This window comes from Cheilinus undulatus, linkage group 15 (assembly GCF_018320785.1).
Source record: "Cheilinus undulatus linkage group 15, ASM1832078v1, whole genome shotgun sequence".
Classification (NCBI taxonomy): Eukaryota; Metazoa; Chordata; class Actinopteri; order Labriformes; family Labridae; genus Cheilinus; species Cheilinus undulatus.
The window spans coordinates 39,858,141-39,972,271 of NC_054879.1; the positions used below are offsets into that span (position 1 = coordinate 39,858,141).

General features: G+C 39.2%; 4 protein-coding genes across 6 annotated transcripts; 2 read left to right on the top strand and 2 right to left on the bottom strand.

Moving 5' to 3' along the window:
• Positions 1-5,708: 5,708 nt before the first annotated feature.
• On the top strand, positions 5,709-12,878 carry LOC121522860 (ankyrin repeat and SOCS box protein 9-like). Of its 3 annotated transcripts, XM_041807532.1 has the most exons (8): positions 5,709-5,783; positions 5,912-6,005; positions 6,126-6,205; positions 6,321-6,428; positions 8,922-9,072; positions 9,326-9,460; positions 12,149-12,340; positions 12,463-12,878. In XM_041807532.1, exons 2-8 carry the CDS (start codon positions 5,921-5,923, stop codon positions 12,603-12,605), a joined length of 894 nt encoding a protein of 297 aa, XP_041663466.1. In that variant the 5' UTR covers positions 5,709-5,783; positions 5,912-5,920; the 3' UTR covers positions 12,606-12,878. The 3 variants fall into 3 exon arrangements, with proteins under 3 accessions (XP_041663466.1, XP_041663465.1, XP_041663467.1); XM_041807531.1 differs by having other exon boundaries at positions 5,774-6,005; XM_041807533.1 differs by having other exon boundaries at positions 5,774-6,005; positions 12,149-12,354; positions 12,463-12,610.
• A 5,647-nt stretch (positions 12,879-18,525) lies between these two features.
• mospd2 (motile sperm domain containing 2) lies at positions 18,526-47,819 on the bottom strand. Its single transcript, XM_041806860.1, has 15 exons — positions 47,679-47,819; positions 47,535-47,592; positions 46,955-47,110; positions 45,397-45,483; positions 45,130-45,284; positions 43,837-43,897; positions 43,689-43,727; positions 43,459-43,583; positions 41,028-41,204; positions 37,098-37,216; positions 26,238-26,331; positions 22,270-22,366; positions 21,793-21,913; positions 21,586-21,688; positions 18,526-19,076 (listed from the first exon to the last, which is right to left on the bottom strand). Exons 1-15 carry the CDS (start codon positions 47,709-47,711, stop codon positions 18,924-18,926), a joined length of 1,578 nt encoding a protein of 525 aa, XP_041662794.1. The 5' UTR covers positions 47,712-47,819; the 3' UTR covers positions 18,526-18,923.
• Positions 47,820-48,232: 413 nt separating this feature from the next.
• fancb (FA complementation group B) lies at positions 48,233-58,722 on the top strand. Its single transcript, XM_041806858.1, has 8 exons — positions 48,233-49,117; positions 49,200-49,355; positions 49,433-49,519; positions 49,713-49,841; positions 53,471-53,643; positions 54,101-54,513; positions 54,591-54,831; positions 57,430-58,722. Exons 1-8 carry the CDS (start codon positions 48,233-48,235, stop codon positions 57,842-57,844), a joined length of 2,499 nt encoding a protein of 832 aa, XP_041662792.1. The 3' UTR covers positions 57,845-58,722.
• Positions 58,723-71,023: 12,301 nt separating this feature from the next.
• glra2 (glycine receptor, alpha 2) lies at positions 71,024-93,333 on the bottom strand. Its single transcript, XM_041807367.1, has 9 exons — positions 92,851-93,333; positions 92,180-92,301; positions 85,772-85,839; positions 80,976-81,199; positions 79,638-79,720; positions 76,850-76,987; positions 76,546-76,760; positions 74,410-74,559; positions 71,024-72,152 (listed from the first exon to the last, which is right to left on the bottom strand). The coding sequence occupies exons 1-9, from the start codon at positions 92,931-92,933 to the stop codon at positions 71,871-71,873; spliced, it is 1,365 nt and encodes a 454-aa protein (XP_041663301.1). The 5' UTR covers positions 92,934-93,333; the 3' UTR covers positions 71,024-71,870.
• Between the last annotated feature and the right edge of the window lie 20,798 nt (positions 93,334-114,131).

A 114,131-nucleotide genomic window follows, 5' to 3' on the forward strand; every position in this document is an offset into this window, starting at 1 on the left:
TGCCATAACATAAAATGCCATAACATAACATAACATAAAACAACCTAACATAATGTAACCTAACATAACATAACGTAACGTAACGTAACGTAACCTAACATAACATAACATAACATATCAACATAACATAACGTAACAACGTAACATAATGTAACATAACATAACACAAGATAACGTAATATAACGTGACATAACGTAACATAACGTAACGTAACGTAACGTAACGTAACATAATGTAACATAACATAACATGACATAGCATGACGTAACGTAACGTAACATAACATAACGTAACATAACGTAACATAACGTAACATAACGTAACATAACATAACGTAACGTAACATAACGTAACATAACATAACGTAACGTAACATAACATAACGTAACATAACATAACATGACATAGCATGACATAACATAATGTAACATAACATAACGTAACATAATATAACATGTCATAAAATAGCATAACATAACATAACATTACATGCCATAACATGACATGACATGACATAACATAACATAACATTCCATAATATGACATAACACAGCATAACACAGCTTGCCATAAGATAGCTTGCAATAACATAATGTGTCATAACATATCATAACATAAAGCAGCATAAAATAATGCAACATAACAAAATGTAGCATAACAACATAAACATAACGCAACACAATGCAACATAACATACATAACGCAATATAACATAACTTAATAAAACTCAACTTGATGTAACATAACATAAAGTAACGTGCCATAACATGACATAGCGCAACATAGCGTAACATAACATCATGTGGCATAACGTCATGTAACATAATGTACCAACATAACATAACGCAACACAACAACATAACATAATGCAACATAACACAACATAATGTAACGCAAAAAGATCAAGTGGCAATTAAAATGTAACATAACATTACATTATGCAACATTATGTGAAATAATGTAACAATGAAGCGTAACTAATGTAACATAGTGTAACAGCTTAACAATGAAACATAATTTTACATAACATAATGTGGTGTAAAATAATGGAATATATTTAACATAACAATGCATAATGCAACATGATGTAACATAACATGATGTAACAACATCATATAATGTAACATAATGTAACAATACATAATGTAAGGTGTTGTAACAGTTTATACTTTTATAGTATAGTAGTTTTCAATCATCATCTATTATAATTTACTGGCATATACAATGTCACATTGCATTTAAATGTTGTATTCTCACTAATCATACTGTATCGTTTTGTCTTTTTTTATCAGATTGTATGGTCTAGTATTATATCTCACTGTATTGTATATTATCCAGTAATACCGTACAGTAATCTGTAGTAACACATCTTAGCCTGTAGCACTGTAAGCCTATTCTTTTCTATCCTATGGTATCTTATCCTATTTTGGAAAAAGTTTAAGAAAAAAGCCATAAAGAATAAACAACAGCTAACATGTTTTTACAAAACATTTTCCTGACTCTTTTCCACAGAGTATAGACAAAGAGCAAAAAAAAGTTCAAGATTTTTAACAATTGTTTTGGTGAATTCCAACCAAGCCAAAGTAAGATCCATTACTTGATGATTAAGCCAGTTTAGGTCTAGTCATCTCTCCGATTAGTCCCACTGTGTGTGGCTGTAATCTGGTGTTGCTGAGCCTTCTGGAGGCCATGTGGGTCAGACTCTGATAGTGTGAAACATCAGCTGTGGGAGACACAGCTGATAACCCTGTAGGTGTATGTAGACAGACAGATGTGGTAAACAGGTAATGGTACAAAACTAAGGAACGCCTTATTTACTATATTTGCTTTTTGACACAGAATAAATTTAAAATCAGTGCAATGTAGAATTTAAAAAGTGTGCTTGAAAGGAAATAGGAAACTTGAGTCTTCCTGATAAGAAGAGTGAGATTTTGTGCACTTTTCTTGCATGTGTTAGTGAAGTCTTGCTCTGGGATCGAGAGCCTGTACTTGAAATAATTTTCTCCTCTGATTTGTATGCAGCTGGTGTCCACCATGTCCAGATGAGGAGAGGTCACTGCAGCTGCTGGATCTGCCTGCATGGACAGAGATCTGAGCAAACGGCTGGACATTTCAAACAGATTTATTTTGGGAACAAATCATCGAGGGCTTTTTATAATTCAGCACAGCAGAGAGAGCTTTCATTGAGTTTGTACAATGGCATTCTAATCCACCAGTGGCACCTTCTCTGACGAGGCACAAAGTCAATCTTTTGGTGAGCTTGTAGCCTGCTGCCGGAGATTAACAGCTCCCTGAGGAGCATGGTTTGTATGGACTCACTGTCTGACTGTCTGCTCTCTGCTGCTGCCCTCTGCTGGTACAAATACTACTAGATTATAACCCTGAAACAGGATATATGCAGCTGTTCTTTTTAGCACTAGTTTTAAAATCTATTTATGCATGGCTGTAGTTTAACTGGATTTATACTACTATCAGGATGGACAGGTTGTGTGGGAACTCTGTCAGGAATTTATCTTCAGGTTGTACTCCTCAGGGAGGTCAGAGGTCAGCTCAGATTAGGCTGATTATTAGGCCACCCATTCACATTCTTTTAGGCCAAGATTTCCTTGTTTTTATAAGCAAAGCAAGCAAAACAAGGGTAACTTTTGGTTATAATTCACATGAAAAACAAGAGACAGTTTCAGAAGCATACTTTTCTATTGGTTGTGGTAATTTAATGATTGAAACAACAAAATTGACTTAAAACCAACTTTTTGCTCCAAATATGCAAAAATAAAGATCTAAGCAAGGTTATTTTCTAGTTTCCCATCAAAAACATGTTCCGGTTTTAAGACATATCATTGCCTGGGAATCTCAAGTTCTACCTGCAGTCCAAGCAGTTTTGAGATATTTAACTTAAAAGTTTTGGGTTTTCAAATAGAAAAACATGTAAGTGGCTTTAGGTAGTCTCCTTTAAATCTGAAATTGACCAACATCCTAAATATATTCTGAATGTGCAATATAAAAAAAATCCTGTGTTTTCAATTAAATTCAAGCAGCTCACTCCAGATAAACAACTGGATATAAAAATTAAACTAGGACTACCTCACTGCTGTGGTTACATTCCTACACCAGGCAGTGAAGGTACAGTAAAGACTCATGTATAGGACCTGGGGTGTTTCTGTGATGAAGAACTTCTTTGACATCTTATAAACAAGAGATGAACATGAGGTTAAATCACCTTGACCTATGAGCTCGAAAATCTGATCTGTTTATCCTTAAAGCAGACTGGACATTTATGCCAAGTTTGAAAAGAATCAGTAATGGTGTTTTGTGATATCCCACTGTCAAGGATGGGACCAGCATTTGGCCAAATGTCTGACCTTCGACCTATGACCTTCAAAATACAATCACTTCTTTGACTCTGAGTGGATAGTTGTGCAAAGTTTCAGGATAATCCTCCAAAGCATTCATGAGAAATCATGCTCTCAAGCAAGGGATAAACATGAGGCCAAGCTACTTTGACCTATGACCTATGGCTTCCATAATCAAATTGTTTCTTTCTTGATTCGGGCTGGACATTAATGCAACTTTAAGGAAAAATTGGGAAAAATCCAAAGTGTTCTTGAGTGATTGCATTCACTTTCAAGGGATAAAGACAATGCCCAAAGGGCCATACCAAAATCCCCCAAAAAAGGATGAACATGAGGCCAAAGAACCCTGACCTCTAACAAGCCAAATGACACTGACCGATGACCGATGACTTTCAATAGCCTGACCTTTGACCTCCAAAATCTGGTCAGTTTATCTTTGCTTCAGATAGTTGTATAAAGTTTGAAGAAAATCCCTCAAGGCTTTGTCGAGATATAGTATTCACAAACAAGGGATGACCATTAATCAAAATGATCTTGACTTTTGACCTCCAAAAATCAGGTCAACTTATTATCAAATCAGAGAGGACATTCGTGCAAAGTTTCAGAACAATTCCTCTGAGTATTTCTGAAATATTGTGGTCAAAAGCAAGGGATGAACATCAGGTCCAATGACCTTTGACTTTTGACCTTGAAAATCAAATATGTTTTTTCTTAAGGTTGAATGGACAATCGTGCATATTAGAAGGAAATACTTCCAGTCTTTTTGAGATATTGCCTTCACTAGTAAGGGGTAAACCTGAGACCCAATGACCTTGAGCTTTGGCTTATGACCTACAAAATTTGATTGGTTCATCCTCAATTCTGAGTTGACCTTGGTGCAAAATGTCCAAACTTTTTAAAGGAATTTTTAGATTCAGTGTTCTCAAGCAAGGGTGAAACATGAGGCCAAAGACTTCGATCAACGACCTATGACTTTCAGAATAAAATAGTTTCCCTTTTTCATGAATCTTAGTGGAAAATTATACAAGTTTCGGGAAATCCTTCAAAGTGTTTTTGAAATATCATGTTCTTAAGCAAGGGACCATCATGAGGCCAAACAACTTTGACCTATGAGTTCCAAAGTCAAATTGTTTCTTAATAGTTGGTGGACATTTGCATGTCCCTGGAAAATCTCTTTTCTTGTGGTGCAGCATTCACATAAAGGGGTTAGGGCAAGGCCCAAAGGACCAGACCTATGGTCTCCAAAATCTGGTCAGTTCATCCTTGAGTCAGATGAGGCAATGGAATAAACTTTGAAGAAAATCTCTCAAGTTATTGTTGTGACACAAATTTCACAAACAAGGGCTGAACATGGAGCAAAATGACCTTGAATTACGACCTCCAAAATCTGGTGAATTAATGATTGAGTCAGGGTTGGCATTTGTGTGAGGTCTCAGAACAGTCCCTGAAAGCATTTTTGAGATATCATGGTTACTAGAAAGGGATGAACATGAGGCCCCATGACCATGACCTTTGACTTATGACCTCCAAAGTCTCATCAGTTTATACATAAAGCAAAATAAACATTTGTGCATGTTGGAAGAAAATCCCCCAAGGCTCTTCCAGATATTTCCCTGACAAGCAAGGGATGAGCATGAGGCTGAGTGACCTTGACCTATGTGCCCTGCAACATCACAGTTGTGCAAAGTTTCAGAAACAAAACTCAAAGTGATCTTAAGATTTAATGTCTTCTAGTAAGGGATGAACATAAGACTTTTAACCTCCAAAGTATCCTCAGTTTATCCTCGACTCCACATAAATATTAATGCAAAGTTTCAGGAAATGTCTTTAAATCATTGTTGAGATGTGTTTACAAGCAATGGATGAACATGAGACCCAATGGCCTTCACTTTTAACCTCAAAGATCTGGCTAGTTCATCCTTTAGTCACAGTGAACATTTGTGCAAAATTTGAGGAAAATTCTGAAAAGCCATCTTAAGAAATCAAGAATATCAAAGGTGGTAAGGCAGAAGAGTGAACAGACATATGGATGTATGGACGGAAGGTGCAGAGGCATAAAAAAGGTTTGCATTGCTTGCAGCAGGTAATACACTCTGCAAAGTGGGCAAAAATGTCACTTCTCCAGTGTCTTAAAATGAGATGGGATATCTAAAATAGCCGGTAAGTTTCATTTCAAGATCCCTTAAAGAGACATCAGCCATGACTTCAGTCTGTTTCATAACCGCCTACGATTTTAAATAAAGGAACTCAAAGTTATGCCCCCAAACAAACACGCCCATCCTCACTGTGTGCAGAGGATGGGTGTGGCTCTTCAGTGTCAGATTACACACAGACCTGCTTGACAGCCCACAGAACAAAACTGCTGCTCTCAACCAGCCTGTTTCCTGCATGGCAAAGAGGGGAAGTGACATCACAGCAACCAAACCACAGTCAGTGAAAACAGATGGGGACAAAACGGTTCTCACATGTTTCTGATTTAAGTCAGCCTCTATTGCACTAAAAACAACTCAGAGGAAACAGTCAGGCGTTAAAACAACAACTTTTTTCCACACCACAGGGAAGCAGAATGTGTGCTGGACACAACGAGACTCTGCGAGCCTCTACATGTCAAAGTGGAGCTCCTGTGTTTTTCTCCAACCCTTTAATGAGTGGTGAGTAGCGCTTCACAATACAGCTGGACATTTCTTACTCCTTAAAAAGTTCCTCTGTGCTGCCCTTATGTGTATCTGTGTCAGCTGAGAGAGAGAAATGTTTTTAATGTGTGCACCCAGGAGCTGAATCAGACTGGTCTCCGATTCATGATGCTGCTTTTAACGGACGCCTCCTTGCTCTGCAAAGACTCATAGCTCAGGTAAAGTTTTAAAAGACTTCACAGTCCAGAGATAAGTGCTTGAGATTCTGGTTCATTATATGTTAGAGGATGGTGCATATTAAGTGTTTTTTAAGTATATCTTTTATGTTCACAGGGCTCATGTGTAAACCTGAGTACTCTGGACCAGGTGTCTCCTCTCCATGGAGCCTGCATGCGAGGAAATGTGGCTTGTGCAAAACTTCTGATGGAGAATGGGGCCAATGTTAGTGAGACAGAATCCTCTTTTTATGTAACAAAACTTGAAACAATACAAAGTCATGCATGTGTGCTCTGTGTGTTGCTTGGACAGAAGCTCCTAGATATTGGTGTTTTATTTCAACCATGTGAATAATTGTTTGTTTTAACTGGATGTAAGTGAGGCATTAACTCTCAGGCACAGCCATGCATGCACAATAACACTAACAAACATTACTCTGCAAGAGCAAAGTCTGGACGGCCTCAATCTGCATGTTTAATGGCATTACAGCCCTGATTCCAAAAACACTGGGACATTGTGAAATAATTTATGTAAATAAAACAAAATTTGCCAAGCGATGTCACACCTTAGTGAGTAGCCAAAGACAGAGGCTGTAGTCCTCAGCGCACTAGTCGCTAGATCGGGTCTCCATCTCAGCTCATGTTTGGTGCATGTCTTCCCATTCTCCCTCCCCATATTTCCTGTAAATAGACTTAAATAGCACTTTTCAAGTCATCTGACTCATCATTTGACCCATTTTATGTTATAATGGAGAATTGGCCATCAGTATTAGCTAATCCCATTCAAATGCATCCATACTTATTTACACACCTCTGAGGAAGCAATGGGAGTCTTGCCCAGGGACACATCGGCATGTGCCTGCAGGAGCTGGGGACTGAACAGCAACCCCTCTCCTGTCTCTCTGGCCTATCACATAAATAGCAAAAATGTCCCAAAAAAAATAAATAAAAATAAATTAGTCTGCTGGAGTTTGTGTCAAGTACAGTGAATTTTGACATTTGAAAGTTTTATTTATTTTATTTCATGATTTTTTTGTTAACATAAAATTGTCAAATCTCAAAAGTCTTAAAACAAAACTAGAAAAAAACAAATAAATTCAAAAGTGTTTTCGCAAGTTAAACCCCACATTTATTTGAAAGTTGTACAAAGAAAACGTACTGAAACTGAAAAATGTCATTGTTTTTGGAAAAGTTACAGTCCTGTTTTGAATGTTCTGCCAGCAACACAATTGAAAGATTTTTTAAAGTGTGAAAATATTTTTTAACCAAAAGTATTTCAATTTTGAATGAAAGTTTCCTAATTGACTAATATTTGGAAATATTTCCTATTTGGCATAAATAAAAACTATTTAATAATAATAAAAAACAAACATAGACACTTAGTCATGGTTACTGTCCTTGCCTCTTTCATGTTCTTGTTCAGCAATCTGTAGCATCAACCCACCGCTTTCTTAACAGCGCTCTGAAAGTGTTTGAGAACTGATGAGGCCACAGAAAGTATTCAGATCCCTTTCACTTTATTTCAGATTTCTTATGTTACAGCAGGGGCATAACTATGGATTTTGGGCCCCTAGAAAGATTATTGCACAGGGCCCCCCGAACCAGCTAGCCAAGCAACAAATGTTGCGTCATTTTTTACAAATAATTATACATTTTAATGCATTTTGAACCATAATGTCCTGATTTACGAGCAATATTCATACTATGGTTAAATTAAACTTACTTGCATTAACTGGCAGTGCTGGACTTCCCCCATCTACGCCCACGTGTTGGAGCTTGATGCTAGTCGTTAAAAGTCACTCATGAATCAACACTCAGCATCTCATAATGACAAAGTCAAAAAAGAATAATAGAAATATTGGCAACTTTATGAAAAATACATAACTGAAATAGCACATTGACATGCAACAACACTTCATATTTCACTTAGGTTCCTCCCATTTCTCTATATCATTGCTGGTCTACACCTTGATTGGAGTCCATCTGTGGTAAATTAAATTGATTAGATATGATTTGGTAAGGCACACACCTCTCTGACAATGCATATCAGAGAAAAAAAAAAAAACACTGCCTGCAGAGCTCAAAGACAGGATTTCTCACTCTGGCTGAGCTCCAGTGATCCTGTGTGGAGATGGGACAAAGTTCTAGAAGGAGAGATTGCAAGAAAAGCACCTGAAGGACTCTCAGACAGTGATTAATGAGGTTCTCTGGTCTGATGAATCCAAGATTGAACTGTTTGGCTTCAATTCTAAATATTATGTCTGGAGGATATCAGGCACCGCTCATCACCTGCCCAATACCACCCCAGCGGTGAAACATAGTGGTGGCAGCATCATGCTGTGGGGGTGTTTTTCAGCAGCAGGGACTGGGAGACTGGTCAGGGTTAAGAGAAAGCTGAATGGAGCAAAGTACAGAGATATCCTGAATGAATTCCAACATGGTAATGACCCGAAGCACACAGCCATGATGACATAAGCGTGGCCTTTGGGCGACCTTGTGAATGTCCTAGAGTGGCTTAGCTAGAGCCAATGTGATATTTTCTGTTCTGCAAATCTTTATATTCTCTTCTTGTTTACATTTCAGACTTTGTCCCAACTTTTTAGGAAATGGCAAAGTATATGCAGTCAGCCGAGGATGCTGTGCTACATTAACACTTTCTTGTAATTCACGTTTTTGGGGGAATATATGCTAAACAATGTGAATTATCTACCCATGTCAGGTAAACCTCTCCACGGTGGCTGGTCAAACTCCCCTGTCAGAAGCTTGTTCTGGGGGTCATGTGACCTGCGTATCGCTGCTCCTTAAACATGGAGCGACTCCCGTGGGGAACAGCCACACCAGCTCTCCTCTCCACAGGGCTGCAGCAAAAGGTCAGAGGTCACATCCTGCCGCATATGCTCAGAAAATCTCTGCTGAACCGGTTTATTCAGACACTAAAGTGTCTAAACAACAGGAAATCTCTGGTAGATGCATAATGTCTGGAGAAAACGTCCGTGTTGTTGCAGCCTTCAAAGTAAAATGATTGCTCATTCTCCCCAGGAGAGTCTCAGTGCGAGCAGATTTCAAAGCAAACCTTTCATGTGCGTCACTCCTCATTGTGATGATTCTGGTAACTCTGTCTAGGTCACTCAGAGTGCATCGAGCCTCTTGTTCAGCACGGTGCAGATGTGGATCATTATGTCGACCAATCAGGGTCCCCTCTTCACATAGCCTGCTCCAATCAGCAACTGGGTGCTGTGAGGAAACTGCTTCAACTTGGTAAGAATGCTTTCAAAGAAAACTGTTCAGCTCTCTAATAATTTTGTCCTTTGAAGCTGAGAGGAGAATATGAGCTGTGATAATAATAGAATTTATAACACTTTGTTCAGATGAACTCTTGAACATTTTTGTGTTTGCAGCCATTTCTGACTCTATGCCCTTATGCAAACAAGTAAAATATTCATTCATATAATCATAAATACATCACTCGTTTTGATTTATATAACATACATAGCTCATGTAAAGATTTCAGTATTTAGTGTTATAAGACCAAAGCATTGTAAAGTTTTATTAGTTTGGAAATTTTCTAAAAGTGTCTTAAAAATGCAATAGCATTTTATAACCTTTTGACCTTTTTTGTTTACTTTTGTTGGAATTTTGAAGTTTAAAAACTGTGAATTTTGGGGGGAAACAATAAAAAGAAATGTCAAAATGTTTGTCAAAAATGTTTTAATTTTCAGCCTTTTTTTTTTTAAATGTGATTGACCAAAGTTTCCAACACATGTTGACTAAAATTGTCAAAATATCACCAAAAGTTTGCAAAAATTTCAATCAACATTTCAGAATTTTCAAATACAATCATAAGATTCTTTTAATGAAAATTAAAACATTTTTGACAGTTTAAAGAAATTGTAATACTTTTATGTGTTTTCAATGAAAGTTTTTTTAAAAAAAATTTTTTTGTAGTTTTTTTTTTTTGCAAAATTCTGAAAAAGTTGAGAAGTTTCAAATAATTGCACAAAAATGCAAATTCTTTAAAAAATAAAAAGTTAGAGTAAATTTAAATTCTATATAGTCTGTAGATATTTTCAACTTTTCTAAAAAGTTTTAGTACTTTTGTAGCAACATGTTTGCAACTTTACTCAAAAAATCTTTGAAATCATTGTTACGTCGGTGGTAACAAATCGAAGTTTAAGCAAAAAGCCATGACTAGGAAAAAACAGCATTGTTGGAAACAAACCAAAATTTAACCAAAAAGCCATGAACACACCTGTCGCAAAATTTGAGTAAAAATCCACCTTGGTGGAAAGTTCTTAAAATTTCAGAGAAAAGTCATAAAGACCTGTTGCTAAATTTGAACAAAAAAATGACCTCTGCAGTAATGACTCAAGAGTTGACTTTAAAAAGTCGAATCGACTTCTGAAGGAACAACTCAAAATTTGACAAAATTGAGTGATTATTCGACATTGTTGGAAAAAACTCAAAATATGACGGCAAAGTCATGAATGCAACCTGTTGCTAACCTTGCAAAGCAGATGGATTCGCCTGTTTCCATGTTTCTCACGGGTGAAGCCATCTTGCAAAGCTCCTGTTTGAACCGTTTGGGCCTGGTTAGAAAGTGACAGGACCAATCAGCGTCGAGGGGCTGTACTTTCAGGCGCATCAGAGTTGTGACATGAGCAAGCAGCAACAAGAGACCGGTGCAAGTATGGCGGAAGACAGTAGCGTGGATGCTGCTAAAGTGCCAGTTTATCAGAACTTGATGACTTTTCTTTGTTAAAAGAAGAGCAAAGAACAGCAGTGAGATGTTTTCTTTTCAAAAACAACAAAAGTCGAGTACTTACATTGCTACAGTCGCCATGGTTCGCATTATGCAGTTTTTTTATGGAGTTTACTTCTTCAGTAGGGTGCAGGTGCAGCTCGTTAGCAGCTACATCACGTGTTTTGTTGCTCTGATTGGTCTGTAAAGATGTGACAGACAGAACGTTCATCCAATCACCCTCCAGGTCTTTTTCAAAGGCTCTGCCCTTCCCCAAATGCTGTTTATCGAAGGTTTTCCAAATGGATGTGTGAAACAAATCCATATGGCGTGCCAGGCCAGTACCTGTCACCAAATTCAAGTGAAAATCAACCTCAATGGAAACGACTCAAAATTAGAGCAAAAAGTCATGACTAGGACTTGTTGTCTAATTTGTGTGAAAAAACAAGACTGTTGGAAACAAACCCATATGTAACCGAAAAGCCATGAACACGACCTTGCACCAAATTTGAGTGAAAAATCGACCGTGGTGGAAAGCTCTGAAAATTTAGGCAAAAAGTCATAAACACAGGCAGATTAAATTTGAGTAAAAAATCGACCTCTGCAGGAGCAACTCAACATTTGACAAGAAAGTCATGTCCATGGACCTGTCACCAAATTTAAGTGAAAAACTATGTTATCTGAAATGCCTCATAATTTTACCAAAAGGCCATGACTGTGGGCCTGTTGCCAAATTTCAGTATCAAACATGAAAAGAACATGACATTTTTGACTGGTAGTCTTCTGCAAATATTTGTGTGTTTTATTTATACATGTGATAAAAGTCTTCAGGTTTGACCAGAGTTCCTGTATGTTGCCAAACTTGAAAATTTGCAGGCCTTTTGAAAACTAAAAATTAACTACAGAAAGCAAATGTGCTGTATCAATATAAAGGACTAGATCATCCAAATTTACCTGGGGTTTTTGTTCAGTAGACTTTGAAAGTAGCATTAAAAGAACAGAACTTAAGTTAACTAGCACGCATAACACCAAGTAAAAACAGATTCACCAATCTGAATATTCATAATTTAGGTGACTGCAGTTTAGCAAAAACAAGACGTTTTCTGGATTAGCACTAAAGAGGATATATGGGGCTGTCAGACAGTCTCCTCCTCAGCAGTTAGATAAAATAAAGACATCACACCTCATCAGCTGGCCGTCTCTTTCAGGTGCTGCTGTGAACACCTGTGTGTCCGGAGACTCTCCTCTGCACATCGCTGCTCGTCTGTCCAGCCCTGAGCTGGTTTCTGTCTTGCTGGACCATGGAGCCGACCGCTCCCTCAGGAACTCAGAGGGTAAGCAGCCTCTGGACCTCACAGCTCCAAACAGCTTAGTGGAGAGGCTGCTGAGACAAGCCGAAGGTATTCAACCCAAAGTAAACAAGTAATGGGGGGTGTTCTTGGCCTTTACTGTACGGCTGGTGCCTACGCTTAATAACCCAATCGTGTCTTTATCATGGCCCTGCTTCTCCCCTCACACTCAGGAGTGTCTCCTCTAAAGCAGCTGTGCCGGCTACACATCAGGAAAACTGTGGGCAGGCAGAGACTGGGTGGGATTCAGGACCTGCACCTTCCTACACAAGTGAAACAGTATCTCCTCTATCAATCAGACTCAGGGGGGACATAAGAACGTAATGATTCTGAATGATTCACCTTTCAGCCAGTAGGGGGAGCACTTACACAATCTGGCAGTGAGAGGTTTCCTCCATGGCTCCAGGAGGGTGACTGATGATAATCTTCCTCCGTGACGGACTTCTGCTTCTCAGGATCCTTCTGGACATTTCTGTGGAAACTAAAGAGTCTTTGAGAAACCTTTTTGTAATGAAATACTCAAAAAATGTTTAAAATAGGAATAGGCTGCTAAAAAGTAACGAGTAAAGTGCCTTTACCATTGCACTAGTAAAACTATGCACATTGTAAAAATATATGTTTTTGAGTTGTTGTTATTTTACAATAAAAATAATTTCATATAAATTCTTCTTGGTGTTCTTTAAACATTGTCGCTAATAAATTTATGGAAATGTTTTCATCTTGTAATGTGCAAAGTAAAATGAATATTTGTTTAATTTGTTGACATGATAACACTATCATGGACATATAAATGACAAAAACTCTTTCGATGTCAAAGTGATGTCGATTAAATAAAATATGTAATATTAAACTGCACAAATGTTCACCCCCCCTTTCTAGTCAGTATTCAGTAGATGAACCTTTGGCTGCAATCACAGCACTGAGTCTGTCTTAATAGGTCTCAAACTGGCTTGCGAATCTGCAATTTTACTCTATTCTTCTTTGCAAAACTACTCAAGCTCTGTCAGGCTGCACAGGGATCTGGTGTGAGCAACACTTTTCAAGTCCTGCCACAAATTCTTTATTAGGTTGAGGTCTGGGCTTTGACTTGGCCGCTCCAGAGCATTCACCTTGTTGTCTTTAAACCAGTTCTGTGTAGCTTTTGCTGTTTGCTCCAGGTCATTGTCTAGCTAGAAAATAAATCTCCTAAGTCATAGTTCCCTTGCAGACTGAATAAGATTGTCCTCCAGGATTTTCCTAAATTCTGCTGCATTCATGTTACCCTCTACCATTACAAGCCTTCAAGTGCTGGCTGCTGAGAAGCATCCCCACAGCATGATGGCACCACCACTGTGCTTCACAGTGGGGATGGTGTGTTTGCTGTGATGTACAGTGTTTGGTGTCTATCCTGGCCAAAAAAAACCTCACAATTTTGGTCTCATCAGACTAAACAACTTTCCTCCACTTGACCATAAAATCTCCCACGTCTTTTGGGGAATTCTACTCAAGATTTTATGAGTTTCCTTCAACTGTGGCTTTCTCTTTGCCACTCTCCCATAAAGCTTTGACTGGTGAAGAACCCAGGCGACAGTTGTTTTATAGTCTCTCCCATCTCAGCTGCTGAATCTTCAGAGTAGTCATAGGTGTCTTGCTGGCTGATGATGGATTTAACTGAACTTAGGGGGATGCTTGGTGCCTTGGAATTTTTTTTTTGTATCCATCCCCTGACTTAGACATTTTCTCTGCTTTTCTCTGAGTTGCTTGGAGTGTTCTTTTGCTTTTATGGTGTAATGGTAGCAAGGAAAACTGTTACTACTTTGGCTGTTTGGAGTCACAATGCATATTGAAGCGGGTTAGCACTACCATTACACTCTCATTTTATGCTTAAGAATCTCGGCCAATCAAGTCTACAGTAATTTCTCATACACAGAATCACATACTATGTATTCGAACATATTAAATAATCCATCTGTGAATAATGTGAAAGAATGTGGTTTTGGACACAGCCACAGACAAATATTCACAGTAGTGCTCACTAGAAAGTGTTTTGTGTGTCAGATTTATACCCTACTAACAGATTCTGTAGATAACAAGAGGTAAATATACTCAAAGTATACAGACTGCAGAGGACCTCACTTGTAAAACCATCTTGTTTCTTAGTCACTAAAAGCACAGGCTGTGATGTTATGGGTTTGTGGTTATAAACAGGATGTGTTCGGATATTTCCCCTGAGTGTGGGGAGTATATTTTTGAAAAAGGCAAGCAAAGCAAAAGGATCAAGAATAAAAACATCACATGAAATGAAGTAAGAATAAGGATATATTTAAAAAAACAAAAAAAAACAAAACTGAAGTGCTTCAGTAAAGATGGATAACCCAGTATCGCTATACCTCCTCTTCTCCCTGTCCCTCAGAGACATGGAGCTTTACAGATATTAGATCCAAGAACACCAGCATTTATCAGCATCTTGTTTTTAATCTTAAACAATCATAACAACTCAAGAAAGAGGGGGGATGGCATTTTAACACAGATACTACAGTGATCTCTAAAATTTCAGATAATAAAATCCAAAGTAAACAATGTTTAAAGTAGGTCACCACTGCTCTCCAATGCCCAAATCTAGTATTTACAATGTCCTTCCTGATTTCATGGTAATCATTTGTTTTTCCACTGCCTGAAGCAGACGCATGAAATCCACAATAACACTCTGTTTTGGTCTTGATTTTCTACACAGTTTCATCTGCGCATGTTGCATGAAACTTGAGTGTCAGTGAGGCACCATTGGTGGTGTTCCTAAAGCTCGTAGAGAATGTCAGCTGTCAACACCTTCACCTAGAACTCTTAAAAGAGCCTAGAGACCATTATGTTTGTGTCTGAGGAGCCAGTCAGAGGGGTTGAGGGACCCCACGAGGACAGGAAAGGTTAGGGTTAATGAAAAGGTGATAAAAAATATAACATAATGTACAAATAATCAAAACTTAAAACGGCGGATTAATGCTTAGAATCACTGTGAATTTCTTTATGGTGTCAAATGTATGGAACCAGATCAGTCTCAAGAATTGGAACGGCACTCAGGCTCAGAAAAGGATTACCATGCATAAAAAGATTTAGCTCTAAAAATTAAATGTATACAAAATACTCCTCCCCCTTTTTATTGTTTTTGTTCTTTTTGAGACTGATCAAGCTCCATACAAAGCAACAGTTGCCCACGCTTGATAAACTCATTAACTTTCCATCAATCCCTCCAACACCAATTTCCAACTTAAACTAAATCACTGTCCCCTCAGACATTGCCTGAGTGCTTCAGGAGGTCGGCCGCTGATTGAACCAGGTGTCAATTTATCTGGTGTTTCATGTTAAATCAATAGTGTGAAGGAGCTCCGGTGAAACATACAGTACCCTCTGCCTGTAATTACTGACACACAGACAATCAGGCGAGAAGAGTCTGTCTAGTAATCAGTATCAAACAAGCGCACAAATTATCTTCCACTACAGCTACCGCTGCATCACTGATATGCTTTTTTTCCTTGTGTGCAGTGCAGCGTGTATGAACGGCTTCCTGAGTTCATTCAGGTGCTTTGTGGCACTCAGATGCACTTAAAAATCAGCCAGCGTATGTGTGATGTCAAAGCTTTTACTTCTACCCTCTGGAGGGAAACACTCCATTAGCTCACATCCTTTTTTCAGTGTAAAAGCACTTACTACCTAAATGGTGCAAAATGCATTTCTTACTAAAGGTTGAAGTGAATCGGGTGATGCAAGTTTTACTGGCAAACATACTTCCTTTGGAGTATCAAACTTCTATGAACAGACATATAGTCACTCGCCTGTTCCAAAGCCTTTTACTTTATAGATTATATGTACTACTGATTTGTTATTTTACTTATACGTGCTTAAAAATATTAATAAATTAATCATTGTACAAATGTTTAATAAATTGATCCCCATTATTATTTGGAGAAAATGTTGGTTCTGTATTGTCACTGTGACTGTAATAAGAGAAGCACAGTGATGGAGGTTTAACACAGAAATACAAACATTAGATTTGTTTCTACCATTCAAAACACGTAAATAGCAACTATTGAAACTTTGCAAAACAGGAATGAAAGAAGCCTAAAGTTGGTACGTCAACTATAAAAGAAGAGCAAAATTTGGACAAACTTTCTCTGAATGGGAAATGCATCTAACCTGCCAGATTTGTTTCCCAAATCCATCTGGAAAAACTCCCTTAGATGGTGTTTGGGAAAGGGCAGGGCCTTTGAAAAAACTTGGTGCGATTGGATGAACATTCTGTCACATCTTTACAGGCCAATCAGAGCATCAAAACATGCGACATCGTAAGTGTGCGCTGCTACGACGTAGCCACTACCGAGCTGCACCCCTACCAAAGTAGTAAACTCTATAGAGAACTGCATAGTGCGAACATTGGCATCTCCTATGCTGTAATTACACCAGCCTCTTGTTGCTACATCAAGACTATGCCTCACCGGGAAGTACTGCCTCTTAATCCTCAAACCACACTTATTGGTCCCACTCCCTTACCCCCAATTTCCACATACAGCGGCTGCGCTGTGTTCCTTGGCGAATTGTGCTGCGGAGCACATCGCTCCCTCTCTAGTCTATCAGAGCATTTCCACAACCGGCGCTCCAGTTTGGCAGCAGCACGTCCCAGCTTTGTTTGAGATACGCTGCAGGTCTATTTTCAGCACAGGTCGCTGTCAAACCGCATCAATTCCCACTGATCAGAAAGCTCCAAACAGGAAGTCACATGCGTAGAATATCCAGTTCTTTCAAAATCCAACACAGTGCACCAACATCCTGCAGCAAGAGCAAAGGGTCACAGAGAGGTCAGTGGGCAACGGAGCTACAACAGCGCCATTGAAGAGGAAAAGTTGAGGTTGGAGGACTTTTAGCCAAAGAATTTTACATAAAGGCACAGATCCTTTAAGCAAACATTAACCTTTTAACTTCCTAAAGTACTCACCAATGGCAGAAGCAATAATATCATGGACTTATACTGGAATGGATGATAAATTCACCCCAAAAGGTAAAATAGTCCGCTGTTGACATACTATTCCTGTGTGAACTAGCAGTTCTCCTGTGACCTCTGCCCTAGACATGCTTCTAGTGGGCGAGGTCGCCCGCTTCCCGTCGGATCAAACCTGTGGCGCTTCGGTGCCAGTTGTCCTGTGTGGAAATTGTGGGTTACAGGGCCCAATCTGTTCAGACGGGAGCTTTGCAAGATGGATCCACCAGTGAGTAACATGGAAACGGGTGAATCTATCTGCTTTGCAAGGTTAAAATGCATCAGTACAGAGGGCGAAAGAAAAAAAAAAAGATGAATTTTTAGGGGGGAAAACAAGTTTTTTGTTTTTTTTCTGGATACATTTGAGAATAAGACCTGATTTAACCAAATACTGATGCATGTCTGCGGATTCATGAGTCACAGCAACACAGGAAGGACTCAGTTAAACTGTTAAAGTGTAAAGTTTTTAAGCTTCTACATTGCGACTGACCCAATCTTTCTCAGTCACCTCCATTCATTTTTGTCATTTTTAACTATCTGATTGACTTTAGACTTGGGTTTTAAGATGAAAAAGTTACGTATCGTAGCTAAAATAGAAGCTTTACAAGAAGATAAGTTGGAGCTGCTGCAATAGAATGAGTTACAGGAAATGCAACACAATGCAATCTTCAGGGAATAAACATTTTGCATTTGTGTTTATAATCAAAACAGAATTAGTTTAGCTGTTATTGCATGAGCCATTCCAATCAGCCACCACCTACTGCGAAGATACAGCAAATGTTGATCCACACACCCCTTCTGTGTACCCATCTAATAACCGCATTGTGATCATTCCGTGTGTGCTCCCTTACTGATTGCTCAAAGCCGGATCTCGTTTTAGATATCTACGCTGCCTACATAGCTACAAGTGAGCGACTCACTGTGTCCTTGTACTCTCCAGTAATTGCTTTGGTATTTTTAGTTTGCTGGTGTTGGAGTAATTAAAACAAATAGAAGAGATAGCAGAGGCACAGTTCTCCTGTGGCTCCTTGGACTGAATGTGAAAAAGGTTTAGGAAGGTCATAAACGGCAATGTTTTCAATTAGACTTCTCTGTAGGAGAGTGTGGATATTTAAGCAACACAAGACAACAGAGACCTTTATCTTAGGAAAAAAAGACAAATTTGCTCTTTTATTTTTTAACTTGCTATAAAAAGAAGGAAAAAAGCATTATATTATCAAACAAAATGAGATAAAGTGACAAAAGATGTTTATTTTATAATCTGTAGCTTTATACATTATAAAAAAATTGTACATTATGATCACAAAAATAATTTTCCTACATGTCCTGTTTTGCAATAAATACACATTTATTTTACTGTGCTGCCTTAAAAAATACATTACTGATTTGATGTCACATTAATAAAAGTTGTTTTAACTCTCAAGTGCTGGGAACAAGACAGTTCTTTCATATCTCAGCAGCAACTCACATGTTCCCTAAAGTCAGCACTCCTTCCTGATGTGACAGCAGCCTGTGAGGAGGGAAGGAGGGGAGGGGACAGAACCAAACTCGTCCACTTCAGCTCCACTTCCAGAACCGTTTGTGTGTCTGTATCCTACAGATCAAGGCGGAGGGAGCTGCTGTGGCTGGTCAAGATGGCCGTGGAGTGGTCCCAAGCAGGTAGAGACACTGCAGGTTCAGCACCACGAGGACGAGTACCAACGCGACGAGGACCTTCTGCACCCACAGACTCGTATTCAGCTTCTGCTCCAGCCGTGCGTTAGAGGCCATGACGCGCATCAGCTAGAGAGATAAAAAAACTAGTTCACTGACTGGGTTTATCAATCTAACATGCATGCAATTACAGCAGTGGAAACAAATTAGATACACAGCAAATTCAAGGATTAGTTTGACGTTTTGGGAATTTGTTTAATCTGTTTTTTGCCAAGAGTTAGATGAGACAGCCGATACTTCTCTCATGTCTGTGTGATAAGTGTTGACCTGAAGGAGGAAGGCAATTAGCTTTTTATAGTATTCACACCAGAAGCAAGGGATAAAAAGTAGCCTTGCTTTCTATAAACCTCCAAAACATTCCTACCAGCTCTACTCTAAAGATGGAAGCAGAACTCAAATCAGCATTTCGTGGTTAAGATAAGTGCAATAACTAGTTCCCAATGAACAAAGGCCAGTGACTTCCAAGGGTCTTGTTGTTTGTTTTGGGCTCTGGGGCAATCACAGCTGAAAAAATACATTTTAAAGCCTGTGTGAGGAGTTTTCATCTGGTTATGAAACAGACAAAAACCAATACTGATGCTCTTTTAAGAACTACAAGAGGAAATTGAGCTATCAGGAAGAAAATTGATTGTTTCTGGTAAGTTAATTTGTAGTGTCTGCAAACGCTGCTACAGGGAAGGTGCCATCTGAAGAGAGTTTATTCATATTTCAACACCAAAAAAATCACCAGAAAAAAGAAATATGACAAAGAACTTTGACCACAGAGGGCACCAAAACTGGGGTAAATCCAAAGCTCATTAAAGGAGCTTTAGGCAGTATTTATAGCAAATAATGACTATTTTTATACAGTTGTTAGAGTGCTCATCTATTCTGTGGGGAATATGGAGAAAATGCCACAAACCAACATATGTGTGTGTTTTTTTTCATTAGCACGAGTATTTTTTCTAAAGTCACTAAATCATTTTTTTGTCCATGTTTTCTTTCAGTGAAATTTTATACGCATTCTGTGCATGCTATTAACTATTTTTTAGCAAACATTGTCTATATATGATCAGGAAGCTTCAATTAGGGACCAGCTAAATTATATTTAGCACTGTCCTGATGCAGACATTTTTACAATGGACTTTGCTTGAAAATAATCTGGACAATAATCTGTTTAGTTACATTAAAAGCAGTGTTAATTTCATCAACTAAAACTACGACTAAAAATGTTCATCGACAGCCTTTTCTTCCATGACAAAACTAGCCTAAGACTAACAAAAATAGATCTATGATGACTAAAACTGACAAAAACTAAGTTTAGTTTTTGTCAAGATGACTAAAACCAGACTAAAACGGAATTTAGTTTTCGTCGGACATGCATCTGTATCTCTTTTGCCTCTCAGCTGTAGAAAGCATGGACCCAAGTCTTGGCAGGGTGAAGAGAACACACTACCATGACTTGGTACCAGAATTAGGCAAGAAAATAAAAGTTTGGAAAGTAAAGACTTAAATGTGAGGACTTTTTATGGACTAAAACTAGACTAAAATGTTTTTGTGTTTTTGTTGAATAAAACTAAAAAGGGTAGAAATGACTAAAATGTGACTAAAACTAAAAGAAATTTATCTAAAGACTAAGACTAAAATTAAAAATGGCTGCCAAAATTAACACTGATCAAAAGTCTCCATGCTGGTGATATCCAAGCCTATGCTTTCAGGTAGTCTGTCCACTCAAGAATGCTTAGAGAGATTCTTGAGAGACAAATTTGTTATGCCTTATGTCCATCCCTTGCTTATGAGTGCTATATCTCAAGAACACTGAGGGATTTTCTTTAAACCTTGCTTGAATGTTCCTTCTGACTCAGGAGTAAACTGTTCAGATTTTAAAGGTCAAAGGTTAGGGTCACTGGGTCTCATGCTCATCCCTTGGTTAATATTTCAAGAACACTTTGAGGGATTTTTTTTTCCAACTTTGTACAAATTAGGGCTTAACAATATGGGAGTATTATCTCATTGGGAGTATTATCTCATTGGGACCCCCCCCCCCCCCCCCAACATTGCAATTTAATATGTGATTATTGTTTAAGTTCTTCATCTTATGGATTTTTTTATGGATCTTATGGAACAAACACAAGCAATACATCATTCTATATTATAACCAACAATATAAAATAGATTAAACTAGAGCTGAAAAAATATTCTGATACATTGTGGTTGTTCTTGACTTACTGCAAATTCAATATGAGCTGCTGGATTAAATGGTATGGCCATTTCTGTCATTCTCATTTTGATGAAGAAAAAGGTACAAAAGGGAGAGTGTAAACTATTACATTTGTCTAAACTATTCTAAAAATGACGCTTGATCAGATGGAGATTAACACTTATGTATTATGAGGTATATGACCTACAACGACAAACCAGACCATGACTGAGAAGACTGTACATTTCTATCTAGAGTTTTATCATCCTGTCAAACCTGCTGCTGTTTATACATTGCAGTAATCTATAACAGTTATAAAAGTATCTCAATGAACACATATAATTTTACTATACATATAAAAATGCAGAAGAACAGGGCCTTTCTTCCTCTATTACCCACCATTGTGTTTATTTCCTGCTGTCCACTTGTTCCCGTCTCCACCAGGCTGTCCTTCCGAGGACTCACTGTTGGTTTAGCGCTCTCCAGAACATGACAGCGCAATCTGTGGAAGATTCACAATCTAATGAGGAGCAGACAAGTCACAAATGTAGAAACTCTATTCCACATATTCACTAAAATATCTACATAAAGATCCTAGACAAGTACCTGTGTTCCATGATCTTTGTTTTTGGTACTTCTTTCCAGAACTGTGCAAGTTCTTGTGATCCTGCATTGTCCATCTCAGCAGCCATAACCAAAAATCTGTCCTGAGGGGAAGCCTGAGATCCTGAAAGAAAATATTCAAAACAATATCAAGACAAAACGTGCAAGTAGACAAAAAAGTGAATAAAGTAACTCTTCCAGTTAATGCAGCATCTGATGACTTAGAGATGACATTTTAATGCTTGAAGACTGCAAAATATTTTAACTCACATAGCAGAGTCAGGGATCTGAACCTGCTGCTTTGTTTTTTGGGAGACGACTCTTTTATCTCTTTTGAAATATGTATTAAACAAATGGACAGGAAAAGATGCTGCTGGCACTTTGCAAAGGTAAGCACTGCAGAGTGAAACTGGGCTTGTTTGATTATTCTGAAGCTGCTGTGAGTGGAGTGGAGCAGAGTGCAGATCTAAAGTGCAGTACCTCCATGAAGGGACACGACTATGTCTACTGAAGCTCCTGCTTCACAGCTGCTGCTACTGGGCTTCACTCTGTATTTCTCAGGTGCTGTGGTCCGTACCTGTGAAGACACCAGGGCATAGTAAGCAAACAAGACTTTTATCATTTTATCTTCAGCAATTAAGGCATGGCGCTACCACAGCTTTCCTGAGCTCTAGAGGAGTACATGGTTAAAATGTTAATATGACAGGCACTCAAACAAGCAAACAAACAAAGGAGCAGTAGTTTTTTCCCCACAAAGACTGCTTCAGTCAGCTGGGGGTGGTTTATTTCAGCACAACACTGCCAACTTCACCTAAAAAGTTTTAATTAAGTCTGTGGTTTTTAGCAGATCTACTGGAGGCACGCTGCCCAGTGGGAGGAATGTGGGGACTGCATATTACAAAAGAAAACTGCAGCCAGAAAGCAGCTGAAGAACACAACCACATTTAAGCAATTATAAAAGTAAAAACAAATGTTTGTGAAAATTACCTGGAATTTTCATTTGAAGTTAATACCAACCAGCTATAGAATGAATGTTGGAAAAAAGTCAAAATACCCATCATAGTTTTCAAAAGCTTGTGTTTAGAGCTTAAAAATGCTCAGGGGGACAGAAATCTGTCAGTAAATTTCGGCATTTGAGTGCACGCTTTACTCACAAATGAGACATTCGACCACAGACCCACCCGAGCTGAGTTGTGATGTGCCATAAAAACTATACAGAGATGTTTTTATCTGGTTAGTGCTGTGTTTAAAACCTTTTGAAAATGTGACAGACCCTACTAGGATTGGGCTGTATCCACTTTTTAATATCGTCATACCCTCCCCCAAACTTTACCAGGATATACAGTATTACCGCCAGGTATCCAAAAAAAGAGCTTGCACCTCTACAGCGCTTCATTTTATCCTTTATCAAAACGCTTCACCACAAAAAAAAAACAACGTTAACAGGGAGACATTTATAGGAGCTATGGAAGTGATTGACAGGTGAGCGTGTTTATCATAGAAATAAACATTTATTTCATGGCACAGGTGCAAACTGTGTTTCTCTCTTTTTCCTCTCCGCAAAGACATGCGCTCTTTTCCTCTTTCTTACCTCCGCTCCTGCGTGTGGTTATTAATAGACTTCATAATTTTTTATCACTGATCTACATTCAGAAAGAAGGATTAAAGTACTTTTAAACTCATGTTGTCATGGATCACAGTACAGCCAATGGTGCACAGTTGACAGTTTGCCTTTAAAAAAGGCCATACCACGTTGCCGTGCCAGCGCTTTTGCCAGGCCATTGCGCACAAGTTTTCGAACGCCAGTATGTATGGAGCATTCGTCTTTTGCCAAATTGGCCCGACATCATTAACAGAAAGTTTGTCATCACCTTTAAAGCATCTTCACACATACACACAGCGGTGCTGCTGACTCTAAACTCTAAAGGCATTTGTATAAACGTGCGCTTTGTACGCAGTACTGTCATCATGATGGTAGGGCTGGGTGATATATCGAGTATACTCGATGTATCGCGGCTTTTGCCACACGTGATAAAAAATGACTATATCCCAAACATCGAGTATATTTATGTGGAAGTTTTGAGCCATCAGCGTGCATTTCTGCCTGGAGTTTCGCTTCTCCCATTGTCCCTGAACCCCTCTCTCACAGCAGAGCTCACTCCCCCACCCATCCAGAAAACTCTCCTCCGAACATGCAGGTTTCTATATCAGCGGAGGAGAGAAGCAGGGGAGACTGGATAAGAGGGGAGAAGCAAACACAGCAGCATGGCGAGTTAGTGGAGAGTTAGCAGCATTCTTAGAGGACATTTCAAAATATCATGGTATATATTGTGTATAGGGATATAGCAAAAATATATCCCGATATTAATTTTTGCCATATTGCCCAGCCCTACATGATACTAATTTAAGCAATACCATGGCTATTTTTTAAGACCCCAGTATACGGTATTACCGTATTACCGCCCATTCCTCAACTTGATGACAAATAATGACGGATAGAGTTTTGTTCTTATGGTATGCGGTGCACACCATATATGGGCAGATTGATTCACCAGCGATCAGTTCTCCATTCTCAAAACTTGAAATCTTGCACAGTCAAATGCAGCTGTAGAATAAACAGGTCAAACATGGCTAGCTGTTAGCTTCCTACTATAATTTCAGTTCAGTTGTGGTACATTTTAGAGAACACATTGTTAAAACCTGGGCTGTTGGCACAAATCCACAAGTTGGTTCTCCATTTCTGCCCCCTTCTAATTTTATACTTCATGTTTACTATTGTTGCCATGGCTGTGCTTGTTGTTGTTGTTCCTTTTTCAGCCAGCTTACTTCCTGATTGGCTATTGCTCTGTTCCATGTGTCAGCTGTCCTCTGTGATTCTCCTACACTGGTTCTCAACTGTTGGGCTGGGACCCAATAGTGGGTGATGCAGCGTATTTTTCAGGGGGTCACAAATAAAATGGTCTTTGAAGTACTTGCATGGTGGACATGCATCCATTCTTTTTCTTAACAAGGGGTACATTTTAATATTTTCTCAATTTATCTCCTTTTCTTGCAATAAAATAAGCCAATTTTCCCACTCTAATGAGATCATCTCTCAAGATCTCTGGAAATTGGCAAAAATTTATGAGTAATCATGGGGAAATTGGGTGCTAAATTGTTAATTTTGTCCTCTCTTTTTTCAGCCATGTATTTATGATTTCACCTTGGGGCGACCCTGATAGTCTTCAGTGCAGATCAGGGAGGGGAAGATCAATATTTATACACCAGAGACCACAGGAAAAATCTGGCAAGATAATCTTCATTGCCATTCAATCCTTTGCTTACTTTGTTTTTTTTTTTTGGGGGGGGGGGCGGCACTGTGCCTTTGGCAGCAGTAACAGCCATTTATTTACCACCCCCACCCCCCGATTCTGCTGCTCTTTCCTCATAAATCTTTTTCACTCTTGTAACTGTTGTTTGCCATCAGGGTGGCTAAAGGCCTTTACACATTGAATCAATTTTTTTGTTCCAGAAAAGAAAAACAACTTTATGTTGTGTTAATTGTGTTGACTCTGAAATGAAAGTCAGTACTTTTTTTTTTTTTTTAAACTGGTTTGATTTTTTTGGCGTTTTTTTTTTTTTCCAAATCTGTTTGAGTCATTTAAATGGGTGATGTAGTATTGTGTGGCCATCAACCATTGATCACAACCCATTAAGGCCAAATTTGTGCTCTTTGCCACAAAACAAAGAGACTGAATTAAAAAGATAAGCTCCCTCTCACCAACTCGGCACAGCACCATGACGCACAAGCTTGTGCAAACATCCATATGGAGTTCAAAGAGTGAAAGAGCCACAGATTCATCTTCACTGCTTTTTTTTTTATCTTTTCAGTACAAGACTGTTCTGCCTTATAATGCAAATTTTTGAAATGAAAAGAAAAACAGGCCTATCGGACTTGGTGTGATAAGTTTGAGTGTGGCGCCAAGCACCTAGTTCTTGGCAACTTCTCCTGCAACAAAACTCCAGTCATCATTTTAGTTAATAAGCAGGATAATCTCTTCTCTCTGGTATCATCACAAATGACGAATAAAAGCATACATAATTATGTAAGACTGCCTGCTGTCTGTCTCCCTGGTTTCTCCTCGTGCCTTCAGAAAATCCAACCAGCATTTCTAGGATAAGCAAGTTAAACACTTCTTGTTTTACCCTGCAGGCTTTCCTTCATGTCAAAGCTTTCTGGTAAGCATTTTCCTGGCCAAGGCAAATGTACACTGACTGGCCTAAACTACTGTAGCCCAAAACAATGCATGTGTCAATGCCAACAAGTACTTGAGTAATTGTAGCCTAACCTTTAATCATTACAAGTTTAATAAACTATTAATACATGATCTCAAAAAGCAACAACCCCCCCCATTAGAGCGCCAGAAAGAGGCAGAGCAAATCGTTTGGCAGTTTTACTTCACACTCACCTTGAAGGCCACTTGATTTTTGGTCACATTGCTCAGGATAATGAGGCTTCTTTTCTCCGTCTCCCCTGAACCAAAGCTGAGCTCCTCTGCAGGGCTGGAGGAAGAGAAAAAAAGAAAAAACAATGATGAAACAGGGGCAAAATTAGAAAACTGTCTGAGTGAAAACCAGAGGCTTAAGTCTGCAAAAAGTACAGTCAATTTGTGCGCTGAAGTCTAGATACAATGCAGACAAGAGTTCTTGTTAAGTTCACAGTCTACTTTATTGTCTCTCTCTTACGAATCTTATTGATTACAAATTGGGTCTGCTGCACTTCCTGGGCTCCACTGTCTGTGTGGGAAGTTTTTCTTTTCTCTCTACACATGAATTAAACATCGGATTGATGTGCATATTTATGTAACGCAGGTCAGAAATATGTAAAGGTTTACAAACACACGATTGCTTTCAAGAATGAACACCTAATTTTTCATGTACAACCTGTTTCCTAAAAATGTAGACCTGTCAAAACAACATGTTATTTTCCATTTATTAAACATGAAAACAATAAAAATGAAAAAAATGAAAAGAAAACTAACCACAAATGTTACTGTTCATAAAATTGTCTGCATTAGTTTTGTCAAATTGATGACAACTTTCATTGACTTTTGTTTTGCATCATTTTATCCACCCAGAACCACACCATCCCAGATTGATCAATCAGCCTGCCCCAGTCTCACCCCCTGTCTGTGTGCCTCTAGTGAGTAATCATGTTTTAAAATCATGACCTGAATATTAATTTTAAATAACAGTGGTTATATTTATCGCCATAATCAAGCTGCCATTATGGAGAATGTACAAAAATGTAGTTTCTGCAGCATGCACTTACCAGTTACAAGTGAACAGAATGTAACTGGCAGAGCTGACACTAATGTCAAACTGATCCTGTATGCTAAAGGTGCTACGAAACGGTGACACTGCAGCAAACACTCAACAGCTCATCAAACACCTCAGTGACTAACACACAGACCTCTCCAAGGAGTATGAGATATGACAGGTTAGCATGTATGTCAACTGGAAAGCCCAGAAGTAGGATGATGAAGGGCTGCTAAAATATGTTGTACGATAAACATAAAGTTAATGTATTAGTAACATGTGGGTTGAAGACCCCTTGTAAACATTATGACAGGCATATACAATATGCAAGTTCCAGAATAACAAATGTATGACCCTAAAATTGCTAAGTGCCTTGTTGCTGTGCTCTTTCAAATGATAAAGTAGCTGAAAAGCTTATAATAGTACTACTAATACAGGCTGGGTTAATGGCCATTTATAACAGGTAGGTCCTGAGGAGGGCTAATGCCATTATGGATTTTCCAAATCACACGCTTTAGAGTGAGTCTGAGCTTCTGCCCTCAGGCCTTTCCTGTAAGGAAGATAAAAAGACTCCAGGTCTCATTTATCCCCAGTGCAATTTATTTACTTAATGGCAATTAGCCCTTAGATTACTACTGTCCTTCTTGCACTATTGTTGCTCATTTGCACATCTTTACATTGCAATTTGCATTACTTGGTAGTATTTTTTCAAATTTGGTATGAGCTCTGGACTAATTTTTTTTTACCACTGATTTTGTGTATGTGTGTATTTTTGTGGCTGACTTTTAGGCTTTATTGAGTCTTATCTCACTGCTGTTGTTGCCTTTGTGTACCTTGTCTTTTTATTTGCTTCTCCTGCAAAACTAATTTCCCTTCATGGGACAATAAATAGAATGTGACTCTGAATTTATGGTGGCTCTATTACGTGGGATGTGAATTATCCTGCAAACATATCAGTGACCAGAGTGAAAGGAAAAATACAAAAAATTAATGTGATTTGTTTACTGAAACATATAATTTATATAACCCTGTTTTATTTATAGAATTATACATGGCAATTGTGCAGAGTAGGCCTAAAATACATTATGTATTATGTTTTAAATGTTATCAGATCAAATGTTTGACCATGCTAACCATGGACAAGGCCACCAATAGGAAGGGAGAGCTTTCTGGGACACAGCCAAATGGGGGGTCAGTGGAGGTCAGGAAAATCACAGTCCATTGTAAAGCTTATCTTTGAAAACCATATTTATATATCTAACCTGAATAATAACCACTCTTATCAAAGCAACAAAAATAAATTCTATCTATTTATGTTGTAATATGATATAGTCTTTTTCAAAACGTAAACCCATTTTTCTAAAATTACCATTTTTGGGCTAAATTTACTACTGTGGATGAGAACATTGACTAATCCATTTGGAAAGTAATGTTAGACTTCACAAGCTATAATCTGTACAAACATCAGGGTGCCAGACAATAAAGCAGCAGGAACTGAAATAACTTTAAGGGAAAAACAACTCAAGAAGTTCAAAAAGAAAAAGAAACAGGTTAGTGGCAAAAATAGGTTAAGAAAGGCAAAAAAGGGGCAAATATAGTGGAAAAATGGTGAAAAGTGGGCAAAAAGTAGTGAGAAGGGGCAAAATGGGTTAAAGTGTACAAAATGGGTAGAAACTGTGATGAAAAGGGGTTAAAAAGTTGCACAAAAAGTAACTGGAATATCAGAAACCAATAATGGCTTGATACACTCTTCAGCTCCTAAATGAAGTATTAGGGAGGATACCAGCACTAATGCTACGGATACCAGTACTAATGCTAGCTCAAAGAAGCCCTGATGTAAACTTGTTTCATAAGCAGTTATAATGAGCTTAAAATACAACATAGCTTTATTATCTTTTGACAGATCTTGTGGTTTGCACTCATTTTCTGTTTCTATGTTAAGGCTACTGAGTGGCTGTTGGCTAGTTCAACAATCTAAACTGCAATGTGAGGTTTGCTTTCATGCTGTAGGGCCAGATAACAGGAAGGCATGAGCAGAAAAGCTAACATATTCTTTTTCAGAGTGTGGTTGTGAAGGATGTTGTCTGAAATCACCAGCTTGAAAGTCCACTCAGATTTACTGCTTAATGCCAATATGGGTTCAAATGAGGTAGACCAAATGGTTGTAAATAAAAGTCTATATTTAGATAGAGTAAATAACCAGCTGTCTTCAAACATATCAGTTGAATAAATATGGGGGTGGTATAATAAAACAAAAGGACTGGAGGTAATTATTTTGTCCTTATGTTTCTGATTTTCTCTCAAAGAGGGAAAGAGGATTATTGGATTTTCAGAGCACCTATCATTGGAAATTCCACTTTGGTTAGACATTAATAGGACAGAGCTCTGACCATGCGTCAATGCTGTGACATCTTGAGCAATTTTGTAGCCTATAATTTAGCAGACACACTTTCCTTACCGCCTGACCTGAGATATTTTTATTTGATGCTTTCTCTAATCAACTTTGCAACAGTTTAATTCGGCCAAAGTAGAATCTGACTTGTGATTTAAACCTCATAAACAGTGATGGTACTGGAGACTTCTAGTTTACAAGAGGACGCTTCCAAATGGATCACAATGTTAGCTTTATGTGTATAAAGCGCCTCATTGATGCAGCTTGGCCACGCTTCATGGACTCACGCTGCTCTGAACAAAGGCATATATTTTCTTTTCATGTCTTCATGTGTCTTTTTAACCAGTGAAACAGCTGTAGAGTCTGGAGCTTGCTTGATCTCAGTGAGTCTTCAGGCTGTGGAAACCTTTGGCAAACACAAGATCAAAGCCCCCTACTCTCCTCTAAAGCCCACAGCCCCCGAATTAAGGCTAACACAGCTCAGAAATATAATTGCGTTTAAGGCTCATTTAAATCTGTTTATCACTATAATTCACAGCCCAGAGCTGTCAAAATCCTCACATCAAAGCAGTTACTCAGTGAAAACACAACTCAACAGACAGTTTTCATGAAAATGAAGAGAAATATCATACAGTATGTGGTGTACTGTTAAATGTTTACCCAAGAACAAACCATTACATAGTGATTTCTTTACAGTGCACCATGTTTGAAATCATCACCTCTTTTGCAATCTAATGGATGCTCAATGAAAACATAAGATGTGATTGACTACATGTGAGAGACATGCAACCTGCTCTATTGATCACTGACCTGTGTTTCTCACTGAACTATTGATTAGTGGCATGCTTAATTCCTGCCCACGTGTAACCAGATCAATCAGCCTATAAAGAAACAAACACATCAATAATGGCTCCAGGCACTGAGTCAATATGTGAAGCGAACATTTTGTCAATAAGTGCAAGGCAAATTTGTCTTTTAGCATTTGGTATCTGAAGAAACGTACATGTAACTAAAGTAATGCTTTCTCTTGTTTTTAAATATTCATTTTGGGGGGTTTAAAGGCCTGTATTCTGATTGGTTGGGTAGTGGATAGAGTTGAAAAGGAGGGAAAGAGACATGCAGGAAATGTGCCACGGGCTGGATCTGAATAGGGGATGTGCACAGTGAGCTTAATGACCAAATTAAGACATCACATTAGTTGGCTCATGCTCATAGTCAGTTTAAATAATCATCTATCATTTTGTAGCATTTCTAAAGGCTGTTGGCTTCCTGTGAGAGTTTCCCTCTGGCGCTTTGCCAGACGTAAACATATGAGGCTCAGAGGTTAGCATGTTGGTAGAACAGCGTGGTATGGCAGCGTTTTGAACTAGAAAATGGAAAGTTGTTGCATGTACGCTGTTGGAATTATACTTCTATATAACTTCTGATAAATCCATCAATATTAAGCACAATATGAATCTGCAAAGAGTGATGAAAGCTGGTGCAGCTAATTGCAATCTTTAGCCATGCTCTACTCAGCATACCAACCCTGCATCAGAGCTCACAACAACCCTGTGATAAATTGACTGTTTTCTGGACATTTCTTCCTCTTTAGACTGGTCCCTTAAATGCAAGTTAAATGCATGTTTAGTTGAATAAGGACATAGCCACCTGGGATAATCCTAATGTTGAGATCCCAACATGAGGAAGTAAAATAATTTGCATGAGTTATTTACATTTAGAGAAAATGTAGATGCAAATTCACCTTGTGTGGTGCAAATGCCACGAATGTGTGGCATTAAGGCCCTGTCCACATGGAGACAGAAACAATATATTGCTGTTTCGTTTTGAAAAAGTTTTCTGTAAAGAAGGGATCATTTCAGGAAATATCCACGTAAGCAAAGGGAACCACTGAAATGATTGAAAACGCTGTAGTGCGTATGCCAGGCCTGTATGTTGCGCTGTATTGCTGCCATGGAAATGGACTAAAAGAAAGAAGAAGATCACAAAAAACTGACACCAACTTTCTTCTAGTTGCCCTTCTGGCTGTTCTCCGTGTTGGATTTAAGAACATATGGTGTATGTGTTTCGCAGTGGCAGTAAAGAAGCAACAGGCTTTGCTGTAAAAGCCAAAACAAGCTCAGTAGCTCCTGCAGCATGAACACAACCCTGTAATCTACCACTGCTGTTCTGGCTGGACCTGTGCAGGGGTTGTAAGAGAGCTATGCTATGTGTGACGTAATCATTTCAAGAAAGATGAGGTTGGCCGTCCACATGGAGATGAAACAGTAGTCGTTTACGGATTTGTGTACTCTGGGACCCATTTTCAGAAAGTGTCGTTTACAGTCACCCAAAACAAAGTGAAAAAAGAAAACAAAGTGAGTAAATTCCCTAAATTTGTTTAGATACGTGAGAATTGGCAATCGTTTGCATTTGGTGTGAACACAACATTAGTCTGAACCCAGATCATCCACTTCAAAGACAAGAGCCTGTGTTCATGGAGCCTGTAGATGTAACCACCAGGTTCCACCCCAAACAATGTTTTCTTAAGGAGACAATGTTCCGTTTCTCATGAATAGCTTGGCTCCATTAGCCATCAATCCAGTGAAGGTTAAGAGGATGAATCAGTCTCAAAACAACATGTGAACAAGCTTTGACTTGTCTTGCTCAAAGTGAACAGGTGGATTTTCCATTAAACAGCAGATAAATTAGCAGGAGGGTACAGCATCAGGTCTGGACATCAAACCAGAAATCCGTTAGTAACTGTTGGACCTCTCTGGTGTCAGACCCTCATATCTCCTAAAACAAGTTTATTCTAACAACAGTGCAATAAGAGTGGGGCTGTATGCAAATGCAACTGAGTACACATGTACTACAACGACCAGTAAAACAGGATGCCTAAACACCTGACCGTTTTTCTGACTTTACCCTGAGGATATGTTGTGTGGGGTGACTTGTCTGCTTCTTGCACAAATGCAACAAGAAGACGGTATTATGTAGAGACGCTAGAATAATGCAGGAGACTAAGTGGATTTCTTTCAGTGAAAACTACAACACTTTCCCACTATCTCTCTCAGGCTGCCCTCTGTCATCAGTACAGTATAGTCATGGCTGCTTGTCATATAGACAGAAAAAGAGCCAACAGAGGAAAAGCATCTTAAGTTGAAGTCAGCACAGTCAGGTGGATTTCTAATTCCCTCTAAAAGTGAATGCCCCACTGAGTCAGAGAAAAGGCATTATGCTAAATTCACTTTAAAGAATGTATTAAACATCTGTTGCATATTTCTATTACCAGATGTTAGTTTACCGCTTTAACCACCAAAGATACTTTCTAATTCTGAAATGCAAACACCAAAGTGATTTGAGGAAAAATGAAGAAATTACCTGCATACAGAATTCAATTTGATAGAGACACTCATTTCTACCAGCAGTTTCCCATGTATCATACAAAGTGGTTATTTTTTACATAAACTGACGTGCTGAACAGATGTACAGTCTAACTTTATGGCAAGGAGAGGTGTGGAATAGGGGGAACCAAAATGCTACAAAATATAAAATCTCTCCTTGAAGCAGTACTTTCAAAGTGGATCTAACAGTACAATAAACTTCCACAGGGAGAATGGCCTCCACCTCATTTTCATAGAGTGCTCCAGTAAAACTCAGAGACCTTCTAAGGGCACCAAAACCCACCACATTCCTATATATTGTTGCTTTAAGTGGACTGATGGTCTGTCCTAAATTTGACTAGAATTGATGCCACCACTCAGACCCTTTGAGTGGGCCATGTAGCTACTCCAGGGTACAAGGGAAAGTTTGACAAAAAAACTGCATTATTCATAGGAATGTTTATTGTTAGAATTTTATCACGAACTGTATCAATAGCAGCCCCGATCAATGCAGACATCATCTTGACCTGGCACTATCCCCCCATTTTTGCTAGTTAGTTCTCGCAGTAAGACTTGCATCTGGAGTGCAATTCTTAAACTTCACTGATAATCCACAGATCTTTAGAAATGCATGTTTAAAAATTCTCTATCATGTCATCACTTCAGACAGGTAAGACTAGCCTGGTCACTTTCTGCAGCTTGGTACATGATTGTAGATCTCCCTTTCTCTGTGGAGGGACCTGCATCAGAGTCTATTATCATTTAATGTTTTACAAGGACAATTTGGCTAAGTGAGTCTGCTATTGATTGAAAACATTTAAAAGATGGTATTCAAGCTAAAAACTTTACAGGAGCATTGACAATGAAGTTAAAAGTACTTACAGTACTGACCAATCAGGTACTGTAACTAAAAAGCACTTTCTCGATAACCATCCCTAATGATCTATCCTCAGGTGAGCCTAATACCTCTACAAGTTTTATGGCAACCCAAGAGTCGTCAAAACTCTTGACTAAAGCCATAAATGTTAACCTGATTTTGACATTTACGTGAAGTTCAGAGATCGCCAAAGTGATGTGTATTTTCTCCTCTGGAGGCATGTTTGAAAGTTCAAGGCAAACCATTAAATATTTGTAAAGATATTTTCATCTCAACCTAAGTGGTCGATCTACTGACCCTCTGAGGCTAAAAATGCTATCCCATGAGCCAACCTGCAAGCACAGCTAAAAGCAGCAAACGCTGGGAGAGGTTTGGCTTGCTAGATGAAGTCTTCTTGCCAAATAAAAGAAAAGGTAACACAACGGGCAAACAATAAAAAAGTTCAAATCCAGCCACTGCCACGGTTCTTGGAACTGTCCAACTAAATGAAGATTACAAAAACAGAATGTCGGGGGCGCAGATGGTCAAATGGTTTAGGATGCTACCCACGTGAGTAGGCGGCCCGGGTTCGAATCTGGCCTGTGGCCCTTTACCACAGGTCTCTCCCCACTCTCTTCCCTGATTCCGAGTCAATCCACTGTCCCCCCTCTATCCAATAAAGGCATGAAAAAGACCCCAAAATAAATCTTAAAAAAAAAAAAAAAACAGAATGTGATGATTAGTGAAAATTAAATCCCGATTTAAAGAAAATAACCCAAGGACCACATATCAAATGTTGATAGTGAGAAACTGAAAAATTCAAATCTGGTGTGTGGTTTCCTTGAGAAAACTAACATTTCTCAAATCAAAAAACCTTAACAAAACAACCTCTTAAATATCAAAGTGAAAACACGAAGGCCTACCCACAGAATTAGCTAGGCTGCTTAAAAACCGCTTAAAAACCTCCCTAGTTGTGATTTATTATTGACATCAACCCATTTTTGCCATTTGTTGCCCCTTTTCGCACCTCTTTAAACCCTTTTCACTTCTTTATCCAACTATTTTTGCAACATTTTGACCCTTTTAACCCATTTTTAAACATTCTTTGCCAATTTTTGCCATTTTTCCCACCATTATTTTACAACTCTTAAATCCCTTTACATCATGTTTCCAGCCACTTTCTGCCTGTTTTTGCTACTGTTAACCAAATTTTGATACTTTTTGCCCTTTTTAACCTTTTTTTGACACTTTTGGCCCATCTTTGCCACTTTTTAACCCCCATTGACCACTCTATCTGGCAATTTCTACAACATTTTTGTAGATTTTAGTAGATGTTCCTTCGGCTGTAATCACAGCACTGAGTGTAAGGCCCCGTCCACACGGAACAAATTCAGGTGTATATGCAAAAGTTTTATGTCGGATCAGTGTTTCATCCACACGGAAATGGTGTTTTGGGTGACTGTAAATGATATTTTTTATACACGGGTGCCAGAGTGCATAAATCTGTAAACGACTACCGTTTCATCTCCGTGTGGACGGCTATCCACATCTTTCTTGAAACGATTACGTCACACATAGCGTATCTCCCTTAAGGCGCCTGCACGTGTCCAACCAAAACATTAATGGCAGACTACAGATTTGTGTTCGTGCTGCTCAAGCTACTGAGCTTTTTATGGCTTTTACAGCAAAATCTGATGCTCCTTTACCGCCACCGCGAAACGCACACACCATATGTTCTTAAATCCAATGCTGAAAACAACCAGAAGGACAACTAGAAGAAAGTTGTGTCAGTTTTCTGTGATCTTCTTCTTCTCCTTGGGTGCATTTCCATGGCAGCGTTACAGTGCCACGTACAGGCTTGGCATATGCACTACAGCATTTTCAGTCATTTCAGGAACCACTGAAATGATCCCTTCTTTACAGAAAACTTTTTCAAAATGAAACGGCAATATATCATTTTCGTCTCCATGTGGAGGGAACCTGAGTGGATAGGTCTCCATCAGGCTTACACATCTGTACACTGCAATCTTACTAGATTTTTCTTTTCAAAACTGCTCAAGCTCTGTCAGGTTGCACAGGTATTGAACTTGAACAGCTTTTTTCAAGTCCAGCCATAAATTCTCAATTAGATTGAGTTCTGGACTTTGACTCAGGCAACAACAATATATTTTGCCTACTTCATTTTTCCCTCTACCTTTCCAAACTTTCAATGGCAAGCTGCCGAGAGGGATCCCCACAGCATGATGCTGCCACCACTGTGCCTCACGTGGGCAGTTGACACAATTCTCAGCATTTTCTTCTGTTTACCACCACAATGAGTTTGAAATAAAAATACATAGATGTGAATGAAGTGAAGACTTGTAATATTAATTTAGGGGGGTTCACAAAAAGATGGCATTTTCAGTTTAGGAGTTACAACCATTTAATTCAGAGTACCTTGATTATCAGAGGCTGGAAAATAGCTGACGAAGGAGCAGTTTCATGGCCAAATGCGGCCTGTTCCCTAGTTACTTCAAGACAAATGAAGCAGGTGAAAGGTCTGGAGATGATATAAAGCGTTGAATTGACATTTTGTAGCTATCTGACTGCAACAATCAATGTGAAGTCCAAGGGGGTATCAGTGCAGGTGAAGGACGCCATACTTGGGCTGATAAAAAAATTGTATCAGAGAGATAGCAAAAACTTCAGGAGTGGCCAAATCAACAATGTGGTATATTGTTAAAAAAAAAAAAGAATGAATGAGCAGCCACAGCAACATCTAAAGGCTCGGAGGACCAAGAAAGACAGCCAGGGTTTATGATCGCATAATCAGTTCCTTTGTGAGGAAAAAACCTCTTCACAAAATCTGAGTATACTCTATACACCAGGTATGAAATCAGATTATTTGGATCACAGAAACCTAGATAAACTTTGACCACAATGACGGGAAGTATGGAGAAGACAAGGAACAGCTCATGATGAACCAAAGCGTACTTAGATTAAGCCAAATGTTGCAAACTGATAGGATGGTGCTTCGCACTGATGAAAATGACCCAAAACATATAGAAAGCAACCCAAGAGTTTCTGTAGGCAAAAATTTTCAATGGCCATGTCAGTCACTTGGTCAGACAACAGAGTGAGCTTTCAAACTTCAAACACAAGCAGCAACTGAAGGGAGCTGCAAATAAGGAAATAGAAAAAGAGGGGTTTCAATTTGCTGCAATGCTAATCAGTGCAGACCCTCGGTTACTGATGTTCTTAACCAACCCCTGGAACGACATCTTCCTTGAAACTACATATGTAGCTTTGAAAGGAGCCAACCTCTTCCTTTCCTTTCCAGCTGAGTTCGACCATCATCATTTGTTAGGCACATGCAGACATTCAGGTGATGATGAAGGGCACAAAGAGGACATCCTACCTCACATCCAACAGAGGGCCTTTGAAGGTGGTCAGAGGTTTTCTGGCCCCTTTGGTCCTGGTACTCGTTTCTCCTTTATCATTGTCTTCTGACCTCACACTGTCTTCCACAAAGTTCACCTGAAACATAAAGGGTGTTTAATTAGAAAAGAGACCCAGAATTCTGATAATACAATCACGAGACCCTTATCTAGCCCCTTCCTTGAAAATGAAATGTTTGACCTTTGGTTCCTCATTCGTAGAAAGCTATCAGTTAATGAAGGTTTTGACAGTCATCTATAATGATGAATGGTTCTTGTGAAATAAGGTAAAAGGTAAGGTTATCAAAAGAACCCAGCATGATGACTCTTCAGCGTAGTTATTGTTAGTCATCCGGGGTAAATCACAAGGAGCGTGTCCGTTTGAGAATACAGAACCAAAACACTTGTGACTTTTACCCCAAATAAAGAACCCCGAACAAAAATAGCTCAATCCGGCTTGAAATCATAATATCACGCGTACAGACACTTTCACTTCAGCAAAACATCAACCCAGATCACAAGACCACACAACAGCTGACTGGATAGGAAATTTAACACTCTGCAAAAGTGAAGGATATGAAACATAAACTAGGTGAGTGGGGGGGGTGCTTTCACTGTGTTGCTGACGGCACGTTGTGTAAAACAGATGAGAGAATGAGCACATTATGAAAGGAGAGGGGGGTAAAGGTGAATGAACTCTGCATGTGATGGGGACATTTTCAACTCAGTGGGGAAGTGTGTCATTTGCTTGATAAGCAACTAGACATGTCATGTTCAATGGCAGACTGTCATGCAACTGCCACAATGACGACATGGAGAGATAAACAGATGAAATGTCTCCATTTATTGGTCATTTTAAAGAGCACGCTTCACAAATTAAGGCAATAATGCATGTAAAGTAAATAAGCTCAATTTTAATTTTGAAATGTTAGGCTGTAACATATTTCAGTGTTTCGCTTAGTGACATTAGTATGAATTTTCTATGTTAGCATTGCTCATACAAAATTACATAACAGAAAATAAACAGCAGGTTATTGTTGAAATACAAATTCATGTAAAAAAAAATACAACTTACACTAGGAAAGACAAGAAATAAAATAGATCACAATAAAATCTGAGAACTTGATCATTGATTTCTACACATAATCTGTAAGATAATAAATCAAAGACAAAGAAATGATCAAAACGTAAAGATTAATGAAATGCTCAGTCATAAAGTATGACTATTATTTATACAGTACATAGTGAAAATGCACAAAAACAAGATAATTTACATTATAAGCACTTTTCAGAATCACAGACCTGGTAAATTAAAGTATAAAAAGACAAGGCACAGAGGGCTTCAGTTAAAAAGTTGCCTTTAAAGGCAAGCAATTTTAAAGATTTAGTGCTAAGGGTTAATAGCTTGATCTACTTTGTTATAAGGGTAATTATCTAAAAGCAATTACTTAGTGTCTGAGCTATGAGGATTATGTTGAATTGTTAATGGGCAGCAGTGATTGTGCGACATGTCCTCTCGGAGTGTTCTGTTTGGTTCAGTTTTGACATGAAATTGCGCAAAAAGGTAGGCTCATTCAGCCTACGTCCTCTGATGACAAAGTCGGAAAATCTTGTGGTATGTAAAAACAGTGCAGAACAATTTCAGAAGGTCGAACTGAAATGTCAGAATCCACGGCAGATCAAGTCAGAGTTGGTGATGATATGAAGTTGACTGAAGGAGGTGCGCTCACAAAGCAAGAAAAAACAAAAAGTCCAGAGTCATGTGAGTGCACCTGACATTCCAGCTTGGAGAAATCTTCCAGACACTGGGCTCCATGTGTGGGTGAGTTGCTACACTCTCTTACCACCTCCAGCCCTTGTTTTAAAACAGAGAGAGAGGCAGTTAGCTTCCTGAAGCCATCAAGAGAAGTGCTGCCTGGAGCCCAGCAGACGTCAGGTGAGGGTGGGGTTGGGGGAGGGTGGAATGTGTTCAGTTGAGCTTTAAGTTTATTTAAAACTCTGGATAGGTTAGCATGTTTAGATCACAAGGCCTTTGGAAAATACTTCATCCTTTACAAGCCTTACTCCTCAATTAGTGTAAACATACAGATACCGTGTTTATGTAATCACTGCTTATCTCAGATTCCCTGTCTTCTTATCAGCACACCTTTCAACTCATTTCCAGAGCTTACCTCACCTACTTTTATGATTGCCTTAAATGCTCTCAACTGAATTAACAAACATCCAAGAGTACTACAGCTTCCTCACAAAGTAGGGGACCGTCTTGTCTGAGATAACACCAAACGCTTGGAATGAAATGACTTCTCCCTGAAGGGTGAGGTTTGCAACGTTTGGTATGTAACCTGCAGATTTCAACCCTTTTAATTGTTGACTGAAGGCAAATCCATAAACTTACAGTAGCTGTCTGTACTGCAGTGATTGCTTTGAAGAGACCCTGAAATATATCTCCTCTTTTCCACAGAGCTGACTCAAATGTTTTTATATCTAGATCAAAACTCAGAGGACTATCGAGCTTGTTATAATGCAGTTCTTGGGTTTAGTATCTGAGTCTAATTTAAGCCCCTATGAGGGAGAGTTATGCAGGATTTGTTAGTGTGCTAGGTGATTCCATGTTAAATAATGTACAGTAAGAGTCTTAACAAATGCTACATTTGTGCATGCAATTACTCTAGAGAACAATTGACTACTTTTTTATACCTCAGCTTTGTAAATCTTAATCTTTTGTGCATGACCAATGTGTTATTTATTAACAAAGGGCGCAGTGTTGTGTTTATTGGGGCTTAGGAGGCTCATGGGAGTAGCTCTGGGTGATGCAGCACCACTAGGGTTTCTCCCACTGATACAGTTCGTGTCCTATGGGCAACAGGCTTTAAAAAAAGACTCAGCAAGCACCATAAACATCCTAACAGTCACGTCCTTGTTCTCATATCAAATGTAGGTTAACTCTGGGTCTCCTGCTCCCAGACTGTGACAGCAAAACAACTAATTATCTGTAAATAGCAGCTGTAACACCACACATAAACAAAGCAACAAAACAACACGTGTCAATGAAATGTAAATGTGCAACAAGTCACTTCTTATGGCAGGAGAATCCTGAGATGAACCCCTCAGAGCACTTTATCTATTTTCATGCAGGCTTTCAGTGCATGCTAGTAGGCAGAAAATACACTAAAGAGATTATGAGGCGAGGGGCTGGACTGTCCTGCAGGAAAGGAGCAGAATATGTGGCATATAAGCTGCAGTCTTCACTGCAAGGAGATCAGTTTTGGTGACAACAGAGGGAGAGGAAGGCTGCAGATATATTCGTTAAAAGCCTGCAGGGTGTCTTGCTGTTTGGCGGGTATAGGGATCCAGCTGCAGCAGGGAAGAGCTTAAGTTACTGACTCGACAGCCCCTGTGGACCAAGAGAGAGGCTGAGAGGATGAGAGAAGCAGAGCGCTGGCTGTGGTGCATAGGCTTTGTTGGCAGGATTTAATTGCAGCCTTGTAAATTAGGAGTCACCTTCACAGAGACAATGAGCAAAAGCTTGCCGTCTTCCAAATCAAGGCGTTAGTTGAATTCATGGTGGTTTGATTACACGCTGTAATCTCAGGCTCAGCTTAAAGGAAGGAAGTGAAAGACGTAACAGACAAAATCTCAGACTGAAGGACAGACATCTGAAAATCACTTGACGCAATGTTAAACTTTACAGCAGCTGACTTGACCGTAACAGAGGCATTGCTGTTTTTCATTTGTTTAGCAATTTTATTAAAAACATGACTGGATCACTCATTTAAGGCCAAGCAGACAACACACAAATAGCACTCCTGCCTTATTTTGAGGCAGAATAAAAGCGTCTACAAGGGTGAAGATATCTTTATTCTAAAAGGTTTGGCAAGAACAGAGATAAAAGAAGCTGTGAGAGAATTTACCTTTTTGGGCTTTGCCACAACTTCAGTTGAGTTGAAGCTGGACTCAAGGTTATCTTTGACCTCCGTTTCACCCTCTTTGCTCTCTGTCTCATCCTCGCTCACAATAGGTCCGTTGTCACAGATGGGCGTTTGGAAGTCATCATCAGGCAGAGGAGGGTAGCTGTACTTGAAGGGGTCCTGGAATGGAGCCAGATGAGTCACATCACTGCATGCATGGTTTTAAAGTCTGTATACCATCTATTTAAGTTAAGGAAGTCATAGCAAGTCCAGGAAATCTTATGGTTAACATATGAATGCGTACAAAGATGTGGATTATGAGACGGAAAATAAACAGATGGTTATGATTTGCGCAAGTGATGACATGGCATCTCAGGGCCTTTATTGTGTTTTGACCTGACAGACCTGATTGACATTGTTTTTCTTGGAAAACCAAACCAAACATTAAAAAAATGTGACTTTCCAATAAAACAGGAAATGATTCAGTTTGAAGAATTAAAATATGATATATATTCAGGGCAAACACAGTTAAAGTGTCAAACACAGCAACATTATAAGTGGATTAGAATGAAAGATTATACATGATACTGATAAAAAATGAGCTGTTTACATTATAAGTGAGAATCACAGTGTAAAACACACTACAGTACAAAATGATATGCAGTGTTTCCCACACGTAGATGATACTTGGGCAGTCTTCCCAGGTATATTTACAGCCATCCAAGTATATTTACAGCCATCCAAGTATATTTACTGACCACATCTCAGATTTGATTTAAAGCTTCTTAAGCCGTGATTCAAACATTTTTCTGTATCTTTTTGCTGCTATTTCTATCCTGTACTCCTGCCTTCTAGAAGGATCATTGCAATACACTACCTCATCAACAAAAGACTTCACGCACGAAGCTCACATGCTGGGATTATAAAGTGAAACATTTCAAAAAGCGAGTGTTGGTATTTGAGCATCTTTATAGGGCGCACTGCTGAAGTACTGTTGAAAGGGCAAAACACTCACAAAAACTAACCAACAAGATGAGGTGGTATGGCATGACCCCCCTTGCCACTTCCACCACACACTTACTAAGTATAGTATCACTCTGTGGGAAACACTGATATGATAAGCATGTCAATACCTAATATGATGCGAGACACAATAGCAATACAAAGCAAAAGCAATGTTATCTATATAGAAAATTTCATATCAAGTAAGCTTAATGTGCTTTGCATTGAGGGTAAAAACAGTTAAAGGCTTGGAATATTGACAATGGTATAATACAGTATTTCAGCACCAATTTATATATTAACAGACAAATACGCTTTAATACATCTCAACAACCAAAGAACACAAAGTGCCCCATAAAGATAAAGTGTAGGATTAACACGAATATGCACTGCAATGTGTGCCAGTTTCCTGTCATATCACACTTCTTCTATTAAAGTCCATGTAAAGTGAAATTTGTGTCTTAACATACTACATATGTTGGAATAAGGTTAATGTAAACATGAAAAACACTGAGATCTATGTATAAGTGAATTTTGGATTTAGAAAGTTGTTCACCTCTTTCCTACTTGGTTTAATTTGAGGAGAGCAAAATTTGAACCCATGACATCACCAGTCTTCATGGTGAATTACCATGCCCATCTAATGCCACAACAATATAAAATCAGAGCAGTTAGCATCTCAGTACAGTCTGTTGTTAGCTGATATCATTGCCTTCACTGAAAGTTAGCAGTTACATGCTGTGTTTTTGTTCATTGTGGGGTAAAATTCCCATATTGATCAGCCCCGGTGGTCTGTGGGTCATTGAAGTCATCATAACAGAGAAAATTGTGCCAGAAAACAGTAAATTTAATCCCAATCCCAGAGTGGGCGTGGCTTCAGCTAATTCAACTGACATGCCCACACAATCTAACAGCTGATTTTACTGCCGAATTTTATAAGCTTAGGGGGGGTTTTTCATGACTGAAATTTGGTCTGGTGGTTCATAACACAGTGGCCTGTTATGCAACAAACCTGAAACAAAGATTTATCATCACTTTACAGGGACTTTAACTTATTTTCACCACCATTTAACTTATTTCGCTATCATCTTTTCATTTTATTGCCTTGCCAACTTCATGTTTGTTTCATTTAACTTCTGATCATATAAATCAAATGTATGCTGTGGGCGCCACAAATAGGAGTCACATCAAACTAGCAGGGATATCTTTTTGGGGACCCATTTCCTGAAATTCAAACATCCGTATTTGGTACTGTGATACAATGATTATTTCGCACATGTCAAGTTAACAAGACGTGTCCATGATATTTTGTGCCACCGGTGAGTTCTAATAACTCCTACATATAAAGCAACAGCGAGGTACACATGAATAAGTGCATAATATTTGACGTCTTAAACCCAACATGGACAGAAAGAAGTTAGTTATAACATACCGTTCCACCCATATGAGGTGGCAGGTACTCTGGGCCTATGAAGGACTGAATCTCGGATTTAGATGCAAACTTGAGCTTGCTAATTGCCTCTGGACCCAACCACGACTTTACGATCTTCCATGCAGCTGAAATACAGATACAAGTATGGTCAGGAAGTCAAATCTGACACTTTAAAAATTAACAAAGCTATACAGGAGTGTTGGTTTGTTTAAAGATGAAGGCCCTCTTACCATTCATGATCCAAGGCATGTCCACAATGATCATTTTGGCTGAAAGTTGACAACAGGAACAAAATTAAAAGTCACTTCCCCTAGTGAGGAAATGTTATATATGTGGAATAATACTTGTTTTGTGGGTATGATAGCTTTTGTTACTCACATAAAAACTTTGGATAATATACTTTGAAGCAGTTGATAATGTACCTGACGAAATCCATGTCCTGAAACACAAATTGGAAAAGATATGGAAGCTGTAACACACAGGGGGTCTTAACTATTAGTAAAAATAAACCATGTTAGTAAGCTGTGCAAAATCCTCAATTGACGCTCTTCAAGATGCAATCTGAATGACCCACTTTACAGAAAATAAAAATTAATCACAAGCTCCTGGAATGATCATCTACTCAATCCTTCTAAAATACTTTTTTCTATGAAAGACTCAAAGAAGTCGTTTTGCCTAGTTTTGAAGTCTAACACTCATTTATAATATGGCGTTAAATGTTGTTGTCAACACTTTGCTGACTTTTTGATATCAAACTACTTTTGCTCTAATGATGTAGGTCTTCCTGTAATAAGTAAAAGCAGGTGTTTATTGTAGATTTATGTTCATAGCGTGTCATTGCCCTACATAATCAAATCATCTTGTGGCCAACAGATAAAATTCAGTCTTTAAATATCATTTAGAAACCACATATCACATATATAAGTGATTAGCTGGACATCTTAGTCAACATGATAATTGATCATCTAGCTGTTAAATGTTAATCACAATCATTAGACAAACACCCAATACATACGTCAATATACACAGGCCACTTATATCCTGGCTAGGCTCTATAATAGGCTAGAAGCCTCATTGCTATGCAGGGGACTCACTCCCACAGTCTTAATGAGATCATACAGGCTACCCTTGCTCTAGCTCCTGGTGTGGTTCAACAAGCCTCAATAAGGCAGCTTTCCAAACTGGTCTTTTAATCAAGGGATTTCATATTTTGGTTGCATAACTATGAAGCTTTTTTTGCCCTGCCCATATTTGTTTATTTAGTATTTATGTGAGTAATTTCTTCAGGAGACAGCCTAACTAGAGACACACTCACTGGCAGAAAGCTGCATGGAGGAGCTATCGCCTGTGACACTGTGAGTCTGAGGATTAGACGGTCCTCTCGAATTGACCAACGGGATTTAAAGGTTACTTTAATCTCTGAAGTGTAAAACCATTGAAGAGCATCAGTCTCGGCAAGATGCCAGCTATAACTGCTAGAAATATGAGGACACTCAACAGCATTTCAGTGACGACCACAGTAAGGAATAAGGATGAACAAGAAATAAGAGAAATCAAAATGTTAGGTAAATTGTCTTGGAGATCTGGCATATTTACAAGAAAGGACTTTTGCACATTAAACAGAAGTAGCAAGTTACTGATACAATTACAAAACAGTCATATGAAACTTACTATATTGCTGAGGCCAGACTCTGCCATGTCAAAGACGACAGTGAGTGGCATCCCAGGTTCTTTCTTTGCATACCGCTCCAGCCAGAAGGCAACATACTTCTTCTTATCCAAGATAGTTTTTGCATCTTTGACATGCAGTTTCACCTTGAACCAGACTACAAGGATTTAAAAAAAAAACAAAAGTTCAAACCTTGTCTTACAGTAGAAACAAAATGTACAACATTATAATCTACTGTTAGTAAGAATAAAATAGAAAGAAATACACACAGAGCTTGTTGCCCTCTTTGTCGTAGCCATGGAGGTATACAGCACCAGTTTCAAACATCCACCTGGGAATCACGCTTTCACTGAGATCTGAAACAAACAGGTAGACAAACATCAAATCATAAGATTTCACTTTTAGCCGTGCAGAGGATGGCATTGTTAGACTTTGGTTATCTTAACTGTGAAGTTCCTAAATCAGACTATTTAAAATAACAGAGCCACAGCAGAAACTAGCAGATTTGTCATCAACTTGTTACAAGTTAATAAACAAAAGAAACCAATCAGTCCATGATGCTCCTCGAGCTATTGACTCTAATAAATCAAATTTCCTCATAATAACTGTTGACAAATTGAGTTTGTTGGATTAAAGAGAAAACAAACAGCATCTTTGGGAAATTCCGTAGAAAACACATACAGTGGGGATTGTTCTCAGGGGTGGCGTATGCATGAGGGTGTTTTAACACACAATGGTACTCTGTCTGGATTCATCCCATGGCAGCACAAAGACAGCCGCGGATTTGTGTTGCAAGCTTGCAAACAGCTCAATACGGGGATGTAAATTCTACAATGCTGGTTGGAGTTGATATTGAACTGTAATGCTTATTTTGGAATGAATTTAAGGACTGATTTATGATCTTGTCTGCTTACCTTCATGTCGCATACTTCCTGATTTAAATTAAGGGTTGCACAAGCAAGGTTCTTGTATAACTACTTCAGCTGCTTTTAATAACTGATTAACGACACTTAATGAAACTTGTATTATTAAAGAGGCGTAAATCTTTTAAATCAATGGTTCTCAACTGGTGGATCAGGACCCAAAAAGTGGGTTGCACTGCTATTTCCAGAGAGTCATGAATGTGTGATTTCAATGTTTTTTCTGTAGTTTAAGTTTTTAACAGAAAGAGGAAACAAAAAGTGCCTCACAGAATTGTTTCAGAATGATTCAGAAACTTTCACTGTCAATTTAACTCAAATATTTGAGGAAATTTCCCTTTCCAGGAAACTTAAAAGTAATTTCCCCCAAAAAGTTTAAGAATTTTTCCTCAATTTTGGGGAGTTTTCTGTGGGCAAATTTTCCCATAAAATGTAGGTAATATTCTCTCTTTTCCTGTAAATCAAAAGAAACTTCACAAAGAAGAGGGGATTTTTTTGGACAACAGTAATTATTAAGACATCTCCTTGAAACTCTCTTGAAAGTTTCCTGGGAAAGTTCAGCAATTTTCACTCGAAACATCAGAAAATCTTTGGGATTCTTCTCCAAAATATTTTGGAATTTTATTAGAATTATGTCCCAGAAACTTTTGAGAGTCATCTATGATACTTTTCCCAGAAACTTTTGGGAACTTTCTTCAGTCTCTTTGTTCTGTCAACTCCTGTACGATCTGAACTCCAAACAGCACTGTGTTTCATTGAATGAATCTGATTAGAAAATATCAAAGATTTGGGTCGTGATTGCTTACTAAGGAGTTGGTGGTGGATCCTGAGGCATCACCAGTCAAAAACCACTGTTTTAGATGATATAAAGTACACTATGTTCAAATTACCCAGCATGACTTCTTACCATTCACTCCAAATTCTTTTCTCCATTGAAAACTGTCGTCGATCATTTTCAAGGCATCATCCACGACATAAATCCTCCATGTGAGGTAGCCCTCCACCAGGGCATCATCTTTTTCAAGCCTTTCCACGTCCCTGGAGTCATATTTCTCTGCAAAGTCTGTAAACACAAAGGCACACTCACATGACATTAACCTCAAAGGAGGCAAGGCACACACTTTCAACCTCACTAACTTTCCTAGGTTAAAAACCTGTTAAAGCCATAATGACCCCTCTGTGCTGTGAACCTAAATAAAGTACTATTTCAGGGCATGACGTTACACCCGTGGGCTGTAATTACTCTAAATAACAATTTGTGTCTACACAGGGTTTACGTCAGTAAGTTATCTGTTAGAGATTATCATGGCTGATCATTCAGGTCAGGAAACTATCAAAGGTAAACAAACAGCTAACTGGTAGACAGTTAGCCCTCTATATTTGACTGTGTGTAACGTTTTCTATCCTACAGCAAGCCTGAATTCACGTAAAACAAGCGACGGGTCAAGGAGCACATTACTCTGAGCTTATCTCGAGTAACTGTTTACCTTGGAGGTACTCATTCTTGAATCTCTCCCTCGTTTCCACAATTTTCTTCTCGAGGTCCTGTCAAATAAGTTCATTTAGGTTAAAAATGTCCACAGTTCCGACAAATTAGATTGTAAAATTATTCAAATGTGCTCAAAAGATACCTGTTCTCCTTCGTGCTGTTCAAGTTCAGCCATATTCAACTGTCCTCGAGTTCCCTTCTCTGTGGTAGTTCCTTGTTCAGCTAGCAGGTTTAGCTAGCTTACGCTGGATGAATCAGTGCAAGTGTGAAACTGACGTCCTCTGCTTGCCATTTTGGCTCCATTTTTGGCCACACCTCTCCGCTTTGTTGTTTGTTTATGCTGAGCGAGAAAGGGGGAGTGTTTAGTCGCACTCAATATCACAAGAAAAGCGTTAATCTAATCATTAGAACGGTTTGACAGTTTAAACAGGTCCAGCGAGATTAATGTCGTCAACTCGCTCCTGTTTACCGACTCTACCCAGAATGCCTTTGGAGAAACAGGAAGTGTTCAAATGGCGGTTGGCGGGTACAGCAGTCGCTCTGAAACGTTGGTAGCGGCTGCTTCCATCTATTACTATTTCTTTTAGAAACCAGTTTACACTCTTTAAGACGTCTGGCATGAACGTGGCAGCAATATTCATTCCTCGAGCTGTCAACATCGAACCTGGTAGGCACTAGAGGCTACTTTACCGCATAATGGAGAGGCATTATTATCAGCTTTCCCACCGCGGAAAGCTAATTTTGTTTTACTGCAAACGAGAGTCAGCCGCAAATGAAGACAGAGGCGGGTTAACATTCAGCTGCCTTTCGTTTAAACGAGAGGAAAGCAGGTTTGTTAAGGCAGCGGAGGGAGCAGCTGACATCAGCGGGAAAGCCCCATCACATGCTGATGTTGTGATGTGTCAATGCGCCATCAACGTACAGGTCAGAGCCTCCACACCGTGTGTCTTAATGATGAAGAGCGGGAAAGGGGACAGCTTCCAGTACAGTCTTCTCGCACTGAGCAGCTCAAATCAACTGGAGCCCTGCATTGATTTTAAACTGGCTTATAAAATAAGGGGAAAGGTGACTGTCCTACATGGCCCCACAGTCATGTGGAGTCACGCTGGTAATGTCTTCTATACATCTCCACAGGCTGGAGAAGTGAGACAAATACCCATTGAGTTTTCCCACTTTATTTTTGGAGAGCTCCCCCACCTCAAAGAGAGAAATTTTATTGTTGGAGTGTCAGAAAACTTTCCCAATAAACAACCCTCAAGGCAAACTCTGGGCTATTTTGTAGGAAGTGGGCACGTGTTTGATGGCACGATGATTATGCCTCATCCGTACACCAGCATCACACAGTGCATCCTGGTGCTGTCAGCTGAAAAAGAGGGAAATGTGCTGAAATCTGATGTTGTTGCAGCAACTTCTAGTAAGCAGCTGGTTTATTTTAAGAATGGTGTTGTGAAAGAGACATGCCAGCTTCCCTTTGAGGAACCTGAAAGTATCCAGGTGGTCAACACTGGAAGAAATGGCTGCATGTTTGTTGTATTCTTTCATCAAGGACATGTGTGTGCTGTATGTAGGGAGACATTTCAGGTGGGTAAGAACTTTCCGTTCGATTTGCTGTACTTTCAGCTTTTAAGCCTCTGATCCTACTTTGTTAATCTCCCTTTTCTAGATAGCCTTCCACTGGTCAGGTGTCGACTCTGTCCACGTGGAGGACTTCGTGGGATGTGGAACAGATCAGATGCTGTTGGTTTTCAAAGACCAGGACATATCAGGACAGCAGTTAGAAAATTTTCTCCTCACTGACCTCTGTGGCATATCATTTGCTGTAAGGCATCATTTTTCATCAAATTTGCTACGCTCATTCATTGAAATGGTTATTTACACTGTGCTGTCTTGTTTCAGAATTGCCCTGACAACAGAGCACCAAATACAGCCCACCCACCAGAGAACCATCTCCTCACTCTTCAAGCTCTAGAGTCCAGACTACAGGTGAGCATTTAGAAGCTTTCAGAATTATAGCATGTTGTTTGTCATCATTCTAGCATCTGGCCGTAACCGGTAGTTTTTGTGCTGTTCTGGAGGGCAGATGATAACGAGATTATCATTTCATCCATGTTGAATATTTATGTCTGATGAACTCCTGATAGCACATCCTGTCAATAATGCATGTTCTGTCATTCAGAGTGGATTGACGGTACTGCAGGAGCTTCAGAGAGAAGAGAGATCGAAGGAGAGGGTGCTGCAGCAGTCGCTCAGAGTCCTCAGTGGTGCTGTCTCGGATAGAGAACCTGTCGTCACATTGCCTGAGCAGGTACTGTTTATGTGAGAAAATAAACTACAGTGACTTTCTGCAGGAAACAGCCTACATTATTGAGCAACTTTTTAAAAATTTGGGGAGTATATAGTAGAAATTGTAACAATGCTATAATGCTGGAACAACAGTTCTTGTGAAATGATAATTACCTCGAAATGACTCTGATAATGTCAGTTTTAATTTTAGGATCATTTGTGAATTTGCAACAACACGTCAGATTTTGTATGGATACGACTCTACAAAGGTACTTAGAAGCAGTGGTGTATCTAGAGTCTGGGGGGGCCTGGGCAACATTCATGAGTGGCCCCACCAACCAGTGTCATCACCATTATATTATCAGTTATCAGTCCTACAAATAAATTGCTTAAAGGGATACTTCAACATTTTGGCAAATTCACCCATTGCCATAATCCCTATAGTCTTAGTAATAGTCCAAAAAGGAGGAGAAAACCAGGCACTCCAAACAAAAACTGTGCAATGTGCAAATTCCTCATTTGCACATTTTTTTGTTTGGAGTGCCTGGTTTTCTCCTCCTTTTTGGACAGATTTTTTTCCCCCTGGTTTCCAAGAGCACCCAATTTTGGTTTATCATTGAAGCACCTTAGTCATACTGAGCAGCCAGTCAACCTTCCTCTTTTGCAGTCTTAGTAATAGGTTTGTTTCCTTTAGCTGTCAGTGCAAGCTGTTTTCAGATCTGGGGGGCTGATATGCCAGCTGCTCAGTTATGGAGACCTCTGGTATTTCCGGCTTTCCCTCATCAAATACACAATCCAACAACTCAAAAAAGGCTCTCATGGACAAGTTGTGGACCTGCACATTCACCACGCTATGAAATAATCATGGAACATTACGAGATGAAGTTGTTTTAGAGCCAAATGCAAAGCCAGAACTACACTCCAGGCGTGGCTGCTGGGTGGAGTGATTTCAAAAGCGCATGTTTAGTGCAGGTGCTTCCGTCAACAAAACTTGAGAAGAAGCCGTTTCTGCTACATCCAGCCAATGATACTCCAGGTAAAACCAGTAAGTAACTACAGCACTGCCTGAGGTGCGCACTGTGTCACTCCGCCTAGTGGTTTACTCAGGAAAGTAGTTTGGAGTATTTGCTCCATGTGTCGTAATGTTACATAATTATACATTATTATTTCATAGCGTGGTGAATGTGCAGGTCACAACTTGTCCACGAGAGCGTTTTGGAGTTGTTGGATCATGTATTTGATGAGTTTGATGAGGGAAAGCTGGAAATACCAGAGGTCTCCATAGCGTTAGCTGAGCAGCTGGCATATCAGCCCCCCAGATCTAAAAACAGCATGCACTGACAACTAAAGGAAACAAACCTATTACTAAGACTATAGGGATTATGGCAATGGGCGAATTTGCCAAAATGTTGAAGTATCCCTTTAACATTGATATTTTTTTTCAATTTCAAAAGTTCCCAATAGTTTTATTTCTAAAATATCAAGGGGAAAAACAATTTAAAAAAACCTTATCCTCATTCCCACTGTCCTGTTTCACTTTCATTCCCAATAATTTTCCTTTTTTGATATTCATTGGCAAACTTTGGTTCCACAGGAAAAATGCTTACAACACTTAGCAGCCCAATGAGAGTGAGTGCTGTCAGATGGGGTCCTTCCAAGGAGGTTTCCTACTGTCATTTCAATATTTGCATATTTTGACCCCATTTTGGACCCCAAGTAGTTACCTGTGAACAAGCATTGCCTCTGCTTGGGAGGCTACTTTCTTACCCTTATGTATAAAAGACTTAAACTCATAATCAGCATCAGTGTGGCTCACCATCTGCTTACCCAGCGGCAGTTTTCTGCAACAGTTCTTAGTATTGAAGGCTGGCTACAGGCAATTTTAAACCTGAATTTGGCTTGTCACAACCTGCTTTTTGTCAAAATAATCCTACAGTTGGTGGTGTGTGATTGTCATTCTGCTCTTAATTGAATGGGATTATTTTTGATCTAAAAATGGTAAATATCAAACAGGTTGGATTGAGTTTCTGCGAGAGCTCATGTCAGAATACCCTTTGTCAAGCTGTGTCATTACCGTTATATTATCAGTAATCAGACCAACAATTAATTTCTAAACGGTCAATTCTTTTCATTTCATAAGTTCACAATGGTATTATTTCTATAATATGAATGTAAAGAACTTTTTTTTTTTTAAATTTCTCTGATCCTTTTTTCCACTGTCCTTTTACACCCACTTCCCATAATTTTCTGTTATTGATATTCATTGACGAATTTTGTTTTCATAAGAAAAATGCATGCCGTCAGATAGGGCCCTTTCAGGGAGGTTTCCTACTGTCATTTCAATTTTTGCACATTTGAGTCAACACTGTTTGAAACTTTTAAGGGAGTGTTTGACCCTTAGTAGTTACCTGAGTTGCCTCTCGACAAGCATCACCTCTGCTTGGGAGGTTGATTTCTTACGTTACATTCTTACTTTGTAAAATCTTTGTTATTTATCAGCCAGTTGATCACTATCTGCTTACCCAGCAGCCATTTTCTGCAACAGGTCTCAGTGTTTGGCTGGCTACACATTAGAACATTTTAAGCATGAATTTGGCACAATTTAAGGCTTGTCCCAACCTGTTTTTTCTCCAAATAATCCTGAAGATGGTGGTATCAGTATGATTATTCTACTGCTCCTTTTGGAGTGGGAGTCTTCCTGTTCTCAAAATAGTAAATATCAAATATATTTGATTGCAGGATTTTCTGTGAGATCTCGTGTCAGAATAACCATTGGGAAAAGAGTGTTGGGCAATCAATTGAGTATCAATTTCAGTTACAATTTCAGCATTTCACATTCATTAAAAGAATATGATTGAGATTAAGTTATTACTGAACCACATGCCATTAGTTAACAAAAAGCTAAAATGAGCTCAGTCATGTGGTTTTGAGGAGTCAAGAGCAATGCAAATTAATCTGCAAAATTTGTTGCAAGCCTAATGATTGCAACATAGAGACAGGCCCACTTTCACTTGATTGTATTGGATGACCATTGCCATTTTCGTTATTTTAAGGCTTACCCAGTAGAGCATGCACCCCATGTGTAGAGGCTTTGTCCTCAATTACCCTCTGCATCATGCCATCCCCTCACTCTCCTTTGCCCACATTTCCTGTCTTTCCTCAGCTCAACTTTTCTTATCAATAAAAGCAAAAAAAAAAAAAAAAATACAAAAAGCTATATTATCCCTAGTCCCACCTTCCTCCCCCAGAGTTTTGGTTTTTGTTCCAGCTCCTGTCACTCATGTTGGTAAACTGTCATTTTTTTTTGAGAAATCTCCCATGAGGCTCAAGCAGTCAACACTCTGGAATGGGGAAAACAAGACCAAAATGCATGCACCGAAAACCAAATATTTCCCTTATCTCTTTCTGCTTTGCTTATGGTATCATTTCCTTGGTTGCCACACAATCTAGCTGCTGGCCTCCCTAATTGTACAGTGTTTTGACAGAAAGTAACACTACAGTCTCTGTACTTTAACAGCCGTTTCAAAGTCCACCACATGGCCACCTAATGGGCTGTTGTCCAAACTGAAATGCCTGATGTAAACTGCTAGTGCTGTCAGTGCTGTCACATACTTGTCATTGCTGATTACAGTCTTTGCGTTCCCTGTGCAGGAGGGCCTTGTTGCTCTGTGGGACTGTGACGATGAGTCAAAGGATGAAGGCTGTGATGACAAGAATCAAGACTCACCAGCAGTGTCTTCAAAACCCAGAGTTGACAAGCTGTGGCATCGCATCACTGAGGACCAAATGGTTGTTGGAGTGATACTAACCACTGACAGCTCTGTGTAAACATAATTTTGCATTTCCTTTGTTTTTAAAATTTCTGTCTATATGGACTAAGGCCAAGCATTCAGGTCTTGAACACACCTTTAGCTGAACTCGTCGTAGTGAGTCTTTCAAAACCTTTGGTCACTTGTTTCTTAGTGCATAGACGTTTTAACAGTTTGAACACAGCAGATTGTTTGACCATGTCTGTATGCCTAAATGCATCCGTTTCAGCCATGTGATTGGCTGATTAGACTTTTACATAACTGAGCAGTTAAACAGGTGTACCTAATATAGTGGCTAGTGGGTGTAAGTCTGAATGACAGTCGTAATATTAATAGGATATTAAGTGACTATATTAACTCCTTTTAAAGCAACAAGATTTCTCCACCCATCTGTCCCTGATTCTTGTTCCTGATTTCTATGATTTCTGGTCTGGTTACCTACCTTAAATGTGATGTGTTGGTTTTCTTCCAGACCATTTGCCAGTGTGAGCTTATCCATCCTGACAGAGACAGGCCAGAGCTCAACACCCGCAGTCATCCAGACCCAGAGCCAAATCTTCTGGCTCCCCGCTCCCAGCTCTTCATCCTCCTCATCTGCCTCCAAGTTCCCAGAGCCTGCAGCCAAAAGAAGCAGGCAGCACAGTGGCAGCAGACTCTATGATCTCAACACACGTAGACTTGCTGTGACTGCTGCGACCATGCTGACATCTTTGTTGAACTCTGGCCGTGTCAAATGTCGTGTCATGCTCCATTACATCCAGAGACTAGATGCTTTTGCCCTCGTGAGCAACGAAACACCAACTGTCCTCCATTGCGGTGATGTTTCTTTAGACATCTGCAGTGGTTTACAAACAAGACTGCTGAAAAACCCAGAACTCAAAACAGGTAAAATCACAACTACCTACCACTTTATCTCTTAATTCTGACTCTAATGTTCATTACTGTCTTCTTTTTGTTCACAGATGAGGCTTTGGAAGACTTTCTGAGTCTGATGGCAGTGCTGGATCATTGGCTCTTCCACTTAAACTCTCCAGATTACAGTTTAGGAGATGTAAGCAGCTGGATTCAGAAAAGAGAGGATTGTAAAAGGATAGAAGTGAGCCCTCAGTATCTACTGTTAAATCCTGCAGGAACATCTGCTCCCATGCTGCTGTGCTGGCATCAGATAAGCCCTTTCCAAGGGGAACTATCTGTCCACTCCAGGTAAATAATTTTATTTACAGATACCAGCAAGATGGCTATGTGACTAACATAGCAGTAGGGTTGTCACTTATTTTATACTTTGATAAGATGCTAGTAAAAATCAAACAATATTGATATTTTTTTTCTACTAAACAAAAGTAAAGGTTTTAGGCAGCCAATAGTCAATTTGCAATGTTTCAGTGCAGAAATGTTGCAAACATATTTGTGCAACTTATACAATTTAGTATTACTGTTAGATATAAAAGGTCTAATGAAATGATTCATAAGTAAGAAAAGATGACAGGTCTAAAGGTCAACAAAAAGATTGCTTACGGTAAGAACCACTGACAGTAATGTGCCTCAAGATAATCTGATTGAAAGGGTTGGGCCAAATGAAGAAATGGGGGCGAGGTTATTTAAAAAATTTCTTTATTTTGCAAACAGGTAGTACATTTTTTTTTTATTTATCATGTGCATGTTGACATTATGCAACTGGCTGTTAATAAAATGTGCTTCTGTTGCATTTTTCTTTCAACCCACGTGGCTTTTACTTAGAACTGACTTTAATTTTTATTTCGATACAGAAAAAAAATTGCGATGTTTGTCATGTAGTGCCTATAAAAAGTATTCCCCCTCTTGGAGGTTTTACCTTTTTATTGATTTGAAAAATCAGCCGTGGTCATTATAATAAAGCTTTCTTTTTGACTAAAGGAAATGGCCAAAAAAACTCTTTAATGTCAAAGTGAAAACAAATTTTGCAAAGTTATGTCAACTAAATAAAAACATAAAATATCAGTGCATCAATATTGACCCATTTCAAGTCAGCATTTAGTAGATGCACCTTTGGCTGCAATCACAGCACTGAGTCTCTGTGGATAGGTCTCAATCAGGCTTGCACATCTGGACACATCTGGTGTGGCCAGCCCTTTTCAAGTCCAGCCACAAATTCTCCATTGAATTGAGGTCTGGGCTTTGACTCGGCCACTCCAGAACTTTAACCTTGTTATTTTTAACCTATTTATGTAGCTTTCGCTGAATGCTTCTGGCCGTTGTCTTGCTGGGAAATAAGTAATTTCCTCTTACAGACAAGACAAGATTGTCTTAAATTCTGCTGCACTAATTTTTCCTTCTACCTTTACAAGCTTTCAAGGGTCAGCTGCTGAGAAGCATCCCCACAGCATGATGCTGCCACCACTGTGCTTCACAGAGGGCATGGTGTGTTTGTGGTGATGTGCAGTGTGCAGTGTTCGCCAAACATTGCATCTTCTCTGATGACCAAAGGCACTATTTTGGTCTCACCAGACCAAAGAACCTTTTTCCCTCCTGACCATGGAGTCGCCCACATGCCTTTTGGCGAACTCTTGTCCAGATTTAATATGAGTTTTCTTCAACAGTGGCTTTTTCTTTGCCACTCTCCCATAAAGCTTCAGCTGATGAGGAACCTGGACAACAGTTGTATGCAGTGTCTCTCCCATTTCAGCTACTGAAGCTTGTAACTTCTTCAGAGTAGTCATAGGTATCTTGATGGCCTCTCTCACTAGCCTCCTTCTTGCATGGTTACTCAGTTTGTGAGGGCAGCCTGATCTAGGCAGATTTACACATGTCATATTCCTTCCATTTTTTGATGATGGATTTAACTAAACTCTGGGAGATGTTCAGTGCCATGGAAGTTTTTTATGTCCATCCCCTGACTTATACTTTCCAATAACCTTTTCTCTGAGTTGCTTGGAATGTTCTTTTGTCTTCATGGTGTAATGGTAGCCAGGAATACTGATTTACCAGTGACTGGACCTTCCAGAGACACATTCACTGCACTCATTGTGAGACTACTAGTATCAGTTGGCTAGACCTATGTTGCAAAAGACTATAAACTGGTGAATATTTATGCAATCACTTCGACATTTTTGTTTAATTGACATTGTAAAAATCTTTTTTTACTTTGACACAGTTTTTTTGGGGGGTTAAAATAATGTCACAAAAGCCTAATTATGTTTACCTTGATTGATTTAAAAGAGAAATAAAAAGGCTAAAATATCAAAGGGGGTGCTTTTTACAGGCACTTTATTGCCATCCAACTAAGAATATGGAGATATTGCTCATTCCTGGTTAGAGTACTACTTTTATGTTTATTTGTGATAAAATTCTTTGATTTTTGGGCCCCAAATAATTATTTTCTGCTAATGTGTAAACTCAGAAACGGATTATATTTGTTAACCGGGGATTTCTATCCTTTGATATTACTTCTCCATGTGCTGGTTCGAGCTCTTTTGCCAGCTGTTCTCTCGAATAATTTAATTTATTCTAAAGGAGCTAAAGAAGGTAGCTTGGCAAGAAGAAGTGGGCACTGCTCAATTTATATTAATGAATTCAAAGTTGACGAAGCTTTGAAGTTGACTAGGATGCACGTCAGAATGTTATTCCACTGAATATCAAAGTGATTAGGTTTTTCTGGCAAGCCGAGAGCTTAAAATGATGAATCCTGCAAATAAACCCAGAACAGGTCGGTGGGCGAGAAACGCAGACAAGTAACAGACATCAGGACATGTTGAATATCATTTTTTCATTTATTACAATAATAAATCTGGACATGTTTGACTGTTATATTTTTATTTCTCACAGCCAGTTCCAGATGTTTCACCTCCTGGATTCCCTCTTGGCCTTCCTCCCCTCGACCTGCTCCATCAAATCAATCAAAGGAACAAGAAGACAAGATTCAGCTCCAATATTTTCTTTAGCGCTGGAAAAAGAGGTGATGACACTCAGAGAGTGTTTGCCATCCCTACTCTGTGAAGAAGAGAGACAGAAGGAAGAGAAAAAGAGCTTAAGAGAGGAGGAGATCCCTGATTTGGGTTCTGCAGGAGGGTTAGAGAAGGTCAGAGAGATGTGGCTGCAGGACGTGGAGAGGAGCAGGATAAGGTTGAGCCCCCTGGTGGATGTGGAGAGGTATCGTAGGCTCACCCAAAACATTTTAAAAGTCCAGCTTGATACAGACTTGGCAGCTCTTTTAGACTCTCAGAAGACTCTGCTCAGCTGATATGCTGCAGATGGGCTTAAAAATCCCAACACTGAGACTGTTTTGGACACATAGATGGTATAAGCAGGGGGGGGAAATCTAGCTCTTTCATGCTAAAGTGACATAACCATGCACATTTAACTGTACCATGATCTGCCTGTGTTGCCAGCTTTGTTATGTCTGTGCTGCTTTCTGTGCGTCTGCTCTACCAGACAGTCTCTTGGGGTCTCACAGCCTTAATGATACTGATGTGTTTCAGCTCACTCCTCGGTTTATTCTTCTGTTCGTGTCCCGTTAGACCCTCTGTGTTCTGAAATACTCTTTAATCTCTGCTGCTGCTGTGTGCAGTTCAGTGGGAGACAAAGAAGCTGCTTTCATCCTGGAGTTTGTGCTTTGAATGAAGACAACAGAGGAGGGTTATACATGTTCGTGGACGGAGTGGACCGAAAGCTTTTAGTATTTTTCCCTCTTCATGGTTCAGTTGCTTCTGGATGAAATGATGCAAATAAAAAATAGTCCCTAAATGTTTTTTCTTCTGTGATGCTGCTGAGACTGTCAGCACTGCTAGTCTAAATGCCCTTTGTTAAGTAAACCTCAAGTTTCTACTTTAAAGGAGCTCAGCTTTACCAGAAGCTTAAACTCTGTGGAGGCTCAACCATGCCGTGAATGTTTTTCTAAAACATCTGATGAAGTTTTTTCTTTTTTTTAATTCTTTCCTTTTGCATCTATATCTCTTTTTTATGGCTACAGGACCTCCCTAATCATAAATGAAGCATACTTACCTCTAAGAAAGGTCATCAGACTCTTCCATACTATATTTTTCGATACCACATGTTATGAAAATGATAAATTATCATTATTTTAAAGATCCCTGATATCAAAAATCACCAAAGCTTTAAAAGACTTGAGATTTTCACCCCAGTTGACCAAAAGCTGCTGTGAGTTAATGATTCTAAACAAAATAAAAAAAGCACTATTATATTATCAGCATTTCAGTATTAATGTACTAATATATAAATATAGACTGTGCCAATGTATGGATGCACTTTGACTTAATGCCGGAATTCATGTGCATTTTTTTGCATGAAAAGCAAAGAAAAGTATAACTATTTAAATATTTAAAAAAAATTTCAATGATTTGCCAATCCCATAAACTCATATTTTATTCACAGTGGGACATAAAAAACCATATCAGGTGTTGAAACTGAGACATTTACCATTTCATGAAAAATAATGTCTCATTTTGAATTTGATGGCAGCAGCACATCCCAGGACTATATTTACCATTGTGTAGCATCCCCTCTTCTTTTAACTACAGTCTGGGAAGTGGGGAGACCAGCTGCTGGAGTTTTGGAAGCAGAATGTTGTCCCATTCTTGTCTGATGTAGGATCCTAGTTGCACAACAGTCTTGGATCTTTGCTGGATTTTTCATTTGTGATGCACTAATGCTTTCTAATGGAGGAAGGTCTTGGCTGCAGGCAGGCCAGTTCGGCAACTGGACTCTATTGTGAAGCCATGCTGCTGTGATGGATGCAGTATGTGGTTTAGCAATTGCTTGCTGAAATGTGCAAGCCTTCCCTGAAAGAGACATCTTAATGGGAGCATACCTTGCTCTAAAACCTTTGGACTTTTCAGCATTGACAGTTCCTCTCCAGATGTGTAAGCTGCCCACAGCATAGGCACTAATACAACCCCATATCATCAGAGATGCAGGCTTTAGAACTGTGTACTGATGACAATCTGGATGGTCTTTCTGCTCTTACTCGACAGACATGGTATCTGTGATTTTTGAGAAGAATTTCAAGTTTTGATTTACCTGACCACAGAACAGTTATCCACTTTGCCTCAGTCAGTTAAATGAGAAAATGGCGGTGTCTGGATCGTGTTCTCATATGACTTATTTTTTGCACGATTAAGCTTTAACTTCCACTTTTTGGATGGCATAGCAAACTGAGTAAACAGACAGTAATTTCTAGAAGTGTTCCTGAGTCCATGCAGGGATTTCCAGAACAAAATCACACTGTTCCCAGAGCCCAGGCATCCAATTTTAGCCTTCAGCCCTGCCCCTTGTGCACAGAGATTTCTCCAGATTATCTGAATCTTTTGATGATGTTATGTACTGTAGCTGGTGAGCTATTCAAGTCTTCACAATTTTACATTGAGGAACATTCTTCTGAAAGTGCTCCAGAATTTTTACTTCTGAGAGTCTGCCTCTCTAAAATTCTCCTCTTATACCCAGGCCTACCAACTATATTCTGTTTAGTTACATTCTACACAGTGCTGTAACTTAAAGTAAGAAATATATAGGAATAAATAAAGCTTGGGAATGGCAAACTGTCATCTTTGGTTTCAAACCTACAAAAACAGGTAAACACACACAGCTTATCAGTTGCAATACAAACAGCTGTCACCTCTAGCAACAAAAAAATAACAGTGATTTCTGTGCAGTCAATAGCTGCAGTATATGGCTTGGTAGAAATGGATTATATGTGAAAACCTAATCTGTTCTTTTGGTTCTTTCAGTCCTGACTGCCAGCCATGATGAAGTGTAGTTCATCATCCTTTTATTACTGCTAACTTCTGCCGACTGAGTGGTGGGAGTCTCTGGGAGAAGACTGCAAAGTTTCTACCCACCATTTGAGTAACTCCATTCATAGAAAATTAAGACATGATGGATAAAGATCCCTGCTGCTGCTATAGCACAAATCTGGCATACTGATCCAATTTGAAGTTGTTCATTTTACCGTATCTTATCACATCTTTTGTAGATGCCAGCCATCTACTGTGTCCACTGTGTGGAAGTTCATGTCTGTCAGGGAAAAAATGTAGATAAATACTCAGTTTTAATTTTGAAAATTAATTGTAAATTAAAATAAAATTTGAAGTAGAATCAAATATTAAAAATTACAACAATTTCTTCAGTATCCAATATCTTTTTACCTAAAACTGATATTGAACTGATTATTTACTTAATCGTGTCAAATTTGTGGAATTTTCATGAGTTTAAAATGATATTTAATTATTTAAGTATTTTAATTTCAATCACAATTTAAAGTGTATATTTTTCCCAAATTATAGGCTTGTTTGTTTTTATATCTAGTCAAAATAATAACATGTCCATTTATTTTTTTAAAGGTCACATATTTTATCCATTTAAGACAAGTTTATATTGTTCTCAGAGGTCTCCAAAACATGCCTGTGAAGCTTATTTCTGGAAAAAAAAAAAAAAAAAGGATTTTTGCATGTCTAAAAAAACCCCTCTGTTTCCCTGCTCAGAACACTGTGTCTGTGGCTTTAAATGTCTGACTCTGCCCATCTCAGGAAATGGATGTGGCTCTCCTGATCCTCCTCTCAGCTGGCAGCAGAGGAGGATCAGGAGAGGAGGGGGGAACTTTCTTACAAGCAGGGAAAGCCAACTGAACCTGGGGGTGGGGCTAACTCCCCACATGACATCATGAAGGGAAAATCTGAGAACAGCTTGTTTCAGCATACATTTTCTGAAAGGCCGAGAAAGAGGGGTGGGGGGAATGGATTTCTCTGATTCTTGGGGGGATCGTAGGCACGCTAGAGGCACATATTTTTGTTAGAAAAGCCTGAAAAAGTATATTTTGCACAATATGTGACCTTAGAGATTACCTATTTAACAATAAAATACAACAACAAAACTCCTAAACTCATCTAAGACACAAAATTAAACAAAAAAAAACACAGAGAATCCAAATGCACATCGTGCTTGATTCTTATGAAGCAGTTAGGTTGAGTAATAACACTTTCTCTTCCTACGACACTTAAACTTCCAAAGTATTCATACATCCTGGAAGGTTACTTTTAAGATCTTTTCTAAAATTTGCCACGTATTCTAGAGAGTTTTTGTTTGACCTTTAGAAACTTTAATGCCATTTCTTTGCCGGGACTTTGCAATAGTGTTTATTCCTCGATAAGCATAAAGATGCGTCTCTTTTTGTGTCTGAAAGAACTATATATTCAGGTGGGAATAATCCAAGGATAAATGTTCAAGGGCAGACAGGCAGACTAGCAGAGATAATAGAGGGAGTTATACACCTACATACACATAATCCTTTATAACTGCATCAGTTGAAACCTGGTGTTGGCAGCCTGGCTTTGTGAATCTTGGCAGATTCTTCCAGTCATCTACAAAAATGTCTACATCTAAGTGCCTGGACTATTATTATGCTAATTTGAGTTTATTTTAAATTATGTTGCTGTGAGTGTACTAATTCGTCTGAGTTTGACAGCAGTTTCCTGTTTCGTGTTTTCTACCTGGTGTGTTGACCTTTTTGTTTATACTGAAACACAAATAGCACCCCTGGTAATAACATGTACAGACATCTATAATGATGAATGGTGCCACTAGGCTGTGTCTAAATCAATGTTGTGTGATGAGGGCACCGTGCTGTTCTTAGCCTCCATTCGACTGTTATTGATCGGGGTCAGAGGGTCTAGTCTCCTCTGGACTCTGGAGCTCAGGGAGTCAAACAGACATAGGTATCAGTGTAATAGACAGCCAATTTTTCTGTCTTTAGACATTTGTTAGGGAATCTCAACAAATTTGCTATCATTTGAGGATCAAATGAATAATCTCTATAAAGGGCTGTCTTTCTTGCACAAACCCATCACATTGCAGCAGATTTTAGGAAGCCTGTAGTCATAGGACTGCAAACATTACGGGCCTGTGTCGATGGCTGGCTTTTTTTAGTGCATGTGATTGCTGCAGGGAGAAGTATTCCCGGTGAGTGTTCATTTTACTGCTAAAAGAAACCAGAATGATTTTTCTGAAGAAAACACATGTCTATCAGTGCAGATAGAAAAGTTGAATTATTGTTTATTGGACAGAAATGTGACTTTCAGAATGTAGGTAAGCTAATCAGACTTCAATCATAATACACTAAATTGAATCTCTCCAGGCTGAACTGACACATCTACATGATTTGGTTGGAGAAACTTGCTGTTGAAACTGAACGGCATTAATGCTATGCATAGCAAGAGTTGCGTTGTCGTCTTCCTTTGGTTATAACCAAACACTCGATGTATGGTGTTCATCTAAGTTGTACCAAAAGTGAAGCAGTGAGTGTGTGTGAAATGTATGGAGCTGTAAAGTTTGTCTATGTCTTCGCCATTTGACATGCAGGTGCTAGTACTGGTTCCCACACTGAGGGCGCCAAAGATCTAAGGCCCTGTCCACATGGAGACAAATTTAGTATATGCAAAAGTTTTTCGTCGTATCAGCGCTTCATCCACATGGATGGTTTTTGGAGGCTGTAAACTCTACTTTTTGAAACTGGATCCCAGAGTGACCATTTCGTCTCTGTGTGGACAAACAACCGTATCTTTCTTGAAACAATTACGTCACACAAAGCGTAGCCCACTTAAGCCGCATGCGGGGGTCAAACCAAACAACAATGGCGGATACAGGGTTGTGTTCGTGCTGCATAAGCTACTGAGCTTATTCTGGCTTTTACAGCAAAATCTGACCACCACAGAGAACCGCATACACCAGATGTTCTTAGATCCACCACGGAGAACAACCAAAAGGGCAACCAGGTGAAAGTTTGTGTCAGTTTTCTGTAATCATCTTCTCTCTTTTGGTGCATGTCCGTGGCAGCGTTACAGCGCCACTTACAGGCTTGGCATATATAGTACAGCATTTACAGTCATTTTCAGTGGTCTGTGCTTACACAGACATTTCCTGAAACGACGCAATGTTTACAGAAACCTTTTTCAGGATATAATAGAAATATATTGTTTTCGTCTCCGTGTGGACAAGGCCGTAGGAAAGGTGTGAGACTTTATCTGCACGGAGGCGGCAAAAATTAGATTTGCAAATATTGATGAACAGCATGACAAAGCAGTTATGAAGAAGTTTATACAAAGATGTTTTAATTAGAAAAGCATGCAAAGGCCTTTTTGTAGAGTTTTATCAGTGAAACAATTAAAATATATATATCGATTTTTTTGATGGCAGTGTGTCACTTTTCTTTCTGTCTTGGGTACAGGGGGGGGCTCTAAAGAAAAATGGTTGGGAAGCACTGGTCCAGAGGACAATCAATGCTGTTCTCAGAGGCTGTTTCAAAGCATATTTATGTAAAGCTGACTGGAAGGGAAAGGTGTGGTAAGAAAAGGTGCACAAATAACAGGGATGAGCTCAGCCTTCATTAAGAGATGAGCACTTTGGCATGTTCATCGTAGGTTCCAGCAACATAAAGCAGTTATAGTTATTTTAAAACAACTGAAGCACTGCTCTGATTACTGCTTGTAAACAGACAAAAGTTATTAATTCTATATCACAGTGTAAAAATGAGAGAAAATCAAAAGTTATTTTTAATGAGGAAGGGGAAGCTTACCACTACGTCCTCATACGAAGTCATGCTGCTTTATTTAATGTGAGCTTTTTTAATTACACATGGAGCAAACATGCATTGATAGACACTTGCTTCTGAGTAATTATTTAAGCCTACACAGTGGAATACAATCCCCCAGGAACAAACAGAATCCCTGCCTATATGGTCTGGAGTATGCATTTTTAAGGCAGTCATCATATTAACATATTACAAACATGTGGTGGCTGTTTTGTGGTTTAAAGATAGCAATGGAAGCATAATCCTCTGAATAAACCCCACATTAAACAGCAGAATCTGCTGCTGCTTTTATTAAAACATTAATACACCACAAACTCATGTTTGATTTAGTGTCATATTAAGCATTAACAGATGCAATTTTGGCTAAAATCATGCACCAGTGTTCTTAACTCCATTAATTTCCCGCTTTCCCTTCTTTTCACCGGCCCTCTCAATTGCAGTGCAGTTGCTATAGCAACCCTCATTTCTCGCCTCTCTCAGACCTCACAAAGCAGCCCGGCTAAACCGTAATGAACGATGGAAAAGTTGTTTCCCCCCCAAACATAAGCTGCAAATAATTTTGCCTCTCATAAGCCTCTATACCGATCTTGATTGCATGACGGCTGCTGCAGCCTCGCACATTCAAACAGGAATAATAACAGTTGATGATGTAAGGCTGCGGCGGTGAAATGGATGGTGCTTCCATGTGAGGATTAGTATAATTGATTAGTTTGTAATCCCTGTGCAATGACTATTAAAAAAGTAGTTGGATGATTCATGCAGCCTCCCTAATAAAACTAACAGAGGAAATGTACTGAACATTCTCAGGTAGCTGGATCCTTGTATTACAAACATTATGGTAATTAAGAGTGGAAAAGAAGATATACATCTATAGTAACTAAACCATTGATTTTAATAGTACCTGAATAGACGAGAAAGTGTTTGATAAAACAAGATCCTCAGAAGGCAGACATTCAGACAAAACAGGCCCAGACAACAAACAGAGCAGACAGACAGATGAAAATAACAGAGGAGACATTTCAAAATGAAACCTTTAAAGACTGAAGACAGAAATATATCCACCTAAAATAGTTGAAAAGCAGTTAAAATATGTATTTTTAAAGTTATAAGAGGAAACAATCAAGTTTACTAAGACAGGCCTTTAGAAGTGATTTAAAGTCCCTGTAAAGTGACAAAAAAATCTTTATTTAAGGTTTGTGGTATGATAGTCTGATGTGTTACGAACTACCAGGCCAAATTTCAGTCATGAAAAACATCTCTAAGTTTATAAAATTAAGTAAAAAATCATGAAAATGAGGCAGTAAAATCTGCTCTAGGATGGTGTGGGCGTGTCAGTTGAATGAGCTGAAGCCACACCCACTCACAAGAAGTACGATTCTCTTAAAGGGAAGCGGTCATATATTATGTCATGACAGGCAGACAGTTTAGAGCTAAAAAGTTTCAGTTTCATTTTCTCATTCCATATTTCATTCTCCAGCAAATTCTAATATCTTATTTTCTGAGTTATGGAGAAGTTTCTCTCCCCCATATATGAGATCTTTTTGTGTTAGCAAAGCCTTCAATGGTGAGGCCTTTTTGTGACAGACTTGCCAAGAATTGATCACGTCTATTATAGGATGCTTTACTAAACTTTAGCATTTTGATGCTAACAGACAGAAGGGATAAATTTGTTGCTGCTGTGAGAGAGACAAAGCCCCAGTCTGCTTCTTTTAATCAAATAGGACTAAAGACAAGTGATATGTGGATTAAAAAACACCTTCAGCAGGTAAGATGCTTATTCCTGGTTTAAACCTTTTAACACCTAGTGTGTCGCCAGCGATTCTGACATCAAATTCCTGTATTTTCTTTATTTCATTTTAAACTGTTAAAACACTCTTTTAAAATGCAGTAAATTGTAAATAACTGCCAGATAATGAAGTTCTCTGCCAAATTCTGGAAAAAATGGCAAAAGCACTTACTCACAGGACATTTTCTAGGCCTTTTAGGGTTAAAATAAGAAAAAAAAATCCAGAGACTCAGGTGTTAAAGCTGCTGGCTCTGTGCCAGGGCAGACACAGAAGTTGGGGATTGAACTTACTGTTTTCTGGCACAAATCTCTCCACTATGATACTTTTAATGACCCATAGTCAACCGTGGCTGATAAATTTGGGAAATTTACCTCACAGTGAACAACACAAAGCATGTAGCTGGCTAACTTTCAATAACCAAGCGGCAACCTCAGGTCCTGAAAAATGAAGCCAATGCGGAAGTGCAAAAAATTGCAATACCGCGAGTGTCCACTTGAAGCTGGCTGCATGAACACCGGAAGTCCCGTCTGGACAGATGTTAAACAGCCGGTTTTTGCACCTGGAGTAAACTGGTTTACAGCCTGGTTCAAAACACCAAACGTGACTCATTAGCTAATGTCTTATTGTGCTCTTACTGTACGGGGGGTGAATTTTTTTGTACCATGATCGTTTGGATTATATTTAGGAAAACCTCACTTCACAGTGATTGGCACGTCTCATTTGATTGACAGATAGCTCGACAGACAGGAGCTACGTCAACCAGAATGCTGGCTAGCTAGCTGATAGGATGTCGCGCTTAGTGGGCGGGTCGTTAGGTTGATCCAAAGTTCGACTGAGACTGTGATTTCAATATTGAAGCCTCCGCGGATTGGCTTCTAGAGCTGTTTGAGTCCGCCTATTGTAAGCAGACGGCTGACGTCACACAGGGTTTTCCAATTCTTTCTAAAGTCTGTGGTTATAGTATAAGGGTGGCGGATAGCAGCTGGTGATGTCATGGGACCCTACATTTGCCTTGTTCAAATTAAACCATGTTAGGAAGGAGGTGAGCATTTTTTCTACACCTAAATCTAAAATTCAGATCTCAGTGTTTTCACATTTTTACAGCAACCTTATTCCAGCATATCTTGTCTGTTTAGATGCAAATTTTGGATTTTACTTTACAAAGACTTTCAAAGATGTCACTACTTCTGTGCCAGTGTGCTCACCCTTGCCTCTTCAAAAATGTATTACTGACATCTTTTGCCAGAGCTCACATCAGTAACAACAGGTGGAACAGTTAGAAATCACCTTTAGCTTGAATTTATTACACTTTCCCTCTTATTCTTTGAATAAAATCTGTATTTTTTTTTCCATTCAGCTGGTGAGCATGAGCCCCAGTGTGAAGTCCATTATCATGCATTAATGGAAACCCACTGTCAGATCTTATCTGTGTCACCCCAGGCCACCCAGCGATCCATGGCGTGTGTCATCACCCTGACTTATGGACCCGCTGAGGAGAGAAGGCTGCGTTTGCCGCTTTCTTTGATCTGATCTGGGACCAGCTGCATAATGCACTTTTATGTGCTCTATGCTTCATAAAAGGAAGTCATCCTTTTTTGAAAGGAGGCAATATGTGTGCCATCTTGTCAACAAACGCATGACAACAAAGCCACATTTTGTACCATATGCATGCCAGGAGAAGTAAAAATAAAGTAAATATAGTGCACAATCAATTTTATTGATGTACAGAACAGTATATAACTTTTGTCATGAAACAGCATTCAAAAAGGAGTTCTTCACTACAGTATATCAGCAGTGTAAGGACCATTAGCTGCACAGTACCGTGATGTTTATGCAGATCTGTCCTTTATTGATGAGTCCTCCAGAAAACAAACACGCCATATGTGACGGTAAACATAGTAAAGGTTGAAGAAATATACATAAAGCATTTTTTTCATGAACATAAATTTTCCTTCCATCATGATAAATATTTCATCAGACTAAATCTACAAAAAGCATAGTCTCAAAAGCTAAAACCATACTTAAGATACCTGGAGTATTTTCTTGGAGTATAAATGAATCCATGTGAATGTGGCAAATAATATCACTGATAAATGCAGTGCATGTTCACAGTTTGAAGGTTCACCTTTACATTTTGCTCAGAAGGGTTGTGTTTGATGGACTTATGAAAATAGTGGTTGATTAATTTTTCTTAAAATGTTAAATAGGATGTATAACCTTTGAATAAAATTACATATAAAGTGCTTTCACATATGCACAAAAATGCCTTGAAATTTCCTAAAATTTTGAGCTGCATGTGTAAATGCAAGTAGACTTTACGTTGACTTTTTCCTGCCAGCAACCAGGTACATTTTCTGAGTAAAGTCCAGGTGAGCTGATGTGAGAAGCATCAGGAAATATTCATGACAATACACTGAGTGAGTGTGTTTCTATCTTGCTTCCAGTGCTAGCTGTGTACATAGTGAAACTACTACATTGTTCTCTGCTGAAAAAATTATCATAGCATTAAATCCAGTTGCTTTGTATGACATTGTCACTGTGTCATTTTTAAAACCCCATAAAACCAGCCTCCTGTCTGACAGGGATAGTTTACCACTGTGGGATGCTTGATTTGTACACTGGCTGAAGAAAATATTAGATGAAGCCTGTTTGAAAGGCATCTTTTAAATGAAATCCACTCTAGCCGGCCGAGGTGGTCTTGGGTTGTTTTCACACCTTATAGTCAGGGGGACTTGATTCAATTTGGGGCAGAAATTGCGGCGCTGTTGCACTTTTATGTGGTTTGGTTCACTTTCCCACTGCACTTGCTCCAACATACCAAACTATCTGGATGTCAAACAATTACAATCACTGCTCATTTTTGGCACTATCATCCCAAACAAACCAAAAATCTATCTCCTCCCACTGGCTTTTTCACAGCATAAGTAATGGAGAAACTCCATATTTATGCTGTCTGGGGATTTCTGCTTTCACTTTGGTGTTCACATAATATTTGTGTTTCAAAAGAAGGCGCCAAGTATGACCAGCAAGCGAGGCAATGCAAGCGCTTTTTTCTTTGTGCAGATGAATGAATCAGTACCGAAGAAGGTGAGCCAAAATGAGAGCGAGAGACATGTATTTGAACGTAGTAACTCCCATATATATCTGTAAATCATTGCACTTCCTGACTTTGATTCACAAGTCAGCCTACTCTGCTTTCACACCACAAAAGAACCACATAAAGGTTTATTTGGAAGTGAACCGAGACCCCTGTTTTTTAGCAGGCCAGAGTTCAGATGAACCTTCACACCACTCCCAACAAACCAGACTATCAGGGGAAAAGAGCCAGAGTTCCTTTAAAGCTGACCAAACAGCTCTGGTGTAAAAGCAACCTCAGTGTCCTGAAAAAACACACAAACAAACAAAAAAACTACACTATGCTGGTTAGTCATAGCAATGTACCTTAATGTGCATGACTCCTACTTTTCTAAAATTAAAATGTCACAGATACACAAGTTTCACCCCTTGTACAGTTTGGGCCCTAAAAGATATTAACTATTGCAAATAAAATTGTTGGTTGAATCACATGTTATTTACTTCTGTAAAGAAAGGCATTTTAACATGGGGTGTGTACAGGGACGCAACTACCTACTTTCTGAGGGGTATGCAGATACATCACAGCACACCCCATTGCTTTAGCACCCCCATAGTGCGCATATAATGCATACCCACTTTTTGCACCACTGGGTGTGTATGTGACTTCCAGTGCTTCTGCAGCCAGCCTCTAGTGGATGCTCAAGGAACTACAGTGTTTTGCACGTCTGCACTGGCTTTATTTTCAGCTGTGGAAGTTGCAACTTGGTTTTGAACAAGAAACTTTCAGTGCTATCAGACTTCCACAAAACTCCTGAAAATGTTACAGAGAACTGAATGTGTGAACCCAAAAAGCTGAATTTTTTAAAAAGGGTCTGGCTGCAGAGTGCAGAGCTCAGACGCCCCCTCTTGCAGACCGCTACTGTGAGACGCCGTCTCTGTCACAACATAAATACACATGTGAACAAAATAAAATCAGTTTAAACTTTCAGTTAGCGAAAGGTATCAAAAGTTAAAAGTTAGGAAAAAAAAGCTTGTCCTCTACAAAAATGCTCCTCACGTAGCAAATGTAGCTTACAGAGCTCTGCTGCATAAACTATGTAAATAATGGAGCTACATGACAAACAAAGCTATAGCTCATGAAGCTCATGGATATCTGTAACAATGAAGCTACAAAGCTAACCTTATCTTGTAGCTTAAATAGCTTTGGCTACGTTTGTTAAAGCTCATGTTGCTAAAGATAATGCAGGTACATTAGCTTATGCAGTAACATTTACTACATAGCTAGCACAGCTATGTTAGCTTTAGCTAAAACTAATGAAGCTACCATTATCTAAGTAGATAATGTACACCCAGGTTACACTTCTGACCTTTTACTCAGTTTTTCATGAAATGTTGCCTAGTCTTTAATTTTTAAAATTTAGTTATTTCATGAATGCAACTGCCAGACTTTGTTGATAAATAAAGCTCAATTTAAATTTTTTTTTTCTTAAACTAAAAATTTATTAAACCAGCTAATTTTGACCCTTCCATTCTTAGAGGTTGTGTCTCACAGTATCCTTCTGCGAGGGGGAGCGTCTGGGATCTAGGGTGTATAGCCACACTGTATTGGGATTTTTCACTTGAACGTTATCACTGTGATGCAGTGGGAAGGGATGGTGATAGCCGCTTCATTGTTTTCTCCACCCAAGTTTGTACTTTTTTTTTTTTGCTTTATTTCTAATAATGGTAGTCCGTTGAACAACAAAAAAACACTGATATAAAGACAAATATTTTCTTAATAGTGCTGTATAATGGCCTCAGTTGCTTCATTTGCCACCTCTGCGTCATTCTTTTTAAGCATGTTTTGCCTCCTTAAACCCCCATCCCTACAGGGATAGTCTCTTGCTGTGAGGCGCATGTGTTACCAACCACATCAGGAAGATTTCAGTGGAAATTCTCTACAAATTATCAGGAGTGCGTATGTAAAAACATTCTTAGAATGATTTCAGGGGCAGCTGGAGTGCATATGTGAAAACCGCTTTACTTTCAAGTGACATCAGTTGTCCAAAAACATGATTTATATAATACAAGTTCCTTTGGATGTCTGGCCACAGGTAGAAAAAGCTAAAATGCTGCATCAGCTCTGAGAGACCACTGAACAAGAGCAAGTTCTTGCAAAAATAGAGAAGCACAACTCTTCACCTCATCAAATCTTTGATATCTAAGGCCTCCGGTATTTCAGAAAAATGCAGTATCCAATTCCTAAACCAGAGTTTGATCACACTAATGCTTAAAATGTATGTGTGCTACTGCCTGATGTCTGAAGTACACATCTGTATGTGCTTTCTGATTGAAGAAGAAACCAAGAGGAAGTACCAAGATACAAAACAGTCCTATCCTTGTTAAGAAATACCCTTTAAGTCAAGACAAAAGTTTTTGGGAGTCAGACTAAGCTACCTTACTCTTAGAAATCCGTGGAATGTGTCTTTGCTCCTTGGCTGTACGGACATCAGGGAAGGAGTGATTTAAAAAACATTGGTCCATCTTTCAAGCATGATTCTATCCTTGAGTTAAACCATTTTCCAGATTTAGTCAGGAAATATAATGCAGCAGTACAACAACAACAAAAAACATCTGTGTCCCAAGAGCTGTTCACATTATCTGCACATGAGCATCACTGTCTAATACATGAACATTATACATAATCCCTGAAAGAACACCTCTGTTATCACCATGGTGCCTCTCACTGCACAGTCCCCCCGACTCATCTTACTGTGCTGTCTGAGAGTTTCTCAATCTGAGAAATGAGGAGTAAATGTTCGTCACATTTACTGTTTGTGGATGTCCTCGTGCCTGATGATCTTGTAGGTAACCCAGTAAAAGACGTTAAAGATGAGGAAGGCCAGAGGAAAAGCAGCTCTGGAGATCGTGTCTATCCTCTTGGCTCGGTCCACAAACTTCTTCCTCATGGTGTCCATATCTTTCGGGACTGAAGGTTGAGGGTTCGGAGCTGGAGCAGCGTTCTTAACAGCTGAGCCATCCTTTGTTGGCAGACACTGACTCGTGTTGTAGCCAGCAAAATTAAAGCGGCCTTCATGCATGTCATCATCCTGAAAGGAAAGACACATACATGAGCGGAAAAATTTCCTACAGACAAACACCTCCTGAAAATTTCAAGAACTTTCAGGATAAGCTGCATGTGTGATTGCAAACTGTCAATTTCTCGTCCTGATTTCTCCAAAGTAATGTTAATTTGATAAAAATATGTAAGGTAAAGTGACTGCATTAATGTTTACCTCCTAGTCATGTGACTGTAGTATAAAGATACCTGTGCCACTAGTAATCAGTATTCCTGGCTACCATTACACCATGAAGACAAAAGAACACTCAAACTCTATCAGAGAAAAGGTTATTTAAAAGTGTAAAGCAGGGGATGGATACAAAAAACTTCCAAAGCACTGAACATCCCTCAAAGTTTAGTTAAATATATTATCAAGAAATGAAAGGAATATGGCACAGGTAAATCTGCCTAGATCAGGCCACCCTCACAAACTGAGAGACCATGCAAGAAGGAGACTATTGAGAGAGGCCACCAAAACACCAAACACTAACATCACTACACACACACCATCCACACTGTGAAGCAAATGATGGCAGCATCATGCTGTGGGGGTGCTTCTCAGCAGCCGGCCCTGGAAGGCTTGCAAAGGTAGAGGGTAGAATGAATGCAGCAAAACAGGAAAATCCTGGCGTACAGTCTTATTCATTCTGCAAGAGAACTTCGCCTTGGGAATAGATTTTTTTCTAGTAGGAAAAGGACGTGAAGCACACAGTGGTCTGATCAGACAAGACAATATGTTTGGCAGACACTGAACACTGCATATCACCACAAAAAAACCATCCCCTCTGTTAAGCATGGTGGTGGCACCACCATGTTGTGGGGAGGCTTCTCAACAGCTGGACCTTTAAGGCTTGCAAAGGTGTAAGGTAAAATGAATGCAGCAAAATTTAGGGCAATCTTTTTCAGTCTGTAAGAGAATTACGGTTTGGGAGAAGATTTTTTTTTCCAGTAAGTAAATGGCCCGAAGCATTCAGTGAAAGAAACACAGAAATAGGTTGAAAAAAAACAAGGTGAATGTTCTGGAGTGGCTGAGTCAAAGCCCAGACCTCAATTCAATGGAGAGTTTGTGGCTGGACTTGAAAAGGACTGTTCACGCCTGATCCCTGTGCAACCTGACGGAGCTTAAGCAGTTTAGCAAAGAGGTATGGAGTAAAATGGCAGTGTCCAGATGTGCAAGCCTGATTGAGACCTATCCACACAGATTCAGTGCTGTGATTGCAGCAAAAGGTGCATCTTCTAAACACTGACTTGAAAGGGGTGAATATTTATGCAGTCAATTATTTTATGTCAAATATTTTGATTTAATTGACCATACCTTGCAGAAATCTGTTTTCTCTTTGACATTAGGTAGTTTGTTATTTTTTCCCAAAAAAGCCAAATTATTTTGACCATGATTGATTTATAACATCAATAAAAGGGTAAAACATCCAAATGGGTGAATACTTTTTATAGGCACACACAACTAATGCAATTTCTGAGTAAATAACCGTACCTTACCTTTAGTGTTCTTTTAGTATTACTACCTTTTTGAGATAGGAATACTAAAGCCATACAGGGAAATATGGGAAGAGAGATTGGGGGAATACATGCACCAAACAGTCCCAGGATTTGAACCTGTGACCACTGTGTCAAGGACTTTAGTCTCTTTATGAAGGTATCTGCTTAGCCAGCAGAGCTAAACAGGTGCCCACATCCCATCTTTTCCATACTGCCCCATCCAGGAATAATGAGCTAATGAGCTGATCAGACTTCCTGTCTTGTGTGCTGGTCAACATTACAGCTTTTAACATGTAACACAAAACAAATGGAGTCTCTGATGAAGGTTTTATCTCAAATGTAGATATCTGTTCAATAATTGCTAAATCACAGTCTGAGATTGCATTACAGCTGAGACAGTCTGACTCTTTTGCTTCCTTTGTTTTCCTGCAGACAAAAAAACAAATTCTGCCAAAATTCAGTCAGTCAAATCTGGTCAGTGAACAGCACTGAAACCATAGTATTTCCAGCATCTCAAATCTCATCTCTTGCCTTCAGATTTTTGATAAATGCTCAGATATCTGTTTGTGACTGCCTGCTCTGACATAAATAACAATCTAGTCAATGCTTTCTGGAAAATTAGAAAAATAAAAATTAAACAATAATGTGCTGCATCTGACCATCTGACCCTGCCATCCCAAGAGCAACAATGCAATTATGACAAAAAGTTAAATAGTCGAACAGCAACCTTGTAAACTTTGAGAGCCTACCTTGTGATTCCTCCTTTGTCTTCGCCTCAGGCGAAGGAACTCTTTCTGTTGCCTGGAGACAAAATTAACCCCAGCATATTCCAGCAATGCAGCAAATACAAAGAGCAGACACACAGCCATCCAGATATCAATGGCTTTCACGTAAGAGACCTGGCAGAGAAAACAGATTTCTTTTGTTAGATCCCCAAGGTGACAGCATCAGCTAACAGTTCAAGTGCGGTACGAAGGTGTGCTTTGAGTTTAAATATGGTTTAAACCCGTCTGTATCCATCCTTTAGCCTTCGATCTCTTAGATCTAACTGCATTTTTTGAATCTTTCTCTTTATGTGAGTTTACAGGGGCTCTAATAATATTGCAATTATAATAGTTTTTCATTAACAATTGTATCGCAGCAATTACAGACTTGCACAATAAGAAATAACTGCTTCCTTAATTAGCAGTCGAAAGGCAACAGTACAACAGTAGTCTGTGCCTTTAGCTCTGGTTTTGATCTGTTTTCTATGAGAAAATGAGGAGAAAGTTGAAAGCCTTTCCCATCAGTGTGACCAGCTAACGCCATGACAGCTGATTAGCATGTAAGGAAAACAACTCAGCTTTTCCGGGGCACAAAAAGCACATTGAGTTATAGTTGTCACGTATTGAGGCTCTCAAAGGCTTCTCTTTAAATATTTATAAGTATACGTGTCTTTTATGAGAGACTCTCTGACGTTGAGGAGACGTTTGGTGCTGATGAGCAGACAGATGTGTGGAGAGTGATTGATCATCAAGGCATGCTCTCACTGCTTGTAGGACCCTTCTCTATATCTGCACAATTCACCCTGATGGAAAATTAACTCACATAGGCTATCAGTGCTGGGGGTAATGTGCACTGATGTTGTCATCACTGTAACAGAGATGTTTAATGTGGTGCACATTTATGATCTAATCATCTGTGAAATAACAGGCTTGTCATCTGCTAAAGGATAACTGATTGCTTTCACATGGCACAGACATGAGTGTAAGTACGTTAGCCAGATGTTAACCACACAACAATTAAACCACTCATTTTTAATTTCCTCATTTAGATTTTAATATTTTTTATTTCAATTTGTTTGTAGTTTTATATAGAAATAATAGCCAAGTACTAGAATCAAAAGCCACTTATTAGTTAATGTGGTAAGGTAAAACAATAGTTAAGATTTATAGTGTACACTAATACAAGTATAACAAGGTTGTTTACAATAGTAGAGGTAACTATTTTACTATATTCATTTAGAGATTTTCCAGCCCCATAAACATGACTGATTATCTGTAGAGGTTAACTTCTTCCCTGGTTTGCTGTCCAACTTTAAATTGCACATTTCCTTGATTAATATTATCCATCATGAAACTTTCTTAATGATTCATTTGTTCAACTTTGCTCCTGTTTTGGACCGGTTTTATCACCTGCACCTCACCTGTACTCAGTCCTGACTCCATTACTATTTCCACAGACATTTGTGTCCTGCCAGATTGGCTGAAATTGCATGTTATCAATCCTGATTCCCCTAATGTGATCCCTTTTTTCTTTTTAACATAACCAAATGTTAAGCTGCAGTTGTTGCTGTATCAAGAGTTGCAGAAATAGCTCAATGCCCATGCCTAAATACACTTCTTAATTTAAGAAAAATATTCAAATATCTGTCTAGCCATGGGTTAAAATGTCATTTAAATAATTAATTAGGATTGTGATATGAATAAAATGTTATTCTAAGCACACATTTTTAAAAAATTGTAAAATTTCTTCATCTAATATGATTTAGTCTCACCAATACTGAATGCTTATAACAATTTTAGTTAACACATAACAAATGAGGAAAGAAAAATAGTCCATTATTATTGACCACTACAGTCAAGACATCTGGGTAAACAAATATGAATCAGTTAAGTCTCATTATTCTCATTCCTTTGCTCTACTTTACAACCCAGTATCACCAATTTCCAACCAGCTCTTCACAAATGTACTCACAATCACTGCTGCGTTGCTTTGTGCTATTTCTTTATAATCTTCTTAAACTTACAGAAGGGTTTAGTACAGTATAGACTAGAATTTTTATATAATAACCACAAATGTAAACTTTCAGAATTCTACTTCAGAGAAAACTAAACCAGGCTAACCTTTGGAAGAGAAGCTCTGGAGCCGGAGCTCTGTGTAGTCATGGTAAGCACAGTGGTGATCCCCAGCGCCACTCTGGCAGGAGCAGCATCCATATTAATCCAAAAAGACACCCATGAGAGGATGACAATGAGGAGGGAGGGGATGTACATCTGGATCAGGTAGTATCCCATCTGCCGCTCCAGATGAAATTTAACTTCTATGCAGGTAAATTTACCTGTTAAACAAGACATATTTGACTCAGGACCAGACAAGGAGAAGAGACAACAGTGCATCATATTAATATGTGTGTGTGGGTTATCTCACCAGTGTTGTAGTGTTTGGTACAGTAGCCGAGCTCCTTCTCTTCCCTCATAATGAACTGAGGCAATGTGAGCCCATCTGACACCTGCACTGCACCATTCTCCAGCCACTCGAAGATCAAGTCATTCATAGTGTAGCCAACTACAAACAGAAGGAAAAGGATGAACCAGGGTTTAGAACCGCAGTATGGATTCTACTTAAAATCAGTGTATATTTGACAAGTGAAGATAGCATAGTCTGTTACAGTCTAAAACACAAAACACCCTTAAATGTCAAAAATCCTTAAAACCGTGGAAATACTCTTAAAATCGTGTTTCGTGTCCCTCTTGGTGAGTGTTATGTGCAGCCGAACTGATAGAGCTAAATTTGGTAAAGCGCTCTTGTTCTGATCTGAGATCGATTGCTTTTGTCTCGTACAACGTACCTGCTGCTGTTTTCCGTTTTCAGCTTAAATTGTGGCTGAGGTAACTTCAATGAACGGTTCTGAAATTTTTCTCGCCATTTGTAGGTATTTTTCGTCTTTTAAAACACCAAAACATTGCCTGGCATTGACTGATAAATCGTTGAGTGAGGGCGGAGTTTTTAGCTAGCATTTTGATGAGGTTAGGTCCAGCTACGCTTTGTTGTGATAGGTAGGGTATGCTAGGTGCTGATTACGCAGGATTACATACGTACCATTATTTTAACGACAAGTAAAAGTAGGCCTATTAACTGAATTTATTTTGTCCCTTTGTGATTATATATGCAACAGTAAACTTTAAAAATATCTATTTTGTTGAAGCCAAATTAATACCGGTGGCTTTCAGTTGGTGCAGCAAAGGTCTATGATGTATGGAAGCCCTGAAAGACCAACATATATTTATTTTAATCATCTTTCTGCTTTGTTATTGCGTCAATTTGTTATTTTCTCGAGATTTAAATTTATTTATTTCGGTAACTTGGAATAACAAAGTTCTTTTTAACAGTAAAAATGTGCTAAATTCTTTAGATTTCTAGAAAATAACAAAAATGTACATGTCTTCAATGGAAATGGAGTAAAATAAAATTTGACATGCCTGTCCCTTAAAGGCCTCTGTAATGATGATCAGGAGTGGAAAGTAACTAATCACATTTACCCTAATGACTGTAACTGTTTAGCTTTTTTGTGTACTTGTGCTTTTGAGAGTACGTTTTTAAAATCCAGTTTTACTGAACACTAAAACCTTTAGGGATTTCTATGTATCTAAACAGCCAGCAGGTTAAATTGACCCATTATGAAAGTACATTGATTTTTATTGAAGGCACCCATCAGGAGCAGTAATTTAACCCCAGACAATGATCAGCTCATTGATCACAGAAGGAGACCTAGCTCACTGGTGATATAAGTTATATCAAACATTTTCTCAGTCCTGAAATTTCCTCAACATCAGTTTCTTCTATTGACATTTCATAATAATGAATGCCTTTTTTGCCAGTCATATTCATGTTGAAGGTTGATTTATGACTTCTGATGGTTCTTGTCATGGTTATATCCATTGTTTATCTGCTAATGTAGAAATCAAACAGTTGGAAAATCACTGGTTTCTTATGGGTAAATTTTACTCACATAGCAGTTCTAGGTATAAATGACCATTTATAAAATCTGGATTTATGTAATTACTTTTTATGGCACAAGGTGCTACAAAATACACTTTTAGGAAAAGTCAACAACTGACGGACAATTTTATGAATACAAGGTAGGGCTGAGCAATAAACTGAAACATTGAGTAAATAGCAATATGTCCTACCACAATTTTCAAATTGCAGAAGGTGCAATATCACTTTGACCTGAAATGTGTTTCAGAATACCTGTTTAATACATTTCAGAGCCAGAGATATTGTGCTCTAAACATAATGCAAACATTCGAGTGTCATTTTTCTAAATTTGTCATTGTTTTTGCATATATTAATCTTAATAAAAATAAGAAAGACAGAAAATCCTCATTCTCTACAATACAACAATTCATATTGAATTTACAATAAGTCAAAATAATCACAATTAGATATTTTTAAAAATTGTTCAGCCTTTGTTTAATCTACTAAATATTGTTTTCATTATAATATAGATTGATTTATTGCTTATTCGATGAGAAATACACAGGATGAGGAATTTATAACAGCTGCATATTGATTCACAATCACAATACTGGGGAAAACAATTGCAATTCGATTTTTTATCCAAAATCATTCAGCCCTCATGCAAAGTTAGACACAAGTAAAGAACAGTCTCAGGCAAATCTTACCAGATGGCAGTTCTAGTGTTTTGTATATTTTGGGGGTAATTATTTTACTTCACTCATTATTAAAAGGTAGAGTAAGTACTGAAAGTACTGAGTGAAAAAAAAAAACACTAGAAACCAAAACAAGGAAGTCCAAGCTTTCTGCCACCAACATGAAACTGGCCAGTGGTTTGGCACTTAAGTACAGTTTAACCAGATAGTTTGAACTTGGAGAAGAGAACTTGAGTACTTAGGGATCTTTTAAGCATTGTTGTTTCTGTCACACTCTCTCTTTCTTCAATCATTTGTTTTGCTCCATTTTATGGTCCAAATTTAAACATTTTTCCTTAAATAAGTGGTTGAGAAATTTGGGTCATCATTTCTCATGAAGGAAGTATTAAGTCCTTAGGGTAGACAAATCCAGAACCACTGGTCTAAACTTTCCAAGTTTAGACCAGTGGTCTTCCTGACATGATAATTATTGATTTATATGTTCGAAAAATGGACTAAAGATTTTCTCTCTCATGCATATTTCCAGGGGGAAAAACACTTACAACTTTCCAGCTGCATTGTGCAAGTTTGGACATCCATTGGAAAGTTCTTCAAATCCATTGGACAAGACAGAATCAGAGTCAACCTGTGATATGAGACAAAGTCGCACAGTAAGACATGATGAATGGCCTACATCAGTTTGATTTAAAAAGAAATGTACTTATTAAACCTTGATCTAGAAGTTGGACACACGAACAGAATATAATAAGCTTGAAAAAATTACATCACAGTCAGTCCTTTTTCCCTCACAGTCTCTGTCTTTTGTTCTTCTTTCTCCTGTGTGATACTCTGACATTTCATGTAGGATTCCCTTCAGCAGGTCCCTATCACACTTTCATTACTGCGAGGTATTGTTTCTGTGATGCATTGTGGCCCGGGGTCCTCTCTCTGTCTATTTCTCCCATGAATGCTGAGAGTGGTTAACCATTTCATCTCTCCTGTTGACCCGCTTTGCCTCCACACCTGAGCACCGCTCACCTTGGAGGAGGACCATAAATGAACTCAAAATTGATCTGCTTCATGTCGCATCACAGCAGAGAAAATTGAATGCGGTGTGAGATTGAAGTTGCATTGAAAATGAAATGAAACATATTTTCCTATCTTCTATTGAGTTTTGCTTAAATTTGGGGCTTTTAAAATGTCGCCCATCCTGATTTGGATGCATGTTTCGGACTTGTCTTTAATGGAGAAACCGACATGAAAAGGACTCCCTTCGGTTTCTCTACAATGCCCCTGAGATTAGTTTGCCCCCTTCCAATCAGTGTTCCCTTATTGAAAATCTACATTTTCCCGGCGCATGGGGACATTCTGTAGTTCAGTGAATTATGCCATTTCAAAGGAGAGATCATAATGAGATAAAATCAATTTAAAACTGTGCCTTTTACATGGTGTGTCTTTGGTGTTTGAAAGGAAATGTAAGAAAAGTAATAAGTGAACATGTCCTGGGGTGCTGTATGCATCAGAGCTTTTGGTTCTCTACAGCATAATTTTCATCTGAGCTTTGAATCCTACCTCAGCTACAGATCTCCAGCGCCTAATACTAAAACTAGTGCTTCCACTGAAATCTATTTCAGTTAGTTTCTTTTCCTGTTAATCACTTTGAATAGTTACTTGGGCATGATTGCAAAGACTGTGGTTTTAAAAGTCTAAAATGCAGATTTTTCAGTTTACATAAAAACATTTTGTACTGAGCTTTTTTTCCATACATGTTCTTTCATAACTGATTAAAGGACTGTACAGCCACCAGATTTATTTATATTATAACACTGAATTGTTCAGCAGTGACATGCAGTATATTTTTTAATAAATAGGTTGTAATGTTACTATGTCCAATGCATCACCTGATACTGTAGAGAACCGTCCCATCCTTGAAGATCCTCAGCAGCTTGTTATCTGTTGTTACGTCGTGGAAATTGGCTCCTTTCTCATTGGCAAAGAAGAGGTCAGGCTTCCATATGGAGTCCAACATGGAGGGGTCTAGGTCGAGGGAAGAATCTGGGTATTTACTGTATGCTAGCCGGGGGTCATTCCACTTCTGCCGTAGGAAAATGTTCACCCTGTAATCCTGCCGAGAAGACAAGCGGCTTAGCATATTTTATTGTCCGGTGATTAGGGTCTTATGAAAGCACATGAGCAACATTGACATTGAGCATTTATATTATACAGTTATGATGAGGTCAAATGGAAAGATGAATTAGTTATTTAATGTCCTCATGATTTTTGTATACATAGAAATGCATCTGGATACTATAAAGATGTACATGCAGGCATCTATACCAAATGTTAAAAATATCAAACACATTGGTTTAGATATATTCTTTATGGTGAGACTAAGAAAGTACCTCAAGTTATCTGTAAAACAAGTGTTTTTGTGCATTTCTCTTTTATTCTCTGTCTTGATTCCCCTTATTTACAAAAGTATGTTGTCCTCTCCACGTTGTACTTTTCTCTAGATTTCTTAAGTATCTGCTTTTTGTAGTTACTTGAGAGATTATCTAAAAACAAATAAATGATCAAGCTTATATTTGGTGTTTTAAAGGTTTACATGAGTCATAAACATGTGAAGTGTAACTTAAAAGTGAAGGTTAAAAGGTTAAAAATTATTACAAGAATTGAAAATATGCACAGTTGGATAGTAAAAAGTCACCAGGATGCAACAAAAGTTAATCAGTCGATAATTTAGCTAAAGCTAATTTGTGTAGGTTTGGTCAGAGAAAAACCAGACATTCAACGTCTGACTCTTACTCTGAAAACAGGCTTCACTGTAAATAGAACAGATCCCCTGTTAAACAAATAAGGAAATTTGGGGCGCAGATTGTCTAGTAGATAAGGTGCACCTCATGTATGCAGGTCGTCCTGAGGCTACCTTCCTACATGTCTCTCCCCCACTCTCTCATCTCTGTTTCTGGCTCTATCCACTGCTAGGTCAGGTCGGTATGGGAGCATGTGCTGCGCCAACCTTTGTCCTGTACTGCTCTGGCTTCCTGATGGCCATCATCCAGGCTCATGCTCCATCTCTCAAGGTATCCTGCCCCCTCCATGATGCATGCTGTTGCCCCCGGGGTCTGGGCCAACCCACCAGGTCATGGGCACCCAGTATGGGGAAGCTGGATCAAGCCCAGGAAGGAGGACTGAAAGACTCTGACTTTCATCCCCATCCTCAGATACCAGGATCACACTGTCTTGCTCAGCAAACCTATCGCCTTGCGCAAGCCTGTGGTTGAGCTTAGCCTTGCAGTTAGCGGGTCAATGAATTACGCTGCCAAGGTAGGTGAACTGCTCTACAACTTCCACACTCTCATCACTGACTAGCCACTGTTTTCTGAATAAAGGCATGAAATGTCCAAAAAATATATCTTTAAAAAAAGTTCATTGATGAATTTCACTTTAAAAGTGAGAAAAGCTGTTAAAAGTGGCCTTCCTGGTTTGTGCTGCAGTCTATACGCAAAGCATTTAGAAACCATTTGCAGCATTGATATTTAAAAAAGCTTAGTGGGCCAAAATTTACAGGATTGAGAGGTGTGGGAGTTACAGGCAACAGGACACCCAGCCAGACCAGCACAAGCAAGCAGCACAAAACATGAAGGAAGATACAGCAACAGAATGGCTACCAGTTGCAGTTCAGGCTTCATATAGCAGCTTTGACATTAACATCCAGGGTTTCAACAGCAATCATAAACAAACTTGCGTCTGTCTTGGCAGCTCTGTCATGGCAAGACATGTTCCTTTTTAGCAGTGAAAACTAGGAATTTCTCTGGCTTTGAATATTCCTGAAAATATTTGAGGTAATGTAAGTACTTGAACAAAAAATGTGTCAGTGTCAGTGGAAAACTTATCATAATGTACCTTTATCTTTTTTGTTATGAAGATGTGCTTGTAACTTTTCCACAGTCCCAGTGACTTGTTGATGTACATTTTCAAAAGCTTTTGTAAAGCTTTTAACCTTCATTTTCAACTTGCCGTTTTCCCCAGTTGATGACTAATGCTCATGTTTTTCTAAAGGCAATATAATATTACTAAAGCTAATGTAGCTACAGCTAAGCTCATATTACTAAAGCTTACTTAGCTGTAGACACTGGAGCTACATAACCACAGCTAAGCAAATATTACTAAAGCTAACTTAGCTGTAGATACTGGAGCTACGTAGCTCCAGCTAAGCTCACAATGCTGCTATGTAAGATATGTAGGCACACTATCTATTTAGCTACATTATCTTTAGCTATGAAGCTAAAGCAATGGATCTATGCAAAAATTAATCCTAGAAGTAAGAAAGTAGCTAATGGAGATAAAGCTAAGCACACAAAGCAGCTACATACAGTGCTTAACAAATTTATTAGACCACCTGTCATATTTGTCTCAAAGACGATCTAGCATCATGAAGTGCTTAATTGCGGACCCTTTCATTTTCAGTGAGCTCTCCACGTTTTACCATTTTGAACAGGAATGAGGGATTTCAAACTGAATTCACCCAAATTTGAGCCGGCTCACTGGGCTTCTCTGAGAAGTCAGAAATGAATCAAGCATAACATTCAACCACTAAAACTCATTTTTCTGTTCAGGAATGCAAGTAAATAACTATAATTTGACATATTAATCAAGAAATAATAATGTGCTTTACTATTTTTTCAGGGTTTTTTTGTAAATCAGTAAATTTTAAAATTCATGGATAACAATAATAATTATATTTTAGCAGTCAAAATATCATTTGGGTTAAAGAGCTTCTACATATTGGTGTATTAACCATTGCAGAAACATAAAAAATGATTTGGGTAATTACCAATGCTGTTAATTTGGGGCAGCCGTGGCATAAACCTTACTTTGGTTAGGGTTAGGGTGGTCTGATAAATTTGTTAACCACTGTATCTACATTATCTGCATAGCTAAGTTAGCTTTAGCCACATTTTTAAAGCTCATTTTGCAAAAGCTAATTTGGCAGTAGAAACTGGAGCTATGTAGCTACAGCTAAGCAAATATAACTAAAGATAACTTAGCTGTAGATACTGGAGCTATGTAGCTACAGCTAAGCTCATATTGCTAACGCTAATTTAAGTGTAGTTACTAGAGCTATGTACCTACAGCTGAGCAAATATTACTAAACTAACTTACCTGTAGATACCAGAGCTATGTAGCTACAGCTAAGTTCATATATCTAAAGCTAACTTTAGTTGTAGACATTGCAGCTACATAACTACAGCTAAGCAAATATTACTAAAGCTAACTTAGCTGTAGATACTGGAGCTACATAACTACAGCTTAGCAAATATTGCTAAAGCTTACTTAGGTGTAGATACTGGTGCTATGTAGCAACTGCTAAAATTGCCTTATCTCTAGTTTTGACCAGCTTAACATTTGCATGCCAATCACACGAATCCATTTAGAAAAAATAAACAGATCAAATAATTTTGAGGATTCTAATTAAAGTTACAAATATTTCACTTTTGATACCTAATTAACTTAAGCATTTGATTACTTCTTCCTGCATTGATTTGAATTTATATATGGTATGTATTCTATATGGTTGCATCAACTTAATTACAACCGTGATATGTTACATGTGCTTAAAAGGATTATAATATGATCCGTATAATGAAGCACACAGACAGTATATCCCCTTAAATGTCATATTTGTGTTCACATGGCTAGGTTGATGATAAACTGGTGTTAGAAGTACCATTTGCAGACGGGGTTGTCACGATACCCCGGTTTTAAAGCTTCACTTTGATTCCAGTTGAAATCCAACAATGTTGGCACCACAGCAACAAAACTAGAGTCCTAATATATTTATTTATTATTATTGCTTACCAAAAATTGCAGGAAAACTCCATCACACTAGATAAGACATAAAACATGGTAACATTTCTGTACCAAAAAAGGTGTACTTTAGACACCCTGCAGGATTTTTTTTCGAGTTCACCTGATTCAAAATTTGCTAACCTTTTTGCAGAAAACTGACCTCTAATAGCTTTTCTTGCTAATCTCGATCATGAAGGAGTACAGAAAATGAGGAGGATTTTGTAAGATGTGGTGGCTGATGAGAGGAGCTGTTGCAGTGTTGTTAGTAGTAAACTGAGCACCACAAAGCTCAATTGCTTGCTGTAATTGATATGTCATGATGATGAGAGAGCCTTATGCGGTTTGACATTTCATCAGCATATTGGCGGTTCCAAATATTTGCCTGCGTGCCTAAAGCCGTGTAATTCCTTGGCAATCTTATGAGCTGCAGCTCCTGTGCAAATTAGCATCCTTCATTCATAATCTAAGTGGTTATTATCACTCATTATGAATCCTTTGATCGTGATGGGTTTCAGTCTCGCAGGTTTTATATTTTTACCCCTCAGGCGGTAAGACGCCTTCACACATCACTTACTGAAGATTGGTTTGTTTGAAGCCCCAGCCCCCCTTGTACTGTTAGAGGCAGCTTTGTGGTTAAAATCGGCTGAATGCTGTATTAACATGAACAATACCAAAACTATAACGCTCATCTATAATCACTTTGTGCCACATGGACCCGCCAATAAGCTTCTTGATTGCAGAAACAAAGTCAAAATGGTAAAGAAAGAAACAAAAAAGCAAGACGAGTCAGTCTATAAGCCGGAGAAGAGGTCATTAAACATGTTCAATTCAAGGCTCAACTCACCATTGTAGTTTCAGCTATAGAACCAAAGCTGTTGATAAATATGTTGCAGGTAACATTTACTGGTGGACCTGCAGGTTGAGGGATAGATAACGACACATTGTGGACAATCAGATAAAATGCCAAAGGAGGAACTCACCATAGTAGTCTCTGTGACAGAGCCGAAACTGTTGATAAAAATATTGCATGTAACGTTTACAGGGAGACCTGTGGAATGGAATGACAATGACATGAGAGGAAAAAGCCTTAAACCACATCATTAAGGAAACCTGAGGTTTGGAGCGGTGGGGATGTTTGATCAGGATGTTTGGGTTGGTTTCACTGTCTTCATGCATGAATGCATACAAGCACTATATCCTACAGAAGCTCAAGGAGTGAATGGTGATATGTTGCATGCTTTTTAAAAGTAGACACAAAAAATCACAGAAAACACAAGATGACCCTTGCTTTGCAAAATTAGCATCCTGCATGGACTTGCAAACATTTTTAGGTTCACATTATAGAATTCTATTTAGTGAACAAACAAGAGCAGTACTTTAAGGAGGTGTTTTTCCTATGCACACGTCATCTAAAGCCATTAGTTGCATTTCAACATATACAAGGACAGCTATGAAAACTCAGGTCTTGCTTTGTTAAAACCTTTGGAAAGCCATGTTGTATTTACCCAGCAAACTTCTAAATGATGAACTATAATGTTTTAGACCAGGGGTGTCCAAACTTTTCCCACTGAGGGCCATATATAGAAATATTCCTCGCCTTGAGGATATTTAAAACCAATCTAATATAGGTTAAGATATGCAAAGTTACTGAAAAGGCCTAAATGGCTAGTTAACTGCTGACAAAGCAAATAGACAATCATTTTTAGGATTTTGGGGAAGCCCTGTTTGGCCCTGGCTACCACTGGCTCCGCCCCTTAAATGCTATTTGTTGCTGTAATCTTTTAGAAAGTTATGAATAAAGATATTGTTATTATTTTGGTTGGAAATGTGTTCACTATTTACAGTGTTTTCCAAATGTAGTCATTAAAAAAACACAAATAAATTTCTTTAAAATGTTTGTTTACCAATTTGACATTGTAGCACAGCCTTTTGCTGAAACTACAAAGTTAATGTTCAAATGTAGGCCATGTGACGACCCCTCCAGAACACTAGGTGTTCCTCTTTTTGTTACAGCCATGTATAATTTTATACCAAGAATTTGCTGAGGGACGATCAAAAATGGACTGAGGGCCACATCTGGCTCTTGGGCCATAGTTTGGACACCCCAGTGTAAGACCATCACATACAAGCCAAATTAAATTCACTTTAAAATACTGTGGAGATGAGTGCCTCATGGACTCTACAGGCTATGTTTGACTTGCTCTTTGGAAAAGGATCCATATACACATATTATACATAAGGAAACTACAGAGATGCAGCAGATCCACCAGAGCAGCTTCAAATGGAAACTGTCATTTCATTCAACAAATCAGAATTCAACTTGAGTGCTTTTTCTGTAAAATGAGTCAAATCCTTGCCCAGATCACTTGAAACTTAAGACAAACTACACCACTAATAGAGCTACTAAAATCTGAGCTGCACTCATGTTTAATTTTCTTTAACACTGTCACTACTGAGTGTGCTTGTACTGTCTCATGTGGTACCCAGTTCAGTGCTTATCCCTTATTTTGATATACATGAAACTTTTAAAGTCAGTTTTCTTACTGTCAAGTACAGTAAGAAACTACAAAAGCACTCTGAGAGCGCAGACCTCTGCCATCAGCCCTATCTCCCAATAGTGAAGAATCCTTAGAAAAATTCCTGGATCTGTCCTCCTGTGCCCCCCACCACGGCATTTGCCGATTACTCCCTCCTCGCTACGGGTGGACTGTCATGGTGGAAGCATTGCCTGCCAGTGCCAACAGATGCACTGACAGTCTCACCCATGGTCTCACCGGACAACTGGAAGTCATGACAGAGTGTGAATATTCCTTTATTCCTCCCAGCATTGTGAGTATTCTCGCTACAATTCACTGTCTTTCTCTCTGTTACGCTCCGACTCGTCTCCTCAACCGGGCGTATGTCTTTCGAACTCTATAAACTCCAAAACTTTGAATAGAAACACACCCAAAATGCTGCTGGGATTGAAGTTACTCATGTCCGCCATCTCCTGGTGTAAAGTGGTAACAGCACAGACCTCTGCCACTAGCCCTATCTCCCAATAGTACATAATCTTTAAAAAAATTCCTGAATCCAGATCAGTCCCAAAATTGAGTCAGTTCTTCCTTATGCCATTTGTGATGTTTCCTGAAAATGTCATGAAAATCCGTCCACGACTGTTTGAGTTATGTTGCTAACAAACTAACAAATGAACAAACAAACAAACCCACCCGATCACATAACCCCCTTGGAGGAGGTAAAAAGTTGTCATTTCAGAAAGTTGTGGTTGTGCTGAAAAAAATGAGTTAAATGTTTTAACTTTGTATCGTTATAAAAGCCCTTTTAGGGCTGTCGCTGCCCATCAGCATTTGCTACAAACTCTAGGATACTTGCATGGGATGACTGCTGTCAGATGTTGATGTATACTGTATCTGCCCCTAACAAATACACTGTAGTAAAGTAATAGTTAATGAAGTAACAAGGGGGGAAAATGAGAGAGTCTCTCTTCAGACAATTAAAGTGCTGTCACTTTCACAGCATATAGACTTAAAAACACACTTTGATGCATATCAGCATCAGAACCTTATCAGGAAGTCAAATTTTATTTGCATTTGCAAGATGACATATGAAAGAGCTAAAGGGGGGCATATACTAACGCAAGACCCACTAGTGGTGTAGTCGCACTATCAGAAATGAGCATTTTTATATGATACATTTGAAAAACAAGCAATATTGATGTTTAGATACCAGAGCAACAAAAACAGAAGTCCTAGACAAACAATATTGGGTAATTTTTTGTTTTATATTATTAAAACAATGCAGACAAACTCCAGCACAGTATCTAAATTTCACAAAAACATGTAGGCATTTCTTTACCATGATGTTGACAATGTTTTTGTGCAAATAAGATAGTGTGCAGGAGTTTGTCAGCCATTTTTGGTGGACTCATTCCTCTCCCACACATCCGTCTTATAAAGTCTTTTTTTGGGGGGTTTTGGTACCTTGTGATACTGCAGATATTTAAAATAGAGATTTTGTTTTTCATTTTTGTAGACATGGTATTGAAAAATATGAAATAAATTACACAGTATGCAGTTACATCAAACCTACACTGAAAATGACCACATTTCTGTAGCCTGTTTTAATACTATGATTATTCTATGGCATTTTCTTGCACACTTTATTCTACATCCTGTCATGGAGGATGCATGCAGACAGAGAAAAATGCATGCACCACAATGGCAGTTCATAAGAGATGCATTGAGTAAATGAGAAATCAATTACTCAATACACAGAAAACAAATTTGCAACCGTATTGATAATCAATCAAACTATAAAAATGTCAAACTTACACAGGTTATAATGTCAGAAAACCTATGGCTGCATAATGAAGGAGTTAAAACAGGTTGTTCAGTAGTACTGAAGATATTAGGTTGCAGCTCTTCATTAATCTGGTGATTATTGTGCCAAATCAGAGTGTGTTCTACCTAACAGTGGGAGTGAAAAATACCCAGCATGCTCTAATTAGTAGTATAATGTTTTACTCCACAGCATGCTCTGACTCAACGGCAAGCAAAACCATTTAAAGTCCCAGTAAATCTTTTTCTTTCCTTTCCATTTGATAAGTGTAAGCCTTGTAAGCCCTTCCCTGTGCCCTTCCTCTGTGCTGTCCTCATCAATATTGCATGACACTTGGTATTAATATTTGCCTCAGTTTGTTGTCAGGTAGCTACATTTAACAGCAGAAGCAGAAAAAAATAAAGCTGCACCTCCTCACAACAAACTCAGCACGAAAATCTAGGTCAGCCTTCAGAAAATACAGTTCAACACTGTCTTCAAAGTCTGAAGAACAGGTTCGCAGCCGGAAATGTGTCTGTTTACATCACAGTGGGTTCACACAAAAGTGTTTGTTTTCTAGCTTTAAGATGCTACCTGGAGCTTTGTCTGCGCCAGAATACAGATGACACAAATCTAAACAGCAGCATTGTGCTTTATTCCTTTGATCAGTGTGTGCTTGTGTGCTCATTATTAGCCAGGAACAGTTGCTCTTCCTTCGTCCTTTCCCTCTAAATACCAGCCGGTGCTGCTACCCTCATCTTAAGTCCTTTCCAACAACACCACTTCCCCCAGATGGAGAAGAAGGATCTGGGCAATGTGTTCCTGCTGCCCAGTCCCTCTGCTACACTGGCTCAACAACAACTGGAGTCCCCAAACTCCCCCTGACGAATCCCCAGCCCCACCTGACCCACACTGGAGTGGGCTCTGGCCCGAGCCCCAGCAGGCTTGGCCGGCCTCCTTTCAGCTCAGCTCCGTTCCAGTGGCAGATGCTGCGTATGTCCCCTGCTTCACAGCACCATCAACACAGGAAGTCAGTAGCCTGCAGCCTTGCCACGGGGGCACTTTCCATCATTCGACCTGTCACTGTGACACCACTGTGATATTTACAAGCCTTTTCTTTTTGTTTGCAGCTGATCATTCAGTGAAGATATCTGACAGCTTTATTATCTAATGAAACAAGCATTTAATGTCACAATGAGGGGTTAGTGCATGATTGAATTCAAGCCTGGAAAAACCATGTTACTGTCAGCTGAAGTGATTGATTGTTGTTATCAGAGGCTGGCAGCATCAGATAACAGCAAATGGATCTTCAGATAATGCCAAAGTCTTGCTTTATGTGTGTAAGGGGGATGGAGACAGGATTCTGCATGCATGTGTTGGTGACTTTCTATGTATCATTTAGAGCAGTGGTTCTCAACCTTGGAGTCGGGACCCCGTTGGGTGTCACGAAACACTGAGAGGGGGTGTCCAGATGCCTTAAAAAAACTAGGAATATTTTTTTAAATTTCACTGTTTCCATTTTACACCAATTTTGCCAGATTTCAACCCGTTGTCATCACTTTTTTACCAACATTTGTACCACTTAAAGCCCATTTTTCTCAGTTTTTAAACCTTTCTGCCCTTTTTTTCTGCCTGTTTTGCCACTTCTAAACCAATTCTTGCCACTCTCTGCCTATTGTTGGCTCTGTTGACCCATTATTGCCATTATTAACTCCTCTTTACCACTTTTTACGCCACATTTCACAATTTAATATGCCTATTTTTGCCAGTTTATATCAATTTTTCACCCCACTTCAACATTTTCCCACCTGTTTTGCTACTTAAACACTATTTCAGCCACTTTTTAATCCCCTTTTACCACGTAATATCCCACTTTTTGACACTTTAACCCATTTTTGGTTATTTTTTGCCAATTTTACCCAATTTTTGGCACTTCTAACCCATTTCCGCTCCTTTTAAACTCTAACTTCACCACCTATCCCAGCATTGCCATTATTAATCCATTTTGGCTATTTTTAACATATTTTAATTCTGTTTTAACAAAAGGATTTACATTTTTAAGAGGACTACTTGCTGCACAATTGAATTAATAAGAGTGGTTGTTATTCAGGTTACATTTAAAATACCACAGGGGACCGTTAAACCAGCTGCACAGCTAAAGCTATGTTAGCAGACGGAATTTTTGCTTTCCCTCATCAAACTCATCAAATACACAATCCAACAACTCCAAAACACTCTCGTGGACAAGTTGTGACCTGCATATTTACCACAATATGAAATATTGACATATTAATTGTGTAACATTATGACACATGAAGCAAATACTCGAACTTTTTCTTGAGTAAACCACTGGGCGGAGTGACACAGTGCAGCAGCCATGTCTGGAGTGTAGTTCCGGCTTTGCATTTAACTTTAAAACATCTCCGTCTAGTTATGTTCCATATTTATTTCATAGCGTGGTGAATGTACAGGTCACAACTTGTCCACGAGAGCGTTTTGGAGTTGTTGGATTGTGTATTTGATGAGTTTGATGAGGGAAAGCAAAAGTTCCGTCTGCTAACATAGCGTTAGCAGTGCAGCAGGTATAACGGTCCCCCCAGATCTAGAAACAGCTTGCACCAACAACTAAAGGAAGCGAACCCCATTACTAAGACTGTAGGAATTATGGCAATGGGCGAATTTGCCAAAATGTTGAAGTATCCCTTTAACTTTACAATGGATCATGATTTTGCTGGACCCCAGTTTGGCTGGACCCCAGAAAGCTCTCCCATTTTTCCCCCCTTATGTGCGATCTTGTCTCCACACGACTCAGGTACGGGGTTCCCCGGTCTCTGGCACCTCTATTTTGGGGGTCGCGGGCTAAAAAGGTTGAGAACCCCTGATTTAGAGTGAATTATCCCGGATTTCAAGTAGACAAATAAGGTGATAAACAAACCTTTAAAATTCGGCCTGATTCGTGCGTCATACCCTGACGTGCGTCCCATGAGTGAGTCCAGAAAATCTGATGGAGACAGGTTGGAGGATGATCTGGAATCGTGCTCCTTTGCATCCACAACTCTGGGACAAACAAACAGGCAGACACGCAGGGACACAGTTAGAGAGGAAAATCACTTTATCAGACTCAAGTCGCGCCTGAAAGCCGGGATTTAAACCTTATCTGTCGCCTCGCAGCTGCCCGCGAGTGACGGGCAGGCACAGGGAAGGAGGAAATGCGTTAAAGCGCACACATGAATCTGGAGAATGCGGTGTGAATTTGACGTCGTGGGCATCTCTTTTTAAGGAGGATAGCTATATTTATGTCCGATAGTGTAAGATTAAGGCAAATATGTCAACACACTGTAGTTTCATGCGCAGCAGCGTATACTACTATGATGCCACGAAGGAATAAAACACACATTTTCGTGCGTAAACGTCAACATAGAGCTATTGCACAGAAAAAAACGATGTCTGTGAACATTTTAGGACTGTACAAGCACTCAAAAACATAAGTAAGTTCAATCAAGCACTCAAGAAATAACCAAGTTTAGAGAAAGTCATTGCACATTTAATATTTTTCCTTACTTTAACCTGAGTTAAAAAGTGTGAAATGTTTCTTTTTAAGCCTACCTGTAGTGTGTCTCCATTAAATATGTAATTAAAGCTGTCAAAACCTTCAAAAAGCAGCGATTCATCCCCGGTGGTTTTCCCATGTGCTCACTGTTTTATTTCTTCCATATGTTTACATTGGTTAAACACATAATCCAAATAGGAGCTCCGCTCTTTCCCTGACCAGGTCGTAGGCGTTTGGGTGTTCTTGTGCCACACAAAAATACAGGAGACATTCCTCAACGCCGCCACGGATCATAGTTTAGTTTCACGAAACTCCCAAAGACAGATTTCTCGACGTGTGAATAAACATCAGGTCTGTGGAAAGACGCCAATGAGGTGAAACTCCAAAAAAAGAAAAAGAAAAACGCGCAGACTTGAAGCTTCCTCCTCTCTGTTGGAGTTCTCTCCGTGAAGACGAGTCCTTCTGCCAGTGTTGCTACTTATGAAGTGAAATCTCTCGCAGGTGGAGGACCGTCCTCTGTTGAGGAATGGGAGTGGAACGCCGTTTTTTTCCTCATTTCAGCACTTGGACAGCTCCCGGCTCCGTTACGCGCAAGCGCAAGACTCAAAAGTGGTGGACGTGAGTTGGTTTTCAATAAATCCAGTAAATCAGGGTGGTAATAATCAGAAACGCACTAAAATATTGTATTCAGTGACTGTTGCATAACGAAAGGTGTCGGTTTGTAATGTAACAGCTTTTTTTCTCACAGGAGGGCGCGCGACTGCGCAGCAGGATCAGCTGGCTTTGGAGATGTTTGATATTCTTCCAGCGGCTTAATTAAGCCTCTTTGGATACTATGGGGAGTCTAATGCAAATTTACAACCTCTGGTGAAAATAAGACTTCAAATCTTTCTTGTAGTTAATTATTCAGGGATGCATTTCAGCTGGAATTATAAACACGTGCACACTTGGTGTATAATTATGCTCTTGTCGGGGCTGCTCTGACGTCGATCACACTTGGATAGATTTTTTGGCACATTTTTGTCTTCCCATCTTTGCCACTTTGAAGCAGTCACTATCCACACACTGATATGAAAAGTGTAAACAAAGGACGCATCAGCCAGAAGCCGCTTGGAGAATATTTGGTACCCCGGTTGCCCTGGAAACAGATTTCCGTGGCACATAGCTGGAAATGCTGAAAGGTTGGCCTCCCAGAGTGAGACTGAGAAGAGCTGACTGAGTGACAGAGACACAGACGAAAACGGCAGCAAATGTACTACAAGCTGGCTGAGGCCCAAGGGTGGAGGAACGGGAGGTTTAGTAGGCCACGACACAGATGTAGTAATTATCATACAATCTATAAGCTGTGCTGGTACTGATACAGGAGCTGGAGAGTGAGGCTGTGAGTGGGCTGAGAGGCTTCATGAATGACTCATTCTGCATGCAGCCATGGGCTGTGCAAGAAACAGCTAAACTTAGAGAAACAGAAATACTTCATTCACATCACAGCGAGCGGCAGCCACACGGTGGTATTGTAAGCTTACTCCACATCCCTCAGTGTTGGGACCAGGGCTGTAAACAGGGATGTTTGGCCCCTATGAAGACCCCCCAGCCAGCAGGCCAGCTAAGCCAAACATTTTGCATCATTTTACAAATATCTATACATTTTAATGTGTAATTAAATTATAATTTTCATATATAAATTAGCAACAATTTTACCATTGTTACATTAAATTCACCTATATTATTTCCTTCCCATTTGTTTATGTGTTATTTATTCCCAAAGTTTGAGATTATGTTTACAATTTTTGCTTCCTAAACACCAAATTAGCAAAATCCTTTCCTCCTCTTTCCCTCCTCAGTCCTCATTTTCTTGCTCCTTGTCGCTGCTTTCTTCTCCTCCAGCATGCTCATCTTTCTCTCTGTCACTGCTTTCTACTCCATCATTCTCATCCTTCTCCCTGTCCCTGTTTTCTCCTCATCATCCTCGTTTTGTTCACTGTCCATGTCTTCTTCTCTTCTATCATCCTCATTTTGCACTCTGTCCCTGCTTTCTCCTCCACCATCATCTTTCTCTCTGTCCCTGCTTTCCTCGCCTTGTTCAGCTTGATCTTGTACTCTGTTCCTGCCTTCTTCTCTTACTTCTTCATTGTCTTGCTCTCTGTCACTGCTTTCCTCTCTTCCATCCTCTTCATCTTGCTCTCAGTCACTGCTTTCTTCTCCATCAGCTCATCTTGCTCTCTGTCCCTGATTTCTTCTTTATCATCAACATCATCTGTCTCCCTATCTAGTACAAGGACAGGACCCTCTACAAGCATGAAGCGTGCAGGATTGATATCCACCTCTATGAGAATGACTGCGTCATCTCCTCCTCTTTTAATGCTGGGATCAAAATTAGGAGGTTGTGGGTTGAGATGTATGACTTGCTCTGTGTCATCAGAGGTCTTGTGTGTGGCATGTTGGCTCCATAAATACTGAATGCATTGTGTGAATTATTCACCAACAGGCTTGTGTATCCATGTTTAGATTTTCTTTAATTAACAAAAGAAATAACAACCATGATGAGACTGTAGGTTACATGGATGACTCAAATGTGCCTGGTCCAAAAGCAAAAATAACTCTAAAACAGCAGAAATCTTTCTGAAGGCAATTTAATGACCACATTTTCTTACCTGCTGGAGCTAAGATCCTCTTTGCACTCAAGTCATTTCCCCCATATCTCTGAGACAGCTCCAGCCGGCTTGTCTGTATAATGACAACCTACCAGAGCTCCAATTGGCCATTAGTTTCCATAAAGAAAGACTTTTGGGCTGGGTGGGTCACATAATTAAAGCAGAACAAGTGTCATTAAGAGGAGAGATAGAGCTGTATGCTCGGTGTGAAAGGGAAGAATAAAACAAGAACAATCCTTTTGACGTGAACAGTCTGTCAGTCCTTTTATCCAACGTTTCCACAGAGCTGTTCATATTAAAGGCTCAAGATGGGCAAAGGCGTTATTTTAAAGCAGCCCACGCAGAAATAAAAGAGATTGGTGGCTATTTACTGCCTGTTATTCTGTGGGGAATTAAGGCCTTTACATCATTAGATTTATTGTGTTGTCTAAAAGGATTTGCAGCCCAAATTTATCACTTTGAAATGAAATCAAAAATGTTTCCACTTTTGTGATTTGTTTTAATTTAACATGCTCAAATAATACACAGTCTATAGTATTTGCTTCAAAGAAGGAAGCAGTAACCAGCCTGACGCTCCATGAAGTCTGACTGCTCTTATTGATTCCTGCCAATAAGTGAGGAGCTGTGGAGAGCTCACCTGGAAACAACAAGCAGGCTTTACCTCCCTGATGCTCATGTGCACTGGACTGGAAACAATTGAGAGCAGCAGAGTATCTATTGCTCCATCGATTCCTTGTATCTTTATCCCACTTAATGACTTTTCTCCTCTATAATTCAAGTAGTGGAGCTGATCTTTCAAACTCTATAAACTCCAAGTAACGTTGTGAATGCCAATGCCACAACATGCAGCATATTTACAATAATGTGGCTGTTGTAGGAAAATGAGGTCCACATTGACAACTAAAAAAGCACTAAGAGAGCGCAGACCTCCGCCATTAGCCCTATCTCCCAATAGTACAGAATCTTTAAAAAAAATTCCTGAATCTAGACGGTGATCCGGATCACTCCCAAAATCTAATCAGTTGTTCCTTATGCCATTTCTGACATTTCCTGAAAATTTCATCAAAATCCGTCCATAACTTTTTTTGACTTATGTTGCTAATAAACTAACTAACAAACCCACGCGATCACATCACCTCCTTGGTGAAGGTAATGATAGAAATATTAAGTGTGCACATCAAGGCTGCAGCATGGTTATATAGATATGTTATATGCTTTAAAAATCATGCAAATACAAATTCTATCCTCAATTTTCAAAAGCCTGTCAATAGGTATAATATTGATGAAAATTCTCTTTTTTACTAATTCAGAGTAAGGTTAGCTTGTAAAGCTTACAAGGTTCCCTGGGGATCAAATTTAACAGAACACCCCATTGTTAGCTGGATTCAAAATACTCAGATTAAGTTAGTGACATATATCTATGATAAACTGAACTCCCAGAGATGTATTACTACACCATGAATAAAGGCTTGGAATAGGGATATGTCTGAAATGGGACATAATCTAAACTTGGAGGATATTTGGAGAAATGCAAATCGGGCCTCAAAAAACCCAAATCACCAGTACATCTAAAATTCTGTCAGAGAGCATATATTACACCAAGAATTAGATACCAAATAGGTCTGACACTTGACCCACATTGCTCATTTTGTTATCCAGGAACAATGGGTTCTTTTACACATACTGTACGGTTTTTGATATCCGGAAAAACACTATTCACACTATGAATAGGGGGGCGGGGGTGTTAATGTTCTAAAAATGTAAAAAAAATATTCTGAAAATGTTGATGTATTTTTTTATTTGTTGTTATTACATCAATAAAAAATAAATTACAAAAAACATCATGCAAATACTATACAATTACAAACTGATCAATTTACACAGAAATGCATACATGAAGAAGTAGAGAGTAAAATTACAAATACTGACAGTTACAATAATATGCAAAGAATACCCCTGACATATAGACCTTACAGTTTTACTATTAAGCACTGAGAGCATTTAACCTTGTGTAGGGCCATCCATGAGTGGGAAAACAGGGGAAAGCTTTCTGGGACCCAGCAGACTTAGGGGGGCCCATAAAGGTATGTAAAACATGCCCTATCCAGATTTAATTTCCAAAGCTTGAATATTCAGCTTGACTAATAAAAAACAAAAGAAACTTTGATTTATTGAAGCCCATAAAAAGTGAATCATTTCTTCAAAAGAGGTGTGGACCTTTATTTGTAATCAAGAGTGCATCGATAAGATGCAACTTTCATTCTGATAATGTCAGCGTTAGCCATGCCAAGACTTGCACAAAAGTCAGGGGAAAAAAAGGACAGTGTCAAAGCTAGGAGTCTAGCTCTAAGGCCTTGTCCACTCAGAGACAACAGTGATACATTTCCATTTCATCTTGAAAAAGTTTTATGTGAACACAGAATCGTTTCAGGAGATGCCTGTGTAAGCACAGAACCACTGAAACGCTGTAGTATATATGCCAAGCCTGTAAGTGGTACTGTAACACTGCCATGGAAATGTACCGAAAGAGAGAAAAGATTAGGGAAAATGGCTCAAAACTTTCTCCTGGATGCCCTTCTGGTTGTTCTCCATGGTTGATCTAAGAACATCTGGTGTCTGTTGTTCTCTGTGGTGGTAAAGGAGCATCAGATTTTGCTGTAAAAGCCATAATAACCTCAGTAGCTTCTGCAGCACAAACACAACCCTGTAATCCTCCATTGTTGTTTTGGCTGGACCCATGCATGCAGCTTAAGTGGACTATGCTATGTATGACGCAGTCATTCCAAGAAAGATGTGATTGGCTCTCCAAATGGAGATGTGACGGTTTCAAAAAGTAGCGTTTACTTTACGGCCCTCCAAAATGCAGTTTCCGTGGATGAAATGCTGATAAGACCAAAAACTTTTGCGTATACTCCTGAATATGTCTCCGTGTGGATGGGGCCTAAGCTATGGTGGGTCCCATTTACTGGTCTTTCAGGGGTAAGTCCATTTCTCTGGGGAGGCCTGACCATGTAAATACTCACAAAACATGTCGAAGAAAAAGTAAAAGAGCAAAAACATGTACAGAACCAAACTTAAAACATGAATACAACGACACTTAAAATATCACTGTACAAAACACAACAAAAAAAAAACACGAAATGTGAATTCAGTCAACACAAAACATTTCTATACACAGCATTTTGGAAATATTTGCAAGTTCACGTACAACTGAGAGGGGTTCAGTTGTGGACCACCTCTCAGAGGCCTGCTCCACTGTAAGACACCAACTCCAGGACAGAAGTGACGGAATTTGCTAGTACAACGTATTTTCCATTTTAGAAGTAGTTACATGATTGGTGGCTTGATTTAACTACATAAAACAGCTTTAGCTATGTAGCTAAAGCTAAAATCAGCTGTAGCTATGTACCTAAAGCTAACATCAGCTTTAGCTGTGTAGCTTAAGCTAACATAGCTATGCTTGTAGGTAGCTAACACAACTATGTAAGCTAACAAAACTATGTATATTTGCTTTATGTTAGCTTAATGAAATGTAGCTAAAGCTAATGAAGGATTTTTACCTAAATAGCTACCATAGCTATATAAGCTTAAGCTTTAACAATGTTAGCTTTAGCAAAAATAGGTATGTCAGCTGTATTAGCTATGTAAGCACATAATATTATGTCGGCATTTTCCAATATAAAATTCAGAACGTTTTTGCGCGTGTTTTTCCATCTTGACAGTTGTGTCTGAGACAATGATCTCTCAAGCAGCTGAGTAATACTCTTAAATGTAAATAAATATTTAGATCATTTGGTATGTTTTATAGTTTTCGTGCAGCTGTTGAGAAACAAAAGAAACAGCTAATCTTCTGTAGACAATCTTATTTCAGATCCCCCTAAGCAGTCTATGGCTGAACCCTTAGGATGCTAGCATGAATTGGGACACAGCAGCATTCAATGAGTAAAACTTAGATTTTCCACAGATTTTGAAAAAAAAAGACAGAAGTCATATAAAATGCACGTCAATACCTTGGCAGGCAAAAGCAGTGATCATGGAAAATGAAATATGAAAAATGATAAAAACCTTGGTCACCCCAGTGCAGGTTACATTAGTCAGTAAGGAATGGATTAAATGTGTTCAAAAGATTTCTTTTGTTTCCATATTTTTAGTGATTTAGTCAGTCCAATAGATGGCCTTTCCAACCTTATCACAGACCTAAACATCACATCACACCACCATCTTAACCTATAACACGCCATTGGTCATTTGAGTTTTATATTTTACCATATTTTAAATAATCCTGGAGGAACTTTTGAGCCATGTGAAGCACACATGATGGACAGCCGTAATGCCCACAAGGATGCTGCTCCTCAGGCCATATCTTTCCTCAGGCCAATTGAACGAAGCAACACCGATCTTCACTAAGACTCACCTGTCAATCACAGCCTCTCCTCATCAGTGGGAGACAGCCAGAGAGCCTTTCTCCATCACTGAGCTCTGAAAACCTGCTGATCCCCCAGTCTAGACCCCCATCCATGCTCCACAGTCCCTCTAACTCTGCACACCCACATAAAATGCCACAGTGCTTTTACAGGGAAATTTACATCAAATTGAACACCTAAGATTGTGTTCATTTTGTTAAGCAGTTCCTCCTCATGTGACACTAAACCCATCATGTTTTTGCTCAGATCTGCATGTCAGGAATTCTCCCTTGAGTTCCACTTTCTCTTGTGCAGTCACCCGAGTCTGAACAGCACACATACACGTACTTCTCCCTGGCCGATGTCTGCTCCATGTTGACACTGGCTCACAATCTATTTCTAGCTCACAGGCTTGTCTCGCTGAGCGCTGTCACCGAAGCTGTGCAGCTGTCAAAGTGATGCAAGAATAGATTGAAGATTGAATGCAATTACAATCGCTGAAATGGTTTACATCAGTTATTTCCTTTTAGCAGAGCTAGGATGTACGTAAGGGGACCAATTACCCACGAGAGGGACTCTGGTGGAGCGGCAGCTTTTACTCCCTGCTTTTTTAAAGATATTTATAGGGAAACTAATCTCTTATTTGCAGAGTCTTGTCTTGAATATTAATGTGAGCTGATATTCCACCAAGACCATGTTCAAACTAAGGTTGGAGAAAGGCCTGTTCCTCAAATATAACTGCTAACATCACCAGGCCTATCAAGGGAACTGCACTTGTTAAAATTGTGTGTTACTGTATGTTGTGTGCATGATGAGTTTTTGCAGGTGCAATGTTAAATGACGATCACTCAGAGAACATAAGACATGATGGGCTTGCACAATCATGTCTTCATGAAAGTGACAAGCATGCAGCCTGTCAAACTGAAGAACACATTAAGAATGACTGACACTGTCACTCTTAACACAAACCCAGTTCAGCAGCATACAAAAGAGCAGCATGCTGTGATAAGAGCTGATGTGTTTTATTTCCTGTTCCAGATGAGTTTTCCCATAAATGTTTACCAACAGGTGGAGCATTTTTAGCCAAATGAAGCTTTTCCTGAAGTGCTAAAAACTGCAGTACCGTGACTCTCCACTTGAGGCTGGCTGCAGAAGCAAATGATTTGTCATTAACACTAATGTTAAAGGGATACTTCAACATTTTGGCAAATTCGCCCATTGCCATAATCCCTATAGTCTTAGTAATAGGTTGGTTACCTTTAGTTGTCAGTGCAAGCTATTTTTAGATCAGCGCTGCCGAGTTCGGACCTGCTGTGCCAACTCAATGTAAGCAGATGGTATTCTGGCTTTCCCTCATCAAACTCATCAAATACACAATCCATCAACTCCAAAACGCTCACATGCACAAGTTGTGACCTGCACATTCACCACCCTATGAAATAATAACGTATAATTATGTAACATTACGACACATGAAGCAAATACTCAGAACTATTTCTTGAGTAAACCACTGGGCGGAGTGACACAGTGCAGCAGCCATGTCTGGAGTGTAGCTCCAGCTTTGCATTTAGCTTTAAAACAGCTCCGTCCCGTAATGTTCCATGATTATTTCATAGCGTTCATAGCCACATTTAAGCCATTTTTTGCTGCTTTTTTTTTGTGTTTTTTTTTTACCAGTTTTTGCCTGCTTTTGCTATCATTTGGAGATTTTTTTTACATTTTTTCATCACTTCTAACCCCTTTTTAGCAACTTTAACCCTTTTTGCCACTTTTCTGCCACTTGTGACCTATTATGCCACCTATTTGACACTTTCAACTAATTTTTGCCACCTTCTTGCCAATTTTTGCTCACTTTGCCTTTGTTTGGCCACTTTTTGACCAAGTTTTCACATTTTTTAAATCTCTTTTAACCCATTTTTACCACCTTTATACAACATTTAACCCTTTATGGCCATTTATAACCCGTTGTTGCCACCTTTTTGACACATTCAACATGTTTTTGCCACTTGCAACCCATTATTTTGCCCCTTATGCCACTTGTTTCCCAATTTGGCCATATTTTTTCATCACTTTTAACCATTTTTTTGCCATCTTTCAGCCCCCTTTTGCCCACTTTTGCCACCCTCTGTTTGCTGGGCCCCAGAAACCTCTCCCCTTTATCCCCCCTTGTGGGCCACTTTGACTGTTACATAAATCTATTTTGTATTGATATGAATATGGTGTGCCTTGACATTTTGGTTTAAACTTAGGTGTGCCTTTGTCGAAAAAGTTTGAAAACCACTGCACTAAAAGATGGAGTTCTGCATTTTATTGCCGTAAATGCTGTTCCCCTGCGGGAAAAGGAAGGACAGCCCATGGAAAAAACTTCTCCCAAGCATCAGTTTCTTCTTAAATCAACACCTTTCATGTTTCTTATCCTTTTCACCATTAAGCTGTCACTGAGGATTAAAGATGTACTGTATTATCAGCTCTGTCACAGTTGTATTTACTTTGAAATCTTCTTTCAAATTCTAACTGAAAACTTTTTCTTGGATTATCATGAACAAGTGCCACACTCAGGATTAACTTCAAATGAGGCATATTTCTGTGGTAGGATTTGTTATTCACAAGTGGTCAAAAAGCACTTTTAATGAGTTGTTTTCTGTGCTTCTTTCACAGGCTATAAAGAAGTTTGTGAAGTCACCAGTCAGTGAGCAGCCATTCCTCACAGCCTCAAGCTTGGTGTTGGAGCCAGCAGTGACCATTTTTGGGTAAAAGGACTGTGACTAAATCGGCCCTACAGGTCACTGTGCCAGCTACTTTTCACATGAACGCAGGACAGCTATGCCATTTGAACACCCTGCTTTTTAAAATCTGTTTTTATTTGAATTGGACAAGAAGGTTCCTGCTTTCCATCCCCATCACACAGGGTCTTTCTCTGTGGAGTTTTCATGCTGTTCCCATGCATGTGTGGGATTTCTCCAGGTACTCTGGCTCTCTCCCACAGACCAAAGACACGCTCGTTTGATCAATTGGTGACTCTAAATTGCCCATAGGTGGGAAAATTTAGTGTGACTGCTTGCCTGTCTCTGTCAGCCCTGTGATTAACTGGTGACCAGTTCAGGATGTACACAACTGCCCACCCAGTGACAGCTGGGATTGGCTCCAGCCCCCCTTGGTCTGGAACATAAAGAGCAGTATAGATTAAGGAAGGATTGATTAATATTCATTGACTCACTTTACCACCAATCTACTGGTGACATCTTTATAGATCATTACATCATCTGCGTATCACTTTATTTTCTATGTTAAAGGATGATCTATACAGTTCAAAGCATCTTACCATTGCAATAACTGTTCAAAGACATTTCTTTATCAAAATGTTTACTGCTTTAACACTTTTAAGCTATAATAGACAACATTTTAAACAATAAACATAAAGATGTCAAATATATCATGACAGGATATATATTCAGGAAAGACTTTCTAAGAAGGCTAAAGTCAGTGTCCCTCTAGGTTTGTTGTACTTAGCTCTATGCTCACATTGACAGGACAGAGACTTGGAGACTTAAACATGTTTTGGACCCATTTTTCACAATAACCTTTTCCTCTCCACATGAGCCCTGCCACATGAGGGAAGGCAAACAGCCTCGCTCACTCAGAGATGCTGTAGAGGTACAATTCATTGCAAGAGTACAACTCAAGAAGAACTAACGGACTTCCCAAACCCAAGTGAAGACTTGGCTAAGTCTAAGACACTTCAGAGACACAAGAAACTAATAAAATTTTGGTCAGATACTTGAATGGAGATCAGACCTAAACATAATTACACTAGAAAAGTTAAAAACATTGAAGCAGGGGTAAGAGTGCACTGAGGGACAGCTTTGTTTTGGTCTGAGAGAATGGGGCTCAAGTGTTATATATATTGGACATTGGCTACTGTGTGTAAAGTGTGTAATCCACTAATGGGCTTCCCTATTGGTCCACTTACCATCTTAAGCCATCTTTTACAAGAGGCAAGATTTTCTAAAGTGACTGGGCCAGGAACTGTTTGAGAACTTGGTTAGAAAATGTATATTATATGATAGAAAGATGACACAAGTATGTGCCAGAAGCTCCTAGTGGCCTATTGCTGGCTACTTCTCCCCACTGGCTGACTACTCAGTATGGCATTGGGAAAGCCCTGATGCAGGATTTTGACAAAACCGCTGATGTGGCTACATTTGAGCTAATCACTCCACTAGCAACCAATGTATTCAACTACAAACATTACAACTAAGCACCCATAATTCTCGCAAACTCATGCCAAAACGGACCAGGAGAAGAGCGAAAACATCCTTTCAATCATGAAACGTTTTAAGTGCTTTTTACTCTTAATTTCAAACAGGAATGTGGTCCAGTTCTGATAAAACTACCGCTATGCTGTAGCGACATCTGAGCTAATCACCGCATTGAAGGCAGCCATTGCAACTAACCCCGACCATAGCAACCACCTTGTTCTCCTCAAATGCAATGATAGGTCAGAACAGTGTGCTGTTCATCACAAATGTTGTGGATTAAAGCTTTTTCAAGATGCCTGATCACAGACATGGAGTCTGGTAAATTCATCTGCTTTGCGAGGTCAATTTATGACTGACTGCCGTACAAAATCTGGTATTCATTTTTGTCATCTCAGGTCTTTAAAAAGGTCCTAAAAAAAGTCTTAAATTTCACTGCTAAAAGTGTGTAAGATCCCTATTAGAATAACTGCAATGGTCTTGATGGCAGATGGATGGATGGATGGATGGATGGATGGATGGACAGATAGGAGAAAATAAATAAACAGGAGCAGGATGGGAGTAGTGTTTAATAAATCAACCATAATAAATTGTTAAGAGGTTTCAACTACTGACTTTAAAAGTCATTAACAAAGCATCAAATGAAATCCCCATAGATCCTTTTTAAATATTTTAACTGGGCTTAAAGTTATAAATTATTTGCAAGCAATCAATTTATGTTGAAGTCTTAAAAAACATAACTGAAGTAATTTTGAAATGGCTGCATGGATGGTTTTTGGATGTTGCTGCTGGAGGAACAAGGGTTATTAATTGGTAGATTTTGATGCCTTCACTTCATCAGAATTGCACATATTTCAAAGTCAAATGGTCCCGATCCCAATTTAGAGTAAAACTCTGCATCTCAGCTTTATGGATGGAAACGATGTGGAGCTGTCAGATCACTCAGTGATGAGAACAGGCCTGACATCTTCCAGGTCTGATACATGTCATTGGAAGCAGCTCTGCTTTAATTAAGTCAAAGGTTGACTGAATTCCCTCCCTGAACAGTTAGCGCTCTGGACTTGTGAATAATTTAACACTGACTATTGCAGAATTTCCTTTCATTCTCTCATTTCATTCATTCTGCTTTGAGAAAAAGGAATAAAGTAAAATCACATCACAGATTTTAGATTCAGCAGAAGGATCATTAGATAATGAGTGTGCTAATGAATTTTATTATCAAAAAAAAAAAGAGGGAAGGAGGAGATTTCCTCAAAATAATTTTCCTTCACAGTGATCGGACTGAAATGATTAAAGACGACATCAGAACTCAACCCCAACTTCCCCCCAGTGATGGTAAAATCCTGCTTTAAACTTGATGAATGCAAAGTTATTTCCTTCAAGCTTATCCCCATGGGAACAGGGCTGAAACTGTCTCCTCCATCTTTGTCTTCTTCAAAGGGACATCTTCCAGCGTCCACACTGTGACGAAGGAAACTACTAGAGAATTAGACGAGCAAATTAGCCTGAAAATTTCCATCATGTCCTTCAGCTTCGAGGGGAAGCACTGAGGTTGACATGAGGAGTTACAGCTGTGGAAACAGACACAATCAGACTGACAAAAGATCCTCTAATTACAGTAACTATGATCTGGAGGTGTTCCAATTTGTGCAAACAAAAACTTATTGAAATAGAAGAAGAGAGAGGAATAATTATGTTTAGTTTGCATGCTTAATTCCACTATTTTGACCTCACACTGCCACAAGGTCAAAATCCAATTTCTAATCCTCGTCTTTCTATCTAAAATAGTGCTCACCAGCTCTCCCATGATGCAGCACATTTCCAGAGCAGACTGCAAGACAGAGGACAAGTGGATGGAAGGAAAAGAAAATGGGTGAGATATTTTTAATTCGCCTATTTTAAAGCTTTCAAAGGACTAAAATCTTCCACATTTTGACCCCTTGGCGTTTTAAGTAGACCAAGCATTTCTATACTTTATTAAGAACATGTGCAGTAGTTTTCAAATGTATATACACTTCAATGATTCCCTTCAGTGTCAATCATTGTCCCTGGCTGTCATCTTTGCTCCGCTCGCACCAGTCTGGCACCGTTATCACTTTGGAACCATTTTTAGCACACTGTGGGGCAGTAAACACAGTTTCCATGGAAACATCACCCAGACACACATTGATAAGCGGATTGGAGCAGCTGTATTTCTCTGATGACGAATGAAACCTCAAAAGCTGTGAGGGTTTCAGCTGGAGAACACAATTAAACAGTGCCAATATGCACGGGAATCTGTTTGATTTCTCATCATGAGGCTGATAACAAACCACTCTTAACTGCTGCACCCTCCTGCTTTACTCCGTCTACAAGAAACCCACCCGGTCTGCCGCTGTGTCTGAGAGCAGGCACAAATAGGCAACAATTTCCAATTAGATTTTACTTCACAAATTGATATATTGATCCACTCACAGCTGGCCTCATCAAGCTGCAGAGAAACAATCAGGGGGTGTTTAATTTAGCATCAGTCAATACTCTCAGGGAGATAAAGATGAAGATGCATTTAGGTGATTTTTTTTGAAGAATGAATAATGATTCAAAATTGGTCATTTAAAACAAGAACTGAGCTCTGTTTCCAGCATGAATAGTCTGTCTTTGCTCATTTGGAGGATGCGCTTGAGAGCAGAGAGTAGAAAAACTGTTCAGTAACAGCCTCTAAAACACAGCAGAATTTTATTTTGAAGTTGAAGTTCACTGTGCATGATTCTTTGTTTACTTTTGAACTTCCTGAAGACACACTGACGGTGTCATGAGAAGACCTATGCCTGAGAGCCACACATCACCCCTCTGTGGCTTTCTAAGTTCTACATCACGTTCCAAATCATTATGCATAATTGGATTTTAGTGTCATAAACATTCAATTTTTTGTTTTTTAATGAAACTCATGGATGGTATTGTGTCTCAGGGCTCTTTGGATCACTGATATCAATCTCAGACACCTGTGATAATTAGTTTAGCAGGTGAGCCCAATTAAAAGAAAACTACTTCAGAAGGTCGTACCACATCATTAAGCGGGCCACAGGTTTCAGCAGTATGGGAAAGAATAAAGGATCTCTCTGCTGCTGAAAAGCCTCAAATAGTGCAATGCCTCAGACAAGGTATGAAAACATTCGATATTTCATGGAAACTTAAGTGTGATCATCGTACTGTGAAGAAATTTGTGGCTGATTCAGAGCACAGACTGGTTCGTGCAGATGAAGGCATGATGAGGAAGGTTTCTGCCAGACAAATTCATCAGCAAACAGGTATTTGAAGCTGCTGGTGCCTCTGGAGTCCCACAAACTTCAAGCTGTAAGATCCTCCAGAGGCTTGCAGTCGTGCATAAACCTACTATTCGGCCACCCCTAACCAAAGCTCACAAGCGGACACGGTTTCAGTGGGCCTAGAAATACATGAAGACTCATTTTCAAACAGTCTCGTTTACTGATGAGTGCTGTGCAACCCTGGATGGTCCAGATGGATGAAGCAGTGGATGGTTGGTGGATGGCGACCATCTCCCAACAAAGCTGTGACATCAGCCAGGTGTTGGCGGAGTCATGTTTTGGGCCAGAATCATGGGGAGAGACCTGGTAGGCCCCTTTAGGGTCCCTGAAGGTGTGAAAATGACCTTGGCAAAGCATATAGAGTTTCTGACTGGCTGCTTACTTCCATGGTACAAAAAGAAGAACTGTGCCTTCTGTAGCAAAATTATCCTCATGCAAGGCAATGCACCGTCTCATGCTGCAAAGAATACCTCTGTGTCATTGGCTGCTATGGGCATAAAAGTAGAGGAACTCATGGTGCGGCCCCCATCCTCCCCTGACCTCAACCCTACTGAGAACCTTTGGAGCATCCTCAAGCTAAAGATCTATGAGGGTGGGAGGCAGTTCACATCAAAACTACAGCTCTGGGAGGCTATTCTGACGTCCTGCAAAGAAATTCAAGCAGAAACTCTCCAAAAACTCCTATGTCAACATGTAACTTGGCCTGTTTAAATGTTTTTGATTGAAATAGCTTTTGATTTCAGGAAATATGACCTCCTAATGCTGCAAATTCAACAAATGACCATTTCCAGTTCTTTACAACCTATATAATGTTTTGAAACTCTAAGTGAAAAATCAGAGAATAATATCATTTGCATGATTATTTGTAATGTGGCGTAAGACTAACACACACACATCTGATGTTTACATATTTTTATTCTGATGCTGTGCAGAGTGTTATTCAATATAGGAGAGGCCCGATCATGAACTCATTCCCTGCTGGAAGTCTGGTGGGTCTGTTTTCTGATGAAATGGGGTCCTACTTTAAATTGCTGTATAGAGAAGATGGAAATTTGGGTCGAAATAGCCAAAGAAGTGGTCCATTTAAATCTGTGCTTTAATCAGCCATTGCTAAAATAATTGAACACAGAAATGACTGCCTATTACCAGGTCAGCAAACACATTCTACCAGTATGCTCACAATATAAAAGCCTTATTTCCCTGATAGAGGAGCTGCAGGCAAGAATCCATACATACTGTGTGTTGTGTTATAGCAAATAGATGACTGAGCATTTAGATCATATAGGCACAGGCAGAGCAGGTTTAAAAGTAACAGGTAACAGGATGACATTCTCACCCACTAATGTTCGCCTCATTTGCAAAGCAGAACAAGTGTGACAGCACGGTGGGAGAGCCTGTAGATAAAATCCATTTGGCAAATAAGTCATTACTCCAAACAATGACAAGTAGCTCACAATCTGCGGTGTATTAACACGCCATTCAGAACTCTAACTGCCTCCCCGAGAGTCATGTCCTGTTTCCTGAAGTGAATGCAAAATCATATTAAAACCCCACCACTGAGAGGTCACTAAACCTGTGAGTGAATAATATATGAGCTCATGCATTCATCTCTAATCAATACTGATGCCAAGTTTGGGAGAGACACAGCAGGGAAATGGTGTTGAAGGCAGGTGGAGGGTAATCAGTCTGCAAATGGACCGTATGATGCATTACTGCAATACAAAACTTGAGTGATGCAACTGTTCAAATTGACATAATTGCCGCTGGGAGACGTCGTCGTTTGAAAGGTAACAAATGTTTGCAGAACGTGCCGGAGGTCGTCCATTGACTAACGATTCAATACATTGATTTGGTATGAGCTCACTAGGCAGAAGGAAAGCCTGTCTCTATGAGAGAGAAAGGAACAACTCTCTAGAGATTAAAATTTAAACTTGTTTCACTCAGGGGAGTCAATGACTAAAATCACCAAATTAGTAAAACTGCAGATGGGTCTCCATAAATCTCAAGAGGTAGCTGATAGAATTATGCTGTCCTTTATTAAAGCTACCGTCAGGACTTTTAACTGGTAATGAAACAGACTGAAATCGATTTCTCTATATTATACCACTCAAACAAGCAAAAGAAACCATTAATATTAAGACTGATTATTTCTATATTGTTGGTTTAATGCCCATAGCTTTTGCTGAGGTGTTAGAGGAAGGAGTTATCAGCATTTTGCAGGAAAAGCCAGTTTTTACATTGATCATGGCAAAGATAGACAATGAGTGATACCTCTGAATATTCGAAGAATAAATAAAAAGAAATCTCATGCCTTCTTTAAAATCAATGATAATAATTTAAATTTTGAGGTTACAAAGACTAATGAATGAAGCTTCAAGCAGTAAGACTGTTCCATTCCATTCATCCTTTCATTAATTAATGATCACTCATTCACATGTCTCCCTTTGTTGTCCTTGTCTAGTAATCAGCTGGTACGGGCGTCTACTCACGTAAGCTCTGAGCCAATCCCATTCTGCCATGAACTTTCTCAGTCAAATCATCCTGCCACTGTCATATTTAAAAATCTGTTCTTCTCTCCTCCACAGTTAGTCTGTTGTTTTAGGGTGACTGCTGCAGTCTTCCTCAAATCCAGCTACCTCCATTGCATCTCATTTTGGGGCAGCCAGAGCCTGTGAAAACAAAGAAGATGGATGGTCCAGGACACCTTTGAGAGAAAGAACGGGAAATTTCCATAGGTGAAAAGAAGACCTCAGTTTCAACTACAATTCCTGGCTAGCTTAAAAGCTAACAACAACTGCCAGTAACTGCAACAGCACACTCTCTGATCAACAGAAGACAACTGAATACTACCAATGAGGTAGCATGGGGCGGCTCGTATGAACGCACTGGCTCGGCCCTCCATCACTAGCAGCAAAACAAAGCCCTACACTTACACCAGAACTGACAGCATGCCCACGGAGTTTACATCTTTCCCGACGGAGATTATACGGAGAACGGGGCGCTCGGAGACTGACAGGAGGAGGACATGGAGTAGCACGACACCTAAAGCCAGTGGGGAGGAGGCAGCGGTGGCATTGTGCGAGAAGGGGAAAGCGAGAAGGGGAAACAAGCCGGGCTGCAGACTAGGCTAAGAGTGACCCCACACAAACCTGCCCTACCAAGCATCTTTCTCCCGTGTGCCCGCTCCCTCGCCAACTGGATGGATGGCGTGAGGCTGTGGATTCCTAACCACCGCTTGGACCACTGTGATGGCTGCTACAGAGGAGACTGACAAACGTAATTTCGTTGCATTTTTACAATGCAATGACAAACGACTATCTATCTATCTATCTAGCTATCTAGCTATCTATCTATCTATCTATCTATCTCGGATTAGCATAAATCCTCTTAGGTCCTGCTGGTGGTGAAGGTTTTTTCTGTACATTTATCTAAACCATTTGCTTCATTCACAAAAGATAATTAGCCATTTTGTCCATGTAGTGGACTCCTTTTGCTTTCTATGAATATTCACATGGCCATTTATTTTTTAAAAACAACAGAAACATACGGCAGCATTTTATTTCGACATTATTCTCTCAATGAAAAGGAACTTATTTTGCTTTGAACACCTTTACTTTAAAATGTGCTGCTGTTGCTAATAACACATTAGCTAGATAGCAGATGCTAACATCAGTTAGCACACTAGCATGCTAATTGTACCAAATCAACTAAGTCACCAATATGGCATACATTGAGAGTGCAAAGCTACCATTGTTTCATTCTGTTCAGTGTCAGTACAGAAATTTGGAACCCATTCAAAGTTTTTCTTTTTTAGCATGTTTGTTGCTAATATTTTCCAGATTGCTCCTATTTTTTTGGCTTCTTTAATTGGTACTCTTATTTTTGGATATATAACTAAAAATTTTATAATATTTTATTGATGTTTGTCTGGCATCACAAATTTGTCAAGTTGCCCTATGAGGATCTTTAAGGCAGTGTTAATTTTAGTGCCCTCCTGTGGTCAAAGTGGCATAACTAGTGCTTTTTTGACAAAATATCGCTGCTTCTTTTCGAACAACCAAATATCACTCAATGAGGATATTCACTTCGGAGATTGTTGAAAGCAAACTGGAAACTCCCCTGGTCTGACACCTACCACCCCAAAGCATTATTTCATTTTCTTTAAATATTGTCCTTTAAATGGATATTTATATCCAAACTTCACAATCATGGTCAGAATTGCTTTCTTAACTTATGAAGAGGCTTAGATATTATTTCCAGTTTCTTTCATAACCAGCCAAAAAATCCTCACAGGAGCTTTAAAATCATTAAAACAATCAGTGAATGATCAAAAAAGATCAAATATAAAACTCCAAATAGAACTCATTGCCCATGTATTTTTTTTCTCCACCAAATTTTTAGATTGTTGAAAAAATCCAGAGTATTAAGAAATCAAAAATGGCAGCGACACAAAACACATTTATACAAACAAACACTGAGGGTTTGGCTGATGTGTGACACACACACACACAGGACTTAACACTTTCATTTGTGACTCAGGAGAGCGAGCAGGAGAGCAGCTGCACGGAGGTGATACCATTCAAACAACATGCGTCTGCTGTCATCCAGTGAGATGATAATTTCCCTCAGGTAAAAGCACTACTTCTTAATCTTCTAAGAAACATAACAGCAGTCCTCTGGAGAAATCTGGCTTCCAACATTGGCGATATGAAGAAAAATATCATTAAAGACAAATTTTAAATGTTAATTTGTAGACAGGCAGACAGTTTGGCTGTATGAGTCATTTACATGCAGCCGTCTATCCAGCCTGAGCCAAAGCCGTGGTTTATGTGTTTGTGAGTGGGCTGGAAGCAGTTAAGTGATTCCTGTTTTAATTATCTTTTTATTAATCTACAAATGAATGTTTCTGCCATCCTTGATCGTGAGGTTTAGGAGTTTATGGGGCTTTTTCTCTGGTAAACTGCCTTATGATGAGGGGAAAAACCGATTGTGAGTCACAGGGTGATAATAAAATGTCAAAGCACTAATTAAATAATACAATGTCTTTGATTTATATTTCTAGATGAATGTGTTAACATGATGGCAGTGGGGAGAAGTGTATCGCTTTTGTTTGATTTAATCAATATCTAATTAAGTTTTCATTTATTTTATGTTTTAATCTATTTCAGTTTAGGACTTTCAAATCTCCAAACTGGCTACAGTCAAGGCTGAAAGATGCTCTGAGAGATTTTTTTCACATTAAGCAAAAATATCCACTCTGACTTAAGGATGAACTGATTAGTTGTGGAGATTAAAGGTAAAAGGTCAAAGTCATTGGGCCTGATTTTTATTTCTTGCATGCAAAAGCAATATCCCAAGAGTATTTGAAGGATTTTCTTGGTCTGACCAGATTTTGCAAGCACAAAGTCAAGGCCGTTAGATGAAATATCCATGTTTTTTTCTGTCACACGGTCGGGATAACTTGGCTTAAATCCTGAGCCATCCCATTCTGCCATGACCACTATTAATACAGTCATCCTGCTGCTGGTCAGTTTGTTGTTTCAGTGCGACCGCTGCAACCCTCCTCCACCCCAGCTACCTCCATTACATCTCATTTTTCAGGTCCAGCTCCTTCCTGCCATCCTGCATCCCTTGATGGCTACCTCTAAGTCATCTCAGCAGTGTCGGGGTCAGTCTTCTCAGAAGTCAGTTTCTCCATACCTAATCTCATCCTACTCCTCCTTCATCCCCACCACCAGTCTGGACTCTATAGGAGAATGTCATATCCTGCTGTTGGCCTCACTACACCTACCAGCTCATGAAGACATCATGAGTGAGTCTATCTCTCCTCATGAAATGTCTACTGTGACTCAAGCAAAGCTTGATGTTCATCCCTTTCTTGTGAATGCATTATTCAGTAACACTTTGAGGGATTTTGCCCTCATATTTTGCAGAAATCTACCCCCGACTCAAAGTTGGACTGATACCATGCTTACAGTGCATTCAGGAAATATACAGACCCCTTCACTTTGTTCAATTTTGTATGTTGCAGCCTGATGCCGTAATTGTTTAGATTGATTTTTTTCTCCCCTTAATCAACACTCAGTACCCCCTCATGACAAAGTAAAAACAGAATTTCATAAAGTCTGCAAATGTATTAAAATTTAAAAACTGAAATCTCACTTCACTGTTGGGATAGTATTGGGCAGGCGATGAGCGGTGCTTGGTTTGCTCCAAACATAACGTTAAGAATTGAAGCCAAACAGTTCAATCTTGGTTTTATCAGACCAGAGAATCTTGTTTCTCACATCTGAAAGCCGTTCCGGTGCTTTTTTGCAAACTTCATGCAGGCGTTCAAATGGTTTACACTGAGGAGAGGATTCTGTCAAACCACTCAGCCATGAGAAAATTCACATTTCTTGAAATTCACATTCAAGAAATGTGTTGATTCAATAAAATAAAGGGTTCAGGGCCTGATAATGTATTAAGTAAAAAAGTTCAAGGTTCAATAAGAAGTTATTTTGGAATAGCCTTCAGGGTGTGGGACCCTACATAAACAAATAAATTAAACTGAGGAGATGACTCAAAAGGTGTGGCTGGGCTCAGCCTTAGAGACAGGGTAAGGAGTTTAGACATCCGGAGGGAGCAAAGAGTAGAGCCGCTGCTCCTTCACATTGAGGTGGTTCGGGCATCTGATCAGGATGCCTCCTGGTCGCTTCCCTGTGGAGGTGATATGGGCACTT

Bases quoted from the DNA above. Each gene is read 5' to 3' on its own strand.
- LOC121522860 (XM_041807532.1), top strand. From the start codon at position 5,921: ATGTGTGCTGGACACAACGAGACTCTGCGAGCCTCTACATGTCAAAGT. The intron at 6,429-8,921 runs GTTAGTGAGACA...TACCCATGTCAG, and splicing joins TGATGGAGAATGGGGCCAAT to GTAAACCTCTCCACGGTGGC. The intron at 9,461-12,148 runs GTAAGAATGCTT...CGTCTCTTTCAG, and splicing joins GAGGAAACTGCTTCAACTTG to GTGCTGCTGTGAACACCTGT.
- mospd2 (XM_041806860.1), bottom strand. From the start codon at position 47,711: ATGGCTGAACTTGAACAGCACGAAGGAGAACAG. The intron at 43,898-45,129 runs GTAAGTTTCATA...TTTGTGTTTCAG, and splicing joins AGTCTGGCCTCAGCAATATA to GACATGGATTTCGTCAGGTA. The intron at 19,077-21,585 runs GTGGGTAATAGA...TTATCTCTCTAG, and splicing joins AGCAGGAAATAAACACAATG to CTGATGCGCGTCATGGCCTC.
- fancb (XM_041806858.1), top strand. From the start codon at position 48,233: ATGGAGAGGCATTATTATCAGCTTTCCCACCGCGGAAAGCTAATTTTG. The intron at 49,356-49,432 runs GTAAGGCATCAT...GTCTTGTTTCAG, and splicing joins TCTGTGGCATATCATTTGCT to AATTGCCCTGACAACAGAGC. The intron at 49,520-49,712 runs GTGAGCATTTAG...TCTGTCATTCAG, and splicing joins CTCTAGAGTCCAGACTACAG to AGTGGATTGACGGTACTGCA.
- glra2 (XM_041807367.1), bottom strand. From the start codon at position 92,933: ATGGGAAAACCACCGGGGATGAATCGCTGCTTTTTGAAGGTTTTGACA. The intron at 92,302-92,850 runs GTAGGCTTAAAA...TGTTTGTCCCAG, and splicing joins TTAATGGAGACACACTACAG to AGTTGTGGATGCAAAGGAGC. The intron at 74,560-76,545 runs GTTAGCCTGGTT...TTTCTCTGCCAG, and splicing joins CCAGAGCTTCTCTTCCAAAG to GTCTCTTACGTGAAAGCCAT.